The sequence below is a fragment of the Rosa chinensis genome, chromosome 7 (assembly GCF_002994745.2).
Source record: "Rosa chinensis cultivar Old Blush chromosome 7, RchiOBHm-V2, whole genome shotgun sequence".
In the NCBI taxonomy this organism is placed as follows: domain Eukaryota; kingdom Viridiplantae; phylum Streptophyta; class Magnoliopsida; order Rosales; family Rosaceae; genus Rosa; species Rosa chinensis.
Genome location: NC_037094.1, coordinates 9,285,826 through 9,412,181, shown reverse-complemented (window position 1 = coordinate 9,412,181; position 126,356 = coordinate 9,285,826). Strand labels below are relative to the sequence as shown.

Genomic DNA, 126,356 nt, shown 5'->3' with positions numbered 1-126,356 from the left:
GCTTGTTTTAGGTTTCGTTGTGTTAACTTTCTCTTCTATGCTTGATTTATGCTTTGCATGATTTATATTTGTTTATACATTGAGGACAATGCATGAATTAAGTATGGGGGAAGGATTATTGCTTTATTGTGTTTTTAGTAGTTAGTATATAAAAAAAAAAAAAAAAATAGTTGATGTTGGATTGTGTTTTTATTGTGTTTTTAATTGATGTTGTGATACACTAAGGTATATTGGATTAAACATAGTCTTGAAAAAGGGTAGCTGTTTCAGTCCCATTGCACATCGAGACTCCCTGTTCCTGTACCTAAGTGTTGAAATTAAATTAAATTGTAAAAAAAAAAAAAAAAATTGTTGGTTTTAGAGTGTTTTTGTGTGTTTGAGTCTTAGGATGCTCCTAACGTCTAGGATGAACATGTCTCCGAATTCATGGCTGAAGGTTTTCACAATCAAAATAGAACTTAATTGAATTATGTGGTTAATCAACATTGTGATGCTTGTATGAAGATTTGAGATAGGATTGTAACTTGGTTCATTAAGCATGCTAGGATTAAGTCTGATTCATTTGACCCTAAGTGAGCTGTTGAGCTAAAATACTTTCTTTTCGAGTGCTTACTGATAAATTCAGAATTTCATGGCTATATTTGCAAAACCTCATCATTCTTTTGAAAATCCAATGATCATGTGCCATAGATTTTAATGGACTAGAGAGTACTAGAACTCGGCTGTTGTGACTGTCAAAACTTGTATGCCATAATATGCACTGATCCTGGATAGGATAGAAGGCATTAGGGTAACCACCATAGCCAAACAAGCATGTGTCCCCAATTGTGCCCGTCGTGGGACTCCTTAGAATGAACCCCTTTGAGCCTACTTTGAAAACCTTTGTTTCATCACCCTCACTACCCTACCATGAGCTTAGTACATGATATCTCTACCCTTGTCTTAAGGACTTAGTAGAGCATGACATAGTATGTAGGGGTGACGATGAAAGACAAGTGTGGGGTGGGGAAAATCCAAGAAGAAAAAAAAAAGAAAAAAAAAATTTTGCCTTGAAAAAGAAAAAAAGAAAGAAAGAAAGAAAGAAAAGCGACAAAAGAGAAGAAAAAATTGAAAAGAAAACTCTTGGGAAATTATTGAAGTGTGGTTTTGGACTTTCAAATTTGTAGAAGGCTCAAAATTGAAAATTATGCCTTTGTCCATTCCCATGTTGGTTAGAGTGAAGGTTTGGCCCAAAACAATGATATTTGGTCTACAAAAATGATGACATAAGGTGATCCTTATATGCTCTGCTAGGTCCTTAGGATTTTTTTTGTATCCTTAATCTTCATTTCGAAAACCCTAGCTTAGCCCCATTACAACCTGTTTTAAGTGCTAACTTGATCCTTGAGATGGGCAGTCTTTGGTTAGTGGAGTCAGTCACGCAGTCGAGCTTATGGTTTAGGTCCATTTGTGCACTTAGTCATTTCATGAGGTCTTTAAAAATTCTTCACAAAATGCTTTTATTGATGAAATATGCAAGCTGTTTGTTGCCTTACAATTTGTTCTCTTGCATATACTTGAGTGTGAAGCTTTTAAGCATAGCCATTTCTGAGAGAAAAATCGAGAGTATGCCCTGTGAGTTTGGATTGGACTTGTTCGAAACATGCTATCATTCACTGTATAACTTAAGTTCTCCATATCTTACTTAGTCATATGAGTGTCACACGTTTAATAACTTTGGAATTATCTATGTGATTTTGATTAAGTGTTTAACGTGAAAGCCATGAGTTTAGAGTCTCTGAGACAACAGTTAGGGGCAGTAGAGTCATTTACTTACTTTTTGTTGAGTCTTTATTGTGTTTTGTGTTTTGATTTTGCTAAGGGACTAGCAAAAGCTAAGTGTGGGGGAATTTGATAGGAGCATTTTAATGTGGTATTTTAATAGTTAATTCCTCACATTTTGCTTAGTTAATTCCTTAACGAATCGATTTTTAACTGAATTTCTATTTTCTTAGGTACATTGGAGTAAATGATGGTGAAATGAGCATTATGTCCACACTTACCTACAAATGGTGGAGATAAAATTGAAGTAAATGAGTAGGAAATCCATCATCATCATCACCCAAAAATATTCCATCTTTTAGGGTGTAATCATCATGTTTTCTCCATCATTTCTCACACTAATCCACCATCATCATCACCCAAAAACATTCCATGTTTTAGGGTGTAATCATCATGTTTTCTCCATCATTTCTCACACTAATCCACCATCATCATCACCCAAAAACATTCCATGTTTTAGGGTGTAATCATCATGTTTTCTCCATCATTACTCACACTAACATACTCCACTTTCATTATTTTTCTTCCACTCATCATTTCACTCTTCTTTTTCTTCCCTATATAAACACCTTCTCCTCTCATTCCAAAACACATTCCTTCATCCATTTCATCTCCTTGTCTCACCATTTCCTTTCCATTTTCCCAAACATTCCTTCATCCATTCCATCTTCTTGTCTCACCATTTCCTTTCCATTTTCATTTTCCATTCTCTAGTTTTAAGTTTCTGCATTTTTAAGCAAAGAGAAGAAGAGAAGAAGAAGCCATAAAGCCTCCTAGCCGTCATCATCCACCTTGTGCCGTGATAGTGAAGTCTTGCTTTAAAGATTCAAGATCAATGTCTCAAGCTCTTCATCATCCACTCCCTTCATGGTGTAATTCTATCTTTTTCCTTGTAATTTCTTTTGGTTTTCTTTGTTTAGATTTGTAGAACTATGAATTCTAGTTAACAAATAATGTTAAGGGCAAAGTTTAAAGCCCGTTTATATGTTTTGAGATAAAGTTGTGATTTCTATATGTCGATTTTTATGTTGCTTATGTGGGTTTGTTTAATTAAATTTGCATGATAGAAAACTTTTGTATTTTAATCTTATGTGGTTGCAAACACTTAGGGTTTTGATATGAATGGTGCTAGGTTTAAGAACATGAAATCGACTTTTCGTTTTGTGTAAACTTGAATCAAAGTAGTAAAGGTTTTGTGCAAAGACCGAATTTAATTAAAGAGAATTGCAATTAGGTGGACTTTTCCATACTAAGTTGTACACTTGAGTTGATAGCCTTTCACTATGTGTAATGCGTTGAACATGTCATGATTGACTAGCTTTCTAGGGCTTGATTGCATGTTTGATAGGATTAATCTAGGTGCTTTCGCTTAGGTTAATTAGCATTGAAAAGTAAAATATGGGAATTCATTTGCTTTCGAATGTTTCACATGATCAACTCCTCTCTCATGACATTTAAAATCAACTATATGAATTGTAATTGGATTTCTTGCATATGGATGTGGTTTTGATCCACCCTTGTATATATGTTTTTACATTTTCTTTATTTTATTTATCTTAATTTTCAATTCTATAAATCTTAAACCCCCCCTTTATTTGTGTTTACTTGTATATATTTATTCTTTATTTTATTTTTGTAAATAATACTTTATTATTTTAATTCTTTATTTGTTTATACAATTGTATATATTTATATTCTTTATTTTATTTTTGTAAATAATACTTTATTATTTTAATTCTTTATTTGTTTATACAATTGTATATATTTATATTCTTTATTTTATTTTTGTAAATAATACTTTTCTTTATTTGTTTCACAATTACAAGTGTACCCTCAATCCCCGGAATAGAACGATCCCTACTTACTTATATTACTAACGACATTTCAGAGTTAAATTGCGCGCTTGCTTTGAGCGCATCAGAGACATCATTGGAGGACGCTCCAATAACAGAACCAATTCCAGAGAATAGAGAGATCTCCATGAATTACACTAGTATACATGGGGTGATGGATAGAAATTCTATGACTATTGATGATGCTTTTGCATATCATATTGCAAAAGGGATTATAGAATACGATGATATCGAACCTCGCTCCGTTGAAGAATGTCAACGAAGAGCAGATTGGTCTAAATGGAAAGATGCGATCCAGACTGAATTGGATTCACTAACAAAGAGACAGGTATTTGGGTCTATAACGCTGACACCACCAAATATAAAACCTGTTGGCCATAAATGGGTCTTTGTTAGAAAGCGTAATGAGAAAAATGAGGTTGTTAGATACAAAGCCCGCCTTGTGGCACAAGGTTTCTCACAACGCCCTGGAATCGACTACGAGGAGACATATTCTCCCGTAATGGACGTTATAACGTTCCGCTACCTTGTCAGTTTGGTAGTTTCCGAAAAACTTGACATGCAGCTTATGGATGTGGTTACAGCATATCTCTATGGGGATCTAGATTCAGAGATATATATGAAGGTTCCAGATGGACTTCAATTACCCAAATCAAATGGCTCTAAACCACGGAGCGCGTTTTCAATAAGATTGAGACGCTCACTATATGGATTGAAACAATCCGGACGGATGTGGTATAACCGTCTAAGTGACTACTTGATTAGGAAGGGATATATTAACAATGAAATATGCCCATGCGTGTTCATTAAAAGAACAAGTTCCGGATTTGCAATTATAGCAGTATATGTCGATGACATGAATCTAATTGGAACTCTAAATGAGTTAAAAGAAACTGCTAAATATTTGAAATCCGAGTTTGAGATGAAAGATCTTGGGAAAACACGGTTTTGTCTCGGAATAGAACTCGAGCACCGTAGTGATGGGATTATGATCCATCAGTCAGCATATACTCAAAAATTACTAAGGCGCTTTAATGAAGATAAAGCAAAGCCTGTGAGTACTCCCATGATCAGCCGTAGTCTTGAGCCCAGAAAAGATCCATTTCGTCCAAAGGATGAGGACGAAGGCTTATTAGAGGCTGAAGTGCCATATCTAAGTGCAATAGGTGCATTATTGTACTTAGCTCAATGCACAAGACCGGATATCTCATTCGCAGTGAACTTGTTGGCTCGACATAGTTCCTCGCCAACACGCCGCCATTGGATTGGTATAAAGACAATCTTTCGATACTTAAAAGGTACGATTGATATGGGCTTGTTTTATCCCTACAGGGAGAAAAGAAAGGACGGAAGTATGGGATTAGATCCCACATGGCAAAAAGCCACCTTCCGCAATATGAACGCCGGCGACACCTTCCATGGTGGCCGACGTTCTCCTACTCCCCTCCATCAAAATGATAAAGATGTTTTGATGGGTTTTGCTGATGCAGGGTATCTCTCTGACCCTCACAAAGGTCGCTCCCAAACAGGTTATGTCTTTACCATGGGAAGCACCGCGATATCTTGGAGATCCACAAAACAGACCCTTGTTGCTACTTCCTCGAATCATGCAGAGATTATTGCTCTACATGAAGCTGTGCGTGAATGCATATGGCTAAGGTCTGTAAATAGACACATTCGAGGAACCTGTGGTTTGAAGTCTACCACAGAAGAACCTACATGCATTTACGAAGATAATGCAGCTTGTATTGAGCAAATGAAATTAGGTTTCATCAAGGGGGACAATACCAAGCATATATCGCCAAAATTCTTCTACAATCAACAACAACAAACACTTCTAAAAATTGAAGTAAATCAAATCCGATCAGAGGAAAATGTAGCGGACTTATTTACTAAGTCGTTACCAAAATCCCCTTTCGAGAAACATGTGAAGAGTATCGGATTGAGAAGGTTATCCGAACTCCCACGATCTCCAGGGGGAGTCTAAATCAGGGGGAGTATCCAGATACATACTCCACACTCAACGCGCATTGTGCTCTTTTTCTCCTTCGACCAAGGTTGTTTTTTCCCACAGGGTTTTATTACTTGGCAAGGTTTTTAACGAGGCAATTTCGAAGCGCACGACCTAGACAATACTATTTGACATGAAATATCCAAGGGGGAGTGTTGTAGTATATATGATTCACATGTATAAACATGAGTCATAGTATAAATGTCTATATCATGTATACAAATAGGTACTTGAGTGTATAATATAGGTATTGTGACTTGTGTGACAAGCTTTATGCCAAAGGGCAACAAGCATGGCAATTTATCATCATCACAGCCACCATGTGGAGCTGCAGCTGTAAATGTAGAGGTTATCAAGTTGAGTTACTCTTTGAGCATTCACACTTGTAAAATACTCCTATAAATACCTCTTTGTGTGAGATGAATAAACACACTTGAATCTCTATTCTCACAGAAACATTACTCTCTCTCTCTGTTTATCATTTCATACTTGTCCTCAAACAGTTTTAACATAGGTGTTAATCATAAATCCAAATAACATGGCTGTTTTTGTACAAATTAAGACGAGCACAGCAAAGAAATATTATTCTTTTCTTCTTGTGTTTCTGGTCTGACAGCAAAGAAATATAAAGAAAATAGAATAGTTTACTTGCGTGGCAATCAGATTTCCATAAAGCACATCTCTCATTGTCGTAAATCTACTGTCTACAACTTGGTTGCTTCAATAAATAATCGCCAATTTATTCTCTAGAACACATACAATGTTCAATAAATCATGTAGCTAAGGTGGTTGGTTCACAACCATCATGAACACAGGCCAAGACATCCTTGTAGTCCCTTGAGATGGTGAATGAATCATAGACCTTTCCATCGCTGCTCTTCAAGTACTCAAATAGGAGCGATGAGTGGTTATATGCTGTGAGTTTCGTATAACCATAATCTCGATCTCGGTAAATGCTCCAAACTGTGTGCAGCGAGCTAAAATCTGATAAGTGGCTGCCTCCTCCACCAACAACAACATGGATTGTTCCGTTGACAGTTCCTGAATAGTTAGATATTTCCGAAGTTACACACTGGTTCTGATAGATGGGGCATATTCTTTCGTAGTTATGGACATGGCCGTAAAATGCAATGTCCACCTTGTATCTTTGCCAAAGCTTTTGCATGTCATCCCTTCCCGTCGGCTCGTCAAATGAACCCTCTTGTCCATACCAAGAATTAGAGGAATAACCGAGAACACGATGAGCAGCGAATATCAGCCAAGGCTGCTTGTGCCTGTTGGCAGATGCAAGGCATTTCTCAATAAATTTGTACTGCTCAGAACCTTCTCTCCAGTCATGCTCGGTGTCAGCTATACAGAAGTGAAACATACCATAATCTGTTGCATACCTGAACAGAAATTACAGGATTAAAACATTATGCCAAACTAACCAAAAATGTGATTATATAGTATATACTTATACATAACAGCATCTGTACTTCTCTAAGATTAAGATCTGTCTTCTTAACCAGTCACTATAAGTGTAATATAAAAGTATTGTTGGTATTACCAGAATTTAGCTCTGTTCTCAGCAGGAACATAATACATGGTCTCAGCTGGCACACCACATTCACCACCTGCATCGTTAGTGTCGTAGAAGGATCCGGTCCCTGTTGTATCTCGTTCATGGTTGCCACTGTCGTAAACTTGATGTAAGTTTCAGAGAATTTGTGTACTTATAAAGTAAACGTACAGTAGTAAGTGTGCCCACAGTCGGCAGTAACTAGGATCAAAGTAACAAGAACACACACCTGGCAACCATATATGGTACAACTGATGAAATCGGCTCCACCTGTGATGTGAACTGATCCCACTGTGAGATGTATCCATTGGCATAAGGCATATCTCCTATATGAAAAACTATGTCAATGTTGTCCAAATCCTTGATTAGCTGATCTGTGGTATTGAGTGAGCCGGGCTGATAATCAGCATATTCATTTGAACCATCACGCTCAGCCTGAAATTTGTGGGAGGAAAAGTAAAGGATAAACATCTAGGCAGCTAAGTTCGCAGAAATTCAAGGTAAAATAATGCTGTCTGACAAGCTAGCGTTCGTGGCATAATCAAGTAGTTTTCATTTTCTTGATCTTACTTTTCCCATGTCACCAAATATAATAACACGCTGCAATGACTCCTGCCCAGGATATGGTGATGACTTGAAAGAGTAAGCCTTGCTCCAGATATAGGAACCATTAGATAACCTATGACCAAGCTTGTAAGAGTACCTGCATAGAAAACCAGCACAACAGTCTTAATAACAGAACAGCTATGGATGTTATAGATGAATCTAATATTCTAGATGCATACACTGAATTTGGCCACAAATCTTTTAGAAAACTTGTATGGATGAAACCAGGATCACGCCAACCAACTGTTCGTGCAGGTGCAGCTGGAAAAAATTACAAGAACTCGTTACTATAAGTTTTCTCATTCGATCATTTATGTAGGTGAACTAGATTGATCATATGATTCATACCACACATGTCCCGTCTACTGAAAGTCAATGTTCCTGCTGGAGATCGAGTTTGAGGTTCTCCCTTTAAACCCCACTCAACTACAGGTACAGCTTCATCGATGTTATATCCACTTGTCCAAGTCACTGTCATCTGCATAACAAAATATCATACATAACATGAGTATGAGAAGATTGTACAAATAGGAGTCTACATTCTGATTGCCTGAATGAAAATAAAAGTACTGAATCCTAATAACATAAACTTACTTCATCCCAGAGCTTCCCTAGAGCAAGACGAGGGTAAAGGGGAGCCTTCAGATACGCAAAGGTTACATTATTAGAAACTGCCACCAATTTCGGCTGCATTACAACGAATACACACTTTAGCCAACAATTGAAATGCCATCGGGTTAGAGGCATTAATATCAAGTTATCAACAAATGAAACTTTGGAACAATGATACAAAATGTGTGTGCAGCAACCAATTAGCTGAAAGAGGAGAGAGAGAGAGAGAGGAGACATGAACACACGTTTGACAACCCGCCCGAGAACAATGCAAACGAAAAATCTGCCCGTTGATTGATCAATCGGAACTTCAAAGTTGTATTGCCTGTGTTTGCATAATCAGCCCTGGAATAATTGGCAAACTTGTACTGAAATCAAAACAACAAGAGTTCAGTGGGACATTACGTGGATCACATAGAGTGGAATAAACTCCAACAAGCAAATAACAAATACCTTTATAGGAGATGTGCATATATAAGGCTCATAGTAGTCTTCATTGTATGGACAGGTCGATGCACTGCTATAATAGATTGAAAATGTTAGTGTACAAGCTCAAAAATACATAGCAGCTAAAACCAGGAATATGCAAGGTTCACATTACTTGAAATCTGCTGGAGAAAAAACTGCCAGCTGTTTAAGTATAATGTATTTGAGAGAGATTGATGAGAGAGATGTATATTTATTATTGAGAATAGGAGCCCTATATATAGGGATTACAAAGTGCTAGTTCTAATGTTACAAGGAATACCAATCCGTGTAGGATTGGGAAATCTAGAATCTTCTCTCCTATTCCTATTCCTAGTTTGATAAGGCACACTAAACTTGATTTTCCTTCAACACTCCCCCTTGTGCCGCTCAAACTTGGTGGTAACGCTTCATCCGTTGCCTCGTTAAAAACCTTGCCAGGTAACAAAAACCCTGTGGGACAAAAATAATCCTGGTCGAAGGACAAAAAGAGCACAACACGTCCTTCACTCTTCGAGATCGAACATGTAGACATCATAACTTCCCCTGATGTCGATATCTCCCCCTGATTGCTACAATCGTGGGAGTTCGGATAACTTTCTCAATCCGATGCTCTTCACATGTTTCTCGAAGGTGGATTTAGGTAACGACTTAGTGAATAAGTCCGCTACATTATCCTCTGATCGGATTTGGTTCACTTCAATCTTTAGAAGTGATTGTTGTTGCTGATTATAAAAGAACTTGGGCGATATATGCTTGGTGTTGTCGCCCTTGATGAAACCTAACTTCATTTGTTCAATACAAGCTGCATTATCCTCATAAATGCATGTAGGTTCATCTGTGGTAGACTTCAAACCACAACTTCCTTGAATGTGTCGAATTACAGACCTTAGCCATATGCATTCACGCACGGCTTCATGTAGAGCAATAATCTCTGCATGATTTGAGGAAGTAGCAACAAGGGTCTGTTTCGTAGACCTCCAAGATATCGCAGTGCTTCCCATGGTAAAGACATAACCCGTTTGGGAGCGACCTTTGTGAGGGTCAGAGAGGTACCCTGCATCAGCAAAACCCATCAAGACATCATTGTCGTTTTGATGAAGGGGGATAGGGTGAGGCCGGCCACCCCTTGTGGTGGACGGTGGCTCCATGCCTAATGGGGTCCGATCCCATTCTTCCGTCATTCCTTTTCTCTCTGTAGGGATAAAATAGGCCCACATCAATCGTACCTCTTAGGTATCGAAAGATTGTCTTTACACCAATCCAATGGCGACGTGTAGGCGCAGAGCTATGTCTAGCTAACAAGTTCACTGCGAATGAGATGTCTGGTCTTGTGCATTGAGCTAAGTACAATAATGCGCCTATTGCACTTAAATAGGGCACTTCGGCCTCTAGGTGTTCTTCGTCCTCATCCCTTGGACGAAACGGATCTTTTCCGGGCTCAAGACTACGGCCGATCATGGGAGTACTCGCAGGCTTTGCTTTATCTTCATTAAAGCGCCTTAAGATTTTCTGAGTATATGCAGACTGATGGATCAAAATGCCATCACTACGGTGCTCGAGTTCTAAACCGAGACAAAACCGTGTCTTCCCAAAATCTTTCATCTCAAATTCGGATTTCAAGTATTTAGCAGTTTCCTTCAACTCATCTAGAGTTCCAATTAGGTTCATGTCATCGACATAAACTGCTACGATTGCAAATCCGGAACTTGTTCTTTTAATGAACACGCATGGGCATATTTCGTTGTTAATATATCCCTTCCCAATCAAGTAGTCACTTAGACGGTTATACCACATCCGTCCGGATTGTTTTAATCCATATAGTGAGCGTTTTAATCTTATTGAAAACGCGCTCCGTGGTTTAGAGCCACTTGATTTGGGTAATTGAAGTCCATCTGGAACCTTCATATATATCTCTGAATCTAGATCCCCATAGAGATATGCTGTAACCACATCCATAAGCTGCATGTCAAGTTTTTCGGAAACTACCAAATTGACAAGGTAGCGGAACGTTATAACGTCCATTACGGGAGAATATGTCTCCTCGTAGTCGATTCCAGGGCGTTGTGAGAAACCTTGCGCCACAAGGCGAGCTTTATATCTTACCACCTCATTTTTCTCATTACGCTTTCTAACAAAGACCCATTTATGGCCAACAGGCTTTACACTTGGGGGTGTCTGCGTTACAGGCCCAAATACCTGTCTCTTTGTTAGTGAATCCAATTCAACCTGGATCGCATCTTTCCATTTAGGCCAATCTGCTCTTCGTTGACATTCTTCAACAGAGCGAGGTTCGATATCATCATATTCTATAATCCCTTTCGCAATATGATATGCAAATGCATCATCAATCGCCATAGAATTTCTATCCATCATCTCATGTACACTAGTGTAATTCATGGAGATCTCTCTATTCTCTGGAGTTGGTTCTGACATTGGAGCGTCCCCCAATGATGTCTCTTGGACATAACCATAATCCGGAATATTCTCATGAGATGGATTATTTATATCGATGATTAATGGATTATTCTGTGCCAAACTCGCTTTCTTTCTTGGGCGAGAATCCATCGAACCTATCGGCCTCCCGCGCTTCCTGGCAGGAGCCGTGGGCCTAGCCATAACGTCACCATCATTGAGAGATGGGACGTTGGCGCCATGCTCATGCACTCTTGAGTTGGCGTCATGTCCTCTACTTTTAGGGACATCAATCCTTGCAGGCGCATTTGCAGCAGGTATGTGTGATCTCGTCACTTTAGCGATATCAGAAAACGCATCAGGCATCGATTCTGCTACGTTCTGAAGATCGAGAATTCTCCGCACTTCAATTTCGGACTGTGCGGTTCGGGGATCAAAATGAGACAGAGTGGGGACAGACCACGACAATTCCTGTCGTTCCTGTTGAACATTTATGTTCTTATCTCCCCCTAACGACGGGAAGACTGTCTCATCGAAGTGACAATCCGCAAATCTTGCGGTAAAGAGATCGCCTGTCAAGGGTTCTAAATAGCGGACAATGGTTGGAGAATCATATCCAACATAAATGCCTAATCGTCGTTGAGGACCCATTTTGGTGCGCTGTGGCGGCGCAATAGGCACATATATTGCACACCCAAATATGCGTAAGTGTGAGACATTGGGCTCATATCCAGTCACCATCTGGGACGCAGAAAAGGGTTGAGTGGCAGTGGGCCTCAGACGAATAAGCACAGCTGCATGCAAAATTGCATAGCCCCAAGCAGAAATAGGGAGATTGGTGCGCATTACCAATGCCCTAGCGACCATTTGTAGTCGTTTAATGGCGGCTTCTGTGAGACCATTTTGGGTGTGAACATGAGGAACTGGATGTTCAACCTCAATCCCAATGGACATGCAATAATCATCAAAAGTTTTTGATGTAAACTCTCCAGCATTGTCTAATCTTATAGACTTAATAGGATGATCAGGGTGGTGAGCCCTCAACTTAATAATCTGTGCTAGGAGTTTAGCAAATGCAGCGTTCCTAGTGGACAATAGCATGACATGTGACCAGCGTGTCGATGCATCAACCAACACCATAAAATATCTAAATGGTCCGCATGGTGGTTGAATAGGTCCACAAATATCACCTTGTATTCTTTGCAAGAATGGTATATTTTCTTTAGTGTCCTTTGCATAGGATGGTCTCTATCCTAATTTTGCTAAAGAGCAGGCTTTGCAGAACGAATAATGGGCTTTAGAAACAACCATTGAGGATTTTGGTTGAGCCACGAAGTCACAATGGACTTGAGAAGTAGAAATTGGATTCAGGGGAGCAGAGGTGGCGTCAAAGCCACCCTTGGGCCGCAGGGGGATGGCGGCGTCGGCTTGTGATGGCCGAACTTGAAAGGGAAAGGCACCGTGAGACGCAGGTGCTCCTCCTTGATCCAAATTTCGAATTTCACTTCTTTTCGTTCTAAAAAAATGGATGTCCGTGTGAAGTCTTTAATATACGGATCATCATATCACGACCTGGATGTCCCAAACGGTCGTGCCAAAGCCTATATGTGTCAGAATCCCATAAATCATCTCTCATAACATGATTGGATTCAATTATGCGTATAGTGGTTGCATACAACCCACTAGATCGACACATAAGTTTCTCTAAGACTCTTTTATTTCCGTAGTCATTAGAGGTGATGCAAAGGAACTCATGTCCATTCTCACAATGCGTTTCCGCATGAAAACCATTGGCTCTTGTATCTTTTAAGTAATCGATACTTTATTAATAATAGCCAATGATTACATCAAAGTTTCGTGATCATAATCTAATCCAAAGTAAAATCAAACATTAGACAAATTGTAGTCACTCAATTCGTTCGGTAATTCCAATTAAATATGACCAGGGAAGTAGAGAGAGATGTCGGTGGAGCGAAGCTCTCTTAAGTACCACTAATCTCAATTACTTTCCTAGACATCATACTTAATTGAGTACGCCTAGAGGAAAAGAGATAATCCAATAAGTCATTTTATTGATTAAGGCATAATTGCCATTACATAATTCTTGGAAATTAAAAGACTATTCTAAATAAAAATCTGCGGCATTCTATTTTCATCGCCAGATTGAAAGTCTTTTATAGCTCGATATCTTGATTACCATTGATCAGGTACTCCATAAAATACCATGAAGAGGATGCTCTCTTGATTGAGATGTATTGACACAATACATATGGTCCCTAGGACCAATGGTGTTGGAATAGTGCAACCATGGCCAAAAGTGGCGCTATGGTGTCCAACCCTATACCCTCAACGTCATGACTCCTATGGTCACGTTAGGGTCTTCTCAATCAATTTGTTCTTTTGTGTTTTTCACAATCATGCATCAATAATATGATGTAGAGAGCCTCCGAACAATATTTCATAACTCTTTCAAAGTTTAGAGAAGCGGATATTATTCCATTATGCTTCTAAGTCCGGAAAATTGTGAATGTTACTAAAACGTTCACGAGGCGCAACCCAAAGATTGTTAGTGTTATCCTCATTCATGTACTCAAACTGGAGGGCCATCTTCATGTGGCGCTTCATCAGGGTAAATGCCCTGGAATTATCTATCTCAGTTTGAGGGCCTTGAGTGGTTCTTTTAGAACAAGACTCCTGGATTGTAGGCAATAAATCAAGGGCAATTAGGTGAAGCTCAACATTTTGAGTCCACATGAAAATTCCGTGCCCGTAGAATCCAATGGGGTAAAATCGAGCTCGTTCAAGTCTTACATCCTAAAAAGGAAAGCAAGAACGTATTAGTTTCGGAGTCAATGCTTCCACGAAAACTAATAAGAGATTTCTGAGCAGTAATGCTACCAAGAAATCGATTTCCAAGAAATTTGGATTAGACCGAAACAATGATGTTTGTATGGTCAAAATAGATGCTCACGAACGCTCTTAGTCCGTAGCATACGAACGCTCTTAGTTCGTTAAATCGATGCTTACGGACGCTCTTAGTCCGAAGTCTTACGAACGCTCTTAGTCCGTTAATTGCGTGAATCCCCACGATTCCGCTTTTCAAGATCGAACCCACGTTATCAGAAAGGTGGGATGTAGAAGAAGGGAGGTTTTCAAGTCCCCGAGAAAAGAAGAAGAAATATAAATTCTGAATTTATAGGAACTTCAAAACTTACTCTTTTGAATACTTACTTGGTGAAAATTCGGAGCAGATTCTGTTCTGAACAGCTTGTACCTCGATTGGTGTACAGATCTCAATATGACTCCGATAAGGCTGAAATTTGGAGGTTAGATGGAAGAGACAGAGACGAACAACTTTGATGAAGAAAGTTTTTCGATCTGAGCTTCCGAACTAGACGTTTCGAGGCTTGCAAGAAGACGGATGTGCACAGGAACGGGAAAAAGATGCAGTGGGTGTGCGTTGGCTTGTTTGCGCAGCAGGGATGCTTCGGTGGCAGCAGGGTGGAACGCAGGGCTGCAGGAAGGGGGCAGCAGGGGCTGCTGTGCAAGGTTGCAAACACACGGGCGCTCGGGCTGCAGCGAAGGCTCGGCTAGCTCGGGCTAGGGGCTGCTTTGTGAATGAGTTTTGGTTTTCTGTTTTGTGGTTAGAGTCGTGCTGATAACGTGTTTAAGTATAATGTATTTGAGAGAGATTGATGAGAGAGATGTATATTTATTATTGAGAATAGGAGCCCTATATATAGGGATTACAAAGTGCTAGTTCTAATGTTACAAGGAATACCAATCCGTGTAGGATTGGGAAATCTAGAATCTTCTCTCCTATTCCTATTCCTAGTTTGATAAGGCACACTAAACTTGATTTTCCTTCAACACCAGCCAATCATCTTGTGCAGGACTAGGACTAGAAACTGTCACAGTTACCCACCCAAAATCTTCCCCCTGCACATAAAATAAAAACAGATGTTAGTAAATGAGGCCGCCACATTATTTGGTACAAAAACAAATTCTGTGAGTTTAGCAGTTTTGTTTAGGCACTAGCCCGATTCTTCACTTTAGAGTCGACTAAAAAAATGCCCAAAACTCTCGTGTCTTTCTTGATTAAACCAACCCAACATGTAAATTTCCGACTTAGTCTTTTCAAATAAAGTCGCCAGTCGCCACACATATATTATTCAAAAATTGCAAAAAATAGATACTCCCAAACTAAAATCTAGTTGAACGAACTATCTACGTACTTTTGTGCCAAGAAGGACAGGGTACGCAGAGACGGAAGCATTTTCGTGAAGCTGAGAAACAGCTTTGAGGATTTGAATCTTCGACAGTGGCTGTACACCATCACCAGCTGCAGCATCATCTCCATGCTTATTTTTGTGTCCATGACTATGATCTAGTGTAAAATGCACCAACAAAACCACTATCATCAAAGCACTTTTCTGGGATAAGAAGCTGAAGAGGCCCATAGTGTCCAAATGCTTAAACATATGACGACCAGCTTTGATGTCTCCGCAAGATGTATAGCAGACAACCAAGTATCTCTCTGCTTTTGCAGCTTTTATTTTACACCTGTGTTGAGTGTATTCTTCAGTTGGAAGTATTAAAGATGCTTTTATAGAAGTTGTATTGTGAGATAAGAAAAGAAGAAAGTAGCCCTAAAAGACATCCAAATGATTCCATTTTTAGTCTTTGCCCTTTCTTTTTAAACTGGCAAAAATGGCATTTCTTAATGATATTTTAATACTTTGTAAGGTTTTTGTTATAAAAGTGCCACTTGTTATAATTAAAAATGAAAAGGATTTGTGTGTTATTTTCAAGAAAGTCAGTCATCATGATAATTATGTGCTTCACTTACCCAGAGGATGTGGAAAGTGTAAGACATAGTTCACCATGGTGATAATGTGTTTCACTTACCATCCCCAAAAGGACTACTCTAACTTTGGTCTGAAAAACGTGGTCGGGGCCTAGATTTTTCTGATTCTTCATCATAAATCCGAATAACCTGCCTAAGTTTGTGTACAAATTAAGACGAGCGCAAAAAAATATTCTTTTCTTCTTGTTTTTCTGGTCTGAAAAGCAAAGAAAAATAAAGAACATAGAATAGTTTACTTGCGTGGCAGTCATAAAGCACATCTCCCATTGTCGTAAATCTACTGTCTACAACCTAGTTGCTTCAATAAATAATCGCCAATTTATTCACTAGAACACATACAATGTTCAATAAATCATGTAGCTAAGGTGGTTGGTTCACAACCATCATGAACACAGGCCAAGACATCCCTGTAGTCCCTTGAGATGGTGAATGAATCATAGACCTTTCCATCGCTGCTCTTCATGTACTCCAAGAGAAGCGATGAGTGGTTATATGCTGTGAGTTTCGTATAACCATAATCTCGATCTTGGTAAATGCTCCAAACTGTGTGCAGCGAACTAAAATCTGATAAGTGGCTGCCTCCTCCACCAACAACAACATGGATTGTTCCGTTGACAGTTCCGGAATAGTTAGAGATTTCCGCAGTTACACACTGGTTCTGATAGATGGGGCATATTCTTTCGTAGTTATGGACATGGCCGTAAAATGCAATGTCCACCTTGTATCTTTGCCAAAGCTTTTGCATGTCATCCCTTCCCATGGGCTCATCAAATGAACCCTCTTGTCCATACCAAGAGTTAGAGGAATAACCGAGAACACGATGAGCAGCGAATATCAGCCAAGGCTGCTTGTGCCTGTTGGCAGATGCAAGGCATTTCTCAATAAATTTATACTGCTCAGAACCTTCTCTCCAGTCATGCTCAGTGTCAGCTATACAGAAGTGGAACATGCCATAATCTGTTGCATACCTGTAAACAGAAATTACAGGATTAAAACATCATGCCAAACTAACCAAAAACGAGATTATATACTCATAAAAGTTTGACTAGACATAAATGTGTATATAAGATCATAACAGCATCTGTACTGCTCTAAGATCGAGATCTGTCTTCTCAACCAGTCACTATAAGCGTAATATAAAAGTATTGTTGTTATTACCAGAATTTAGCTCTGTTCTCAGCAGGAACATAATACATGGTCTCAGCTGGCACACCACATTCGCCACCTGCATCATTAGTGTTGTAGAAGGATCCGGTCCCTGTTGTATCTCGTTCATGGTTGCCACTGTCGTAAAAAAACTTGATGTAAGTTTCAGAGGACATGTGTACCTATACAATAAACAGTAGTACATGTGCCCACAGTCGGCAGTAATTAGGATCAAAGTAGCAAGATTACAAACCTCGCAATCATATATGGTACAACTGATGAAATCGGCTCCACCTGTGATGTGAACTGATCCCACTGTGAGATGTATCCATTGGCATAAGCCATATCTCCTATGTGAAAAACTATGTCAATGTTGTCCAAGTCCTTGATTAGCTGATCTGTGGTGTTGAGTGAGCCGGGCTGATAATCAGCATATTCATTTGAACCATCACGCTCAGCCTGAAATTTGCAGGAGGAAAAGTAAAGGATAAACATCTAGGCAGCTATGTTTGCAGAAATTCACGGTAACATAATGCTGTGTGACGTGTTTAGTGGCATAACCAAGTAGTTTCCAATTTCCTGATATTACCTTTCCCATGTCACCAAATATAATAACACGCTGCAATGACTCCTGCCCAGGATATGGTGATGACTTGAAAGAGTAAGCCTTGCTCCAGATATAGGAACCATTAGATAACCTATGGCCAAGCTTGTAAGAGTACCTGCATAGAAAACCAGCACAACAGTCTTAATAACAGGATGTTATAGCCAAGATGGATCTAATATTCTAGATGCATACACTGAATTTGGCCACAAATCTTTTAGAAAACTTGTATGGATGAAACCAGGATCACGCCAACCAACTGTTCGTGCGGGTGCGGCTGGATAAAAATGACAAGAAATGCATTACTCTAAGTTTTCTCATTCGATCATTAATGTAGGTGAACTAGATTGATCATGTGATTCATACCACACATGTCCCGTCGACTGAAAGTCAATGTTCCTGCTGGAGATCGAGTTTGAGGCTCTCCCTCTAAACCCCACTCAACTAAAGGTACAGCTTCATCGATGTTATAGCCACTTGTCCAAGTCACTGTCATCTGCATAACAAAAATATCATACATAACATGAGTACGAGAAGATCATACAACTAGTAGTCCACATTCTGATTGACTGGCTGAAAATAAAAGTAATGAATCATAATAACATAAACCTACTTCATCCCAGAGCTTCCCTAGAGCAAGGCGAGGATAAAGGGGAGCCTTCGGATACGCAAAGGTTACATTGTTAGAAACTGCCACCAATTTCGGCTGCATTACAACAAATACACACTTTAGCCAAGAATTGAAGTGCCATCGGGTTAGAGGCATTAATATCAAGTTATCAACACATGAAACTTCAGAACAATGATACAAAATGTGTGTGCGGGCGTGCAGCAACCAATTAGCTGAAAGGAGAGAGAGAGAGAGAGAGAGAGAGAGAGAGAGAGTGTGTGCGGGCGTGCAGCAACCAATTAGCTGAAAGGAGAGAGAGAGAGAGAGAGAGAGAGAGAGAGAGAGAGAGAGTCATGAACACACGTTTGACAGCCCGCCGGAGAACAATGCAAACGAAAAATCTGCCCGTTGATTGATCAACTGGAACTTCAAAGTTGAATTGCCAGTGGCTGCGTAATCAGCACTGGAATAATTGGCAAACTTGTACTGAAATCAAAACAACAAGTTTTCAGTGGGACATTACGTCGAACACATGGAGTGCAATAAATTCGAACAAGCACATACCTTTATAGGAGATGTGCATATGTACGGCTCATAGTAATCTTCATTGTATGGACAGGTCGATGCACTGCCATAACAGATTGAAAATTTTAGTCTACAAGCTTAAAAATACACAGCAGCTAAAACCAGGAATGTGCAAGGTTGACATTACTTGAAAACTGCAGGAGAAAAAACTGCCACCCAATCATCTGGTGCAGGAGTAGGACTAGAAATTGTTACAGTTACCCACCCAAGATCTTCCCCCTGCACATAAAGTAAAAACAAATGTCAGTAAATGAGGCCGCCACATAAATGGGTATCGGTGAATTGTTTAGGCAATAGCCCGTGTCTTTAACTTTACTCAAGAAATGCCCAAAAGCGTCGTGTCGTATCTTTCTTGATTGGAATTACCCATCATGTAAATTTCCGACTAGTCTTTTCGAATAAAGTAACTTCCAGTTTTGACGCGAGACAAATAAATACTCTCCCAATTACTAATAGCTAGTTTAACGAAGTATATATCGGCGTACTTTTGTGCCAAGAAGGACAGGGTACGCAGAGACGGAGGCATTTTCGTGAAGCTGAGAAACAGCTCTGAGGATTTGAATCTTGGACAGCGGCTGCACTCCATCACCAGCATCTGCATACAGCTTCGGCTTGATATTATGAGCTACTGTGAACTGATCTAAGAAAACCAGTAGCACTGCAACTTTGAGGAGGAAGAAGAAGGCCATGGTAGGTTTACCAATTATTAAAACTCAGATGTGTTTATCAGCACTGAAGTCTCAGCCGCCTTTATAGTAGGCCTCGCCCATTAAATTTGTCCCTATCACTCCTTTTGAAGCTTTTGGCTAGAATTGGATATTTTTTTTCTTAATGATGTGACATGCATGCATGCATGCATCTCTCGATTTTGTTTACTTCTGGAAACCACCAGTTTTTACTTTTTAATTCTGAATTATTGATGCCTCGCTAAACCTTTTAGGATTAAAAACCTTGGTTTGTTCAAGTAAATGTAGAATATGTGTCTGGCTCAAATTCTAGGTTGCTTGATCTAGTTGTAATAGAGTTTTAATTAGAGATAATCTCCGAGAATTTTAGAGATACCCCTATTATCAATGAAAGTACACAACAATCAGCACGAAGCACTAACCATGAAACCCTAAATTCAAAACCTTCAAACCCTAGCAACCACCGCCGCATATATTGAAGCCTAGAACCGCCGGCGGCGTCACCGAAACCAGTAAGAAGGAAAGAGAGAGACAGGCCCAGAAAGATGAAAAAAGAAAGAAAAATAAAGAAAGGAAGAAGGCGGCCTGGAAGAAGAGAAAGAAAAAGAAAAAGAAAAAAGCTTGTGTCCCACTGCCGGAGAAGACGAAAAGAGAGAAAAAAAAAAGGGAGGCCCACATTCAGTCAAAGTCAAAGAAAAAAAAAGGTATTTTTCTTTAGGGCCGTGATCACTTACCTAATTTTAGCCTAAAAATTGTCCACTTACTCCACTAAGAGGTTTTTTTAACTCCATTTACCCAATCTAACAGTGTTTGACAGTATTGCCCACATTTTAATTTAAATATTACACTCATATATATATATATATATATATATATATATATCTCTCTCTCTCTCTCTCTCTCTCTCTCTCTCTCTCTCATCCCTCCGATCTGCACGGCCCCCTCTCTCTCTCTGCCATGGCAGGTCTGACGCCCCACCACAGGCTTCAGGCCAACACATCCATCAAGTCTCCACCGGCATCAGAGACGATCTCAACCGTCATGGTTCCCACCCCAAGCCAGCCCCAAGATCAGAGCACTGCATCAGGATCAGAATTGAACCTCCGAGCGCCGCCGTCATCCAAACCACTTATCCAACACCCATTGCCACAACTCAGCCCAACGGGGATCCGATTCTGATCCCAGCCCGATTCTACTCCGCTCCCATTACACAACCACGCCCCGACCACTCCTTCCAACCGAGAAAGACGAACACGACCCGACTCCAGTCTCCCGGCCTGAGATAAGCCAATCACCGGCTAGTTCTCCAACCCAACCCGGTCGCATCTTCCGCCTCCCAATCCAGTCACGACCTCCAAACAACTACCGGGGAAGCACCTGCAAAAAAACTAGCTGGCCTCACACTCCGATGGGTGCCCAGAGCACTTTTTTTTTTTTTTGGGACCAACACATCCATCAAGTCTCCGATAGGGCAATACTGTAGTGTATTCAGTTTGGTTTTGGGAGTTTATGCAATTCACTTTAGGGCATTAATATGATTATTAGAGGGCAATAATAAGATTACTGAGGGGCAATAATAAGATTATTTATTTAGATAAACCTCCGAAAGCTTTCAAAATTCAAAACATATTCATTTTTCACTAATTATTGATCCCCAATAACAAGTTTACTGGGGAGCAATAATATGTTTATTGGGGGGCAATAATATGATTACTGGGTATTATTGGGGGATAATAAAATCAGACGCCAGAATCCGGTCACCGGTCACCGATCTCGTAGCCGGATTCTGGATTCCGGTGACCGATCGCCGGAGTCCGCGGCAGGCCACTGGTCACTGGAGTCCGGCAAGGTCTCCGATCCTTCTCTCTCTAAGTGACAAAGAAGGAGAGGGAAAAATTCTCTCAAAAATAAATATAAAAAAAATATAAAAAAAATACTTAATTGGGTATTAGGGAAATAATCTCTTAGAGTGTTTAGGTAAGTGGGCAATCTCTTACAGTGTTTGGGTAAGTGGGCAATTTTTAAGCTAAAATTGGGTAAATAATCATTTCCAATTCCTTTTGTTTTTGTAATTTCAATTTCTTTTCTTTTTCTTCGGGGATTTGCAAACTCCCTTCTTCTACCCCCCTTTCTTCATCATAGAGGAGACCTAATTAAGCAGAATTGTGGGGGTTCATCCTCACTCCAAGCTTGCAGCTTGTAGAGTTCTCCAAACTTAGAGTTTGTTGAGAAGAAACGATTGACCACAAATATCATTGTTTCGATCTAATCCAACCCCTCTTGGAATAGAATTTCTTGGAAGCGACTATGCTCGGAAATTCCTAATTTCTTATAAGCGACTACGCTCAGAAATTTTTATTATTTTCGTGGTAGCCTTTTCGCTCCGAAACTAACCCTAATCTTTTGTTGTTTTTAAGGATGAGTAACCTGAACAAGTTGAGCTTCGCTCCACTAGAGACAATAGTCGCAGGATACCACAAGTGGGTTCGTGGTGTACGCCAGCATCTTAAGGCTGATGAGATCCTAGATACGATCCAAGAGCCAAGTCAGAACGTGCTTACTCCTCAACAAGCTGCCGCTTTTGAAGCCAATAGAGCTACGAGATAGGCCAATGAAGCTAAAGCTATAATTCTTATGACAAGGCACATGAATGACGTGCTCCAGAATGATTACCTCAATGAGGAAGACCCAAGAAAACTATAGGTAGAACTCGAGCAGCGTTTTGGCAACATTCGTGACTCCCTGCTTCCTGATTTAGAAGTGAGATGGCATAGCCTCCGCTTCTGTGATTTCAAGTCTGTACTTGACTACAATTTGGTAGCACTTCGTATAAAGTCTTTGATGAAATTATGTGGACAGAAAATCACTGATACTATGTTGATCGAGAAGGCTCTCTCTCTACATTCCCCTTCTCTGCATTGATGATAGTCAAGAATTATCAGATTGATGTCAATGCCGGACGCATCACAAGATTTCATGAGCTTATTGGAGCCATGAACGTAGCTGAAAAGCATGACAACATACTTGTGAAGAACTATAACTCTAGATCCGTGTGAGCAAAGCCAATTCCGGAGTCTAATTATAGTCGCGCCCCTAAGGGAGGGTGCCAAGAGCGAAACCCTAAGGAAAGGGATAATTCTAGACGTTCTGGTCCATATTCTCGCCCCAAAAATGAAGGAAACCACCAAGATAGGCGTGCACAGAACCGTAGAGGTCAACGTGTGAAGAGAGAGAGGTAGAGCCTTCGGCTATGGTGGTGGCGCCATCAAGGATCATAGCCATCCCCAACGCGTTCTAGGTGTACCTCGATCAAGAGAGCCTGATCATGATGATGCTTGTCTTCGGTGTGGAGCGTCCAAACATTGGGCCAAAGCATGTAATGCACCCCAGAATGTTGTTAACGCGTACAAGACGTAAAGGGAAGCAAATTACATGGAGCAAGAAGATCAAGATGACGATCTCACTCTAAGGGTTGAAAACTTGAAAGGCCAAGATCTAGAGAGTGGCAATTTTGATTAAGTCTTTTTAGTTTCCAAGAGATGTAATAGGCAATTGCCATATATTTTTGTAATAGATGCCAATGGTTTAGTCTTTCTTCAAAATAGGCTCACCCAAAGTAAGTGTGATGTCTAGGAAGGTTTTGAGATTAGTGGTACTTAAGCGAGCCTTGCTTCACCGACATCTCTCTACTCACCTGGTCATATTTATTTTAGAATTACCGAAAGAAGTTAGACGACTACCATTGTTTTGCATTAGCTAGCATTTTGGATTAGATTTTCTTTGGTCAAAGAGACAATGATGTAACTCAGTTGGTTTATGAATAAAATTTCGAGTTCTTTTCATTATGACTCCATTTTGATTATGAGCATATGACTTTGTGACAACGATGGCCCAGGTATTAATTCAAGGACATGGAATAGCCCAAGTTTCCCTTGCCAAATGGCATCTTGATTACTGTCACAGAAACTCTCTACGCTCTAAGGGCAAATCGCACCTATGAATAGCCAACGAATTCCATGTGAAAACACATGTAGAGAACGAAAATGAGTTCTTTTGCAATACCTCTAACGATTGTGAACAAAGGCGCATCTTAGAGAAATTTATGTGTCTCTCTAGTGGACTCTATGTTACTATTCGAGCTATTAAATCCAATAAAGTTATGAGAAAAGATCTCTTGGATTTAGACACATATTGGCTTTGTCACGACAAGATAGGTCATCCTAGTCATGACATGATGATCCGTCTACTAAAGACTTCACATGGACATCCTTTCTCTCGAGCGAAACGAAGCATGAATCAAAAGTTGACTAAGTGTGACCGTCATCGCTGCCTCCTAAGCCGCCGCCGTCCACCACCAGTCCCTATCCATAACGCCATGGATGGCTTCCATCATGGTGACGCTGCAATCACCAACTTTACTTCAAATAGCGTTTCAGACACTCAGGCCAAACCAAAATCCTCATTGGTTACTTCTAAAGCCTCTCGCTCGTTTTACAAAACTCGTTCCTTAGGGAAATTAGGACTGAGACCGTCCTATGCAAAAGATATGAAAATACTCATTCTGTTCTTACATAGAATCCATGGGGATTCTATGGATTGATTCAACCAACTTGCAGACGCTTAAATATTTCATGATGTTGGTTAACATGCAAAAACAATGGTCACGTGTTGTGCCATTGTCCACCTGTAAACACTGCTTATACTACACTCCTAGCAAATATCATATGACAACAGGCTCACTCTACGGATCATCATATTCAGTCAATTGGATTTGACATTGCTAGAGAGTATACATCGAAGACTTTCAATGGTTATTGCATATCACTAGGACTAATGTTTTATATCATATTCACATGAACACACCCAAATAGTCTTGCGGAAACGACTACGATGGTAGCCTGAAATTTGGTAATGCGCTCCAATATCCTTATATCCGCTTGGGGTGATGCAATATCGCATGTAGCTATTCTAATTTGTCTACAACCCACCGCTACTCAATCTACCTATGCGTTACAGCTAGTGACTGGGTACAAGTATCGTACTTACACATCTTTGAGTGTGTCATTTATGTGCCAATTATGCCGCCACATCGTATTATGATGGGTCTTTACAGACGAATGGGCAACTACGTTGGATTTGAGATTCCAACAATCGTCCGCCATTCAATGCCTTTGCTAGGTGATCTCTTTATAGCATGTCTTGCGGATTGTCACTTTGATGAGACAGTCTTCCTGTCATTACAAGAATGTTCAGCAGGAACGACAGGAATTGTCTTGGCCTGTCCTTACTATGTCTCATCTCGATCCCCACTAAAGTGACGAGATCACACATATTTGCTGCAAATATGCCTGCAAGGAAGGACGTCCCTACGAAAGGACGTAGCGCCACCCTACACGAAGGTAGGCATGGCGCCAACGTCATCGATAGTGGCACTCTAGTGTTACAGGCCATGGCCCCAGCTAGGATGCATGAGAGGCTCGTGGGTTGGAAGGATACTTTGGCACAACCAATCCTTTGATCATCGACACTCAAAATCCGTCTCATGATAATCTTCTGGATTAAGGTTATCGTTGGGGGACGCCTCAACGTCGGAAACCTATTTATGAGAATATAGAGCTCTATGAAAATTACACTACATGAGACGTGGGATAGAAACTCCATCATAATTGATGATGTAATCGCGTATTTCATTGCGCATGAGTTTGTTGAGTCTGATGATATCGAACCACGCTCCGTTGATGAATGAATGCCAACGTAGAGAAATTTGGCCTAAATGGAAATATGTTATCCAGGTTATGTTGAATTCTCTAACGAAGAGGAAGGTTTTCGAGCCAATGATGCCAACACCTCCTAACATAAAACCTATTGACTAATGGTTCTTCGTTAGAAAGTGTGGTGAGAAAAAGAGAAGGTAATCTCGCCTTATGGCTCAAGGCATCTCACAAAACGCCCTGGAATCGACTACGATGAGTGACTTGATACACATTTATGCAAGTGTACGTATCATTGTCAAGATAGGAAAATATTATGCCCAAAGTTATTGTACCACTGAGATTAGTGGCAAACCCACAATCCTTGGGTAGTCGGAATTAGAGTCATTAAGCAAATAAAAGAAAAAGAAAAGAAAAATAAATAAAAATGCTACTCTAAGGCACCAAGCCTTAGCAATGCTCGGCTTTGGTTCTCACCAAGGCCTAATCAAAGCTACGAGCTTAGTGATGGCTATTTACAATGAAGTAGAAATTATCATTCGAAATTGTAATTGTAATTTTCTAATAATTAAATTGCAAGAATTTAAATGAAAGCTTTAGCTAACAACTAAAATAAATAAAGAAAAGAAAAGTAAGAAATGAAAATTAGGTCACTAGGGTATCGGGTATCCTTCTAGCCAAATTCAATGCACAAATATATTCCGACAATGGACATTCAATTCATGATAGCATCAAGAAGAACCGTACCCAAGACTTTTCAAGGCTCATGAGTCAATAGATTCCTTAAAAGGTATTCCTACTCCGGATCAAGGGTCGTAGAAACTAAATTGAGACAATCTAGAGCCTTGTTAGGGACTCTAGTTGCACCAAAAGGTGAAGAGTCCTAAAATCAAGGTTCTCAAGCTAGCCAATATGGCAATCGAAATTGGTATTGTAACTAACCATGTTCTAGACAAGTGTCCTACCCATAAACTAGAGAAGTGATTAGGTCTTCTAATTTGTTCTAGACATGCTCATCTACACATTCAAGAGTTAATCAAGCTCCTAAGCATGCATCTAAGCCAAATATCATAGAATAAAACATATGCCAAACACGAAATTGAAAACTATGAAGTCAAAACATATTTATTACATTAAATCCATGCTAGGGTTCAATTATCCCTAGTTTCCCAAAGAAACTATTCACTACCCATATACTTCAATTATCCCTAGTTTCCCAAAGAAACTATTATCCCTAGTTCAATTTTTTAATCAAGATGGTCCATGTACTTCCAATTTCCATCAACCTAGTCCAAAATTTGACTTTGACTCTAATTGTGATGTCATACGCTGAGTTGGCACCAACAAGCATGACCCACGGTTCAGTTTTTAACTCTCAATTTGGACGAAATGTCCCAACTACCCCTTAATACTCTTTTCCTCATCTCTCTTCCTGAAACTCGATAGCTCCTCTCTCTCTTTCCTTTCTCTCTCTCCCTTTCCCTCCCTCCTCCACCATGTCTCAACCCATGTCCTCTTCAGCCTCAGATCACGACACAATAACTCCAACCCACCTCTATAACCCGTAGCAGGATCTCCAAGATATATCTAATTCGAAAACTTTACCAGCTTCCCACCTCGCCAGAATTCCTCTTTATCGAGGAGGCTCGCTCAGTACACAGTCCCAATGGCCACTCTAGTATCTCAACCACCCCACCTCCACCTTCCGCAGTCCAAGACCCGAACTCTCACAATAAGCCCAGTAAGAGCGACTCAGCGGCTTTCAAGGAGAAGAAGCACATCTCCGTCGACTACAATAGTGGCACTCACTACCTCTCCACTCATATCGGCGACTTCAGGAAACGAGACATCCCCAAACACCACCGCTTATGAGTAGAAACGAAGCGTTTCCAGAAAGACTAGGCCATCTCCAACATCGTCAATCGGATCTATCAGCTCCGTCGCGGTGACGACATTGACGGCGTGCTCAATCGATGGGTCGAACGCTTCGCCAGGAAGAACTTCCCCATCCTAATTAGAGTAAGCTTCATTCTTGATGAGAATTGTTAGTATGTGTTTGCGATTGGGTTTGTGAAATAGGAAATTGTTTTGGCTTCAAATTTGCAGGAAATGACGGCGAGAGGGTTGGTGTAGCACTGTATGCAAGTGTTCCGGTGATCCCACAAAGCCAGAGCTCAGTCGCTCTCCTCTACTGCTGATCTAATCTTCAAGTTCCGCAACCTCCGCCTCTTCGAGACCCACACTGGTGGTTGATCGCGCGATCACTTGACGACATTGTTTTGCATGTCGGGTTTGAGGTCAACGATAAGACCATAAGCGTGCTGGAGTCGTGGGAGGGCTTCCGGGCTTGGGTGATGCCCGAGAGGCAGCGAATCGAGTTTTGGGTCTGGTTATGATGGGTTTGCCGCTTGCTGATTGAATTTGTGTGAAGGGGTTTCAAATTTTTCCATGGATTGATTCAGTGAAGGCGAGAGTGAGATGGAAAAGAGAGATTTGATCCTCGTCCATCCAATCGAGGCCAAAACTAGATTGTGGAGATGACTATTTGACATTGCACTTCTTCAATTTCGTTTGGCTCGTCTTCTAACTCTTGTTGTGGTTATGATGGATTTGCTTCTTGCTCCGTCAAAGAAGTTGAATTTGGTGGAGGAAGAAAGGGAAGAAGACGAAAGGGAATAGAATCGGGGAGAGGAAGAAAGAAAAAGAAAAAGAAACTGAAGAAGTAGGGTAGTTTGGACATTTCGTTCAAACTGAGAGTCAAAAACTGAACCGTGGGCCATGCTTGTCGGTGCCAACTCAGCATATAACGTCACAATTAGACTCGAAGTCAAATTTTGGACTAGGTTGATGGAAATTGGAAGTGCAGGAACCATCTTGATTATAAAAAAAAGTCAGGGACCAAAGTGATTTTAGGCCTAAAGTTCGAGGGACTAAATTGAATTTAGTCCTATAGAAAAATATGAAAGACATAATACGGAAGAGAGGAGAGAGTTGACTTGGTCACTCCTAGCTATATGCTAGTATGAATCAAGCAATTTCTTCACTCAATTACCCAAAATGGAGATGTGATGCTCTTGATGATGTCTCCTTGAAGCTTGAGTGAGTCCTTCTTTAAATTCATAAAATAAAACTAAAGAAAATGTAGAAAATAGAGAGGAGGAAATGGGATGAGAGCAGCCCAAAAGCTGCCCTCCTTTGGTGTGCTGCGCTGTTAATTGAGAGAGGCAGGAAAAGGAATATATATATATATATATATATATATATATAGCCTAGGGCGGCTGTTAGTGTGAGAGGAGGAAAAAGATTAGACTGACACGTGGCAGCATTTAAATCGCTGAAGCAATTAAGTTTAATTGCTGCACACGCACGTGAAGGAAGGGTGATGGGCTGATTGGATTGGTCAATTAAGCATTGCATAATTTCTGCCACATGTCAAGAGGATAATTAAGCAAGGGGTGATTAGCCCATCTTTCCTTGCATGTTGCATGTGCTACTACAGCTTAATTAACGAATTAAGCTTAATTGCATATGTAATCAATTAAACTTAATTGCTAAATTAAAATTTCTGTAATTTCGTTATTTTGATAAAAATTTCAAATTGCTCTATTTTCGCGTCATTTTTCTTTGATTTATGCAATTCCACTTATTTCCTACACAATAAATAAAATTGGATTAATTACATTATATTTGGCTCAAGTATTAGCTTATTTCTAGTGTTTTAGATACAATTACATACATATAAATGCATGTAATCAATGAGATATATTCTCTCGTAATAGATGTCATTGCACTCCACTACCCTGTCAGTTTGGTAGTTTCCGAATAACTGAACATGCAGCTTACAAATGTGGTCACTACGTATCTATATGGGATCTAGATATGGAATATACATGAAGGTTCATGGTGAACTTCATTTACCCAAGTCAAGTGGCTCTAGACCACTAAGCGCGTTTACAATAAAGTTGAAACGCTCACTAAAGTGACTACTTGATTGGGAACGGATATGCCCGCGTGTTTCCATAACAAGTTTTGGATTCTATCGCGGTTCAGTTGGACATGATCTTCATTGGAAGTCCTTAAAGAGTTAAGGAAAACCGCTGAACACTTGAAATCCGAGTTTGAGATGAGGGGTTTTGGGAGAACACGATTATGTCTCAATTTGGAACTTGAGCATCATGTTGATAGATGCTTAGGCATTTTGACAATGTCAAGCCTTCAAGCACTCCCATGATCGTCTGTAGTCTTGATCCTAAAAATGATCATCTTCGTCCAAAGGATGATGACGAAGATGTGCTAGAGGCAGAAGTGTCTTACTTAAGTACAATAGGCGCATTATTGTACTCAGCTCAATGCACAAGACCGGAAATCTCATTTGTAGTGAACTTGTTAGCTATATACAGCTTTGCGCCAACGCGATGTCATTAGATTGGTGTAAAAGATATCTTTCGGTACTTGATATGTACGATTGATATGGGTTTGTTCTATTCCTACAGAGAGACGATGGATACGGACCCATCACACATCAAGAACGCCGCCAACACTGTCCTGCATCCTCAATCCCCGTCCCAAAACAACATGTGTTTTGGAAGGTTTTGCTGATGTTTGGTATCTCTCTAATCCGCACAAAAGTCTTCCCAAACTGGTTAAGTGTTCACCATGGGTAAAGATTGCGATATCATGGAGGTATACAGAACAGACCCTAGTCGCTATATCTTCAGACAATGCAGAGATTATTGCTCTTCACAAAGTGGTTCGTGAATGTATATGGATTGGATCCATAATTACGCATGTTCGAACAATTGTGGTTTGAAGTCTACCACAGATGAGCCTAGATAATGCTACTTGTGTTGAACAAATGAAGAAATGCTACATCAAAAGCGACAACACCAAGCATAATCAGCAAGAACAAACTCTCCTAAAGATCAAAGTGAACTAGATTTAATCTGAGGACAGTGTGGTAGAGTTGCACACTAAGTCATTGCCTAAATTTCACTTTCAAGAAACGTGTTGGTAGCATCATTTACAGAAATTATCTGAACTCCCATGACTGTAGTCATCAGGGGGAGATGCAGACATTAGGGGGACATGTCTATACGTATGGTCTCGAAACATGAAATGTGTGTTGTGCTCTTTTTCCCCTTCGACCGAGGTTATTTTTGTCCCACTGGGTTTTTGTTACTCGGCAAAGTTTTTAATGAGGTAACGAGAGGAGCACCACATTCGGAAGACACAAGGGGGAGTGTTCAAGTAAATCCAAAATATGTGTCTGGCCCAAACTCTAGGTTACTTGACCTAGTGGTAATAGGATTTTAATTAGAGATAATCTCCGAGAATCTTAGAGATATCCATTCAATGTATGATTACCTTTCCTTGTACAATTCAGATTTTATGCATTGTAATCCTCTATATAAAAAGGCCCCTATTATCAATGAAAGTACACAACAATTCTCTCCCAATTTCGTTTTCTTTAAACATGGTTTTATTTATTAAAAAAAGAAGAAGAAGTGGTTTTACTATGGTAATTAAGATGCAATATCTTTTCTCTTTGTAAAATTGGAAATTCTTTAATCTTTATACGTTTACCGACAACAATGGTTACTTCTAAGGCTCTAACTAAATATAGGTGTTATTGTTACGTTTACTTCGAGTTGGTTTATTTATGGTTTTGGGGAAGTTTCATTATAAGAAATTTAGAATCATTAATTTTCTATATCAAAGTTCAAAATCACTTGAGCAAGGTCTGCACTGTGTTAGAGTCATTTCTTATGTTATTTCCTTTGTTTGGAGAATTTTGTTAGTAGCTTTATTTATTTTCAATAATTCTCTATGTTGTAGCCTTTTAGGGAGCTCTGCACATTTTATGTGCTTTTAGCGAATCTTCTGGAGTACTACCGAATGAAAATATCAGCTTTTCGATGTATTTGATGTCTAATGAGTGGATATAGTTCTATGTACCGCTATGGGTACTAACACAACCTTTTGTCTGTCTATAGATGACAGCAGAAGGGTATGTAATGACAGTTCTGACTTGAGATAAATGATGTTGTCGCCCTTTTGGGTTAGGTTTGATTCAAAAAAATAAAAAAATTACTTATGATATACATTAATTTAATTAACGATCTTTTTGTATTTGATAAATAAACGGTTAAACATGACGATATTATTTGTTAGTAAAACTTTTTTTTTCTCAAGATCACACGGTTTCTCAAAGGCTTCCTAAACCTAGAGATTAATCCATACTAGAGCATCATGTCAGAACACTTCCTCCCCCTTGGCCACCAAGAATAGATTGGGATTTAACTTCAATCAACGTCGTTGGGATTTGAACCCGAGTATGGGGGTTCCACATCTGAAGGCTCTTACCAACTCAACCACTTGTGGCGGTTAGCTGTCTGTTATTTGATATAGTTGAATGACGAATTTTTATTTATTATTTTTTAATTAATTATCTTAGAATATTTAAAAAATATATATGCAATTTCAATTTTAAAAGTATGAAATGAACACTTGTTAATCACACCTGAAATTATCAATGAAAATCACCTTAAATGAATCTAAAATAGGGGAGCTGCTCTCAAATTAATGGTTGGATAAGTGGTCTCAATTTTATGGGTAAAAGTTATAAATAGTCATTGTGGTTTAAAGTGATGCTCAAATTTAACCTTGTGGATTAAAAATATTTAATTTTACACATGTGGTTTGCGAAACTAATTAATATTGGTCCGAATGCTATTTTTGACAAAAATCCCTCATGTACAAAGATAAATTAGTCATTTCAATTTAAAATAGTAAAAGAAATTAAATTAAATAGCATTTGAAAAATGAAACTAAAAAAATAGGAGGTTGTGAAGTTCTGATTTTTATTTATTTTTAATTTCATTTCCTATACAATTTTTAATTTATTTTGTTTTTCATTTTATTTATTTATTGAGATGACAAACTTATCCTTACACATGACTTGCACATGGGAAAGTTTTTGTCAAAATTAGCTTTTGGACTAACTTTGATCAATTTCGTAAGTCATAAGGGTAAAATTAAACATTTTGAAACCACAAGGTTAATATTGAGTATCACCTCAAATCACAAGAACTATTTCTAACTTTTACCCTTAAAATATTAATTCTACAACACATATGTCATCAAACCGTTAATTTTAAAGTCATCATTAGAGACTCACTCTCTAAAATAATTCACCCTATAAGGCTATAACCATGACCCACATGAGAATCGAGGCCGAATTTTGCCATGATATTATACCAATATTTGTTATCTTCTAAAATTGCATATCCTGAATTTCTTAGCCAAAATCTAGCCGAAAGGACATCATATTTGCCTGCATGTTGAAACGGTACTCATTAAATTATATAAAAGTCCACTTTTCAGAAAAAACGCGGTAGATTTTCTGTTTTTGTTCTTTTTTTTTTTTTGGTCAAATGTTTTTGTTCTTCATTACCTACTAATCTATTAGCATTATGTGTTTATTTGATAAAATAAAACAAAAACAGAAAATCTTATTTGATAAAATATTAATTAGCATTATGTGTTTATTTGATATCTTCAATGATCTGGCACATTAGCTAATTGAATGGTCTACGTCTAATTTGATAAAATAAGCTAATTTAATATTTTTTTTGAAGAGATAAGCTAATTTAATATGATTAATTACAATTATATAGGGTATGGCCTCTGAAAAGACATATAATTTAAGCACATTGTTGGATCCAAGCATATTCTGCACGATATGTTGTTACCTGAAGAAAATGGAGCGAGGGAATTAAGCAATAATAGAGTCAAGAAGATAAAATTAAAGATAGGATAAGCAAGAACTTTATAACCATGTCAATTATTAATATAGCAGCAAAGACACTTCAAGGAAGTACTTCCATTCCGATATTTGATGATATGAGAACAAATATCCTCTCCATATTTATGATTGAAAAGGAGAAGATGAGAAATCAAACACTTGAGTGGTGATGATGGTGTTAAGTGATGCCGTAACCCGGTAAATGGAAGAGACAAAACATACCTACCAAAATGTATAATTAAGCAATGATTTCAAACTCCAAGGTAGAGTAAACTACCGAACAAGGTGACTCGGTTTTTTCAGATTTTTGGGTGATGCAAAGAAGTTAACCAACAAATAAGGAGCTTCAGTCACCAAAATTTTTATAGTGTTTTAGAGTAATGAAGTACTCAAAAGAATGAAGTCGTTAGATTAGTCATTATTTACTGTATAGGTGTTCCACACAATGAACTCTATCAATAATTTCCACCTCCATAATTTCAAAATATTAGAGCGCTATTAAAGATCTCGCCTAGTTACCGCCTAGTTACTATCATATTAAACAATGACAACAAACAATTTTATTAGATAAGAAAAAAGAAAGTTGAGGTTACTAAAGATTAAAAATTAATTATTATGGTACACGTATTATTGGTCTTCTTGGGATTGAAAGTGGGAGAGTAAAAGATTCATAACCGATTGCAATCCTGCTTGGCCAAATTCTTGTTTGATCAGAAAAGAGTGTAAGATCGATGGTAGATACTTGATCATGTAGCTAGAGTAGTTGGTTCACAACCATCATGTACACAAGCCAAGACATCACTGATCCCTGTAGTCCCTTGAGATAGTGAAGGAATCATAGACCTTCCCGTCACTGCTTTTCTTGTACTCCAAGAGAAGCGATGAGTGGTTAAATCACTTAAATGCAGTGAGCTTCGTGAAGCCGAAATCGGAATCTTTGAAAAGGCTCCGAGTGGTCTGCATGTTAGAATCAACATGGACTTATTACACATTAACATATAGTAAATTGATAATTAGCTTAATGTCAAAACTAGTTCAACATGGACACAAACTGTAAATCAATACTATTAACTTAATGAAGCAGTGTATCAATTCATTAAGGATAGTAATCCATTGCTTAGTCTACAAGAAAGGCTACAAGATTGTGATACATTAAGAATCTAACTAGGAAACCTCATCCGATAAGGAATGCTTTAATGGGAAGCTTCTTGAGGGTTAAGTCACCTATATAAATAGGGTTTTTGTCCATTTACCCCATTTCTAGGGATTTTTTTCCCACTAACCCCATTGAGTTTTTTTAATTCCCTCTTACCCAATACACTCTAAGGGAGTCTTCCCTAATACCCCATTAAGATTTTTTTTTTGTTTTTAATTTTTTTTTAATACCATTTTACCCCTCACCCCTTCTTTACTTAGAGAGAGAGAGAGAAAATAGAAGAGAGAGAAACCATAGGAGACTTTGCCGGAGCCCGTCACCGGTCTCCGGAATCCGGTCACCGGTCGCCGGATTCCGGTCACCGGCCGCCGGATTCCGGCCAACTTTCGCCGGATTCCGGTCACCGGAATTTGTTGAAAATCTCACCGGAAAGGTTTTTTGGCCCCCAATAGACATCTATTACCCCCCAATAGACCTCTATTGCCTCCTATTGCCCCCCAATAGACGTCTATTGCCCCGATAGTCTATTGCCCCTAATAGACGTCTATTGCCCCCCAATAGACGACTATCAGCCATGTATTGCCCCCCAATAGACGTCTATTGCCCTCCAATAGAACTTTCGGTAGCCGAAATAGGAACTAATCTTCCTAAAATTTGACAGATAAAACTTTGATTAAAGAAAAAAACGAAGAAATTATATCAATTTTAAAACGTCTATTGCCTCCCAATAGACGTCTATTGCCCCCCAATAGACGTTTCGATTACCGAAATGAGAACTAATTTTTCTAAAATTACACAAATATAACTTTAATTAAAGAAAAAAAGAGGAGATTACATTAATTTAAAATATCTATTGCCCTGCAATAGACGTCTATTGCCCCCCAATAGACGTCTATTGTCCCTCAATAAAACTTGTTTTTTCCTTTTTTTTTTTCTTTCCTTTTCGACCTTCTGCCCCCTATTTTACCAAAAAAGTAAAAAAATAAAAAAAGCAAGAGGGTTGCAGCTCAATCATAAAAAAACAAGTCAAGGTATGGACTATATGCAGGATGAGTAGGCTCCAATCTTCAAAGATTCTCTAATACTAGTTGTTGCAAGTCCATACAATAGATAATTAAGGAAAAATAAAAAGAAAAGGAGAAAAAAAAGATGGCTGCTCAGAAATCAAAAGATTCAAAACACCTACTATTCCCCTCATCTCATCTACCTGCCTTTCTCAGCCCCTCACTCTCTCCACTCCTTATCTTCCTCCGTCGCTCCTCTTCTTCTCCTCCGTTGAGTACATCCAGTGCGACGTTTCCAACGCCGAGGACTCCAAGGCCAAGCTCTCGTCGTTGACCGACGTCACTCACTCACTCACCTCTTCTACGTCACCTGGACCAGCCGATCCACCGAGGTCAGTCACCGCTTTGGAGTGGGATGAGATCGAGTTTCCGGATGCTACTGGTGGACCTGTAGCTCGAGGTGTTCGACGAATCGCCACGGCAGAGGAGGACTTGGGAGTGGAACCGCCGTCGTCGTCGACGGAGAAATTGTCGACTTTGAATTCGGCGTTGTGGTCGTTACTATGATCGACGATGAAGTGGTGCTGGACTAGGACCAGCCAGTCGTCGAGGTCGACTCCAATCTGGACAGAGTCGTCGAGGTCGATTCCTCCGGTGACGAAGCCGTGGTGGGCGGCCCGAGTCTGGAGGAAAGGGAGACGGCCTGGGTCCAGTGCCGGAGGGGAGAGAGAGCCTGGGTCGTGCGCCGGAGCCGGAGGTCAGTAGGGAGAGAGGGAGGGGCATAGAGAGAGGAGAGAGAGATCGGGATGTGTGAGAGATTGGTGTTGAGTGGCAATGGTTGTAATTGTTTAATTGGGCTGAGGGCAAAATGGTCATTTTCTATTAAATTGTGTATGTGGGAATAAAAATCTGTTGCTGGGGTAAGTGGGATAACTTTGGCTCATTTTGGGGCTTTTGGTCAAGATCCCATATAAATAAGATGAATTGGTCCCTAATTACTACCACGTTTTTTGCATATTGTTCTGTCCATTGAGAAGCAAGTTGGTAAATAACAGAAGACCATATTCAGTGATCGTGTTTGCAGCTGCAGAGATGGAATCCATGCCTATGATTGCTGAAGGTAAGCCTTGATCCTTTTATGATTATTGTCGAGTTGATGTGCATATGTTGTGAGCATGTATATGGTTTTTACAATTGGTATCAGAGCATAGGCTCACAAATATCAAAATCGTTTTAGGGTTTTGCAAAACAAACACAAAAAAAAAGGAGGGTTTTTGCTTTACGGGTCAAGTAACTGATCAGGTAACTGACCAGACCAAGTAACTGTACCTGGTCAAGTAACTGGCCACATAACTGGTCAAGTAACTGAACCTCAAAATCTTCCAGTGGCTCAGCCTAGAAGATCACAGAGAGCAAGAAAACCAACTTATGGGGGGGAAGAGAGTGACTACATTGTTTATCTGCAAGAAGCAGAAATTGAAATGGACTGTGCAGAGGACAATGATCTAACTACATTTAATCAGGCCATTGAAAGTACTGAATCACATCAGTGGCAGCTAGCAATGGAAGTAGAAATTGATTCCATGAGCCAAAATGCAGTTTGGGAATTAGTTGAACCTGACCCCAACCAGAAGCCTATAGGTTGTAAATGGGTTTTCAAAACCAAAAGATATGCAAATGGCAATGTAGAGAGACATAAAGCAAGATTAGTTGCCAAGGGTTTTACACAAAAGGAGGGCATTGACTTTACTGAGACTTTTTCTCCAGTTTCTACAAAAGACTCGTTTAGGATAATCATGGCTTTAGTGGCTCATTTTGATATGGAGCTACACCAGATGGATGTTAAAACAGCTTTTTTGAATGGTGAACTAGATGAAGTGATTTATATGAGGCAACCAGAAGGTTTTGTGCAAGCTGGAAGTGAAAACTTAGTATGCGAGTTAAGAAAATCAATTTATGGCCTAAAACAAGCTTCTAGACAATGGTACAAGAAATTTGATTTTGTGATTTCTACTTTTGGATTTACAGAAAACCTTGTTGATGAGTGCGTTTATTTGAAGACAGTTGGGAACAATTTTATTTTCCTAGTCCTCTATGTGGATGATATACTCTTGGTTAGCAGTAATATAAAACTGCTCAAAGATACCAAGAGCTTTCTGTCAAAGAATTTTGACATGAAAGACTTAGGAGAAGCATCCTATGTACTAGGCATTGAGATTAAAAGAGATAGGGACAGAGACTACTTGGTTTGTCTCAACAGAATTATGTTACCAAAATTTAAAAGAGATTTGGTATGGAGAAGTGTGCAGATGGAGAAGTTCCCATGTCCAAAGGTGATAAGTTAACCAAGAAGCAAAGTCTCAATAGTGATGTTGAAAAGGAGAATATGGAGTCAAAGCCCTATGCTAGACTCGTAGGAAGTCTCATGTATGCCCAAGTCTGCACTAGGCCAGACTTGTCTTTTGCAGTAGGGATTTTATCAAGGTTTCAATCCAATCCAGGCCATGAGCATTGGGTAGCTGGGAAGAAAGTGTTGAGATACCTGCAGAGAACTAAAAGCCACATGCTAGTTTATAGGCAAGTGGAGGATCTGAAACTCATTGGATTCTCAGACTCGGATTTTGCAGGGAATTATCCAGACTCCAAGAAGTCGACTTGTGGATATGTGTTCATGCTTACAGGAGGTGCCATTGCTTGGAAAACCATGAAACAAACACTTGTTTCAACTTCTACTATGCAAGCTGAATTTATTGCAGTATATGAAACTGTGTGTGAAGGACTTTGGATTAGGAATTTTCTCATGCAGACCAAAGTCTTGAGTCACATTGTGGCAGACACACTTGTGATTTATTGTGACAATGAGGCTGCAGTTTTCTTTAACAAGAACAGTAAAAGGTCAAATAATTCCAAGCATATTGATCTAAAGTATTACAGTGTTAGAGAAAGAGTAAAGCATGGTGAAATAGTTGTTTTGAGTATTGACACAAATTCATAGCTAGCAGATCCTTTCACCAAGGCCTTGTCAGTAGCAGCATTCCAGAAGCATACAACAAGCATTGGAGTTTTAGCTAATCTAGACGCTTAGGTTCAGTAGAGAGTTAGTCCAGTTGGAGCAATTTAAAATTTTAAGGTTCCTGAGTTCTTGTATTTTCGGTTGTGATATTTTTTACTTTTGTTTATCACAACTTATTTGTAATGGCAGTTTATTATTATCAATAAAATTTCGAAGTGCAGCTTTATTGTTTTATTTTGGAAATTATCATCTTGTTTTGAATGTCATACTTGCTATCAGATGGCTTAAATCATGTATAGTATGATGTTAAGGTTCAAGCAATAATTTTAAGCCATCAGTGTTTAGTAAATTTGCTTGAGTTTCTGGTTTTAGAAACATAAAGTAGGACCTAATATATGTTTACTTGTTGATACACATTAACATATATTGTATCACTTCTGGTTTGACATATGTGGATTGCAGGAGCTTGTGTTTGTGGTTTTGAAACTCTGCATTTTTGTTAAAATGTATACTGTTTCTTGCTTTGCATAAGTAACTGTGATCTGACCATGTTGGAATGGATTTTCGATTTGAGTTTGTTGTCTGGCGCGAACTACAGTAAGTTGAGTAGTATCTAACATTTTCTGGTGCAAATTATCAAGCTTAATATGTGTCAGTCCAAGGGGGAGATTGTTAGAATCAACATGGACTTGTCACACATTAACATATAGTAAATTGATAATTAGCTTAGTGTCAAAACTAGTTCAATATGGACACAAACTGTAAATCAATACTAGTAACTTAATGAAGCAGTGTATCAATTCATTAAGGATAGTAATCCATTTCTTAGTCTACAAGAAAGGCTACAAGATTGTGATACATTAAGAATCTAACTAGGAAACCTAATCCGATAAGGAATGCTTTAATGGGAAACTTCTTGAGGGTTAAGTCACCTATATAAATAAGATGAATTGGTCCCTGATTACTACCACGTTTTTTGCAAATTGTTCTGTCCATTGAGAAGCAAGTTGGTAAGTAACAGAAGACCATATTCAGTGATAGTGTTTGCAGCTGCAGAGATGGAATCCATGCCTATGATTGCTAAAGGTAAGCCTTGATCCTTTTATGATTATTGTCGAGTTGATGTGCATATGTTGTGAGCATGTATATGGTTTTTACACTGCACTGGTCCGAAACCTGATAAGTGGCTCCCTAGCTCCTCCACCAACAACTGCATGGATTGTTCCATTCACAGTTCCGGAATAATGAGATGTTTCCGAGTTCACACACTGGTTCTGATAAATTGGGCATGTTCTTTCATAGTTGTGGATATGGCCGAAAAATGCAATGTCCACCTTGCACTTCTGCCAAAGCTTTTGTAAGTTTTCCCTTGCCATTGGTTCTCCAAAAGAACCATCATTCCAATAAGCCGAGGAATAACCAAGAACGCGATGAGCAGCGAAAATCAGCCAAGGCTGTTTCTGCCTGTCAGCCGATGCAAGGCATTTCTCAATGAATTTGTACAGCTCTGAACCTTCTCTCCAATCATGCTCACTGTCTGCTATGCAGAAGTGGAACTTTCCATAATCTGTTGAGTACCTGTGTTTAACAATTCCGATATGGTTTTCATTAGGAGCTTCAATATATCAGATCTTGCTTGTCAAACAAGTCTTATATAGGAGAATTTAAGTAGTATACCAGAACTTAGCTCTGTTCTCAGCAGGCACATAGAACATAGTCTCGGCTACCACACCACATTCACCACCCTAATCATTACCGTCGGAGAAGGATCCTGTCCCTGGTACATCTCTTTCATGATTGCCACTGTTGGAACAGTTGCTGTAAGCTACAGAGGAAAATAAATGTAACATACAGTTTTATATCTCAAAATGATGTTTCCAAACCTTGCAACCATATATGGTACAGTTGATGCAATCGGCTTCACCTGCGATGTGAACTGATCCCACTGTGAGATGTATCCATTGGAATAGGCCATATCTCCTATGTGAAAAACTATGTCAACTCCATCCAACTCCTTGACCAGTTGATCCCTGGTAATGAGAGATCCGGGCTGATAATCAGCATATTCGTTAGAGCCGTCACGCTCGGCCTGAAATTTGTGGGAGGAAAGGAAAGCACGCAATTTATTCTCATTTGCATGAACAAAGATAAACATCTAGGCATCTATAGTCCTCCGATATATTTTCTTGAGGTTACCTTTCCCATGTCACCAAACATAACAACATGCTGCAATGAGTCCTGCCCAGGATAAGGTGATGACTTGAAAGAGTAGGACTTGCTCCAGATATAAGAACTATTAGATAAACTATGGCCAAGCTTGTAAGTGTACCTGCAGGCATAGACAATCAGCATATAACATCCTTCAGAACAGAACTGCCATCTCAAATGATATTCTTATAGTTTCATGTAAAAGAAATGAATCTAGTATTCAAGCTGCATACAAAGAATTTGGCCACAAATCTTTCAGAAAACCTGTGTGGATGAAACCAGGATCGCGCCAGCCAACTGTTCGGGCTGGTGGACCTGCAAAATGTGGCATTCAGTTGGTTCTTCTGTTCAAAAACTTCAAATCAAACTGATCATATGATCCATACCGCACATGGTCTCTCGAGTAAAAGTTAATGTTCCTGCTGGAGAGCTAGTTTGAGACTCTCCCTTGATACCCCAATATTCAACAAGAGGTACAGCTTCATCAATATTATAGCCGCTTGTCCAGGTCACTGTCATCTGCATTAAGAGCAAACAAAATTTTCATAACTTGTTGCACATCTATATAACCAAAGAATAAGTACTAAATCCTAATGACATAAACTTACTTCATCCCAGTGCTGCCCTAGAGCAAGACGGGGGTAAAGGGGTGCCTTTGGATTTGCAAAAGTTATAACATTAGAAACAGCTACCAGTTTTGGCTGCATTACAAAATATGAACTTGAGTCAATATATAATATGGACTACTAAAATTTTGATACTGAATCTGTGATGTGAAATATTGTAGGAAGCAAGCGATTAGCTGAAAGAGAGGTAACACAAACGCACATTTGACAGCCCACCGGAGAATAATGCAAATGAAAAATCTTCCCTTTGATTGATCAATTGAAATTTTAAAGATGTTTTTCCTGTCTTTGAATAATCAGAATTGGAATCATTGGCAAACCTGTACTGAAACGAGAACAAGAAGATCTCAGTACTAATAGAACATACAAAGTGCTATAATATCTAACTGATAAAGAAATATGTTGCAACAAGCCAAGAATATGTACCTTTATAGGAGCTGTGCCTATACATGGAGCATATAGGTCATCATTAAGTGTACAAGTCGATGAACTGCCATAATAGACTAACTTCTTTAATCTACAAGCTTTCAATATAAAGGTAGAGGAAACTAAAGGACAGTGCAGAAAACATCATATGAACGATTTATGAGGGCTTGTAGCTCCAGTGGTTTAGAGCATTATATTTTATACGTATATCCAAGAGGTCGAGATCAAATTCCCCCTTCAATACCAGTAGTTATCAAAAAAGGAAAAAGGTTACACTCTCTAGTGTACTATGTTAGACACTCTCTAGTAGCTATTACGGAATAACCAGCGATTCATATCAGACTAAGGTTTTGTTAAGTACAAGTATAATATATATAGAATTTTAGTCATCAGAGGAGTAATTTAGATGGACATACTTGAAATTTGCAGGAGAAAAGACTGCCAACCAATCAACTTCAGAAGGCTTGGGAGTGCCAACTTCCACCGTTACCCATTGAGAATCTTCCCCCTGCAGCACTTGTTCTTCATGACAAAAAGAACGTGGCTAATAGTAAAAATAAGTAGCTAGTTGATATACTACATTACCTTGGTGCCAAGAAGGACTGGGTTTGCCGTGACAGAAGCATTTTCATGAAGCTTATAAACATCTCTCTGGATTTGAATCTTGGACAGTGGCTGTACCCCATCACCTCCATGCTTATTGTGACTATGAACTGCTGTTAAATTCAATAAGAAAACCGATAACAGGGCAAGTTTAAGGGACAAGAAGAAGCTGAAGCTCTCCAGGCCATAATGTGTGTGAGTGATGTGATCCAAAATGATCAAACATTTTATAGAGCAGTCGCCAACCAAATGTGTCTTTAGTCTCTAACACTCATTGTCATCTTTTGAGTGTAGACATGTATGTTATATTAATGCACTTATTTCTTCTTGCCTTTTCTAATTGATAATGTTCGTATTTGACATTTTGACTAGTCATTTTGTTGCTAATTTGTAAAAATACTTTCTTCAACTCAGACAAAAGGAAAAGATGAATAAAGGATGGATTAAGATGCTGGCGTTCTGATGACTGCTTGTTAAGCCTGTATCACGTGAGATTAAATAATATCTCAAATAGTACTCAAAGTTCTCTTTCTGATTATCTTCCAAGAAAAGCCATTCAACTGAAAAATCATATAAATAACTTTTCTGCAGAAAATAGGGTCTTCTTTCTCAGAATTCTTACCTGAGTGATTATAAAATTATATATGGTTAATTAAAAACCCTAATGACCTGACAAATGGTGTTTTTATATATCCAAATCAGTAGCATAAGCAAATTAATGTGAACACATCCCAAATACAGGAGGTCTTTAAGCATAATTTAGCATAGTCCATGCATCAAACACAGGGTCAAGATAGACTGTTATTTGAATATATGCTTAAACCAATCTGTATCAAAAGAGGGGAGGGGAGGGGAGAATGACATATAGGTTGACCAAATAATATTCTGTAAGACTGTAACAAATGAACTGTGGATTTCATTTGATACCAATTCTGATACCCTAAAATCAGTTGTATAAACAACTTATTTTCTCAGTGGTAAGTTTCTTGTCAAGTGTACATCCACAGTTTGATCATCGAAAGTGTAAGATGATCTACTTCATCATTTAGCTAAGGTAGTTGGCTCACAACCGTCATGCACGCATGCCAAGACGTCCCTGTAGTCCCTTGAGATAGTAAAGGAATCATAGACATTACCGTCACTGCTCTTCTTGTACTCCATGAGAAGTGATGAGTGGTTAAATGCTGTGAGTTTTACAAAGCCAAAGTCTTGATCTTTGTGAAGGCTCCAAGTGGTCTGCACTGGGCTAAATTCTGATAAGTGACTGCCTCCTCCTCCAACAACAATGTGGATTGTTCCATTCACAGTCCCAGAATAATGGGATTTTTCTGTGTTTACACATTGATTCTGCAGCACAAAATTTGAATATTCATGCATGAGGCAAATAAAACGTGTGTGGAAAATCCGAAAGTGTTGCAGTTTCACAGTAAATGCCATTGTGTTTTGCATACCTGGTAAATGGGGCATATTCTTTCATAGTTATGGACATGGCCATAGAAAGCAATATCCACCTTGTACTTTTGCCATAGCTTTTGCATGCTTTCCCTACCCATTGGCTCTTCAAATGAACCATCCAACACATAATATAAGTTGGAGGAATAACCAAGAACACGATGAGCAGTGAATATCAGCCAAGGCTGTTTCTGCCTGTCAACTGATGCAAGGCATTTCTCAATAAATTTGTACTGCTCAGTTCCTTCCCTCCAGTCATGTTCAGTGTCAGCTACACAGAAGTGGAACATGCCATAATCTGTTGAGTACCTGTAAACAACAATTACAGTTGATTTCTTTAAGGGGATTAAGATACATAGTTGAAGACTTAGCCTACAAGAACCCACTATGATATATTTTGAAACTAGCCCGCTGAATGACTGGTGGTACAGTTTTTCTGTTTTCCTTAAAAATAACATAAAACATAAACTCATATAAAGTCTCTAATGTAATCAGCCATAGTAAGTAGTACAAGTTATTTACCAGAACTTAGCTCGGTTCTCGGCAGGAACATAAAACATAGTCTCAGCTAGCACACCACATTCACCACCTGCATCATTACCGTTATAGAAGGATCCGGTCCCTGGTGTATCTCGTTCATGATTACCACTGTTGGAGCATTTTATGAAGTTTCAGAGGACAATGTGAACTTATATATATCAAACAGATGTGTTCATTCACAGGAATAAGGATAAAACAAGTTTACATACCTTGCAATCATATATGGTACAGTCGATGCAATAGGCTCAACCTGTGATGTGAACTGGTCCCACTGTGAGATGTATCCATTGGCATAGGAGATGTCTCCTATGTGGAAAACTATGTCAATGTTATCTAAGTCCTTGATCAGTTGATCAGTAGTATTGAGTGAACCCGGCTGATAATTACTGTATTCATTTGAACCATCGCGCTCAGCCTGAAATTCGTGGGAGGAAAGCAAACTCAATCTTGTATGAACATAGGTAACCATGGAGAGAGCTAGTTATAGAAAATAAATGCTACATATGTCTGACAAGTGTTCATGTAGTGGCCAACATTTTCCACCAAGGTTGATACCTTTCCCATGTCTCCAAATATAACTACACGCTGCAATGAGTCCTGACCGGGATATGGTGATGACTTGAAAGAGTAAGACTTGCTCCAAATATAGGAACCATTAGATGACCTATGACCGAGCTTGTAATTGTACCTGCATATACACATAACAGCCTTAGGTACAGAACAGATATCTCTTTACAGTTCATTTTAAGAAATCAAATTAATATTGAAGCTGCATACAATGAATTTGGCCAAAGGTCCTTTAAGAAACTAGTGTGGATGAAACCAGGATCGCGCCAACCAACTGTTCGAGCTGGTGGACCTGCATTACAAGAAGAACTCTTAGATTAAGGTCTATTATGTGGCATTTACGTGGGTAAATTAGATTGATCATATGATCCATACCACACATGCTCTCTCGTGTAAAAGTCAATGTTCCTGCTGGAGATCGGGTTTGAGCCTCTCCCTTTAGACCCCACTCAACAAAAGGTACAGCTTCATCAATGTTATAGCCACTTGTCCAGGTTACTGTCATCTGCATAAGAGAACAAGAACATATTTAGAAACTTGGTTGCATATATATTCTTACCCACTATCATCCATTACATTTTTGCTTACTTGAGTTCTTAGCCTCAACAATAATGGGTTCAATCTGGAGCCAGTGGAGACTCCATGAATTTATGAAAATACTGAGTCATGTATGTATGAACTTACTTCATCCCATTGCTTTCCTTGAGCAAGACGAGGGTAAAGGGGTGCTTTCGGATTCAAGAAACTTATAGCACTAGAAACTGCCACCAATTTTGGCTGCATTTGATGAATATATACTTAGAAAACAAATGCCTTTATTGAAACCACACACACAGGGTTAAACTGTTAAGTAGACATTAGTATTTCAAATAGCAACCACTGAGCTGGAAGAGAGGATAAATAAGCATACGTTTGATAGCCCGCCTGAGAACAATGCAAATGAAAAATCTTCCCTTTGATTGATCAACTGAAGTTTGAAAGTTCCTTTGCCAGTCTTTGTATAATCAGCACTGGAATCATTCGCAAACATGTACTGAAATGAAAGCAACAAAATTCAGTACGACAGTTCTTATAGCATATTAAAAGCCCTATAATTTCCTCAAATTCGAAGATATATAGATGATACAGCAATAACACACACCTTGATCGGAGCTGAGCATATGTATGGAGCCTGTTGTCTGGAGTCGGTAGATGGACAAGTCGATGAGCTGCCATAATATATAGATTCATTTTTATGACACTGAATTGTATTTATCCAAGCAATGCACTTGATAAAAAGGTTAGAACATTACTCGAAATTTGCAGGAGAAAAAACTGCCAACCAATCATCTCCAGAAGGATTAGGACTATCAACTTTCACAGTTACCCACTCAGAATCTTCTCCCTGAACATAAAGTGACCCAAACTCATTTTAAAAAAAAAAAAGATATCTGGCAATTAACAGTGAAAAGATCAAGTAGTTGAAGTGCAACACGTACCTTCATACCAAGAAGTGCAGGGTATGCTTTGAGCGAAGCATTTTCATGAAGCTCATAAACAGCTCTGTGGATTTGAACCTTGGAAAGCGGCTGAACCCCGTCGCCTGCATGCTTATTGTGGCTATGAGCTGCTGTGTAATGCAACAAGAGAACCAGTATCAGAGCAACTTTCAGGGACAAGAAGCTTGAGCCCTCCATTTGTGCTTGGGGAAGGCTAGTTCCCAATGAGTTTGACGAACCTGTCCGAAAAATGAACAAACCCCAATGAAAACTACAGCATTGATGTCTCAGCCAAATTTGTAACAGGCCAACAAATCACTCTCCATTTAAAACATTTGTTTCCATACTTGGGTAAATATAATATCTTTCCTTTTAAAACTAAAGAGGAATATTCCTTCTTTCCATTTGGATGTAGAAGTTTTCGTATTTGCTTCTTCATCTTGATGCTTCTGTTCAAGTTTCTTTCATTAAAAGAGAGAGAGAAAAAATGGATGGCCCTACGATGGTGTCATGTTGACCTTCTTGTTGAGCCTGTTCCAAGTAAGATACTCAAACACACTAGTGCTAATATCCCCAATATTGTAATCTTCCAAGAAGCTGCATCCAACGGTTTTTTCTTCTTCTTTTTTTTTTTTCTTTTTGTTCGATTCAAAGGTTTCTGTAGCCAAAACCCACTATAATTATATAAACAAAAAACATAATTCCACACTCCCACGCCTTTTGTTACGTAATGATTTTTTGGAATTCTCAGTTAGTCTTATTATACAACCTTGCAGTATAAGGTAGCAATGAGCTGCCAAATGGTGTTTTTGTGTAACCAAATTAGTAGGATAAGAGAACTTCATGTGAACACGGTACCAAATTGAGAGAGCCGTCCCTAAGAATACTTGGGGCATTTGCTTTAGTCCAAACATGTGAATCTGAATTCTGAAAATATCTATATTAAATCAATCATACTCTGCATCAAACTTTTAAGGGACCATGTTCTACACAATATAGTCTATGAAATGGGACCAACTCCAGCCCTACCTACTTTGTTTCACGTTCGCATCTGTCGTGGCCCCTCAGGTGTCTCATAGTCAACTAGGAGGGTTAAAATGGCTTCAGAGCCTTCAATCAAAGAAACTATAGACAGAGTTGATCAAGGTCAACAAGAGAATTTAACCCAGCTCGTTCAAAGCTTGCTTTACATATGGAAAAATGTGGTTTTTCTTTCATTAGTTAAAGCCCTTACTAGACTACAGAAAAAAAAAAATTAAAAATTAAATTATTAAAAAAAAAAGTGCAGGGGCAGGGCACAGATGCTAGTCTGGTGCTTCAGAATTCTTTCACTTGTTTCCATCTCCACGCTTTAAGAACGTAGGGGCAAGCAGCTTCTCAAGCTCCACTAAGCTGAAACCACCGAAACAGGGTCAGTAACTGAACAGAAACATAAGGTCTGGTTCATGAAATGAAGCGCACAAAATCTATCGTCCACTTACATCTGAAATTTCTCAAGTGCTTCCTTTCGTTTCATCATAAATAGATCACTATCTTGAGGTACATTGATTAAATTAGTGCCTACAGAAGGTTGAAACAATAAAACTGAGTCAGAAAGACAAGAATAAGTGAGCAAAAAGCAACATGCATGCGGCACAGCATTTGAGTTAGTCCAGAAGCATCTTATAGCGTCTAAATGGAGTTTCCATTGTTGCTTCCAACAGCATTCAATCTTAAGACTTCCTGGACTTTCCATTTGCTGTCTATTTAAGGTCAGGCTCCATTCTTTATAGTGCAGCCAACTAAAGAATGGTGTTGTGCCTTCATCCCACAAAGGAATGAAGCTATTCCATTTGCAGTAGGCATTAAAATATCCCCTAAAATGTGTAGAATAACACTATAAATATAAGCGGTCCTTACAGGCTAGTGGAGCTTCTCTTTTCATCTCCACATCTTTGTGAACCTTCAGAGACGCTGGTGTGTCAGACTGCTGGACACCCTGTTCAACAATAGCAAGAGTAACTTATTATATTGTAGCAATTTCATAAATTCAACATTCAAGTGAAACTTATAATTAGATCATTATCATCTAGTGAATGCATCCGTTAATTTGAAATTTAAAAAAGAAAAAAAGAAAAAAACACTTTTCAAGTTAAACAATGATAATTATTGTTTGAGGCCACAACTACAACCGAAAACTAGCCTCTGAGATTAAAAAATCTTACTGGTAGATGTGAAGCATCTACATCTTCAGAGAGACACTTGAAAAATTCTAGGCTATTGGGCTAACACAAGAAGTATTTGATACCTTCTTCCTTTCCCGCCTCTTCAGAATCTTCATATGGCATTTCTTGATGTAGTGCATCAAATGATACCGAGAATGCCTAGAGCACAAGTACTCTTGGATTTTCGGGTTCGAAGTTAGCCACTCACTTATATCTCTGGATTTCACAACGTCGTCTCTATTCAAAGATTCTAACCAAATATAAACCGGTCTCCACTGATCAGTGCGTTGAAATCGAGCATGTGGAATATCACCTTGATCTTCTTCTTTCTCCTAATTTGTCAATAATATTATAGAAATAACATCAAAACTTATCCATTAGACAACAAAATGCTCACTTAACTCCCATTTCGACGTTTGTAACGGTTTTTCTCCCCATAAATTTACATCATCTTAAATTCTAACCCTATCTAGAACACCACAAACCTCAATTTCCTTGTTAATTTTTGCACTTGGTTCACTTCCCTTACTTCACAGTTCACACTAATAATTCTGAAGTCAAGCCTCCCAAGTCTCAAAGTAACCGATCCCAATTAGCTTAATTACATGAAAATTAAACTGAAACCTAACGATTAGCAAAAATGAAACGCAAATCATAAGAATTAGGACCTGATTGGCGGACCTCATGCAGTTCTGGATAGCGATGAGGCGGTGACAGACGTCAAGGCGAGGCATGGATTTGATGCCTTCAGGTATGAAATCGAAGTTGGAGTCGATCCAGGCCTCGACCTCGTCCATGGACACAGCTTTGGCCTCGGGGAAAGACGAGAGCCAAGCTCGAGCCATGGTCTCCCATTCTTGCGATTGCTCGCTGTTGTCGGTGTCGGAGACCTTCTGCTCTGCTTCTTCTTCTTCTTCTTCTTCAGATGCTGCTGCTGGTTCTGCTAGGGTTTCCTCTGCAGGAGGGCTCGACATTTTTGCGTCCCGCGAAGAAGAAGAAGAAGAATTGTTTTGATTTTCTTTTGGTGCTAAAATTGGGTTTTTAAAGTTGCAAGCTTGAGGATATCAGCAAAACGACGTCGTAGGGGAGTTGTTATTTTCATTTCCTTTTTTGCAAAACAAAATTTTTATTTGCTGAGAAAACCCCTATATGCAGTAAACTCTCTATCAAGTTTTTGAATTAACTAATTTGGTTTGAGGGGCTGGCTATTGATTAGTCCCCTCAAATTCGACTCATAATCAAGACTAGAGAAACGTTTTCAAATGGGAAAGGAAACAAATCCACCAAATATCAAAATTTTAAAGTGGTTATTGATCTAATTATATAGCCGTCACATCTCATATTTTAACAAAATGGTACCGGTAAATAGGCAAAATTTCAAAATTTTAACTATGTAAATGTTGTACTGTGCCTAACCATGTCAGCTATCTAGTCTTGTGGGCTTTGGCTATCTTTTTCTTTCTCTTCTTATCAGCCTTCGGCACTTTAGTTTTCCGAGCTTCCCTCTTCTCTTCTTTCACTTTCTTCTTGTTCTCTTTTCTAGCAGCTTTCTTATCAAGAGGATCCTGTGCCTTGGATTTTGATGGGGAATTCCCTTCTGAGTCACTTGAGCTTTCTTCATCTGTACCAGAGTCAGACTCGGTCTCATGAGCTTCAGGACCACCAACCGGATCGACCAAGGACTCTTCCAGGGCATTACCATCATGTTCCTGATCTTTCTCAGGTGGAGCTGGTTGGCCTTTCGGAAGAGCCTCCTTTAATCCTGTAATAGTTTTATAGTACATGTCTCCAGTGTCCTCACCACTGGTTAATCGTATTACGTCCGCCTCCGCATTCTTCACGTTATCTAGCGTCTTTGGAATGTATGACTGGAAATAAGAGGAAAAGGAAAGAACAAGTGAATATCCTAAACTTTTGGGTACCCACAATTAGACCAAAATGCAATCTTGTTTAAAGATACAAGGAACTGGTTCAATAACGCAGTTGCAGTCTCATCACCTGCACAAATACAGCATCTGCAATTTCCTCCTCTGCTGTCATATCTCCTCTTGCCATGATTTTTTGTTGTACCTGAAGCCAAACACGTATTTATGATATACTAACTAATAGGAGCCCAAGAATTCATAATAGAGAGCAAAAGGAACCGAACCTTCTCCAGATAACTGTCTATATCATCATCAGCAATACATGGATCCACTATAAAGTCAAAGAGCTCTCGAATTGCCATGACAGCTACACCATGTTTTTTGAAGAAATCCTGTGTACCACCAAATGCTTGATAAGCTCATAGATCTGAATACATAATGTGCTACTTCCCAAGACAATGATAAACTACAGCCAGCGAATTTGGTGAGACGAACTTACGGATACATGGACACAATCTTCACGTAGGAAATCAAGAGCATGAGGGTGGTCGAGATCAACTGATTGAGAGACATCGATGATATACAAGTGGCCCTGCGATCAAGGGAAGATATAAATAAAATTTATATATGAGTTTGATCTTTAGGGTGGTTGATTGCAATACTCACCTCAAAATAAAGTATGTTGTATTCACTGAGATCTCCATGCACCAGTTTGCACTTCTGATATAATGTTCGCATAGCAATAACCATCTGGAATATAAAAAAATCACTGACTTTATTCCAGAAACAAGAAGAAATATCAATTGTAAAACCTAATAGAAAAACACATTGTTATCAAAGGTTGCCCAATGATAATGTATAGAGTAGTGGGCCGCAAGTATGAGAGTTTTCAGGGCATGTGTACAAAGATATGAGCACACCTCCATATAACCTTCTCGTAGCTTGTCAAGTGATAATGCAGCATCCTTTAGGCGTGGCGCTGCCCAACCATCCTTACCTGTAATAGAATACAACAGTCAAGAGTACTGTAACCAGAAAATGTTAAAAGTATCGGTTCCGAAGCCTAGACTCAAGATTGACAACCACTTGGACTTGCCAATATACATAAAACGGGTTAACATTCAAAGTAGGCACCACAGAATACCTATGAATTCCATCACCAGAACATGAAGTCTTAGAGGACCTACTTCTGGGCACCTAATTCCTTCAGCCTTTAGCCTGCATTTTAACAAACCATCACAAATCAACTGGCTTGGAAAAACCAGCTTAAAAATAAAATCATAGACTCAGAGGGGCTGGAAGACGAATTTTATAAGTTCAGGCTAAAAGCAATGTGCATATGTTTTAGAGAGAGGTGCAGACTCGTGAATGTTAAATTAGCGATGCCTGTCAGCAAAAGAACTAAATGTACCCATATAAAAGTATTGTTAGTCTAACCTGATCAAATTCCTTTTTTCTTTCTCGGCCCATGTCTTCACCATTTTCCTAGGATTGTGCTTGCAGTATCCATGTCTGAACCTGTAGTCCCCTTGTACATATCTATCCCTATCCCTGAAGTTGTTCAGACAGCAAAACGAGTAAGACAAAGTGAAAGATACTAATAAACACATACAAACAAAACCCAGCACACTAACTGAATCTCAAAAACTGTAAAATCTTATCTTCCCTGTACTATACTCTATGGTTGCTTGGTCAAATTCTCCATCAAACTTACTACCAAAAAGGAATAATTTGAGAAAAGTACACAATGAACCTCAATACAAAAAGTAGATGATGAAACAGTGTTTCACAATTTTTTTCAACAGAAACCTACATGGTGAATGCATCTGGTACATTGCTAAAATTTTGTTTAGTCATTGGAATAAGATAACAGTTTAAGTGAACTTACTTAAAAACAAGAATAGAGGTTTTGAAGACTTTGATTGCCAGTTCCCCGCCATCAGCTTTTGTTGCATGATAAACATTTGCCTGTTCAAGAAGAAAGAATAGTTTGTCAATAAGAACAAATGGAGAAAAACACGAAAATGATGAATCAGAAGTTCCAAGAAAAATTAGTAGTCATCAACCAATCATCACTAAAGAAATATTAACACGGTGTCAACCAATTAGATTCCGGAATAACAAAAATAAGCATACTTCTTTCCCAGTAGAAATGCAGCCATTGATATCCTTAAACACTCCGCGATTCAGCATTTTGAATAACACCATCCGAGTTCTAGGATCAATAGCCTGGTAAAATTATGCCAACCACCAAAACCAATAAACAAAACTGCATTGTTCGAAATTCACAATGATTAAAGAAAAACCAACATGGATAAAATGTGGTGTTCTCATTCACCTGCTCAACAGTGGCACGATCCGCCTTCTCAGTAGTCTTTGTTCTTCCAGTGGCCATGTCCCGAACACTTTCCCTAATCGCAGTCGTCACAGAGTTGGACATCCCAACATGCCTCCCTTCCCACTCCTAAACCCAACCAAATGTAAATTTTGCAACCAAATTACCTCCTAAACTCACCAACTTGGTAATAAAATTAACTTTTACACACACCAATGACGCAATCAATCGACGAATTCTACTTTTCGGTTTTGCAATTTTACCTCTAACGGCGAAGCTCGGATGTGAGTGGAGAACCTCTGGTTGCGATTAGAGAGAGGCTGAAGAGTAGAGGAGTTAGGGCGAGAGTGAAGGCCCCCATGGGCATTTGGGCGCCGCGAATTGATAGTGAAGGCGCCTTCAACTGCGTCGTCGTCCTTGGAATCCAAATAGTCCAATGCATCTCCGATGTCCGAGTCCGATGACCAGTCCTCTTCCTCATCCTCTTCTACTACTACTTCTTCTTCTTCTTCGGCTTCAGGAGCAATCGCTTCAGTCTCTTTCACTGATTTTGTTTCTTCAACGGCAGCCATTTCTGGTTTGTTCTTTCTGATTATTGGGAAAGGGAAAATCAGTGAAGACGAGGCTTTGTGAGGGGAAGGAGACGAGTCGAAATGAGTGGAGCGGCTAGTGTGGGTTTTCAAGTTTGATTCTTTTTTTGAATTAGGGTTTTCGGGGTCGTTTAGTTAGTTTGGCTTCTGAGTTCTGAAGCGGTCCGGGTCGGTTGCAGTTCGCAAAGTACGGTTCGTTGGCGCGCGCCACGTTGGACGAAGCAAATTCATTTTTCCATTTTCTTTTTTTAAAAGGGAGATTTTTTTTTTTTTGGTAAACAAGAAATGTGAGAAATTTAACCCCAAGAAATGACATTTATCTGGGTTGTCTATAGGGTTATAGAATAATGAAATTTCGGAGTCTGAAACTGTTAAATTAGTTCATCAAATGTTTACAATATAGTAATTCCTAGTTCCAGAGTCCCATAAAATTTTCACCTTCTCACGGACATTTTACCATAGTGACACACAGGTCTCCGTTTAGTAAGCGAATGGTCTTGGTGACACATTGAAAGAATTGAACTATAAGTTGAGGGCCGTTAGGCCATTAGCCGTGTGATTACAGTGAACCACACGAGGGGTTAAGAGCAGATAAAAGGAAGTTTAGAACTTTCGACTGCAAGTCTCTTTAAGTTGTATAAATTTGAAAATCACAAATTAGATCCCAGATAATGTAACAGTCAGAAAACAGCCTTTTGGAACTATGGAAATTAGGCATTATCTACCTCATTTGCACCCTCTTCAGGGTGTGACTACAAACAATGAATGCTACAATTCAACTTGTATTGCTAAAGCAATAGGTTACATCAACAAAAATAACATCTATTATGTATTTAAGAATTTAGGGCCTCAAGTTGTTTCCGAAGCTCTTCTAGGTCATCAACAGTAGTATCTGTGGCTTCAGCAGGTGGTTTTTGGAAGTCATCCGCACTGGGAAGCTCCCGAACAAGACCTTCTGGAAGAGTATCTGAAGACAATAGACAAAATTAAAGAAGAAGAGAAGCGAGGCAAACAAACACAACCAGGGGAAGATTTGGCTCCCCAAAGAGCAGATCAAACATAGTTATATACTTTCTTTTCCAAGAAGCATTCACTTTCTGAAGGAAAACTTCCTTCCTAAGCAGTCATGACTCCTACTAATGAATTATTTGCTCCAGGAGAAATATTGAACATTCAGTGAAATCTTTCTGATTGTAAGAAGTTGAAAAGTGAAGGATGAATTACCTGAACGTTTGGCCTCTATCCTATCTGGCTCAGTATCATCAACAACGCTGAAAAAACAACAACAGATGCACTTAGTTCAATTTTAAACTGTTAGTTTATGACACAGCGTGATATCCATGGATTGCTTCCATTTCCATAAAGCTCTTCCTCTAAAATGCATGCAAATCTGTTGTCTTTAGTGTAAGAAAATATCCCCAGCCATCTTTATTTTTAACAAGGCCTAGGCATTAGTGAGTTTGTAATGTGACGAATTCCATTATTAGTCAAAGCACCTTATTTCCCATTCATTATCAAGATGGAGTGGAGCTTCTATTACAGATGATGATGCGTCAGATTCCATCTTTGCTTTACTAGCAGCATCCCTAGCCGGCTTTGCAAGCAAGTATTCTTTCTGCACAGTTAATATTATATCTAGCATCAGTAATGAAATTACATAATGTAACGTCTAATCACCAATTCCACCATTGGGTGCACTAACGCTGGATCTGACTTTCTTACCTGACGTTCCAGACAAGCAAAATTTGAACACTGAGGATTTGGCCTCATTTCCATGGTGGGGAAGAAGTCTTTAAGAGAATTATATCCCTGCATCAAACATGGAAGATGAATCCCAGCTGATGCTGCTTTCCTATTACAGAATAGATATCTCACGCGCACGCGCACGCACAACACACACACACACAGAACTTAACATACGACTTACCAAGTATGGGGAGACATTTCCAAAGTTCAGCAAGTATTTGAGTGTATTCTGAACTAGCAGCCCAGCAACAACTCCCTATAAAATCAAATGAAATCAGTTGCTACAAGAATAACAGCGTAGTATTGCACATCCTGCATCCAACATTGACATATCCCTGAGACCGATTCTAGATTGTCCGAAATGTCTATAAACTAGAGAATAACTAAGCCAGGCTCCATCCTCCGCCAAAATTAAAATCAGTGTCAAGATTTTCATTTTTCCTTTTCATTCATGGGTTTAGCAAGTTCGAATAATAAAAGATCCAAATATAAAGCCACCAAGAGATGGACGAGAAATTTATTTACCATAGTAGTAGGTAAAGATGCAGCACAAACCCCTTCTCGCTTAAGTGTGCGTTCATCTATTCCAGATGCTACAACCTGAGAAAGAGATATATAAGGAACAAATAATAGGCTGATCTTCAATTCTTCATCTTTCTTATTCCTATATTCAGAACCCTCCTACATCATCAAAATTCATATAAACCCACAACAACAAAAAACAAAACAGAACAACATACCAAAGGTGGGGCACATGCAAAACAGGCAGTTTCACCAGGTATAAGCAACTGAATATGACCTGAAACAGCATCCTCAGAAACACCTGCCATTTATGTTCTTCATGTGAATTTTCATTGTAAAGTATAGATAGATCTATAAATGATATGCACCAGGCCATAAATGGAATACAACCAAAATGATTTTCAAAATATAGCCTGTATGACTATAATTAAGAAAAATTATGCAAAATCATGTTTGTATTTCATCATAGGTGAGAGAATGTTAGACCATACATACGTCATATACAAACATAATCATATATGTACGACTAATATGCAGCTCACAGTTCTCACCCACTCCATTTCAGCCATTTATATCTGATCTAAGAGCTGAGAAGTGAATCCGGATCAGGTCCTTTACTCTTTATTAGATCTGACCCACTATGCATCATAATGAATTTGACCTACTATGGGTACTACAATATTACATTCATGGTAATCCAAAATTTCAAATACAGGAACCAGTTTGCTTACCAGACTCCATCCATGTCTGATTCAGTTCATTGCAAGCCTGATTAACAGCCATTCGAGCTTCGTAATTATCAACACAGCTTAACACAAGGTCTACTCCACTGCCTTCCTTATCTGGGCAAAATGATTTATTTTTCAAACTGGACGTAAAGGTTTCAAAACCTTGCACTGTTGTGATGTTCAGTGTATAGCTCTACACACAAAGTGAACTGATAAGCATGGGAAAGAAAATAAAAATTATGGGTAGTATGATTGAAGCATCAAAGATTCAGGGATCCATAACTAGTAGCATCTAAATAAATTACTTATTAATGCCTAGTAGACGGAAAATAGAATGCAATTCCACAGTTGTGAACTTCCGATTAGATAGGAGAAAGATCTTGAGAAATACTAACCTCAAGCACAACATCAGGATTTATGTCTGAAAGGGTCTGTACAGCAGCATCTGTTTTTGTCATACCACTCTGAAAAGGGAAAACATATCTCTATAAAATAAAAATTTACAACCCTGAAATTCTTAGAAAATACAACTATGCTCAGCATACAGAACAAAATTGGCAACACAAAGGCAGCAAGAAGAAAAGGAATTTTTATATAATCTAGACGCAGCAGCACCTAACCTATGAAGCATATAAGATGTTGACTATACGAGTAAAGAGAAAAAATCTGGTTGAGAAGTAAAGAGAAACTTCCAAAAAGAAAGAAAGACAAATGAGCAAATAAGAATGAATACCTGCTCTGGACGAAAGAATAACCTATTCATGTTAGCTAGCTCTACTTTATCATAATCGTACAATAGAAGGCGACCAATACCACATCTTGTTAGCATCTCAGCTGCTACACTTCCTACGCCACCTACTCCCTGCAAAATTTCACGAGGAAGACAGGTCACCAATCAAATAACCAAAGAGTGAGTTAAACATACTAAATTGAGAAATTACATATATTATGTGGTAAAATCAAATATTGTTCTAAATTGACAAAAAGGAACATTGACAGAGATAAATACATACAACTATGGCTACGGAGAACTCCCTTATTCTTTCATAGTTTTTCACAATGCCCATCCTCTGAAGTGCCATAAGCCTACTGTAAGGATTGCTATCTACCACCTCAGCGCTCATATCCTGCCACCATAACATGTAACACATGAATGAAAAACACAAGCATCACATGAATGATATTCGAAGACTACACGAAATAATTACCTGAACTTTGGATCGCCGAACAGGTCCAGTTTTTGCAAGACTGGTAAGGCGTTCAACACGCAGTTGTAGCTACAAATTAAATTTGTCATTGAGAGAAAAAAAAAAAAAATTGTCAGTCCTACAATAGAAACTTTAGTAAACTTATCAGTTTCGAATATTCAGAACTTGTTACTAGTAATTAGCAACCATTTACTTAACTTTATCATAAAGAGAGCATCAGAACAAACACATATTTGATCATCTAGTGCCATTCCCTAAATTTTCACAAGCATCAAACACATGCACAAAAGAACAATCAAATCCTAACAAGTAAACTAAAATCAAGTCTACATTGATAATTTGACAGATTGGGCGAATATTCTCCCCAGCACAATAGAATCTGCAGAATTTTAAAATGCGAATTCATGAACCGAGAAAAGATTACAGATATATTACTGAAACATATGGAATCTATCGATGAGCAATCTGGAAGATGACTAATCAAACAGTCAGATCAAAGCAAACAAAAGGTCCAAAAATAAAGCTCAATTTCGCTATTAGATCCGAATTGATACATACTTTATCGATTGGAGCCCTCTGCGAAGGATCGGTGAGCGATCTCTTCAGCGAATCGAGGTCGTTAAGCATCTCCTTCAATTCCACCTCCATTTCTTCTTCTTCTTCTCTCTGTTTCTCTCCGAAGCTGAAATTGATTTCCGAGTAGAGATTGTGATTTTGACTATGAAATTGTATCGAAAACCGCTCTTAAATTCGTTGCCTTGTTTGGAAGCGTTTACATGCACAAACGCTTTTAGGAAAGCAAAGGAAAAATGCTCACTGTTGCCAGAGCTGAGGGGAGTGACAGAGTAGACCAACCTGAAACCCACTTTCTGGTTTGTTGGGCTGAGTCAGGCTCAACTAGAAATTCTGGTGCTTGTATTTCCTATTGGGCTTCGTTTAATAACAGTAAAGGCCCGATTATTATTGGGTTCGGTGGGTCGGGTTTGTAATTACTGACGGAAAATGGATTCTTCAAATGTCATCCTGAAGTTGTTGACTTGACCAGTGAGTTGAAACTCAAACCAATCAACTCACCCAACGTCCGACCTTACGGTAATCGTTGGATGAAAAGGCGCTAATAAAGCGTGGTTTTCACAATCCAAACATCGTTGTATCGTTTCTTAGTTGATGAGTTTGCGTGTAATTTGATCTGTTCTAATATATAATGAGGACTGTTAAAATGAAAATAAGAGCTCCGTAATATTTTGATTCTCATAATTTTTTTTCTTGTTTTGAATATTTCGGACATATGGAGCTTCAAAAATTCAGTAACTATGATTTTCATCAAAATTTGGTATAGTTTTGTTTCTAAAAATAATTAAGTATGTGTTTGTCAATTGTGGTTTCACTCGATAGTATTCTATTATGTTATAATATGTAATTACAAGCGATGAATGATTAGATTTTTTTTTTTTTTTAAAACAACGACTAGATTGGACTTCTTTCTAGTATTTATTAAAACTAAATAGTTACTTTCAGTGTTTTTTTTATATTTTTCATTTGTTCATTTTCCAACTGAAAAATCAATTAGTAGAAAAACTAGAGTTAGAAGGGTCGATCGATAATCATCGGTCCATATCAATGAGTTGGATACAAAGAAACAACCCTACTCAATCTTATTCCATCGTCTACATCACCATGCCAATGTTTGACAAATGAAACATGATTAATGAAGAAAAGTGGATCTTACTCTTAAAGAAAGAATTGCGACTTCCATGATTGTCGTTAGTGTGTATGTGTATGCATCCCAAACTTTGGTCCCCTGCTAGCGAAATTTCATAGCAGAAAATTGAGAGAGTTTGATACGCCACCCAACAGCCACCTCCCCCATTTTTGTCAACCATGTGTTTTCATGTTGATGGTTCTAATGTCTCGTACACTTTCACACACCTTTCAGTTTTCTCTAATGTTATTTGTTTTCAAGCATAGACGTATGTTACAAGCCGATGATGGACGATGATTCGTCAAATTGTTGAATAGAATATGTGATTAAATTGTCAATTTATATTTAGATCGTAATTATGCACCATGCATACTATAATAAATGATTTTTCTGTAGAATATATAGCAATCAGCGACACGAAAACCACTTAATTAACTGGTAACAGTAGCTTGATTATTTTCTGTGGGCTGAGTCATTTGGCTGTACAAGGAATCAATGCAAGTACGTAGCATATTGCTTTTGGGGCTAGAACTCAATCTGGAAGGAGTTCTCAGAATTTCAATATAGATAGTGCTGTCCCATCATGCATGTTGTACAAAGCACTAGTATAATTTCTATGCATACTCTAGTTAGAATGGACTATCAACCAAATGCGAATAAGAGGAATGTGATTCCAAACCCAAAATAAATTATTGTGAAGTAGCATATATATTATATAATACATGGAGATCAAAATCAAATTTGTGACTTTTTTATGAGGATTTTTGTATTTTTCTCTGGAGTTAATTTAGGCATAATGTATGTCTCCATTTCTGTCTGTTACTAACTATCATGTGTGTGCACGTAATTCTACTCGTGTCCAGCTCCTCTAAAGTTAGGAGCCGTGAAGTTACATGAAGTTAGTAAAATCCAAGCCATTTAAATTTATCTAACGGTTCAAGATAAAACATGTCATGAAGAGTTTTTTTTTTTTTTTTGACACAACCAACAATGCATAACTGATGGTGGCATTTGCCGTTCAATCCTCAAGTTACTTTCTCAACATAGATTCCAGGTCCTATTATTGAATGATTTTCCCATTCGTTTTCCAGAAAGAAGTAAAAGGAAGAGCAGTTCAATCTCCATTAGAATTAAGATACCAAACCTTAACAATTAAAATAAGAAATTAAAAGTTTTGGTAAGTTGGCTTCCTGTGTCATTAAAACAGAATAGCTCGTGAGTAATTTATATATAGTGATTTATCAAAGCTGATGACTCCTTTCCTATTGAATCGATTGATCATATTGAGTTTCTGTGGTTACCATCCAAATCATTCAAATTATAGCTCTCTGTATCTGGTCTTTGTATCCTGATATTCAAATTGACTACGTGAGAATTAAGAAGAGGAAGCAATTCATTTGATAGCAGGAGATATATCCTGACAGAGAATGTTGAACAACGATGAGAGATAGAGGAGATCGATCATGAAACAAGGAGATTGACGGCAATTTTTTTTTTTTTGGAAGGAGGTTTGACGGCAGTTACAAAAATAAAGGTACCTAGGTTAATTTGGCTGACATGGACAATTTCGGTTCATTTGATTAGTTAAATGGCTTAGATTTTACTAACTTCATGTAACTTCACGGCCTCTAAATTTAGAGGAGCCGGATCCATTCTACTCAATTATCACATGGTAATACTTGGGACAATGCATGAGGACTCAAAACTTCAGGTTTTCAAGTTCCCATATATTTCATTATTTAGAAAATATATTTTGTAAATAATTAGAGGCATTGGACATTTGATATAATTATAAAGTGTCATATTTAAGTGCAATAAACGCATTATTGTATTTAGCTCAATGCACAAAATCATACATCTCATTTGCAGTGAACTTGTTAGCTAGACATAACTCTGCGCCAACACGCCACCATTAGAATGGTGTAAAGACAATCTTTCGATACTTAAAATGTACAATTGATATTTGCTTATTTTATCCCTACAAAGAGAAAAAGAATTACAGAAGAATGAGATCGAACCCCATTAGGCATTGCGCCACCGTCAATACCGCCGTGGCCAACAACATTGTCGCCACTAAGGGTGGCTGGCCTCACCCACCTCTCTTACATCAAAACGATGGTGATGTTTTGATGAGTTTTGCTGATGCAAAATATCTCTCTAACTGTCACAAATGTCGCTCCCAAGCAGGTTATGTTTTTACCATGGGAAACACAACGATATCTTGAAGGTCTACAAAACAGACCGTTGTTGTAACTTCCTTGACTTATGCAGAGATTATTGTCCAGTGAACCTAAAAATTATCCAATGATAAATCATGTAACTGAAATATGCATCAAAACATTTGATGGAATGATATATCACATAACTGAAAAGCCTATATGTTAAATGAATTATTGTAATCAATAGATTCATATGATCCGATCAGTACGTTTTTGTCAATGTATTCAATTCATTGTATCACAACTCAGATAATTTCAAAGTCAGAAATAAAAATATATTTTCAACTGTTATGCAACATAGCAAAGTAATCCAATGTAGGCATGATTCTCATTTCCTCACACAAGCCCCACCAAACTTGTAGATTCAATCTCAAATCCATGATGCCTATACATTTTAGGGTTTTCATTGTGTTCCTTTTGGCTTTGACCGAAAAATAGACAGGCAAACCCTTATCACTTCTCAGGTATGCAACCTCTACAGCTGCAATTGACACAGTATAAAGCTCATTATAAACCTGATAGCGTAGCACCCATAAATATTAAAATATGAGACCATTGTACTATTGGTATCTAGTTTGTGAACTTTAGCGTGCAAAAAAAGAAATCTCTTCTTGCCAAATCGGCAAAATCCCAATCGATTCGAGCTACCCATTTCTCTGATGGCCCTAAAAACCCTGGGCAGCACTATAAATCGAATCATCAATAATCAATATTCCCATACACATGAACTTTGTCCGGTTATTTTGTAGCAGCTAGCTAAGCCTTTAGCTCGCATGCCTCAGCTAGTGAAGCAAAGCACACACCATGCAAAGAATCATAATGATGCCAATCAAGTAATGAAAGCCTTAATACCTCTTGCTGGGGGTCTATCATAATATTATACATAATGAGGAAGAGACAAAAAATAATTAAAGAGAGAAACCCTAAAGCAATTAGAGCTGAAGTTCTCAAAATTATAGGTATTGATCGAGAGCCTTGAGATCAATTGTGCAGCTTGTGTCAAGAGAATGACATATCTTAGCTAAATCGTCGACAATGAAATTTGTTTCTCTGAGAATGTAAAAAAAAAAGAAATTAAACCTCTTCAAAATAAAAAGAGAGATATTTGAAATCTTAAAATATCTTCATGATCTTGTAAAGAGTTGAGAATGTTCTATCAAACAATTAATTAGGATTTCAGAATCACATTTCACTGCAAGTTTAATCAACGCATTTTCATGAGCTTCTTCAATGCCTTTATGAGTTTATGTAAATGCTAAACCATTTGTCAAATATATGCATACTATATACTTGTTTAAAATGGGCAATCTTGTTACATAAAAAGAGACCCGAAATGAGTTTCCAAAACAATGCACACATGAACAGACTTCGAATGTGCGATGTACCAAACCCTAAAAGTTGTTTGGACGGATATGGGAATCCTTCAAAAATGAGCATAGTTTTCAAATAATTGGTCTTAAAAAGAAATATCATCACACGGGTCTCTTGTCCCCTTGCTTCTTTTCAAGTTTTCTGATTCAAGCATGCATGTGTGAGCACTTGGGTGCTGTGATTATGCCTCTCAATAAGTCATACGCATATAGTGCAGAGAAGTGATAGATATGCAGAGGCACTCTGTATAGATATATCATCAGTCATTTTCATACTATATATCCCAAGTTTGCTGGGTCAACAAGCGAAAACTAATCTGATTAAGAAAATTAACGGTCATGGGAATATAAAACTAGGGCAAGTAACCGACCCATGCCGGAGCTTAACTAGAAGTTAATCTCTGAAAATAACTATTCGGTGATGTAGCTTTGCTTGTGATTATGGCTTATTAACCTCTCGTAATTAAAATAATTAGAGAAAAATAAAGAAACTATGTCTGTCTCTTTCGGAACGTGGATTGTCATTATGTGGTTCGGGGGCTTCAGAGGTTGAGTAAGATATAAACCCTGGCTATTATATTTGAACGTAGTGTGTTTTGTTTTCGTGTGAATAGATTTAGCAGCAGCAGTGTGATTAGAGACCAAGTGAGGCAGGTCTTGATTAAGTAATTAACTAATCGAAATGGGATTACTTGTTGCAGAAGATGAAAAATAATTATGCAAGAAGTTTATGCAGCACGCAACGCAACCCACGTATAATTGCATAGCATGGATATAGAACAAGAATTGTTGTCGCTTGCCATTTTCTGGTTAATTTATGACGTACGATATGACACCCCAAATATTGAACAAAGCTAATTAAAATTGCGATTAATTCATAAAGCTATTTGTTGTGTCATAGGTTTATCCATATTGCTGATTAACCTAACACCCACAAGTGATCTCAAAATTTAAATACAAAAGAGCATTTAAAGATAGGATCATTTTTAGGTTCACTCTTAGGGTGAACTAGCATATTTACCTCAATTGTCGATTATTTTACTTAATAAATTTATAATTCAACGGTCCATATATTAAATTAGCTTTTAAATATCATCTTTGTAAAAAATCAATCAAATCAGAAATCATTTAATTATCTAATTGAATCAAACAAATGGTTGGTTCTAACAACACGTACTTACTACTATTATTATGAACCGTCCATGTATTTCATATAAATGAATAGCTAAAAGGTCCTCAATTTAATTTATTTTTTATAGAGTTAATCTTTGTATTAACTTATACAACATAAATTATTGGATTAGAAAATTATAAAGTTATTATGCGTTAATCGCAAAAGAGTGAGTTTCACCCAAGGGGTAAATCTAAGAATTGTCTGATATTTAAATATGTGACTCAAACTCTAAAAAACCTTATCATTAACTGCTACATGACACCTTCCTTTGGTGGAACTACGTACATATAGGTTTAAGTATGTGATTGAGAAATTAACGGGACAATTTATTGGAGAATCATTCAACAATTTTTAGGAGACTAATATATAACCCGAAAACTTTACCTCCAAGCAATTGAATCTTATATCAAATTTAGTCCATTAGTTTTTAGTTATCTCCAAATATGAAAGACCAAGACCATTCAAAATATATCCAGTGGATGATCGAGATCCTAGTTTGAATCTCTTCCAAAAATATCCACAAAAAAATAAAAATAAAAAGATAGGAGGATCCAATCATGTTGGACTGAGCTTTGACTTTATCTATTTTATCCAGATAAGCTACCTAGCTTTCAACAAATAGATGAAGCTTAGCCTAACAAAACAGGTAGCCGAACTTGACATAGTACTCGAGGATTTGAGTAGCGATGATGCATAGACTACTCATTACTTACTTGTGCTAATAATCATTATTCTCGAGTATTTAGCTAGCATTGCCAATAATTCGCCATACTTAATATTCAAACATATAAAGGCATAGTCATCGCCAAACCTTAAAAGTTTGAATTGATAGCTAGAGACATAAAATAGGCAAGGATTAAATCAGTGCTGACTAAGCCAAGTGTGTGAACAACATTTTGCCCGCCTTTTCCAAATTGGCCGTGCATGTTCTTGGTCTTAATCCCACCACACTGCCAATGCTTTACATCAGATATTAATATATCTTGAGCTTGATTTTGATGTTTTAACTTCTTGGGTTTGGTTTATGATTGAGATTAAGATCCAAGATTACTTTAAGTTTTTGTAATGCCAAAAGAAGAAAGTGAAAAGGGTTTTGTTTTAGTTTGAAAGGTGCATGCTTCTTGCAATATGGCAGCAAATTAAGCAATGCATTCTATCGCAATGCAGCACTCATTTTCTACCAAACTATTTGTGGCAATGGACAAAGAACAGGATATTTGTGTTCCACCAACTCCTCCACATCTTCAAAGCCTTATCCAAATCCGCATTCCCATCTCCAAATTTATAATAGAAGTGGGGATCCAAGTTCATTATATATTACGCTTATTATATTTCAGAATGTATTCTTTATTGTTCACATACGTAAATATCTAGCATAACTTGGTTTGCAAAACTCGATCCATCTCTTTCTTTCAAGTTGGATCTCGATCAACTTGGAGTACTATTCCATGCGCAAGGGTTTGTAATGAGAATTGAAGGTGATGGGGGAGAGAGATAGGATAAGGGTAACGAGTCTTTGACGTGCATATATCACAATCACCAACCCTGTTGAAACCACAAGCCAATGAACCATTTACCGTTGGAGCACGTAGTGTTCTTATCGGGAATTAATTAATTACTAGCATGCTTAAAAACTAGGAAATGTCATCTAAATGTTCATTTAATTGTTGGCAAGGAAGGATTCGAAGCCCCCTTCTCGTCCCTAACACTGTGATGTGTGCCACACGCGTTTCTATTCCGCCGAGTTACATATTTCCTACCCACCCTTGTATAATTTTTTAGAGAAATTAAGATAAAATTTTACGAATAATAATAACATTATGAAATCTATCATGTAACTATTTAGACCAAAGAATTCGTTAATGCATTCTAAAAAGATATATCGATATACTTTATGAAGGCCTGCTCACTTAAGGGACAAATTTAAATGAACTGTGAGGAACAAGTGAATCTGATGGTTGAAAATAAATGCATAATTTTAAGTTGTTATAATTTTTGCTTTTATATTTAACACATGTGGTTGAGATGTATTTGTCTCTCACAGTCCCTTAAAACTGTCTCTTAGGTGAGCAAATCTGATACTTTATGTATGTGCGAATATATTTTATAAAATTATTACACCGTTTAAATAGTAATGGTTGAAGTCTAAAAGTTTATTATATTATTATAAAGAAAAAGTTTATTTACAGCTATATTTACATTTATATTATAAAAAAAAAACATGATGATAACTAATCATCAAATGTGTATTAGAACTTATACATAAAAAAAAAAACAATTAAAAAAAACAAAACAAAAAACCAAAAGGCACACATGCATGAAGGAGGCACCAAACAATGTGTATACTCACACAAAATTATATTTGCATGAAACTTACACGATAGTTTACGTATGTACCAACTTCCACGTTTCTACAACTCTACAACCAAACAGATAGACATGTAAAACAATTTTCATTTTTGATGATGACAGTGTTTAGATTGATCAAAGATAATGTCTCATCCAATTTTATGATTTAGGGGACTAAATCCTGTAACATGTGAAAATTAATCATGCCTCCACGAGAGTGACGAGACTATAAATGTTTGGATTTTCCGCCACTCATGAATACAGCCAAACGATTAATTAGACTAGTCAATTACCATGTTTTTCATGCTTCCTGGGGGCTTTGCCGACTTAATCTTGCTTGATCTTTAATCTACCTTAATTTCTTCTTTATCCAAATACACATAAAATTACCCAAACCAAGGGAGATAAGGGCATCTCCAACAGAGTAGCTAAACTCAATTTTTAGCTATATATAACTATTTCTAATGCAAAATCCAGCTCCAACAGACTAGCTATAGGTAAGTTAAATTTAACTATAGCTAAAATGGTTAGCTATATTTAGCTAGAGTATCTTACATAGCTAAAGCAAAAGTTATATTTCTCTCTCTTTTTTTGTCCACATGTCAGTTTATGATTTGATAAAATATAGTTATTATTTACAAATAGCTACCATTGCTGGAGCAACATTGCTAAATCAATAGCTATATTTCACAACTTTAGCTAAATTTAACTAAAAAACAATTTATACTGTTGAAGATGCTCTAAGCTTTGCATTTATCCTTGTATTTTTTACAACGTTTGCAATTTAGATCATTTTCCTTGTATTTATTTTTTTATTCTTTTTCTTTTTAGGGAAATGAGATAGATAGAAGAGGAGGATCCTCTCCATCACTCCTTGTATTGATGTTATAAACAATGTCTTTGTCGCAAACAAGGTCAGTATATATAAACCTTAAAGTTCAAGACATGATAGATATATTGTATGTAAAATGACTAAATGACGTAATTGCAAACAGTGACGTAGCTAAAAACTTTAGAAATGGGTCAGCCTTCAATAACAAATGGTTTAAGCTCATCTAATGATCAACATGGAAAATGTTATTCATAAATAATTTTAACATGTTTATAATTCTCTTTATTAAGATTTTTCTCAAGGTACTTTGCTAAAATATATTGAGACAAGGGAACTCTAGTAAAAAAGTAAAGAAGAAACAATAGAAAATCTAAAGTAGAGGAGGCTCAAGTGAATAAGTTACAAGAATTAGTTATGGGAATAGAACTAAAACCTCATAATTGATATAGGCAAGTGCTGAGACAAGAGGGTCAGTTGATCTCTAGTTATTAGCTAGCTACGCCCATGATTGCAAACATAGTGAAAGAACCGACATTAAATTTGTTGATGTGATTTTAAGTTCGTAATATAGTGATAGAACTCATATTTTACCTGTCCATTTTCTCTATACCATGCATGCCCTACTTTTCTTATCATTATCGTACCGTAGGAACTTCTACATATGCATGTGTACATACATCGCATATGGATCATAAAATGTATTTTACCAGTGATATTCTAGCTATTCATAAAATGTACGTAAATGTTAGAACTTATGGATATACAAGGAAACTTAATTACAACTCACCCGCATAATGGATTCCCATGTTTTATAGTTTGGCTTTCTTTTAAATAAATGAATCATTCATTCTCAAAAAAAAAAAAACTCACCCGTGAACCAAAGGGTGACACAGTTTGAATTGTTTCATTCTATTTATTTCTATGGAATGCATACAAGCCACTTGAAAAATTGACCTCATACCGAGTATAAAATTTCAAAATTTATGAATCATCAATAAGAAGTTGCATTTGTAGGTGATATTGTGACGAAGGAAAAATGAGATACATAATTCACAATTACACATAAAAAGGTCTATTCTTTCAAATTTGTTGCTTCAGTTAAAACCATACTAAATTTAGGGTTATTTTGTCAACGATAACTTAGCTACGAGAATGTTATTCTTTATTGATAAGAATTTCCATATTATTATTTTTGAATGACAGTATTTCCATATTATAGGATAAATGTCTAAAATTTTATAGATCATAGGGCCCGCACCAAAATATAAAATATTCCACCCAAATAACGCTCATCTCAACTATAAAACAAATAGAAATGACGCATAGTAAAACTTCATGTATGCATAACTAAAATCTTTTCTATACACTTCACTAAAAAAAATTTGTACGCCTAATAAACCTTGAAATAGGTCCAAAAAAAAAAAATTTAGTTCAAGGCCCATATTTTTCAATCAAATCACAACACATTTCCATGAAAAGAAAATTAGTTTTTTTTTAAAGGAAAAAGCAAAATTATTTAAATGCAGAGAAATTTGACATCTCATCAAACGCTATAGAAATTACTAAACCCAAACCCTACTGGCTTTTTACCCTTTATCGCCGTAACCCTACTGGCAGATAAAATCTTGACTTTACCTTCTTGGATCCTCTTCGTACGAGTCTGAGCTTCCACTTAAATAGCGGTCCACGGCCAGTGTCTGACCTCTAAAGCCATTCGCAATGAATACAGAGAGCGTCCCCAATTTAATTCCCACCAAAAAATATTAAAAAAAAGTAATTAAAAAAAACCTCCCCTTTTATTCAGATTCATTTCCTTTATTAAATTTCATTTTTCTCATTTTGTGGGGTCCACGCATTGGTCTCCTCTCCTGACCTCCTCACTGCTCCTTGTATATAAGCCCCTCCCAACTCCTCTCCTCTCGTCTTTTACCCACTCTCTCTCTCGCTCTCTCTCTCTCTCTGCACACAAAAACGTGAAATAGAGCCAAAGCAACTACTCTCTCTGCAAAAACGAAACGCTCAACCCGACTACCCGACCCGAGAAAAAACAAGCCTGAACCCGCACTGACAGCTCGGAAAGCACGTCAAGCATGTGAGGTAAAGCATGACGAACAGGAAAAGGCTCAGAACCTCTAGAAGAACCACCGCCGCCGCTGCACAATCGGATTTCTTCGACGACTTGCCTGACGATCTCGTCGTCTTCATCCTCTGCAAGCTCAGCTCCTCCGCTTCCTCTCCCTCCGATCTCATCAACGTCCTCATCACGTAAGCACCGCTTCTTCGAATTCTGTGATATCTCAGTGAACAGTTTTTTATTTCCTCGATTTTTTTTTTTTAATATTAGATGCAAGAGATTAAACCGGTTCGGGCTTCACTCTCTGGTACTATCGAAAGCCGGTCCAGGAGCTTTTGCTATCAAGGCCAAGAACTGGTCCGACTCGGCTCACCGCTTTCTCAAGCTCTGCGTTAGCGCCGGTAACATCGAAGCTTGCTACACTCTCGGAATGGTCAGTCAATTTTTCCAGTCATTAGTTAGCGGATTAATTGAAAAAAAAAAAAAAAAAATTTCCTCTCGGAAAATGATTCGGTTTTACGTCTTTGCCGTTACAGATCCGATTTTATTGCTTACAAAACCGAGGCAGTGGCGCTTCGCTAATGGCCAAGGCCGCCATGCGGTGCCACACGCGTGCGCTCTACTCCCTCGCCGTGATTCAGTTCAACGGCAGCGGCGGCTCCAAGAAAGAGAAGGACCTACGCGCCGGCGTGGCTCTCTGCGCACGCGCCGCCGGGCTCGGCCACATCGACGCGCTCCGCGAGCTCGGGCATTGCCTCCAGGACGGTTACGGTGTCCGCCAGAACGTCTCGGAGGGACGACGCCTCATAGTCCAGGCCAACGCGCAGGAGCTCGCGACGGTTATAACCTCCGCCACGTGGCGGTCCCACCAGTACCAGCACTTCTACGCGTGCCTGACGGGGTTGGTTAGTTGCCCGCTGCTGAGCGACTTTGGGTGCAACGTTCCCGGGCCGGAGGTCCACCCGGCGAACCGGTTCATGAAGGAGTGGTTCGGGTCGGGTCGGTGGTTGGAGGGCGTTGGGCTGAGGATGTGCTCGCACGTGGGGTGCGGGAGGCCCGAGACGAGGCCGCACGAGTTTCGGAGGTGCTCGGTTTGTGGTACGGTCAATTACTGCTCGCGTGGGTGTCAAGCGCTGGATTGGAAGCTGAGGCACAAGGTTCAGTGTAAGCCGATCGAACGGTGGCTAGGGGTTGATGGCGGTGGCGGTGGCGGTGGTGATGGAGTTGAAGGCGGAGAGGGTGAGAATGTGGTGGTGGAATAATATGGGGATATTAAAAAGAAAAGAAATTTATTTTATTAATTTGGGTGAAATTATTATCATTTATTAGTTTTTTTTTTTTCCTGGAATACTTTTTAGTTCATGACCACAGTACAGATGGGGATTTTGGCTATTTAAGATATGAGTGAATATTTAATATTGGACTTTATATTATGTCAAGTTGTTAGGGTAGCGCAATATTCGGATTGATATTCGGATTGAGATATTAGACAAATGAGTTCAAATCAATGTTAAACACGCTTAAAACACATCTTACCGGCAAAGATTTGTTTGTCGAATTTGTTTTTTTCTATAGGATGATGGACTGGAAAAAGAAATTAAAAAATTAGTAGAAAAAAAGATGATGGGAAACCATAATGAGACGCTTTTTACGCATCTTGTAAATAAGATCCCACTAATGAAGTTCACTTGAAGAGGTGAGATGTAAAAGAAGGAAGGCAATCTTAATTTTTTTTGGTTTCCAAAATCTAGTTGTAAATTGATGGGGTGATGGATCGTGGAAGCAAAATGAGAATAGATGATTAGAAATGGAACCGTATGATGTTCTTGTGGCCGAATCAATTGCTTACTAGTGGAAAATATTTTTACTATTGTCGGAAGTGTTAAATTAGTCAATGGTGTTGACGATCTTTACCAATTTACTATATCAAATAATATAGGAGGTCGTTGAAGTGCTACTTTACGAGGTCTTTGAAGTGCTACTTTACAGTGAAAACGATATTGGGGACAAGTATTAAGACTCGTAGCCATTCTTGTGTGCACGGCGGATCCATAGTGGTTGGTTTGGTCAAATATATGAATGTGATTTAGTCGCATTGACACGGGATTTAAGTCATGCACGGTGCATTTTATTCTACCCATTTACTTGTTTTGTACGGCACAAAGCGAGGCCATGGGCCACCTCCAACCTTGTCCTTATTTTAATGAGGGTCGATCTGTTTCTGCTATGTGTTTAGCGTTTAGTTTCACTCAGTAGTCAGTAGAGCTTAACAAATTTTGAAATACAATGTTTTAATCCACAACGGGGATGTAGCTCAGATGGTAGAGCGCTCGCTTAGCATGCGAGAGGTACGGGGATCGATACCCCGCATCTCCATTTTTTTTTCCCGCTCCCTTCCTTGATTAGGAAAGTTTTAATCAATTCATCTTATCGACTCTGCGACGATGGAAAGCGGCGTCGTTCCGCTGAACATTGACAAGTCCGTCCCCTTATTCTTCGAACGAGACTTCTTTCTCGGCCTTCTTCCATGAAAAAAAAACAAGGTGCCAAACGAGTTCAGCTCTTATTATATAGAATATATGGAACCATTAAATGGAATTGTGATGCTGCACCTTTTAGTTATAGCATTGTACTTTTGTGAAAGGCTCAGAGCTCTTGTTTGATATTATGAAGGTTTAGAGTTCATTAGGTGTTGTTAGAGAAGCAGGAATTGATCAATCTTATTAGAATAGTGATACGAAAGCCGCTTTCAGCCTTTGCCCTTTATAATCTCTACACTGTGTGCAAGATCAATTTGATAAACAACGGGAACGTGCGTGTCTTGCCCTGCTTGCTAGAGTTGCATACATGTTTTACTGGTGTTCCCACTCAAAAAGACATAGAACAAAAAGGAAAAATGATCTCTTTGCTGAGTTTGCTCTACATTCTGATTAGTCTGTTCAAACTTCAAAGGAAAAATAATCTCTTTGCTTTACATTCTGATAAGTCTCTTCGATCACTTCACAATATCATTTGCAGGCACTTGCAGCATGAGTACGTCTTCTAATCTTTTCCTTAACCTAGGTAATTACTCGTCCTTGTGACTTAAGTGAGAACTATGAATTGTCATGGAATCACGAAAACATGTCCTGCAACAGAAATCAGAATCTCTAGAAAGCTTCGCATCTTTCATGGTTGCCATTGCTAGATAGGAGCGTGCTAATAACTGTGAGGGCCGGGATATACAGGATTCGTTTTCACCTCTTTGCAAGGTGGTATCTGTTCTTGTAGAGACTATTGGGGAGCCAATAGCTTTCAATCTTTGATATATATCTCCTATCTCTGATTTTGTTTCTCATTCATTGTTAATTGGAGTGGAATTTGGAGGCATTATTACTCTTTTATTCTGCCAGTAATATTAGACAAGCCTCATGTTATATAAGTCTTGACTAATAAAACCCAATTTTTTTGCGAGCAACGCTTTAACCATCAAAAGAGAATAAATTACTGTTATATTTTGCCTTTGCTTACGAAAAGAATCTGACTTTGATAGTTTTTTTTTTTTGTTGAAAAAATTGTCAACTCATTTCATTTATCAGCGAAATTACACATAATGACACATCCCTGTGGGACTGTCAAAAGAGTCACTACCTAAGTAATTCAACATTTTTAAAGACCATGAAGCTCAGCCAAAATCTACCCTAAAATGTCCTAGAAAATCAAAAGGCCAAGACATTCCGAGTATTTTTGGCGACAAATCTCATAGAGAACCTACGAATTCATTCCCCATAGGGGAATAAATTCTTACATAAAAATAATTAAAAGTAAACAAATTCAGCCAAGCAGTCCAACTGTCCCATATACCAATCAGAAGCCCAAAAGAATGGGAAACCCTAGCACTAGGCCCAGAAGGGTTCCAAGCCCAACTGGACCTGCTATGGCCACCCAAACTCATGGGCACCCAAATCAAGTATGGCAGCACACCAGATCGCCTCCAGTTGACAACGCCGGACTGGGAGGTCATCCACCTCTGGTCGTCGCCTCTCCCACCAGCAACCAACCTCGCTCCAGCACGGATCAGCGCTGCATCTGTTAGCCCAACCATGCAAGCCTCCTTGTACGGCGACCAGTCATCAGCCACCATCCCCACCCAGCCGCCTGGCACAAAACGAAATCCCGAGGAGGCAGACCTCCCCCCGGTGCTCCACTCCGCGACCCGACCAACCAAACCTTCCAAAACATCCCGGGTCAAGAAAGACCCGAAACCATTGCCGCTGCCGTGAAAAACCACCCGAGACAGAAGCTCTTCATTGCCCCAAATTTTGAGAATCCGACGACGGGGAACCCTGCCATCCTCAATCTCCTAGCGACTAGATGAGAAGGAAACCCCATCTCCTCTAACCCAATTAGCAGAACCGCCGCCAGGAGTCCACGGCCTCCACCTACCTCTCATAGAGAGTAACCTAAATCTTGGGTATCAAAAAAATAATAATCTAAAGAGTGATTTTAGATTATTATTATTTTTTGTCTTTACGAGACAATCGAATCTGACTTTGATAGTTGAATAGCTTAAGTCTGCAAAGGAAAAATTATTTCGAGAGGCCATCTTTTAACAAAATGGATTAGAGCATCTTTTGCAACACTAGTCGTTTTTGAGTTAAATTTTAACAAAAATAGTTAAAAAGTCAATTTAGCTAGTCACTTTAAAAATACGTCTGTATCAGTGCTCTCTGATTTAGCTAATGTGAATTTATATTATTTTTTAAATGAAGATTAAGTAGTCTAATGTATTTTTAAATTATATAAAATAACTCAAAATAAATGTTTTAAATTATAGAGAGCCTCATTTTGCTCTCTATATTTATGAGCGAGATAACTAAAATGGTTAATTACAGTTTACCCCCCTGAGGTTTGGGGGTGTCATCAATTCACCCCCTCTACTTTTAATTTTGACTTTTTACCCCCTAAACTTTCAAATTTCAATCAGCCGTACCCAATTTCTTCTATTCCGTCCAAATTGAACGTTAACTCTGACATTTGAGGGCTAAAATGGTCATTTCAACATAAAAAAATAAATTTTTTTCTTTTCTGTTTTTTTTTTTTCTATTTCTTCGTTTTTTTTTTTGTCTTCAACCTATACACCACAAGTTATAATAGGTTCATAAAAACAAAAAAAAACTCTAGGTGGTTGAAAACCGCTCACTGGTCTACGATATTTGTAATATATCTACGATAAAGTGAAGAATATAGGATATATCCCTAATAAAGTGAAGAAATATCTGTAAAAAATAATTTTACACTTTATCTGTAAAAAATGATTTTACACAGATATTTCTTCACTTTATTGGGGTGAACATATATTTCTTCACTTTATTAGGGATATATCCTAAAATTCTTCAATTTATTGGAGATATATCACAAATATGTAGACCAAAAATGATTTTACACAGATATTTCTTTATTTTATTGAGGATATACAGATATTTATTTACAGATAAAGTGTAAAATTATTTTTTACAAATATTTCTTCACTTTATTGGAGATATATCATAAAATTCTTCACTTTATCGGAGATATATCACAAATATCGTAGACCAGCAAGCGGCTTTCAACCACCTAGAGTATTTTTTTTTTTTTTTAATAAACCTATTATAATTTGTGGTGTATAGTTTGAAGAAAAAAAAAAACTCTTAAAAAAAAAAACGAAAGATGACCATCGCTCAATAGACAAAAACAGGTATCACTCAATAGGCAAAAGCCGCAAAACAATTTACTGCGACCAAATTCTTCAAAAAAAAAAAAAGACTGCGACCAACGTCGAAGAGCCAAAACGATGTCGTTCGGCAGAAGGTGCTCTCCTCTTACTCCTCTAGAAAACTTGAATGCAACAAGAGCGGCTCTAGGTGGCAGAGCATGAAATGAAATGGCGGTATAACTTTTTCAATTTTTCTGAGAGAGTGAGAGAGAGAGAGAGAGAGACAACTATTCTATATAGTTAAGGATTTGAGAGAAACTAGTTACCGTTCTGTTATGAGATTAGGTGTCCTCGGGATTTTTCTGATATATTATTCTCTTCAGGGTTTGAGCGTTTGAATTTCGAAATCAACAATCGCGACGATGGTGCAGCAGAAAGTTGATTCCATGGAGATCGACCCTTCTACGAAGGAACGAAACCACTTTCTCTGCCTCCTTCCATGAAAAATACGGTACCTACTTTGCTAAACCTTCGCTCTTTCTTTGTTTTGTTTTTTATATTTTTTTTATCCAAGGTTAGATCTGGCCATCCCCGGCTGTTTCACTACTCATCGGTTTTACGCTTGTAACAATAAATTGACCATGTTTATATCCACAATTACACCTCTAATTCGTTGTTGCTTTATACTGTAGCAATGTTGCTTAATTTTCCATGATGACTTGCTCCATTACTTTTTTGATCCTCTGCATTGTTTTGTACAGAAAACAAGTTGCAGGACATATGGCCGGTGGTCGAATCGTCTTTAGAAGACTATGGCATTGCATGCGCTTTGAATCTGGTATGCCAATATATATTTATATCGCTTACAACCACTCGCTGTAATGTAGATACGAATTGTTGATCTTTGTGAAATTTAAGCTAGATTGATCAGCAGTTTATTCCAAATTATGTTAGATGTGATGGACAAATGTAATGTTATATCTCAAATTGTGGTCAGGCCGAGCGTTCTTTGACAACCTCAACAACCAGAAGGACTAAGGGCCGAAATTATTTTATCAAGGCTAGGCGTCTCGCTGAACTTTTGACAGCAACTCATGTTCCACCACATATGGTACACACAACAGATCCTCTCTTTTTTCTAATAACTAAGGAGCTATTCTTTTCGTCCACATGATTTTGCTCTACTTACCAAACTTGTATCAAGCCATTTTTGTCCCTTCTGTCAATGTCATTCTTTCTCTTCTTAGGCAACATCTTGTAAAATATTTTTGTTTCATGTTAATAGTAATCACATACAAGTAATGTTTTATTGCAGAATATATACATGTTACTGCATGGTCAGTGACACTTTATCCTTGTATATCTGAGATATGAGATACGATACCTATGCTGCTCAAGTACTTTTCAGTGAAGCTGATGTTATATTAATTTCTGATTTGAGTGCACAACATTTTGATTTCAGGCAATAGAAACACTAAATGGTGATCGGAGACATATCCTCATCAAGATTGGGAACAAGAGGGCGGACTTTGCTCAAAATTTGGGATAAAAAAGGTTCGTATGGCATAAGTTTCCTTCTCACGTTGTATTCTTAAAAAAAAAAAAAATGTGCGCTTATTATTTAGGTTTTTGGAAGCATGCAATGTAATTGTGATGCTACACAATATGTTGTTGAAAGGTTTAGAGATTTTGTTTGATAAAGGTTTAGAGTTCTTCTACGTGTTAGTGAAAATGAATTAAGTAATGTGAGGATAATCATATGAGTGGTATGAGCCTGAATTTGACTTCTTCCCTAGCTATTCCATAAGTCAATAATGTGAGGATAATCATATGAATGGTACGAGCCTGAATTTGGCTTCTTCCCCAGCTATTCCATAAGTCAGACCGAACACCTCTTCATTTGTAATGCTGGAGATCACTTTTCAGTCTAGCCTTTTGTAATCTCTAGTTCTCTACTATTGCGTGCAGGAGAAATTTATCAAACAATGGGAATGTCTTGCCTGCTCCCTACAGGTACACAAATGTGTTTCTCATGTTTCTACATTATAAATCTAGCTTTACGTTCTGATATGTAGCTACTTTAATACTTAACTCTTCTTTCTTTTCTTTTTTTCATCATAATATTTGTATGCAGGCACTTGCAGCACTGACGGGTTGCAAGCTTTTTCTTAATGTAAGTAACTCCTGGTGATTTTTTATGCTTATTATAACACGGGTATTCTCATCTTAGGGGTGAAGGTTAAGAGAGATCATCAATTTACTGACCTTTAATTTGCTTCATTAATGAACAGGAAAACAATCTTGCTGCAGTGGGTCCAGCTCCATCATTCTTGACGGTCAGGAAGGTTGTCATTGACTGCATTGTTAATGACATGAATCCAGAAACTTGTATGAGGGAGTTGACAACAGAATCCTTACAGATGCGTGCAAAGAAATATGGGGCGATTGAACTTCAACAACCAAATGTCGATGACATTGGAATGGAGAAGTGTGGCCCTTTTTTGTATTTATATGGCATGCTTGAAGTAACCTCTTATTCTTCATGCGTCGTAATAGGCCGAGTTACCTTATTTACTTGTTAGGCAATTTAGTGATTTAGGGAAATTGAAGATTTTATAGTATCATTTGGTGTCTGAAGCTTTTAGTTTTGAGCTGAAGGCAAATCGCTTGTATGAATGCTTGCCATAACAATCCATCAAGTTTTTGATCCATTTCAACCACTTATGATGAAAAAGGTTGAAGACTACTTAATGGTGAATATTCAAGTGTTACATAGTATACATGTATTTTGGCATTAACCTTGAGTCATTTAACGCATATGCATTATAAGGGAAGTTTGCATCTCCACTGGCTGTATAAAAATCAATATAATTTTCCACGTGAACCTACTCTTCTGTGACTTCATTTTTCTATTAATAAGTGACACTCTCACCATTATCCTTTTGCATTGTTTTGTGCAGAAAATGAGGTGCAAGAAGCTTGGCCTTTTGTGCACCGGTTTTTAAAAGGGTATGGCATTTCTTGCACTCTGAATACAGTATGTCACAAAAAAACTTTTAATGGAAATGTTTGAATTATTGATACGTTGTTTATTTCAAATAATTTGTAATTTAATTCACAAATGAAATTCTTGTATTCTAAATTTTGTCAGGCTGAGCGTAGCTTGACAATATCAACTACCAGAAGGACTATGCATCCAGATATTGTGGACCAGGCTGGGGCTTTTCTTGAACTTTTGTCTACAACTAGTATTCAGATCCTTTGTTATTGTTTGCCCAGAAGTTACAAATGGTACTTGTGGTTTGGCCGTTTGGGGTTTAATAATAGCACTCATGTGGTTCACAAAATAGTGATACTTCGTAAACCACAATTTCTTTGTAAACCAGATGAGCTAGTCTCATGAATTGATGTAGTTTCTAAGCTATAGGAAAGGTATTCATTTTTCATTTCAACGTAATTCATTCATTCTTTCAGATCTGAGGTTCAATTTTTTTTACCACTAATGATATTTCATATTGCTTTATTTGTTACTTGGAAATTATGTGCTCTTTTGTACCAATTTGTTTTATTTTATTTGAGGACATAACATTTTGGTTCAGGCAGCAGAAATACTGAATGGCCACCTGCAATATGAAGTCATCAAGACTGCGTTTCAGGATGGTGGACTTTGCGCAAAATATGAGATTGAGAAGGTGGGTAGTGTTGCTTAGCTTTCTTAAACAAATCTTGTTAAAATCTCTTGTGTTTGGAAGCACTCCGTGTAGTCGTGGTACAGAACACTTAGTTTAGTGCTGTAATGAATGTAGTGATTAAAGTTTTTTGTTAAAGGGGTTCAGAGGGTGTTTAGTTTTATTGTATTAGTTAGTGTGAGGATAATATGTGCAATATTTGATTTCTAGGTAGCTGGTCCATGATTAGTTAGACCAAATATATTACTGCTGGAGATGAGGGGTAAAGCTGACTTCTTTCCTGAATTCTTCTTTTGTATGCAGGACTGTGCTAAAAACAGGGAACGGTTGAATCACAACTCATAGGTGCAGAAATTATCTAATTATGCTCTACTGATTATCCCTTTCAAAAGAAATAAATGTATTTAAGGCAAATCATCTATAGCTTTACATTGTATCTGATAGTTAAAATCTTCTAACAATATGATTTGGATGCAGGCAGTTGCACGTCTTTTGAAGTGTGATATTTACATAAATGTAAGGATACTGTTCCTTCGTGATTCTTATGAGCTAAAGCTATATAGCAAATGTTCTTTTTCTTGACCTCAGTACATCCAAATGTGAGAATTATGAATTTGATGATTTTACTTGCCTGAAATGAATAGGAATGCAGGGTGGTTGCAGTAGGGAATTCAGCTTCAGGATTGAGGCCGTTCAGGTCAGTTGTGGAATGCTGTTTTATGAAAAACGAAGATCCTGTAGCTGTTGCCAGGAGGTTAAAGCTGGATCGTAAAGTGTCCCGATTGATGAAGAAAATTCAAGCTTTGTGCTTGTGAATGTAATGGGCTGGTCTTGTACCAAATATTACCCCAATGACTTGAAAGGAAGCATTAACATATTTATTGGACGTTATGTAATTTTAGCTCTTTCCAAAATAAAATTTACAGGCCACATTTGAACATTTCTAACTTGTTTTTCTGCTGATTTTCCATGGGAGCCGAGAAGGCTTTTAAAACCCATTTTGTCTATGTTTTTTTGAGACTTGGTACGAATTCATTTTGTATCCTTGGTATTACACAAAAGTAAAAGATTGGATCAAATGATAAAAGGAAATTACACAAAGGAATATAAACTGATGATTCATTCCTTGATGCCAACTGCCAACACAACCATTTTCAAAAGTTCATGAAATTAAAACTAAAAATTAAAAAAGCCACATTGGAAAATTTCCAACTTGTTTTTCTATTGATTTCCATGAGAGCTAGACCAGTAAATGGATTGGATTTTGATCCGGACCCGCTCCAGATCCGTGGTTATTGGACGGGTTTGGATAAAAAATTTTGATCCGTTGATCCGTAACATCCGTTAATGATCCGAATCCGTTAACCAATTTATTTAACGGATCAAATACGGATTTAGGTCGATCCGATCCGATCCGTTAATGATTCATTTTTGTAATAATAAAATATTATTTTTATTAACATATTATTATTTTTATAAAATATAAAATATTAAGAATTTTTAAAACAATTTTTTTGCAGAAATCTAAGGACAGTCCATCACCCAAGATTTCAAGAAGCATTAAGAATTTTGATAATGTAACCCTACTTTTGGTGATACTGTTCATGTTGTTTTAATATTTTATTAATATCTTATGAGGTATCGTGATATAAATTTAATATTACTATTTAAAACTTTAAAAGATTTGAAATTATAAACGGGTCAGATTTGCGGATCGGGCATCCGTTAATCCAGCGGATGCGGATTTTGATCGAACCATCAATGATCCGCCAGGTTAATGGAGCGGGATTGGATCAATTTTTTTTTTCTTCAAGTAAACGGATTTGGATTTAAATCGATCTGATCCAAATCCAGTTATTTACAGGTCTAATGGGAGCCAAGAAGGCTTTCTGAAAATATTTGGATGAAACGTTTTTCTGGAAAACGGAGATTGATAGACACGTTTCAATCCTTACTGGGCTGAAACCAAAAATTCAAACAGAACACAGGATTTTTGGTTACGTAGTGAAAACCTCAAATATGAGATTAAAAACACTGCGGGGCTCTTACTCTTGAGAACCCAAAATAAAGACAATTTATTTATGATGCCTTATGTTATTTACAAACTCAAGTAGCACTAGCTTGGCTACAATCACTAGAAATTACTAAAGAGAAGTTTGTCTTCAATCTTGAACGCCTTCTTCACTTGAACGATCTCCAACTATTGCTCTTCTTACTTCACAGACTCTCTATTGATCTCAAAAGAATCAATGCACATGAGCAAATGAACAAGAACACTTAAACATGGAACAAGTGTCTTGGAGTTCTATGAAACTCGATCTTAAGCAAGCAAGACTCTCCAATAATTCTTGTGTCTCTCTCCCCTCCAAAAGAACGCACACTTTCATAATACATTAAGGAGATGACAGATCCTCAATCATGACTCAACCCTAATACAACTCCTAATAGGAAAGAACTTTCAATAAGAGATATCCAATAAATCCTAAAACGATCAGGACTTTAATACAACGATTTTAACAATTGGAAATATCTTTGAAACGCAATAACTTAAAGCCCAAAAAATACTTCCCCAAAATCGACCTTCCTAAATCATAGGACTAACTCGAACAGACTGGAACTGACTCAGATGACTTCTTTAGAGCATTGTATAGGGATGCCAACACGCACACAAGAAACTTGTACCTACACTTTCAAAACCCATTTTGTCTATGTTTTTTTTAGACTTTGGTGTGAATTCATTTTGTATGCTTGGTATTACACAAAGTAAAAGATTGGATAAAAAGATTATAGGAAATTACACAAAGGAATATAAACTGATGATTCATTCCTTAATGCCAACACAACCATTTTAAAAATGTTCAAGAAATTAAAACAAGCAAAAATTAAACCAAGAGCAGCCTATCATGAAACAAGCAAAAATTAAACCAAAACAGCCTAACATGAAACAAGCAAAAATTAAACCAAAACAGCCTAACATGAAACAAGCAACCCACAAAGACGGACAACTGAATCACAGAGTGATATCTAGATGGGAGGACGAGTCATCACCCTTAGAAATCTAGATGTAGGCCCAGGTATGCAGCCATTCGAAGTACTCCCGCTACATAGAACCGTCACGCGGATACAGATGATCCTCCTTTGTCTCTGTATCATTAGACTCTAGAAACTTGGAAAAAAAAAACTGTAAATGCCGGCTGACTAAAATTATTTTAACGCTTGACACTCCCTAATTAACTTACCAGGTTGGGTCTTTATTTTCGAAATCTGACAGGCCGAGCATCTCTGGTTCGGGAGAAGGTGACCGGCAGAGGGGAGGCTCCGAGCCGTAACTAACTCTGCGGCCGTCATAACGCTTCTTTGCAGGTAGCCGTTGGACGTTTGCATCCCCTGCTTCCTAAATGTCTTGCAACACTGCCTGGTCGTCCGGATGAACCAGATCTGTCATGGCCGACGGCGATGGGTTCTCCCGGAGTCTCCTGGGTGAGAGAGAGCCAACTCGGTTACCATGCACAGCCTCCGGTAGGGTGGGTCTTGGGCTGGGTTCTGGTTTTCAGGGTATGGGTTAGGCAGCGATAGTTGAGGGTTCTAGTTTTCAAGCTCATGGTGTGGGTTTGGGTCTGGCGGTGCTACCTCGACACGAGGTGTTCATCCCCTTCTTGGGGGATTGAAGGGATTGAACGCCATGACAAAGAGAAATGGCTGCTTTTTACCCCAGAGAAAGAAATGAGGACGACCACCTGCAACTTTGAGAGGGAGGAGGAGCTTTAAGGAGTTGTTGCAGAAGAGAGAGAGAGAGAGAGAGAGAGAGTGATGACGACAGTGGCAAAATGGATAATATTCCACTTTCTTTGGGCCAATAGTGTGGCGTGTAAGAGCAGAAAAAGAAATGAAAACAGTTGAGAAGGACTAAAATATCGAATATTGAGGAAATATCGATAGTCCAAAAAATGAAAATTTCTATGGAAATATCGAGGAAATTTTGACCTAAGTAAATTTTCAAAAAAAATTATGGAAATTTAGAGAGTAACATGGAAATCATTAATGAATTTTCATGAAATGTTTACATGATCAGTTACCTATAATATTTCAAAAAAAGTGTTTGATGAACTTAATTGTCTAATGTTTGTAGTAATTTGGAGTATAATAAGATATACTAACAAGACAAAGATATGAAATTCTACATGAGAATTTTCAAAAATGATTTAAATAGGAGATTAGGAGATTTAATTATTAATTATAATAATATTTTACAATTAAATACATATGTTAGAAAAAAAAAATCAGTCTTCAAATAAACAAAAAAAAAAGTAGAAAATGGTCCATTGAAATACATTGAAAAGTTTTTTTTTTTTAATAGAGCCAAATGTTTACTAGTTAGCAAATTAGATAATTAGAAGATTTATAAGCATAGAGGGAACAGACACAAAGAGCAATACATGACCTTATAAATTTTTTAAGTTTTCCTCTTTGGATGTTATCAGTTTAGTCGGATTGGATAAGGATAAGGGCTCGTTTTCACGAGCCATATATCACGAGAGGTGGAAATAATCTCAGAATTTCGCGAAAATTTTGAATATTTCCGGAAATATCGCAAATTTTTTGAATATTTCCGGAAACATCAAGAAATTTTGAAAATTTATTTCGATATTCTTTTAGTAAGTCAAAGATATATCGATGCCATAAAAAATTAGAAATATCGTGGAAATGTCGAGGATATTATCGATTTTTCAATCCTTGGTTGCTTGAGACTTTATTTGAAACTTGTGTAAAAAGTTTCTCTCAATTATAAATTATCCAGGTGACAGTATATGCATTTGGAGGCAAAACCCAAATATTTGACTTGCCATTTGGAAGTCATTAGTTAGAGCAAGTTCACCCGTAGTCAAGAAATGTCAATGTCAAAAGGTTAAGGCGTCGACCAGTCAAGTAACTGTTCACTGCCACTGGACATGGCCGGGTTTCCACCAGTTTTTTTTTTAACCTGTCAAGACTGTTCATTTTTCACTGTTCATCATTTTTACCGTTTCATTTACATTGTTCATTAAGTGTTTTAGCGATCTTGACAAATGTCAAAGTGCTCGAGATATTTTCAGAAATTTTCACAAGGTGAGATCCTCAATGTAAGAGTTGGATAATACACGTCACGACGAGTTCGTGAAAATTTTCGGAGAATTATTCGGATCATAGGGCTATTTTTCGTGGTTGTCTGAACTTTTGAGATTTTGGGAAATTAATTTAAGAAAGAGAAACAGGTGGCGCGATTCTAGCCATCCACCTTTTCCCACTTATTGATCCTAGCCGTCATTCATTAATGGGACACATTTAAATAGGAGTTGTGGGAAGAGACAGGAAAATTCGAGAGAGAGAGCTCGGTGCTCTCTGACCCAAGACGCAGCGCGACCCAGCAGGGAACCCGACCGGAAATCGCTCCTCCGGCCACTCCATGGGGGCGAGCGGACACCATGGTCTTCGTCTCGCCGTCGCCAGCAACCCCTTGCCCTTGGATCATCCATGCACTGAACGGAAACGGAGAATCGACGGCGAGAAGCAACAAATGCTCCGGCGGTTCTGTGGTGTTTTCCGGCTACTCCGGAGACCGATTTGCTTGCATGTGGTAAGGAAATTCATCCTCGTCATGCTCTACGTACACGTCTGTATAATTAGTTTTTCAATTCGATCGAGTTTTGACGAATGTGTTTCTGGGTTCTTTCTGTCTCCGTTACGGTTCCTTGCCGCCGTCGACTTCTCTGGCTTTCTGGGCTTCGCTTCTTACTCGATTGCAGCTCTAGACGAGAAATTGTGAAGTTTTCTGGTGCTGATGTCACCCACATTCAAGGCTGGGCCGAGCTGGCAGATGGGTTGGCTGGGCAAGAAAAATGTCAAGCCCTTGGCTTTTTTCTTGGCTTTGGTCAAGAAAGTCAGGATTTTGTCCAGTCAAGAAGCTACCGGTGGAGCTGAATTTTTCTCCTCCATGGTCACCACCTTAGCTTTTCCTAGCTGGTGACCGGTCAAGAAGCAACCGGTGGACTTGCTCTTAGATTAGTAAACTGTAGTAAATGGACAAAACCCTATATTTAAACCCTTCTCCTCTCCTCATGCAGCAAGGCAAGGTGAAGAGTGGAGTGAGGACTAAAAAAGACAAGTAGACAACCCTTTAAATAAAAGAAAAAAAATTGGAAAAAAGCACACTGTACAGACAAGCGTTTTCTTATCAATTTAGATTATATTAAATACACTCTTAAGTTATTAATAAAAAATATTGATTATAAATATCAAAAATTGAGATCATCTTATAAGTGTTAATCATTTGCACTGTCGATACATATAATAATTTCTATTTTAAGACGGAATAAAACATAAGATCCCCTGCAGATGGGGACCACGGAGACAGCCAAGATGGATCGTCGTTGGGAAGGCACAAGACCACAGAGTCAGGTACGTAGCCACAGACTGAAGACCGAAAGCTGTTGCCCTAGAGGCCTAGACTAGAGGTAAGACCTCGATGTAGGGTCATGACCTGAACATGTGACAAGGTCCCAATCTGTAGTGGCCTCTAATGCATGACCGTTATTATTTACCTTCATTGAATCCTACCTTGAAAAACAAATTAAATTTTATGAGACCAGCATCTAAATTGAGATAATCATCAAGTTTAATATATATATATATATATATTAATCGAGACCTTTGAATTGTTTTGTTCAGACAATTAACAAGTGCAAGAACCTTGCCCGGCCCCGTCTGTGAAGTCGTTCATAGAAGAGTATGCCATTGATTTCATGTACACTGAGAATATATGGTATGACATTTTCACACTGCCTTGTATAATGATATTATAAGTTGTTTAATTATTACAAATTATATGTATGATCTGATCGATGCACACACGAAATTGATGTATTTGAAATTAGCTAGGTCCTTGAGAATTTCAACTACCAGAAGGACCAAGGATCCAGATATTATGGACATCTATCTATAGCAGGGAATTTTCTTGAAATGTTGGCATGCAAGAACTAGTGTTCCGGCATCTAAGGTACGAATGGATCGTAAAAAAACTTACCGGTTGATGAATCTAGCTTGAGGCTTTGTGTTTGTGAATGTATAGACTTCGTGCAATATCCTTAACATCTGAAAAGTCATATACACAATCTTCCCTGCCTCTCTACCGTCTCGTTATGTTGACTTTGATGGGGATCGAGCTATGAAGGGATTCAAAAACCCATTTTGATTTCTCTTTTGTGATGTAATTCAGAGAATTGATGTTCTTATAAAAGTAGCTGTCGCATATTTAGGTTACTAGCTTCTTCTTCATTTCCTTTTTTGGGTACAAATTTGTGTAGTGGATTTTTCTTTACACGAGAAAGCTGAAATCTTTGGATCACACCGGCCACTAATCCACAACTGTGATTGTAATATACTGACTTTGTCAAGAGGAACCCAAAGGCTTTCTAGACCCAAAATAAGGCCCGGCGCATGGGAAATGCTCTAATGGTGCATTGCAGCACCGTGCTTGTAATGTACTGATGAACATATATAGGGAGCAAAGGTTCAGGGTTTAGGATATGTAGCCCAATTTTTCACCCCACGAATTGAAAAATATAGAAAAGTCATTTTCAATACTATCTATAAGACAAGCATGTTGTAATAAAATAAAAAGTTTTTCATACTCCAAAATGAAAATACATAGAGGATCTGAGGATCACAACATCACCCTTATATTAAACCTTCGAGACTTATACATAAATGGATAAGATTAGATTTAATTTGAATAGTTGGAATGAGTTTATTTGCATAATACTCTCCACTATTAGATTAAGAATCAAATGCGACTAAAAATGATTGAATAATAAAATTATTTGAGTAGATAAACAAAAGTGAATAATCCCTGACTTTCATGTTTGGATATGTAATAGTCCTGCGTGGCTTAATGTTAATTCTATTCTCCCAAGTAATATATTATTCTCAGTTTCAACCGGAAAAAAAAAATGATTAGAAGAAGCATCATTAACTCATTTTCCTAATTAAAAACGGACTAGGAATTAAAAGAGCCCAAACGATGGCCGCCTCCTCCTTATTGATCATCTTCCCGATTTCATAATAATCAACAGTACGTTCCGAGTCTGCGACGACGGAGAAGAGAGAAAACGGAGTCGTTGAGCACATGCAGATCGACCAGTCGGCCCCTTCCTGCAACGAGACCTCTTTCTCTGCCCTATTCCATGAAAAACGAGGTACCTTACTTCCTCTATTGCTCTTATTCTCTTTGCTATTCGCTACTTTAGAATTACAATGCATTTCAGAATTGCTCCATTATAAGAAATTCAGTGATTCTAAAATTGTTACTGGTATTAATTAAGAGAGTAATACTCCAATATATGAGCCTTTGCGTTGTTTTGTGTAGAAAAGAAGTTGCAAGATGCTTGGCCGATGCTGGAATCGTCTTTCGAAGAGTTTGGCGTTTCATGTGCACTGAATCTGGTATGGCATTATAAATGTTGCTTATGACAACTCTTTATGTCGAGTTTGTAAAGATAGGAATTATTGATCTTTGTAAACACTCTATTCTGTATGAGTTGATGATCATATGTAATTGTTATATGTCAAATTGTGGTCACTGGTCAGGCTGAGCGTTCCGTGATAGTCTCAACAACCGGAAGGACTAAGGGCCGGAATTCTTTTGATAAGGCTACACGCATCGTTGAACTTTTGGCAACAACTCATGTTCCACCATATCTGGTACAAACGGAGATCCCTTTTGTTGTCATCTTTTTCTAATGACTAATGACTAATGAGCTATTCTTTTAAATCCAAATGATTCGTTGTAATTGCCAAGGCATATGTATTATAAGGCATTTATGTCCTTTCTTTCAATGTAATTCTTTAGCTTAAGGCAACAACATGTGGAAAATATATGCTTCATATTAATAGTAATCGCATATTCATTTAGGTTTATTACTGAAGAATATTCACATCTTCATTAAGTGCTCAGTTACTGTGTATCTACCTATATATAGTTGAGATAATGATATTATGATATGCTGCTTTCTTTTTACTAAAGAGCTTCTAGTACTTCTTTTCAATGAAACTGACTTTGTCTTTGAGCTGTTTTGTATTCGTTTTCTGATTTGATTGCACAACATGTTGATTTCAGGCAATAGAAATACTAAATGGTGATCGGAAACATATCCTCATCAAAACTGGGAATCAACAAGGTGGGCTTTGCTCCATATATGGGATCAAGAAGGTCGGTACTACATAAACTTCCACCCATTTGCTTTTAGGAGCAGGTGTCTCTCAGTGTTTTCTTTCAACAACAAAAATCTCAAACACGTTTAGTTCTTATCATTTAGGCTTATTCTATGTAATTGTGATACTGCACCTTTTTATTATTGCATTGTAATTCTGTGGCGTGTTGCTGAAAGGCTTAGAGCTTTTTTTGATATTATAAAGGTCTAGAGTTCATTAGGGTTTAGTGAAACAGGATTTAATATTTGTGAGGAGAGTGGCGTGATTACTAGTAGCCTTAATCAGGCCTCTGCCTAGCTATTCCATGAGGTAGTCAGACCCAAAGCCTCATACTGCTGCAGATACGCAAAAGCCACTTTTCCGCCTTGCCTTTTCTGATCTACTTATTGTTTGCAGGATCAATTTGTTAAACAACGGGAATGTCTTGCCTGCTCCCTAGAGGTACATTAATGTTTTGCTGATGTTCCTACTCAAGGAATAAAGAAAAAGAAAAGAGAAATAGTATGTATAGCATTTGATTGGTACTTTGATGTTTAGTGTTTAATTTTTTTTTTTTTCAATGCAGGCACTTGGAGCACTGACATTTTGTTATCTTTTTCTTAATGTAAGTGTTATTGTTCCTTGTGATTCTTATGCATATGTTGCACAGTTTTTTTTCTTGTCTTCAGTCTAATTATGAATTTTTATAATTTGCTCTGTAAAATGAGTAGGAAGACACTGTTGCTGCAGTGGGAGACCCTCTAGCTTTAATGGCAATCAGGAAGCTTGTCGTAGGCTGCATTGTTAACAATGCGGATCCTGCAACAACTATCAGTGAGGTTAAAACTGTCTTGAGGAGGAGACAAGGAGTGGAAAATCTTCAACACCCAAATGTCGATTACTTGAGAATGGAGAACTCTGGCCCTTCCTTGGATCTGTATGGCATGCTTGAAGTAACCTCTTTCTCTATGACCTGCTATATAGGCCGAGGTACATTTTTCTCGTAGTTTAAGGAAATTGAAGACTTCCTTTAGTTCTCTGAAGTTTTAGTTATCATGCGGAAGGCAAAACACTCTTATTAATGGCTTATGATTATGGTCATAACTATCCATCCAGTATTTGGTTCATGTCAACCAATTAAGTAGTATTACATTCTGATCAGTTATCATAGATATCACATGAGAAAGAAGAGGGTAACGGTAATGGTAATGGTGACTATTCATGTTCACATCGGTGCTACATGTTAATATTTTGTATATGTGTGCTTGACATTAATCTTGAATCATTTATACATATGCATTGTAGTGAAGGGAATATTTCCGATCTGTCTCACTGTTTTTATAAAAACAAGCATTCACACCGAATATTTGCTTTATTTTGTGCAGAAAAAGTGGTGCAAGAAGCTTTGCCATTTTTGCAATCATTTTTAGAAGAGTATGGCATTTCATGCACTCTGAATATGGTATGCCATTAACCCATGATGCCCATTTTTTTTGCGGAAACTCTTGAGTGTGTTTGTAAAAATAAAATATTGATCTGTTAATGATTTCAAATATGTCTGATTTGATGCACACATGAAGTTCTTGTTTTTCAAATTATGGTCAGGCTGAGCGTTCCATGACACTTTCAACTACCAGAAGAACCAAGGATCCTGATGTTATGGACAAGGCTGTCATTCTTGTTGAGCTTCTGGCAAGAACTAGTATTCCGGCATCTAAGGTATAAATGACAAACCTCTGTATTAATTTGGCTAAAAATTAGAATTGGTCCCTGTGGCTTGGGGTCTAGACATGTCTGAAAATAGCACCCTGTTGGCATGTAATTTAGTCACTATTTGTCCATAGAACAATGTCGTCAAAAAAAGAAAACAAAAGAAAATTAGCTATCCTCTGTAACTCTGTAAGTTTAGATGAATTGAAGTACGTTCTAAGCTGTAGGTAAGGTACCTATTTTTCATTGCAATGTGATTTTTATACTTATATCGCAACATGTAAGTAACATTGAGCATGGCTGATCAATAGCAATCACATATGTATGTTATGTCAGAAATATTTACATCTACATAAAATTCAGTTCGTTTACCTATAGTCAAACTTTACTTGGAAACTATGAGCTCCTTTGTATCAATTTTATCATTTGAGGACAAAATATGTTCATATCAGGCAATAGAAATCCTGCACAGCCGCCTGCAACATGAAGTCATCAAGACTGGGTTTCAAGAAGGTGGACTTTGCTCTAAATATGGAATCAAGAAGGTGGGGCATTTTCTTTTTTAAGTTTTCTCTAAACAAAGTTGAAATCTTACTATTTTGGAAGCACTTGTTTGTAATTAAGGTGCAGGATATTTGAGTATAGTATTTTGTTTAATCTGGTGGTTAAAGCTTTTGTTTGACATTTGAAAGGTTTAGAGTTATTAATATTGGGATGATTAGTGGAATATGTGAGTTAATTTAGTTTTTTTACTACATAGCTACTCCATTAAGAGTCAGACTCTTGATAGTTTTGTAAATCTGCAGGAGTTGGGGAAAAGCTCACTTTTTCTAAACTATATATTCTACTTTGTGCAGGAGCGATTTGTTAAAAACAAGGACCGATTCAAGTGCTACTTGCAGGTGCACAAAGTTATCTAAATTATGCTTTACTGATCGTCCCTTTCAAAAGAAAGTAAAATACTTGGGCACATTTATATAGCTACACATTCTATTGAATACTTGTGTGTGTAATTCCTTTTCTGCTAACAATATTAACTGGATGCAGACACTGGCACGCCTGTCAAAGTGTGAGATTTACATTAATGTAAGGATTACTGTTCCTTTTTTAATATTCTTATTGGTTAATGGTTTGGCAAATGAGAGATTTAAGAATGTAATGACTTTCATTTGTTTGAACATGACTAGGAATCCAGTGTTGTTGCAGTGGGAACTTCAGGTGCAGGATTAAGGCAGTTCAGGTCAATTGTCGAGTGCTGCTTCATTAAAGATGAAGATCCCGCTTGCATTGTTAGGAGGTTGAAATTGAATGGGGAAACCTACCGATTAATGAAGAAGCTTGAGGCTTTGTGTCTGTGATAACTAAGCTGAGCGCAACAAGGCGGAACATATATTTGACAACCCCTGTTCAAATATTGTACGTGTATAATTCAAAATCTGAAAATGTTCACGATCTCCCTCTCTCAGTCATCTTTATCTTCTCTTTGTTGACTTTAATAGCCAATTTCTACATACATTTTCCAAGATTCAGAGAATTGATTTTCTTCTAAAAACGGTACTTCTCTCTTGAATTTTTTACTGGCTTGAAGACAGTAGAAAAGGAAAGAGGAGATCAAGTAACTAATTAAAGTAAAATGGAGAAGGAGATCATCTCAGATATGAGGGGTTGTTTCTTAATTGCTAGTGGTTTCCATGGGTTGGGTACTTGGGTTTTAAAAGGTATAAGCTAATAGGAGCCCATAGATTAAACTGCATGCAAGAAAAATAATAATAATAATCGTAGTGCAGTCGATCTCTCTCAGCAAAAACAATTTATAAGTTGTAAATTCTTTCCTCAACTGAAGAAAAAAAATTAGAAAAATTCCAAGGAAGAAAACCAAAACCAAATTCAAGTTCAAGATGAGTCGGCCTTCCTTCCAAGCAACTGGGATCAGCCAACCTCAACAGGGCAAGCAAATTCGATCATAACCCAAAGCTGTGCAATTACGTATTAAGAAGATTATGAAAGCCTTCAGCCTTGTTCTCCAAGATTCTGAGTTATTACAAAATAGACCAAGAATGTATATTATGCTAATTTTCTTAACAAAAGTTTAAGCTATTAGAAAATTAAGGTACAAAAAAATGTCTTACACATACCATATTGAACATTCATTCTTAAACCAAAGTAATTTCTGAAAAGAATTAGACACTTTATCCATGAAAGAGTACTAGCAAGTGCTCAAGGAGTAACAATCACACTTGTTATCTTTGGATTTATGATATCTATCTTGAGTCATCCTTTGTTTGCAGCAAAGCTCAGTGAAAGTGGACAGCCTTGACGCATTGCTTTTCTGTCACAATTACATAAGAAAAAAAAAATCAATTCAATGAGGAATCACAAACAGCAGCATACAAATTCTGGGACATTGACAAGAAGCTAGCAGTGTACTTATTCAAGAGAGAATTCAGGGAATGACGTACGTACCATATACGTTCATGGGTGGTAATCTGGATCCTGCGAGTAAGTAAACTCTTCCTCGTCAGTTTCCATCTCATCATCATCAACCATTTTCATCTTCATAAGGCTCCTCGACCACATCAGCTGGATCCATTATATGGTCTTCCTTCTTCTCTTCATCACCGTCCCCTAGGTTAGCCACCCTGAAAGAAGCAGAATCATCAAAAACAATTCTCATTTCCGATCGATTCCAATTCAATCTCTATATGAGACTATCTATCCACATACTCATCAATCATCATAGAAATAGTAGCATCACACGTCAAATATGAAATAGCCTATACATTCAATTAATGCATAATTTGCTAAAAACCAATGAATACAAATAATACTATATAGGTTATTCAAACAAGCCCATGAACAGAAAAATGCATGCTCGATCAATTGCTCGTTATTTCCATATATATATATATATATATATATATATGGGTTTCGATCTGTAAAAACTACGTCTTATAATTAAGTCTGGTTTTCTAACTGAAGTTTCAGGCTCTAATGCATTAATTCTTAGAAACGTACTAAAGATTAATTATAGGTTCTTTCTTTTGGATCGATCAAGATTCACATAATTCAAAATGCTAGTGTTTGGAACTAATGATTAATCTATAACATGTTACATGTTGCTTCTATTCTTTTCAACGTTTTAACCAGATAATCACAAACCGAGATCAAAAATAGAAGATCTTCGCCTAGTATCAAATCGATGATCCCACATTCCCACAAGAAAGGACAGGACAGGTTTTGGCATACGGATCTAATAGTACTGTATACTAATGCCACGCGCGTACCTAACTTGTACTAGCTAAAAGAACTGGATTAATTAGTACGGTGGCCGGCGGGGCGGGTCGGGTTTAGGGTTTGTTACCAGTCAATGTCGCGCGGGTCATCGCCAGTGGCGGATCTACATACTGACTTGGGCGAGCTCCAGCCCGTCCGAAAATTTTGGGCCTAAAAAAAAAATTAGATGTATACTTGGTTTTTTTTTTTTTTTAATTAGGTATGGTCCAGCTCAAGCCCGTTCCGTCCTAAACCCACTCCCAACTCCAGTCGTCCAGTTCAGTCGACCTCTCCAGTTCATATTCGATTCCTTCTCCAGTTCGTCACCTCCTCCAGTCCTCCTCCTCTAAACTCTGGCAGAGCTCGGCTTCTCCACTTCAAGTCTCAGAGATCAAGACATCAATTTCGTTTAATTGAATGTAAGATTTTGTTTAATTGAATCAATCCAATTTGGGGCAATTTCTAGGGTTAAGGATTGATGTGAAATTCAATTTCGTAGGTTGTATTGGATTGATGATTTCATGGATTGAAGAATGAAGGTTGTCTCTTGGTCTGGAAATCTAGTATGCAGCTGTAATTTCTCTCCGTCTTCTTGGTTATGAAATTTCTGGGTTCTGCACTTCTGCAGTTCACTCGACTTAAATGTGATGTGGGTTTAATTGTTTAAATGCAAATATGAGTTTCTGCTGTGCAAATGGGCAATTGTTGTGGGTTTAACGGATTATTTGATTTCAATACTTAAACAGGTCAGTGCCTCAGTGGGTTTACTTAAAATTGTGCAATTGAGTTTCTGCAGCAAATATGGCATTTTGCTGTGCAAATGTGCAATTGAGTCAGAATTTTTCCCTATGCTTTATAGATTGATTTGTCTAGTTTTGACTATTCCTGTTTCTACGGCGACCACTAAAATGGCATTTTCAGCTATGAACATCATTAAGAATAAACTTATAAACAAGATGGAGGATGAGTTTCTTGGTGATTGTATGGTCCTTCACATTGAGAAGGAATATGCTGAATCTATTGACAATGAATCGGTGATCAAAGAGTTTGAAGCTTGTGAAACTCGTAGAGTTAGATTTAGTTAGTTTAGGTTCTTGTATTGCATTGCACGTTTATTTTGTTGTTGATTTTGTTTTTTATTTTTGTATAGATATGCATTTGAGGGGTAAGTGACTAGATGTACAATTTTTTTAAATTTATAAAATTTTCTCGCACCGTCGAGATTCTCCATAATATATATATATATTTTTTTTTTGTTTAAGAAATCTAGCCCGTCCAAGGTTCTAATCCTGGATCCGCCATTGGTCATCGCCGTAGTCTTCCTCGTCCATTCCGTCGTCGCCAAGATCCTCTTCGTCCACCACGACGTCGTCTTCAAATTGCGCCTCGTCACCGTCATATTGATCGTCGTCAGCGTACTGGTCGTCGTTGTGGGGAATGTGGTCCTCCGGAACCAGTGGGTCCGGCGTCGGATGACGTGGTACCAGAGGTGGAAGATGTTCAGACGAGTCGGAGCGGTATCCTGGAATCATGTCGCGGTCGTCCGGGTCATTGCGTTCAATTCCGGCAACCGGCGCGGGTTGGTTCACTTGGTCGTCGTGGAGGTTCAATTGGTTGTTCTGAGCTTGGATCAGAAGTTCAAGCATTTCCACGGTGAGAGCCGGAGGATCGTGCCTCTGCCTGAGAGGGAGACCGCCGGAGGGTGACGCCGACCGGTAACGTGCCATCCCGCCGTCACACGAGTAGCGCCTTGCGTTTCTTGGAGGGGAGTAGAAGCGAAGTCTTGTTGGCAGGATTCTTCTTCCGGCCGCAGCACGGGGTTTCGTCGGAAACACAGGAATGAACGGGAACTGAGGTGCGCCGTCGTCGGCCATGGCTCTTGCTTTCTTGAGAGTAAGGCAAAGAGAGAGTGGAAGAAGAAAAGAGTCAAAAGACTACTGCGTGACTGAGGGAGAGAGAGAGAGAGAGAGAGAGTGTGACTGGAGCGGTGGTTAGTTATATCTTTGTGGGCCCGAGCTCAATAGCTCCCTAACAGACTGTGGTTAACAAATTATATACTGTGCCTAAATTAAAAAAAAATTAAAAATTAATATATAAAAAAAGATAATCGGCGTAATACGTAATTTAGTACTATCTGCATACTTATATTCATTTGAATTGATCGTTGATATGAGTTGGCTGTAATTAACTGAATTACTTGGTGAATAAATATCAAAAACAAAACTGTTTAAATGATTAATCATGAATTTTTTTTTTTTTAATCTAGACCCCAATTATAGTATTAATCATAAGCAAAGCAAAGATTTTCTTACCTAATCATGAGCTTACTTGAAACGATCTGTGCTTAAACTAATAGCTGCCATTTGACAAGTGTAAGATTAGTTATTAAAGAGATCTCTTGTAAGAGTTCGAGAAAAAGTCTATACAAGGGAATGAGGGATGAAACAAAAAGAACCTGAAACCCGTGACCTCTCTCATAACGATAAATTTTGCCGATTAAAACGGTCAGCGCATAAATTTACAATTTTACCCCCCCGGCCATCAAAATAACTAGTTTTTGACTATAGAAAATCATTTTACGCTCTGAGATTGAGTACCTTCAGACCCACAGAGAAAGGCTAATTCAAGACAACTTGCTATTAACACTCTTTGGAAAATCTTGTGGCCTTTACAGATCGAATGAAATATTGGTAACTAAATAGTGATTTTAATATTTTCACATTGCATATTCTAGCATGTTTTCTGAATATATATATATATAGTTAAGAATTTGTACCGATAAATTTCAACTCTTACACTTCATGATGTGTCAATGTCCTGAGTATGGTAGTGAAATTAAACACAAAAAGAATTAAATTCGAAGTTGTCACTAAAGTGCGCTTTTGTTTGCTAGTAGCTAGTTATAAGATCGAGTTGGGGAATAAATTTGAGAAAAACGATTTGATTGTTTCAATTGAAACGTCATTTACAATTAATAGGGCGTTGTCGATCAGTAGCTCAAAATAGATCAAGTTTTCCTCTTATTATTGTGACTGGTATGCAAGTCCATCGATCGTTTTGGATTTTTTTTCTTGTTGGACAAGCATCGTTTTGGATTCTAGAATGTTCCATATGAGGAGGTTTGCAAGTAAGGCTAGTTTAGTCATTATGATAGTAGTGAGAGAAAAGAAATTAAAGAAAGTCTTCCAAGAATATTGAAATTTCTCTGAGACAGAAAGATGAATTTTATTGTTCTTTCTCTCACGTTTATCGAGAGTCTTTCTAAATGTAACCAGCAAATATCTATGTACACCTAGCAAATTTATAAAATCTTTAACTACACCCAACAAATTTTCCTATAATACCCTTTTTTTAATTAAACCCATAAACCCAGATGAAGAATACTACTCCCTTGTTCTTCTGAGATGAAGACAAGGAGTTCTAGGTCTTTGGTCCTAAACAAACGGTACAAGCCATAAAACCAGTATATGATTACTCGGTTAGTGATACTGAGTAGTTGCTCCATTGATTTCCTAGCCCAACAAGAAAATACTGCAGTCGTGGTTATCATTACCTAGCTAATGAGATCAACAGGCTACATCTTCCCCAAACTTGCAAATTCCAGAAGCCCAAACATTTATGCATGCACATGTTTGTGTCCATGTGTGTGCATGGGTTTGATAAATAGAAAGAACAAACCAAAGTTGAAAGGGAATTGAAGAAGATATAGACAATTGGGGTACGACCTCCATCAACTGGATCCCTCTCTAGTGCAATTAAATCAGAATCTGATCCACATCATTTGTCTCTGATCTACCATTTTGGGGTGCATATGTCATGTTTTCATCATTTATCTCAAGAAGACTTAGAAAGTCTTGATAGCTCTCATCTGTTTGAATAGATTTAGTCTCATCATCACCATTGCGGTCATACATGGTAAAACCATTGCACCCACAATTCGCAAAATGAAGAACCTCTAAGCCAGGTCTTTTGTTAGGATGTTCATTTGTCCTATCAAAAGAAGGATATTCAATTTCCCCTTCACATTCTTATTCACCAGAGAACTCCTTTTCTTTTTCTTCATCTTAGAAGAATGAGGGAGTCTGCTAGGTATTTGATAAACGAAAAGGGTATGGGCATATGAGTTTTGTTGGGTTTAATTATAGAAAAGGGTATTTTAGGAAATTTTCTGGATGTAATTTGTTATTTTAAAAATTTGCTGGGTGTAAAAAATTTATTGGGTGTACTTAGATATTTATTGGATACATTTAGAAAAACTCTTTATCAATCACAAAGTCTATTTTGCCACGTACTGGAAAAGGTATGCGTGCATGCATGCATGAGGGGCTGGGGTTTTATTGACCCTGTATTATTTGATTTGCCACTTGGCAGTCACTAGTTAGATTTATATCATTTCAATTAATGGTCATATATTTCAACCCTAATCACTCATAATGTTGCACAAAATCTCTATTTATTAAATAATTATTAGAGATTAATTAGCTTTGCTACTTAATTAATGGATTGAGAGAATGTATACTAGTTTAATTAATTATTAAAACTTGGTAAGTGTTAATGTCTGAAAGTCTAGCGGTGGCCAAACCTTAGTTAACGCTGATCCGATGGGCGGATCGATACTTGTACTTATGTTGTGATTCCCGTTACCTGTCAAGTAAAATACAATGGGCGTCAGAGGGAGACCGCGCTGGGCGGTCTTCAACTCTCCGATGCCTAAGTTAGTCAATGTATTTATGTTGACAAAGTAACAGTAGGTAAGTATTGAATGCGTGATTAATGAGGAGAGAGGAGAGAACCTTTTATAGGTGAGGAAGAGACTGATCTTGTCTTTGTTTTCGATGTGGGACTGATATGCTTCAGTTCTTAGTTTCAGAAGCTTCTGATGCTTAACTTGGCGCGGCGCGTGGCGGCGCGTGGGTGGCGATCTGGAGGCGGTCCGACGCCGAGGCTGTAGCCCGCCTTGCAGTGTGTTCGTATGTCATTCCTTTGGTTGGAATTAGTACCTTTGGCGGTACAATGAGCATGGCCCATTCTAGCTAATTATGTTTGCAAATGTACACGTATGTACAAGTCCCCCAAGTCCCCAGTCAAGGAGGGCAATCTTGGTTGGGGAGTTGTTCGGCGGTTTGAAGCGTTGTCCTCCGCTAGACTTGCAAGAGCATAATTAGCGTCAGTGCGTTGTCAACCGTTGGTTTTACTGAGCAAACGCTTTATACCCTTTCGGGTGGGCCCCTGCTGGGCCCCCCAGGGAGTCCCCCACTCCCCGGCGAAGATAGACCTCCGGATGGTCGTTGAACTGTTTGATGAGGGGGGGCTGCACGGAGCAGAGGGTGTTGGGTAGCGAGCCCAATGTTTTAGCACCCAAATGACGGGGGTCAACTTGCCTGATCAGGGCAGTCGTAGACTGTGACTAGTCCCCGTGTCCCGTAGGGACGGTCTGACGGTAACGCCGCGTAGCGGTCGTTGTCAGTGAGGCGTAGCCTCGGGATTTTCCGTTTGACGGACATCCCCCCGCTGGATGCAGCAGGAAGCAGCGTCTGATAGATGTGCCTGGCGGTTGTTTTTGCAAGATGAAAAAAGGGATTCCGCCAGAGGTGTGTAGCGACAGACATCGCGCTTGCAGGATGGCAAGGGAGGAGTTCCGCTGGCGGGGTTTCGCTCAGCGGGGACTTCGTCGCTTGGAGGATGACAAGGGAGAAGTTCCGCTGGCGGATTTTCTCAGCGGAGACTTCACTCCTTGGAAGGTGACAAGGGAGACGTTCCGCTGGCGGATTTGCTCAGCGGAGACTTCACTCCTTGGAAGGTGACAAGGGAGACGTTCCGCTGGCGGATTTGCTCAGCGGAGACTTCACTCCTTGGAAGGTGACAAGGGAGACGTTCCGCTGGCGGATTTGCTCAGCGGAGACTTCACTCCTTGGAAGGTGACAAGGGAGACGTTCCGCTGGCGGATTTGCTCAGCGGAGACTTCACTCCTTGGAAGGTGACAAGGGAGACGTTCCGCTGGCGGATTTGCTCAGCGGAGACTTCACTCCTTGGAAGGTGACAAGGGAGACGTTCCGCTGGCGGATTTGCTCAGCGGAGACTTCACTCCTTGGAAGGTGACAAGGGAGACGTTCCGCTGGCGGATTTGCTCAGCGGAGACTTCACTCCTTGGAAGGTGACAAGGGAGACGTTCCGCTGGCGGATTTGCTCAGCGGAGACTTCACTCCTTGGAAGGTGACAAGGGAGACGTTCCGCTGGCGGATTTGCTCAGCGGAGACTTCACTCCTTGGAAGGTGACAAGGGAGACGTTCCGCTGGCGGATTTGCTCAGCGGAGACTTCACTCCTTGGAAGGTGACAAGGGAGAAGTTCCGCTGGCGGATTTCTCGAAGTTGCCCCTTCGGTGGTTAATACGTGTCGTGCCCACAGCGGGTTAGCGTGCGTAGGCTTGTCTGCTAAGCCTGTCCGTCTTCTAGCCTTTAATGATGGTAACTGTGGGTTTTGTAACCGAGATGACGCTTCGGGCAATCCGGAGAGTGAGTGGAGATGTACGACACGTGTACGGCTAACAAGGGATGTTGGTATGGGGCGGACGGTCGAGGACGCGTTGGGGCCTATATAAAAAGGGGGGAAATTCTGGGGGACTCCACACTTTGTGAAAATTTTGAAAGCTTAGCCACCGTTTGTTCGAAACCGGAGAAGGAGCCTACCGAAGTTTGGATACACTACTCCCAGAGACGTTGGTCGTACCTGTGCACCACCGTGCCGGAGATTGCATCACTGAGGTTGGTATTCGGATCTCTGTCTTCTGCTATTTGTTTCTGCTAGTTTCTGGGTTTTGTAGTGTTTGCTTTTCTGGGTGTGCTCTGAGGTGTGAGATGGGGGTTTTTTGTGGGGGATTGAATGATGGCTGGCCAATGCGTTCATTGGTTTTAGGATTTGGATAGTCGAGTCTGGGTTGAGTGTGTTTGTTTACACTTTGGGGTTTTCTGGGTTTTGTTCTTGATTATTTTGGCTATAACTGATGCGAGAATAGGCTAGATCTATGTTTGTGCTAACTGATGTGGGTTTTAGGGTTTTGGGATGTCTAGCGTTATAGAGATTTCGAGCAGTGAGGATTCCGGGTCTGACGTGTCGCTCAGCGCGACGGATGGGGTTTTTATTGTTTCGTTGCGTCCGTCTGCCCATGCAGGATCCTCACTGCCAGAACCGCTAGAAGTTGAGCCGTTACAGACTATCCCCTGGGAAGCAACTATGGCCCGTGGTTCGCGTTCAGAGAGCTCTAGGGCGGGTGAGGCCGCTGCCGCCAAGGTTAGGCGCGACGAACGCTTGGCAAGCAATAGTGCTGCTAGCGGCTCCGCCGGGGAGGAAGAGGCAGCGGAGCAAAATGTTGAGTCGGCGTGGTTCCTCCCGGATGGGACAGCCGTTGACGAGGCGGGAGGGGGGATGAGCGGTGCTGCTGTCGCTCGACTGAAGCAGGCGTTCCACCTGCCGGGGTCGGTGAAGCTGCGACCACCGACGGCTGATGAGAAGGCGTCGATTCTCCCGACGGGGTGTGCGGCCGTGCACGAGGCCATATTCCGCCAAGGGGTGACACTTCCGCTGGTGCCCAATCTTCAAATCCTTGTTTGCGAGTTTGGCCTTGCCTTCGGTCAGATCTGTCCAAACATGTGGCGGTTGATGTTGGCGATGAACTCCTTGTGGCGCTTGTCGGGGTGCGAGGGGCCTACCGTGGCGGAAGTGCTCCATTTCTACGAGTTAGTATATGTGAAGCGCCAAGGTTGCCACGGGCAAGTAAATTTGAGTCGCCGGCAGGGAGCGCCCAAGCTGATCGAGAATCTGAGGGACTCCATGTCCTATTGGCGGGGGACCTTTTGCGTTGCTACCGACGGTTGGGAGTACCACGCTAGGTCTAACGAGGAAGGGCCGTCATTTAGGATTAAGTCCGAGTTCCAACCTATTCGAGGTTGGTGGCCTGTGTCCGCTGAAAATGTTTGGCGTGCCGACATGCTTGAACTTGTATTCTTACGACGTGTTTGTCTTGTGCAGCGGGACTCCGGTATACGCTGACGCGTGCAGAAGAGTGCCGGGTGGCGAGGATCAGAGGTTGCTGGCGGAACCGGAACCTGCTTGACTTCCGCTTGCTAACTGGTTGGGAGTTATTAGTCGACCTGCGACTAACACGCTCTATTGGTGAGGATCCTACCCTGTCGTTTCGTTTTATAATTGAATTGTGTCTGACTGGTGGCTGGCTTTCCCTTCTCTCTTTTTTTTATAGAAACTCCGCCGGGCAACAAATCAAGTCGCGACGCGTTCGAGAAGGCGATGGATCGGGCGGAGATAGAAAACTTTTTGGAGGCCATGTATGCTGAGGGACTGGCGGCCCAGCAGACCGTGGTGAACCCGGAGACGTTGGCGTTGAGTCACTCCGAGGTTCCGGTGGAGATGGCAATGCCACACCAGTCTCACCTTGGCGAAGATGGTCTGCCTACGGTGCAGGCGGGGACTCAGGCGGATGGCGGGGAGAGGGGAACCGTTGCTACCGGGCAGCGGGAACGGATGCCTGCCACCAGGCGCGGTCCTCAAAAGAAGGCGGTACCTTCAACCGAGACTGCTACCGAGGCCAGGGGTGAGCCGCCAGTGCGGGTGACGAGGACCGCTGCTGGCACACAAAGGGCGCTGGAGAAGAGGCGCCGGCAGCCTGACTCCCCCGCCGAGGAAGAGGAAGAAGAGGTGGTTATCGGGGTCCGCCAACAAAAGAAGGCCCGACAAACCGCATCGAAGGTTGCAGTGGCGGAGGGAGAGGCGCCCCCCGTCAGTGATCTGGACTCCTTTGCCGAGTACGCGCCGTTCATGACAGAAGGGGAGCGAGAGTTCCTCTTCCATCTGTGTGAGCGGCTGGGGTTCGGGGGTCTGGCGGGCATATCGCGCCCGACGGCAATTGACCAATCGCCCTTCAGCTCTGCGTTTGGTCAAGTATCGGCGGGGTTACACGATATGTTCGTGGCGGCGTCAAAGCAGCCCCGGATTGAGGCGGAGCTCAGGGGAGAAATCGAAGGTCTCCAGAGGGAGTTGGCGGAGGCCAAGGAGAGAGTGGCGGAGATCGAGCGGGGATTGGTTAAGGCGGAGTGCGATTATGCGGACGCCCGTGGCAAACTGAATGCAGCTATCCGGCGGGATCTGGAGAGGAATGAATATGTCTCCAAGTTGGAGCAGGAGATTGGGCTGCTGAAGGAGAAGATAGCCGCCAAGGATAAGAAGCTTATTGTAGTGCAGCGGGAGTCTGCCGCCAGACTGGATGAGATGAAGCGGCTGGATGGTGAGGTTGGTCGCCTGACAGCTGAACAGAGTGCCTCTGCAGCCGCCGCCGTTGAAGCGTACAAGCTGTCGGCGGAGTATAAAAAGGCGATGACTGAGGCGGCGAAAGCTGGTGCCCGAGCAAACGTAGACATGTTGAAGCGGAAGGGTGCCATTGATTTTATAAAGGCCTCACAGCCTGACGTGCCGCTGGTCCAGAGTGCCTCGGCGGAGCCAGAAGTCGTGCCTGCCCAAGCTGCAGGTACTCATTCAGGCAGCGGGGAAAGTGGCCCGCATCCGACGGAAGGGTCCCAGCAAACCCCCCAGCAGACCCCGTCGGAGGTGTCACGTGCCGGGTTTCTGGAGGCACACACCCGAGCCGACGGCACCCTAGAGACTCCCAGTCCGACAGCCCGAGGGTCCGATCAAGCGAGCCGATCGGTCGCGCCGCCAGCCGTCGAAGCAGCAGAGGCCGAAGCCAATCGCTGAACCTGTCTGAAATCTCCGAAGTTATTATATTTTTTTTTTGTGTAGCCGCTGAGGCATACTAGCTTGTACCGAATTTTGTGAAATGAAGTACATTTCTGACTTGGTTTGCCATGATGTGTGTGTAGTACTATTGAGTTATATTTTCTTTTGTCGATCAATGGAACATTAAAGGAATTAAGATTGGTCCAAGTGCACCGCGTGGCGGACGGAGTTCGCCGACGATTGCTGGCGTTGCCAGTTGCCCTCGGTGCTGGACTTGGTAACAATGGTCTGAATAATTCCTCGTTTCATTGATGGCTGACCGATCAGCGTACAAAAGTGGGGTAGTACCCGTTGGGTAGCTTCCCTTAGCTAAACATTCGAACAAAAAATTTAGCTAAGTCAAGATGCGCATGGGTAGCGGTTTGACTATTTGTAATAATACCGAAGGTGTTCAGTATTCCAAGGGCGGGGCGTTGTGACGCCGTCCTTGTCCATTAAGTAGAAGGTGCCTGGGCTAACGACTTCCACAATTTTGTATGGGCCTTCCCATGTTGGGCGGAGTTTTGTCGGTGGCGGAATGACTTCTTTCATGACCAAGTCCCCCAGTTGGAGGTTCCGGGCCCTGACTCTGGCGTTGTAAAAACGTGATACCCGTTGCTTGTTTTGCAGATTGTGTAAGTGGGCCTCGAGTCTTCTCTCTTCTAGGAGGTCCCTGTCCAAATTGACGCCGGCGTTGTTGGTCTCTGGGCAGTAGCCTTCGACCTTAGCGGTAGGTTGGGTAACTTCAATGGGTAAGACAGCCTCTGTGCCGAACATCATACAAAAAGGAGTTTCTCCGGTGGCGGAGGTTGGAGTTGTTCGGATGGCCCACAGGACTTCTGGGAGTTTCTCCGCCCATAAACCCTTGGCGTCGTCGAGCTTCTTTTTCAACAATTTTTTGATTATCTTGTTTGCCGCTTCGACCTGGCCGTTGGTCTGGGGGTGGGCGACAGATGCAAACCTCAGCTTGGTGCCCAAGTTGATGGTGAAGGAGATGAGCTCGTCATTGTTGAACTGTGTGCCGTTATCTGTGATGATTGTGTGCGGGACACCGTAGCGGCAATAGATATTCTTCCAAAGGAAGTGAATTACCTTGGCGGTAGTTATTGCCGTCAGTGGCTCTGCCTCTATCCACTTGGTGTTGTAATCGATGGCAACAATGATGTATTTGAACTGGCCCTTGGCAGTTTGGAATTTGCCCATCAGATCAAGGCCCCACGTAGAATGAATCCATGGGCCCACGATGATTGACAGTGGCTCTGCTGGTGCGTGTGGGAGATCTGCGAATTGCTGGCATTTGTGGCAAGACCTCGAAATCCGCCGGGCGTCATCGCCAAGTGTGGGCCAGAAGTACCCTTGTCGCATTGTGCGGTTGGCCAGGGATCTGGCGCCCGAGTGGTTTCCGCATTCTCCGCTATGGATTTCAGTTAGGACAACCCTTCCCTCCTCTGGGGTTAGACAGCGGAGGTTTGGATGGGTGAATCCCTGGCGGTAGAGTTTGCCGTGCTGGATGTTGTAGCGGGTTGCTCTTCGTTGGAGCTGCCTTGCCTGGACCTTATCTTCTGGCAATGTTCCGCTGCGCTTGTATGCGATGATTTCGTCCATCCAGCTGGGGTCGACCTGAATGTTGAAGATTTCCGCCAGAGTCTTTGTGATGCTTGGTTTGTTAAGATACTCCACCCTTGTGTCCGCCGGACTCTGATGTGGTTGGGCGGTTGCCAGTCTCGCCAGGGAATCAGCCTTAGCGTTCTTTTCCCTGGGGATTTGTGTGATTGTGTGAAACTTGAACTTTTTTAGCAACGTTTTGACGTACCCCAGATATGCCGCTAGCTGCTGGTCCTTGGCTTGGAAGCTGTCGTTGACCTGGTTGACGACTAGTTGGGAGTCGCTGAATATGTTGACGCTGTCAGCTCCTGAGTCAATGGCGAGGAGTAGGCCGGCGATGAGCGCCTCGTACTCCGCCATATTGTTTGAAGCTTTGAAGTTGAATTTCAACGCATATTCTGCCTTCAGTCCCCCGGGTCCGGTTAGGATGACCCCGGCGCCGCTGGCCTTGGCGCAGGCGGAGCCGTCCACATGTAGGTCCCATCCTGACTGTGGGGTAAGTACCCCTGTACCGGTTACCATTTCTGTTCCGGGCTGTGCTTGAGTACCGGGTTCTGGCTGACGCTCAGTAAGTTCAGCGATGAAGTCTGCTACTGCCTGGCCCTTCATGGCGGTTTTTGGCTTGTACTCGATGTCAAATTCGCTGAGCTCAATCGCCCACTTGCTGAGTCGCCCTGAGTGTTCAGGGTTTTGCATCACCTGTCTCAGCGGTTGATTGGTCAACACATGGATCGTGTGGGCCTGGAAATACTGCCGAAGGCGTCTGGCGGCAACGATAAGTGCAAGCGCCAGCCTTTCCAACGGTGGATACCTTGTTTCTGCTCCGTTCATACCTCTGCCGGCGTAGAATACTGGGAGTTCATCCTGACCCTCCCGCCGAACAATGGCGCAACTTATTGCCGTTGCCGAGACCGCCAGATATATGAATAGTGTCTCTCCTTGGACGGGGACAGAAAGGAGAGGGACTGCCGCCAAGTACTCCTTTAGACCTTGGAACGCCGCCTGACACTCTGGGTTCCAGTCAATGACCTTCTTGTGAGTTGTTTTGAGGAGTTTGAAGAATGGGGCGCACTTGTCAGTAAGTCGAGAGATGAATCGAGAAAGGGCGGTTAACTTGCCCTGGAGACACTGGACGTCTACTTTATACTTCGGGTCCGACAGGTCAAGGATGGCCTGTACCTTGTCTGGGTTAGCCTCGATACCTCGCTCGCTGACGATGTAACCCAGAAATTTGCTGGCGGTGACTGCAAAGAAACATTTTTCTGGGTTGAGGCGCATACCATAGGCCAGGAGGATGGTTACTATGATCCTGAGGTTTGCCACATGTCCGCTGGCCTTTATGCTCTTGACTAGCATGTCGTCCACATAGACCTCGATGATTTTTCCCAGATGCTCAGCGAACATTGCGTTCATCAACCGCTGATAAGTTGCACCGGCGTTCTTCAGACCAAAAGGCATGACATTGTAGCAGTAAAGGCCTTTGTCGGTGGTGAAGGTGGTGCATTCTTGGTCGCTGGGGTGCATTTTGATCTGATTGTATCCAGAGAAAGCATCCATCATGCTGAGGAGTTCGTGTCCGGCGGTTGCATCGACCAGCTGATCGATACGAGGTAGCGGGAAACTATCTTTTGGGCATGCCTTGTTTAGGTTTTTGAAGTCGACGCACATCCGCCACTTGCCGCTGGGCTTCTTCACCATTACCAGATTTGAGATCCACTGGGGGTAGATGACCTGGCGGATGAATCCAATGTCCCGTAGTTTGGCGACCTCCTTTCCGATTGCCCGGTATTTTTCCTCATCAAAGGCCCTCCGCTTCTGCTTGATAGGATAGAAAGAGGGTTTGATGGTCAGTTTATGGGTGATTATTTCAGTGGAGATGCCAGGCATGTCTGCATAGGACCATGCAAAGACGGTGGCGTTGTCACGTAAGAACTGAGTGAGTTCTGCCTCCACTTCTGGATCTAGCTGGGAGCCTATGCGGACTGTCCTCTCAGGATGCTCGTCTGAGATGCAGACGGCCTTCAGTGACGTGTCCGGGTTGACCGGCTCCTTCATTACATATTTCTTCTCCTCATCTCTAGGATCCTCAAAGATATTCGGTGGTGGTGGGTCATTACCCACTGCCAGGATTTCATGGCGGCGCGTTGACCGCGCTACAGATGTTGAATAGCATTCTCGTGCCAGCTGTTGGCTTCCCCTCACACAGCCTGTGCCATTGGGCGTGGGGAACTTCATGAGAAGCATGTATCCGGCAATGATGCACTTGAGCTTATTAAGCGCTGGTCGACCAATGATGGCGTTGTACGAGCTGGGACAGTCGACGATAATGAATTCCGTGTGCACCTCCGCCATACAGGGACTGGTGCCAATAACTAGTCGCATGTAATCCGACCCTAGTGGTTGTGTGATGTCTCCGGAGAAGCTGAGCAGTGGCTCATGATCCTGGAGTAGTTTCTTGTTCCGCTTGAGGTGGTCGTAGCAGCCACTGAAGATGACGTTGACAGCGGATCCGCTATCTACCAAGATTCTCCCCACCGAGAATTTGCCAAGAATGGCATCGACTAAGAACGGGTCGTCATGGGGTAAATGTACTCCGCGCTCCTCCTCCTCTGAAAAGGTGATAGGTTCCCATCCTGACTTCGGGAGTTTAGCGGATCTTTCATAGCGGATGTTGCAAACCTCCTTTGGGTGGTTAGCGCGTGCATAGCGCTTTCTTGCCCTGTGAGACATGCTGGTGATTGGAGCACCGCCATCGATGGTGTTGATGCGGCCCAAGGTTTCTACGTTGGCAATTACTGGCGGTGGTTGGCGTACCTTGAACTGCTCCAACTTGCCGTCACGGTATAAAGTCTCAATGGCTGTTTTGAGGGCGTTACAGCTGTTTGTATTGTGGCCGCTGTCCGCGTGGTATTTGCACCACTTGCCGGTGTTCCTGGGTTTGCCCGTTTTTGGGTACTTTGGAGGGGGTGGCGGTGGGATCTGATCCTTGCACTGATTATAGATATCTTCATATGAGGCCGTTAGGACCGTGAAAACTGCATACCGCTGTGAGGACTCCGTCTGCTTGTTGTTGTTGTCATGAGTTGGGCGGTTTCCCTTATAAAAATGCTGTCCCTTCTGCCGCTTGGTTTGGTGGCCGCCCTGCTGCCACTCTCTTTTCTTGTCAACTGGCGGAGCTGAGGGGGGTTTATCAGCGGCTTCCTGGTGATTGGAAGATGGTTGTGCTGATTTTGCTGGCGTTGCTGGTGGTGGTGTTTCTCCATATGTGATGAATTCCGCCTGGGCGTGAATGACCGCCTCACTCATGACGTGGTCGTACGTTGCATTGGGATGGTTGTAATTGAGGTGATAGAGGAACGGTCCCCTGAGGAGTCCCTTCCTGAAGGCTGCCGACGCCATAGTTTTGTCCAGGTCGCGGCACTGAGATGCTGCCGCTCTCCATCTTGTGACAAAGGCCTTCAGTGACTCGTCCTCCCCCTGTTTGACGCTGAACAGCTGACTTGTGTTGTGATGTCCGGCAGACAATAGGATGAAGCGGGAGAGGAAAGCATGCGACAGTGCATGGAATGAGCCGACCGATCCTGGCGGACATTCAAAAAACCAGTTCATTGCTTCGCCGTCCAATGTTTCGCTGAACAGATGGCACAGGGTAGCGTCGTCGAATCCCTTGTTGTTGGTGACCTTCTTGAAGGTGTCCATGTGGACAAAGGGATCGGTCATTCCGCCATATGGCGACATTTTTGGGGTCTTTGCATATGTTGGCCTGACGGCCTGTAGGATCGCGGCGGAAAAGGGGCCGGGTCTGGAAGTGAACAGCGGGTTCCGAGTTGATGTCGGGACGCCCGTCTCCGCCCGGATTAACCTCTGCTCCAATTGGTGCATCCTTTCCAATAACTGGGCGGTTGCATCGCCGGCGGAATCGGCCTGACTCCCCCGCCGAGTTGGTTTGCGCCTAGGTATGGGCGGATCATCCTCAGTCCTTGCCCTGACATTCAAGCTGTTGGCGTGTGGAAGGGATTCCGCCGTATGTTCTAACATCAGTTGGGGTATGGGCGGTGGTCCCATTCCTGACAACCCTGGTGGGTTCAGCGGTACGTGCGTTTGTATGACTGGCCCTGGCGCTGCCGTGCCGGCGCTGGGTCGACTACGCCTGGTACTGCGTGACTGTTCGCTCTGTGCCGGGCGGTCGGTGGCCGCCAAAGTGTTTTTTAGTTCCTCAAAACGTGTCATGAGCGCAGCCACCTGTCTTTGGGCTTCGGCCTTCTCTCTACGCTCCTCCTCACGCTCCCTGTTTGCCTTATGAAGATCCGCCAGTGCCATCTCGTACATGGTGACGAGATCCTGGCCTGACGGGCGGCTGCTGCCCGGGTTTGCCTCACCACCGGGATTGGCCGGGGTTGTGAATAGTGCGCGGTTAACGCCGATCGCGGGGTCGGAGGGCTGGGGAATGGCGGGGAGCTCCGCCTGCTCTTCAGCGTTTCCCCCGCTGTCGTTAGTCATGATGATTGTAGCGGGATGACCTTTAGTTCAAGGGTTCCCACAGACGGCGCCAATGTTAATGTCTGAAAGTCTAGCGGTGGCCAAACCTTAGTTAACGCTGATCCGATGGGCGGATCGATACTTGTACTTATGTTGTGATTCCCGTTACCTGTCAAGTAAAATACAATGGGCGTCAGAGGGAGACCGCGCTGGGCGGTCTTCAACTCTCCGATGCCTAAGTTAGTCAATGTATTTATGTTGACAAAGTAACAGTAGGTAAGTATTGAATGCGTGATTAATGAGGAGAGAGGAGAGAACCTTTTATAGGTGAGGAAGAGACTGATCTTGTCTTTGTTTTCGATGTGGGACTGATATGCTTCAGTTCTTAGTTTCAGAAGCTTCTGATGCTTAACTTGGCGCGGCGCGTGGCGGCGCGTGGGTGGCGATCTGGAGGCGGTCCGACGCCGAGGCTGTAGCCCGCCTTGCAGTGTGTTCGTATGTCATTCCTTTGGTTGGAATTAGTACCTTTGGCGGTACAATGAGCATGGCCCATTCTAGCTAATTATGTTTGCAAATGTACACGTATGTACAGTAAGGCATCAAATCTGATAGGGTACCAGTACCACTGCTCAAGTAGTGAAAGATGAAAGAATGATGGCCGAGTGCGATTTTGTTTCTTTATAATGATGGCCTGATGGCAACAAATTTGTGAAAATTCAAGTCCTTAATTGCACTGCCAACTGCGACCGTTTCTGATTCCCAGGCAGCAAGCAGGAAGCTGGGGTTTAGAACAACTCGGTCACCACTTCGATTGATCCTCAAGGCAAATAGGCAAGGCCACAAAGCTATAACGCCCTAGAAAAACAACCACTCTATCTAGGTCTCGGGACTTGGGTGCTGCTCAGGAGCAACTCTAGGGTTTTGATACTTTTAGAGGCGAGTTAGTAGTACTAGGGCTGCCACTTGGTTTGGTAATTACCAAACCGATCGAATACCAACCGATACTTTAGGTTTGGTAAACCGACTTTTTGGTAACCGAAACCAATAAAACCGAAATCGAAAATTACCGAAAAAGTTGCTTTAGTTTTGGTAAATACCGAATTTACCGATTATCTAAATATTAGCTTTATATACTATGATTTTCAATACACATACATGTATATTAAGAAATAAACATAAAAGTTTTCATAATAGTATGAACATTACTCAATATACTACATAATTAATAGTACATGTATTTTGAGTAACCTAGTCCAAAATGGTTAAATAACCTAGTTTTATTGAAAATAGATAAAATTTGATGTCATATATACAAAAGAAATCTATGATTAGTAGATAAATACGAAGTTTACGGTTATAAAATTGAAAAACCTAATTTTGTTCATTCTAATTTATATTACAAAGAATTAGTTTTTCTAAAGTTGGTAATACCGAAAATCGAAATACCGAATTTGGTAGATATGATTAAAAACCGAAAATTTTGGTTGGTAATTGGTAGCTCAATTTTAAAACCGAAAGCTTTGGTTTTGAAGTTGGTAATACCTATAACCGATCCGAACCGACCGAGTGACAGCCCTAAGTAGTACTGATCCTGATCCACCGATTAACGTTGGGGTTTGGCTGATCGGTCACCGATCATCAGTCGCTTTTATAATAATGGGTTTTAGCCGAAAGGGAGCGAACTAGGGGTTGGGCCTATGGGCTTATTGTATGCATACAATGTACAAGCAAAGTTGGGATTCTTCGCAGTGATCCTATTGAGCCCACGATCTCATGAGGGGTTTACTGAACTCTTTCCTGCACAAGAAGCATGTTAAATTATTCTAAAAAAAAAAAAAACTTGTTGAAAACATGGTACACTTCAAGCGCAACTCACAGAAAAATACAGGCGCAGAAATTATGTGATTATGCTTGACTCCATAATCACTCTATAAAGATTGATGAAGAAGTTTGAGGATTTGTGTTTGTGTCTGGTCTCGTACAGAATATATGAAAAAAAGAAATTTTTTTTAAGGTTTTGCAAATATAATTGAAAAAACAATGACCAAAAATGGCAGAGGGGATGTAGCTCAGATGGTAGAGCGCTCGCTTAGCATGCGAGAGGTACGGGGATCGATACCCCGCATCTCCAATTAACAATCAATATATTTGTCTTCCTTTTTCTAATTTTTCTTTTTATTGGTATATGTCGTATTGTCGTTTGCATTGATAGGCAACAGTAATACAAATCAGATGTTGAAAATCCGGTTCCTCCAATGGGAAGATGGGCAGCAGTAATACAAATCAGAGGTTCCTTAGAAGATCACAATAGGGTTTCTGAGTGTCTTATGACTGCACCGTAATACAGAGCTTTAACTTACAACGATCCGACCAGAGGACAGTGAGTCCTAGGAGGAGTCGGCCTAATACTAGATACCTAGAGAAAGCATTACAACCGTTACAGTGAGCTACAAGTTGTCTTTACTGTTCTGTGGTTATGAAAGATACTACTGATGATCAAGCTTCATCTAAGATGATAACAATCAAACTCTTAGGGCTCCTCAAAGTTGATTAGAATTTGGTTCATTTGTGGTTGATGTTTCCTGACCTGCAATTAAGAAGGAAAATGCAAATATACTTGTTAAGGTATTTGCTCTTGAACAATGCCGTTCAATTACGTAGAAGGAAAGCTTAAGTAACTAGGTTCACTCAAATGGATATAAACAATTTTACACACTGATGCACGTCTGTCCGACATATATCTAATTCATAGTTCAACTTGAACCAGTAGAAAAGCCCAAAGTTAGCGAGTCTCTTATGGGACTGCTTATCAAAATGGACAAATGTGAAGCTGAATAAGACCCTGATGCTATGTATTTTTCTTCAAGACAGATTAAGCAAAATCAAATGGATAGTCAGGTCAAGAAATAAAAGGGGTCATACTTTAACACCAGCCATTGAGAGTAGTTTGTGAGAAGCAATGTACGTGATATCTGGATTGTTTAACCTCTTTTCCACAAAATATACAACTTCAGCAACTCCTGACTGCAAGAAATATATTGACCATAAGAAAAGAAAAGAAGACCAGGTTAAAATATGGCAAAGTATCACTCTAGGAAGAAAAGAAAAGAAAAATATGATGTGGCTACTTTCCATGTTCCCTGTTCTTTTCAGAACAAGGAAAATATATTAGAAGTTTTTGTCTAGCATTTGAAATTCCAAAGCAATATATATATATATAGATCACAATCTCTCTGCATCCACAGTTCTAGATACTTCTATTACTGAGTTTTAGTCGATTGTGGGTTGTAGCAGAGAATGACACGACCAAGGGCATCAATGTTGCATGTACCATAAACGATAACAAAAGAGAACAGAGTGACGAACCTGAATGATTATCTTGGCACACTCATTGCAAGGGAACATGGTCACATAAAGCCTCTGCAGAACAAAGATAGTATCAAGCGCTCCATCAGTACTTTCAGTTACAGAGAGAGAACATGTAAAAGAAGGGAACATTTTCAACAATCATTCAAGAGGCTTCCATAATTTCAATTAGAGTTTATGTAGTTCAAAATGTCAATAGGCCAAGTTCTGCAGTAGCCGTTTTACTGAAACAGATATCCCTAACAGATGAAGAATCTGTATTTTAAATGGGGCAGGGAAATGTAGCTAGAACTAACCTGTCCAGCAGCAGAAGCATGATTGGTGTTTAGGATTGCATTGACTTCAGCATGACAAACATAACTGCCAAAAGACGATTAGAGAAAATATGAGCAACAACAAAAGTTTCCACTTTCCACTGGGATAAAGGATAGACGGTATAAAAAGAAGCACAAGATCTGGAGATTATTTCAACATTATACATCATATGATGTGATGGTAGTGAAAACTGAAAAGAAGACAGACAGTAGATGTTAACTTCAAAATGATTTCAGACACTAATCTTTACTGAAGCAGCAGATCAAAAGTTCAAAACGCTATGAATGGAGTTCAAGAAAGCATACACTTACGGATATTTTGTCTCCAAAGGATCCCCAGTTCTGGATATCTGAAAAGAAAGGGCAGCTTTACTAAATACTAATGACTATAGCTTCATCAATCAGTTTCTTTCGTTCTAAAGTTTGAAAGAATATACAAACCTTTGCCCAAGGGAGCTTGTCGTCCGAACAACCTCTTGGGAAACCATTATACCCAATTCCTGAGGACAGACAGATTAGATGGAAGTCAAGAAAAAAATAAATGATCACATTGACAATGGAAAACCATAGACTAAGAACAAAATGACAGAAAAAGTACAACATAATTCCTGCTAAACAATCTCATTCTCACCTAGAATTATACCACTTTGACTCACCAAGCATGCTCCAACCTACACACCACCAATTAATGTCATTTCTAAATTCTAATTTGTTAAATTGAAGCAATTATATTGTCTCATAATTAAAGAAAGAGCAAAGAATATACGACCTGCCTGTTAGGGTCTTTGGATCTTTCAGCTGATAAAAACGCAATTGCCATAAAGTAATCATCCCATGTCAAATACCTTCAACAACAACAACCAAACCATACAAAACCAACCATGAGAGAATTGCACAATTCATTGAAAAAAGTAAGCACTTTCAATTTCGGACCCAAATTGAGTAGTACCAAAATCAAACAACTTCATGAATTAATTATTGAAATTTTTGGCACTAACCCTTTGCGTTTTGAGGGGTCGAAAGGGCTCTGAGAACAGCACTTCCTGGAAACGACGCCGTTTTGGGAGGAATTGAGTTTTGGGGACTGCTTCTTAGGTTTTGTGAAGAAGACGCGGATGGCTAGCGCAGAGGCTAGGGCACCGATGACGGTGGCGGTGGAGACCAGAGTGAGCTCGAGGGAGTTCATTTTAGCTCCAGAAGGAGAACAATTTTTCCCGCGAAAATTTCCAGTTCCCGAGCTGAGACGATAGAAGTAGTAGCGGGAAAATTGCACTGAGGATCCGTGAGCGTAGAAAACTCGCGGGCAAAATAGGCCACGTGGGAGTTTGCTGTTCGTTCGGACTTTGTAGGTCCAATGGTGCTTTGGCCCATTCGGTACGCCCATACCATAACTTCATAAACAAGGTTTGGTCCCCATACCATAACTTCATAAACAAGGTTTGGTCTTAGACCAAAGAATAATTTGCAACCATCCTATTGGTTTGTTCGATCATCCTCGGACGAAAATGTGTTTATGTCTCTAATTTGTGCGAAAATTAATGGTTGGCGTGTTTGAAGTGATGATCGTGAATGACAAAGAATCAGATCTTGAGAGAGTTTAGTGAGATAATGACTCATAACTTTTAAATGATTTTGATTTCTAAACTGCTCTAAATAAGTATTTTGAAGGCGAGCCATAAACATGATTATTGTTTGGTTGAATGTTTTAGAAAAGTATTTTCTTAAAAGGTACTCGTATACTTGGCTACGAGTCTCAACTCTACTTTTATTGTTCCTTTATTTTTTTTTCTTCTGTTTTTTTTTTTGCATTGTGATTCAATGACGTTTTGTATTTTAAGATTGCATGTGGTTGACGGAGATTTTTATATCTCAATTTCAAGTCGTTTTAAGTACTTGATCACATTAAGTAGGGCCCAAAATAGAAAGAAAAAAAATGATGACGGTCTTAGTTGGAGGGCATGATAAATAGATCATTGTCCAAAGTGGCCTCCATCACTACCTTGGATGGGGGGTTATATGGACAGGGTTCCAAAAAGCCAATAGATTAGAAAGGGGCACAGAGTCTAAAGCCTCCTCCCCAATTCACTTTCACTGTGTTTCACATGCCCTTTGGCCCTTGCTTACTCCAAAACCTGCAACTTTTCTGTTTGAAGTACCCTTTCCACGATTTTTATGGCAGCATCTTAGGGACAAATGGATACCAACAACCTAGTTTTTGGGTCCCTACTTTGATGGGACTGTAATGTCGATGTGTGTTGAAATTACTACAGCACTGCTATATATTACAACTTTTTGCACCTAACATTATTGAAGTTGATATGGCCGAGTTGGTCTAAGGCGCCAGATTAAGGTTCTGGTCCGAAAGGGCGTGGGTTCAAATCCCACTGTCAACAAAATGCTTTTTTTTCAATCGATATATATATTGCTTTTTTTTTTCTTTTCAATTTCTTACACACACACACATATTGCTATTAAACCAATGGTTTTTATTACACACTAGAAGAAAATAGTTGAGCAAAGACAATATTTGAATTTGTTGGTGGGTACTTTATGATTTAAAGGCGTGACTCACATTTTTCAGAAAAACAAACAAAATCGATTAAATAATGGAGCGAGGCTAAAGTGGGCCTGATTTACATATTACATAAGTTTCTTATAATTTAAGTTAATAGATTCAATACAATTATTGACTAGAAGAACTATTTTGTTTGCTTGAGACTTTACAACACGAGTCTTATGGGGAATAAGAAACCCTAGGGTTTAGCAGAGGGCGGCGGCATACATTTTCCGGTTGCTGTCGGATCAAGCAACAGTGAGGATTCTCGTCTTGGGTCGTGGCAACACAAGTGATCGGTGAGTCTGGAGAGAGAACGAGTTCCGATTGAAAGCGGAAGTTGATTTCATCGGTGCTATTTTCGAACTCTGCTTGGATCTGGCTTGTTTGGAGCAGTTCTAAGCAGGATTGGGGGTGTTGGATTGATGGCGATCTAGGGAGGCTGACTTGGTGAATCCGAGTCAGATTACCGGGTCGTCGTTTTGCACCGGCTTGGTATTCCGGCCTTGATCGAGCGGCATTGCAGGGGCTATGTTCTCCGAGTTGAGGCTTTGATCTGCAGGTGGGTTTTGGCCAGTGCAGTGTTCGGCTGCAGTGAGGCTTTGGTGACCTGATGGCCGGTTGGAAGGGTCGCCCGCCGAAAAGTTGGCTTGTGGCTGTGAGGGCATGGCATAGGGCGCTTAGGGCTTCTGCTGACTTTGTTTGGGTTTGGGCTTGGGCCGTTGGGCCTGGGCTCCAACTTCAACTGCTGGGCTCTATTTTGTGGGCCTTGAAGGAGGGTGCCTTGCCACCCTCATTTATCACTTAAGGGTGAGGGTGGGCCTGGCCCCAAAGGTGGACTCTCTTGGGCAGTTGGGCTGATATATGGTCCATGACCAATCATTCGCGGATCATGACTTCATTGGGAGTTGGTAATTATCTGGAATAAGATTTTCATTTTTTCAAGCGGCTTATGGATAAGGAATTGCGCCTATTTGTTTGCTAGGAAGTGGCTCTCTGTTGGTACAGCAATTGGGCGCCTGGCTAATGGAGAGACCAATCAATGATTTTGCCCTAAAAGACATGGAGTTGTTCTTAGTTCATAGGGCTCAAATTGACTTGTAATGAGTTTACATTACTTAAATAGGAGCGTGGTTTTTTCCCCACCATTTTTCTGTTTTAAGTGTATGTTAGACTCTGGCTTATTGGCTGGTCATCTAATGCAATGAACCTTTATTTAAAAAAAAAAAACACAAGTCTTATGGAAATGATTTTAACAGTTCACCTTTCAAACATTTTTTTAATATGGCAATGACATCCAAAGTTAACTTTTTAACAGTAAATGACTTTGATCTTTGAGTAAATCGATATATAACCTATCCAATAGACACTTGAGTACTTATGTTGAATACTTACTAATTGATTTTCACATGTTTTTTAAGTTTTAACCTTTAAATGTCAAATCCTATATTTCTTATGTTGAAGATATTTTCAAGTAGTTGTTTGACATTAAGGGAAGGAGAGGGAAGCCACAAACAATGCATTTTATGTAAATTTGTATAGTTACAAGCCTTGTGCTCAAAATGCCTATAAAACGTGAACCGAGCAATAAACATGTTCATAAGGCTTTCAGATAAGGCTTTGGGGGCAATGACCTATCCTTAACATTCTTAGGCCCAAAGTAATATTAATTTATTGCAGAAATATTGTTCAACCAGGAAAAACAGAAGAAAATGAAAGAGTTACTGAAAAGGTTTTCACCAGACTGGTAAAAGTAAAACGAGCCAGCAACTACTGCTCAAAACACTACCTAATGACGAAGTCATGGGTTCCATCACCATGGAGATATGAGTGAAATCTTTTGATCCTCTTTAAGACAAAAGAAGAAGAAGAAGAAGAAAAAAAAAAACTCACTCCTGTTGTGAACCTCACGGTCCGCACGATGTTAGATGAAGAAAGGTAGTTTTGGGTGGGACCCAGCCGATCAACGGTCCAAGTGGGAGAGTCAGTGAGCCAAAATCATGGTCAGCGTCACTTTGTGTTACCCCCCTCCCACGTGCCGATATGATATGCGCGAGCGTGCCAGCTGAGATAAAAAGCGGGTCGCTTTTTGTAACAAGAGGGCCGACAACCTAGGCCTACCACAAAGCTAAGATCCATGTCCAAAATAGAATTACAAAGCTAAGAAAAAGCCCATATACAAAGTCACCCCCTTATTGCACGTGCGACTTAATTATTACTACACCACCGTCCTCTAAACCCTTTTCACCCTCATCCCCAAAAAAAGAAAAAGTCAAATAATCATGCTAGCATGGAACAAGATCATCAGATTTATATGTTCACCAAAAAGACAATGATGATCACATTTATATACTAAATTTGTTAAGAAATTTTCATGAATTTTTACTCATATGATAATTAGGTGGGTAGAAAAGTTGCAAGTCATTTTTAATGTTAATACATTCATCTAATAGATGAAGAGATCCCATCGATATCTGATAAATTTTATTTAATATTTTTAACATCATTACTTATGCATGTGAGAAATGAACATTTTTGAATTTGACATGTGAGTATTTCATTCTACCATTTTCGTTTCTTATAAATAGTAGAGCAATGAAATGATTATAAATAGTAGAGCAAGGGAATGAGTTTCAATTATTAGCTTAAAGGATGAGAATCTTGAAAGTGTTACGAGAGATCATAAGTTTGAAACTGAGAATTATTTTCAACATATTTTCAGTACTTGACGATGTTTTGTTTGAATCTAAATTCATTGAATTCTAGTTTCGTGTAATACAAAAAAAGTAACAAAGTGTACTAATCAACAATCAATAAATTTGACAAAACTCTATGATTAATATTATTATTGAATGACAACACGAAGAAAAAGAACTCATTCCATTAGTCCAAGAGAACACAAAAGAGGTACTCATAAAAAATAAAAATAAAAGTAATAAGGTATACTAATCAACAATCAATAAATTTGACCAACTCTATGATTAATATTCTTATTGAATGACAACGAAGAAAAAGATCTCATTCCATCAGTCCATGAGAACACAAAAGAGGTACTCATAGCCCAATAACGTGATCCGTTATTTCCCCCTTACTTTTGGCTCTTCTGAAACGGACATTGAAATTCCCACTGTTCAAATCTCCCAATATATTTTTACCAAAATGCCCTCCTCTCTATGGGGCAAGATCAAGGCTAGACATGGATGGTAGCGGTAATTAAACACGGTTGAATTGTCTATATATAGGTGCAAAGTTCCACCAATTACATCATTTCCTCTGCACACTTTATTTTGTTTCTTTTCCTCCAATGGAACACGATGATCAAAAGGAGTTGCAGCTTCTTCCTGGTCCTCCCCCCTTACAGAGGGCAGCCCCTCGACCGTCAGATCCTTCTTCACTACGATACCGATCAAAGGCAGCAGTTGAAGCCCTGGAAGCGCCCAACTCTCTCGACCTCCAACTGTCCATAAGTGTGAGACCACTGATGGGAGCAACCAACAATGTTTGCGAGTACGACCAAACGACGACGGGGTTGAAGCCGAAGGCGAGTTGCGTGGAGGCGCTGAAGTGGCAGGCGGCGGAGCAAATCCGAATGGCGGCAATGGAGAAGGCGTACGCGGAGAGAGTGAGGGAGCTGACGAGGAGGGAGATGGAGCTGGCTCAGTCGGAGTTCACACGTGCGAGGCACATGTGGGAGAGGGCGAGGGAGGAAGTGGAGAAGGCGGAGAGGATGAAGGAGAAGGCAATGCGCCAGATGGACGCCACGTGCATGGAGATCACTTGCCAGTCTTGCAGGCAAAGGTTTAGGCCTTGACGCATAATAAATTAGGTTCTGAGTTGAGTTCTGGCCGGGATCGGAGTTGGTATTAATATTATGATTGTTAACATATACCAGTAAGATTTTGAAAACTTATTGGATTGGTTTGCAATTTCTTTTTTAACAATGGAGGAGAAAGGAAATAGTAACAGTACTGATCGAAGGATATGATAAGAGAGTGGCATGGGATGGTTGGTTTTCGTCTTTTCGATCTGTGTTTTTCTTCCTTTCTTTCATGTTGTGATCTGTATGATGAATAATTGAGCTGCTTATTTATTGGTTTCATTTTTAGTCCAATCTTCCTATCGTACGTGTTAATTAAGATTATGAGCTTCTATGTTGTCAGGTTTAGAATTTCGCGAAGAAAGATAAGAATTTGCGATGTGAGATTCTATATTCATCATGATACTAGAATTTTCGATGCGAGATTGATTCTATTTATATTCACGATATTACTATTACACACCGTATCAGGAAATTTTGGGAACATTAACAAGTGTTGTTCAGAGAGATCAGCTTCTGATCCAGAAACCGGAAGAACTAATCGACCTCCAAAGAGTGCAATGTCATGTATCAATATAAACACAAAGTTGGAGCATGAAAGTCAGTAAACAGGACATTTGCATATACTTATATAAGTATGTCTCATGAATCTGAAGCCACATGCATGAATAAGAGGCAATGACCTTTTAGGCTTACATCTCTGGTTTCTATGTTGACTTGGCCGGTGTTCCAGACTGCAACTGAACTGACTCACTGGATAACAGATGTACATGCTAAAGAAACACAATCAACTTTAATACGAACAATAATTAACTAGCAAGAATTTAGAATCTGAATTTCTGAAGCAAATTACTTTCACCGAAAGAAATTTAGTATCACTCAAAAAAAAAAAAAAAATTCTCAGCAATAGTTTTCTGAGCATAAACAGTTTGTTCTTTTTGATTTCTTGTTCTTTTTTTTTATAATCTGAGCAATATATGGTTACATACAATAATTTAGAGTTTGGTATTGGATAGAATAGTAGTGTGAAAGATTGAGAGTACAATGACAAACCAATTATTAAATCTTGCAAGCAAAAAATCAAGTGCAAGATTATATCCAAGCTTTTTATTTTTTTGGTTACTAATAAGATTTAGCCAGTCTGCAAAGTTCATAATAATTTTCTCAACTGGAGGGAGAGCCAAGGAAAAGTCAAATATGTGACGTAAATAGAGAGTCAAATGTGCGCAGAACCTTGATGCTGATATAGAAAGGCAAATGAATCAGAACAAAAAGGTAAGTAAAATTCAGTAGCAACAAGACACTAGTATCTACTCAGCTAGGCTGTATACACTTGGATTCAACTTGTTGAACTTTTGCTCATGAACCGAACACCCACTACCCATGTCTCCAATCCAACCCAAAAGAAACATTTTTGGATAGGATCGGATCACTTCGATCGCGACTCTACTAGCCGAGCTTAAAGCTTAACAATCAATCACAGCAATGAACAGTCACCAGCTCTATGATAGTTTAGCTTCATTTGTCAGCAACCCCTATAACACTACTACTTATATTTCTCGATTCAGTTAATCATCCGAGGGTGGCTCCCTTCAATAATACAATGGCTTGATTCATTGATGGGGTAAGACAGAAAGAAGCTAGACACATTCTAGTGGATGCAAATTAGAACCACAAAGTCTCTAAATTAGGTGCTTCTGAAAAGTGCTAGTGCAAATGGCCAAGAAGGCATGGGAAGGAAGTTTTTTTAAAAGGCAATCCTGAATTATTGCAAGCTTGATTCTTTGTTTGGTTGCCAGAATCTTCCTAAATGATGAACCTAATTGTAGATATGTACCGAATAGTATTAGACAATCATGAATTTCAAAAATTTAAGCTGTCATTGTATGAGCCAACAAAATATATATCAAACTCTCACCACTTACAAAACCCTAGCTCCTCTCGTGGAGTTAGATCGAGATGGGCAAACATAAAAGGGTAGACAAATTCGGACCAAATGGGGGTTTGAGGATTCGAACCCAAAACGTTTGAGGATTCTAACCCAAAACTTTTGTGAATGAACTTCGGACTTTCCATTAAACAAAGTACGTACAAGAGCTAAAAGCTTAAGCAATCAAAAGATGAGTAGCAAATTGCATGCATAACAAATAAAACTTCTTTTCTTTTCATCAAACCACTTGGGTAATTACCTAACTCACAAACTTATCCTAAAGACAAGTATCTACCCTCTGGCCACTACTTCCCTTTGTTCACTGTCTGTCCTTACAAAATAATGATTCCATGGGATAACTGTTTGCACTTGAGAATCCCAAAACAGTCTTTTCCTGTGTAAGCATAATGAGCATGCACTGGAAAGATGCATGTCATGATCTAGTGGTTTCATTATCATCCTTTTATGAAGATTGGTTTTGGTGCTACACAGAGAGCACAAGCTATTACACACAACCAAGTTAGCTGGTCATCATTTCCTCCCTACTTTCTATATTTACTAATCTCTGTACTATATCTTGTAAAGAACCAGAATATCTTTACCAGGATGCAAAAGAAAGATTTTTATCAAGAACTTGAATGTACTTGTCCCATAGGAAAGAACCCAACAGTTGTTTTCATAAGATGCTTCACAGAAAAAGTTCATGGCTCTGAATTCATGGAGCCTATATTGATTTAAAACATGTAATTAATGGTTATTTTTTATGATGATGATGATGATAACCAGTACTGTCCTCTGACATATGACCACCCACATTATGAAGAGGCCTTTGTCTTGAATATCATCAGGGAAATACCAAATTTCAGGGCCATAATCAAGTCCTTGGGAAAGTTGAAAGAGCAGGATAAAAGAAGTAGGGCAGGCTATGCCTATCAAACTGCTCATAATTTTGACATAACCTTAACATTTGTCCTTTCATATTGTCCACATATGATCACAAAATGATGCTTCCTCATTTGTCTTCCTTCTTGTTTAGTGTCACTAAAACTTACAATTAATGGTCTCTAAAATCACAAGGTATTCAAAGATTTACTGACCGTGTTGATTAAATGGACATTAGTGTGCATCTCACACCCATTTGCGCGCGTTGACGACTGATGCTAGTACTCGATCAATCACCTCGAGTCAGATGTTGTTGTTAATTGGGACAGAGAAATCTTGTGCTGATCTCCCCACGGATGAGCAAAAGAACACCACACAATGCATACTTATCAAAACAAAAAGGACATACACCAGAATTTGTACATCTGATAATTTCAATCTGTACTGAGTTTACATACATCATGCAGTTTATGATCTGGTGCATAGAATTTGCTTTTATAGTGTTGTGTACAAATTAACTATTTCAAATTCAGAACCAAACCATGAATTTCATAGCATAGAACCATGAAATTGCCAATCCGGATGGTCATGCATCCCGACTAATATAGAGTTTTTTTTTTTTGGTTAAAAAAGGTTTAGGTGAAAGCTTGGTTATGCTATACCACCATTACCAGAGCAAGCCTACAACCTCAACCCTAAAGGACTTACGTGTGACACGTACCTGTCTCATAACCCACATGTATGGATTTTCGTATGAGACTTATAGATCGTGAACCAAGGAGGCCTGTTGGGAGCGGGGATCAAACTCGGGTGGGGTTCCAGCACTAGTCCACCCTTACCAACAAAGCCAAACCTCGTTGGCGACTAATATAGAGTTTGCAACAGGTTCCATATATAACTAGTAGATGAAATCAAATAAAATATTCATGAGTACAAAATAGTACATCAGTTCCCTCTAGGAAGTTAGGGTTGTTTCAGCACTGTAAACTAATGCAAACAACATCATGTACTTTCCATGATTTAATTAGAAGTAGAGGTATATATATATAGTTCATATGGATACTTCTCACTTCCATTATGCTACTAAATTTAGATATAGAAACTTTTTTTTTTTTTTTTGAAAACGGGCATGGGTCTCCCGTTAGGTTGGAGTAGTGGTCCTCCTCCCTATATTATTATTAATAAGAATTTGAGAGTACAACGAGGGGGACATAGAGCCTATACCATCCTCAATAAGCACATCCTGAATAATATCAAGTCAGAGTGTCCTCAACCCAAAAATCATCCATCTCGGATATACTAGCAAGGTGTGCAAGTTTATTTGCAACACCATTTGCTTCACGAAAATTTAAAAATCATGTCTAAGGGAAATAAAGTTAAAACTTTGGAAGTAGGACTTACAATCATTCAATATAGCACCTACCTCAGACAAGTCTTCCCCTTCTTTTGCCAGGACAGTCATCACTATAGCACTGTCACTCTCTAGTTCCACTTCACTCTATTGTTTGATGTATGGCTCTAAGAAGACCAGCACGCAATGCTTCAACCTCCATATATGCAAAGCATGCCAAGGCATGCATATAGAAACTTTTAACATGTATAGTTTTTCACTTGACAAAAAAACATGTATAGTTTTGTTTTTTTTTTTTTTTTTATCAAGGTACAGTGAACATGAGAGATAGTGAAGGGAACTTAACTGAAAAGTTAGTGAAGGGAACTTAACTGAAAAGTTACTAATCTTAATTGGTTCAAAACTTCAAATATTAATTCGAAAGACATCTTTTTCACAAATACTCCATTTTTAAAGATTTTCATTTAATCGTGCAATTAATTTAGGCATGAAAAGAGGCTCTTAACATGGATTAATTGTAATATCAGGTATTACTTTCTTCAAAGGTTAATCTAAGTTGGTAAACGTGAAGCAAGCAGAAAAGTCAAATTCTTTGAAGCCAAATTGTTTCTTGCCACGACGTTCTTTTATAAGTAGATTTTTTATTTAATTTTTTTTTTATGCATTTTATGTCCTATATGGCTAAATGGATTTGGTTTAAACTCCCTAGTTGGTAGTTTGATTCATCTTTCTCAAGAATGATCGGTTTCCTATAACCAATAGGATTATATAATCTTTTTTTTTTTTTGAATCAAACCCAAACCCAAAGGGCGGGTGACAATATATTCATCTAAAGCCAGAATAGGCTGTTACATACTCTTCCGCTGCCATCTACAGACAGACAAGAAGGTAGTGGTAGTACCCACCGTGGTACATAGAAATAGACATGCCCATTAGACATTCATGAACGTAAATATAGCGGATATCCTCCTTTGATACTACTCCAGAGGCTCTAGACAAACATAGAGTGCGCACAAACGCTTAGCTTCCTAAACAAGGAATTATTATAATTAGACTAACTAAAAACATAAAGATGGGCCTAGGGAAAAAACCCTAGCCCAAAATACTGCGGTCCAAGTAGCCCAAGAAGAAGGCCCACCCAAGGCCCAGCAGGCTTGGCTTGGCGCGGCTCCAGCCATCACCTCCAGACCACCAAACTTGCAGCGCAGCTCCTCCCCGGTGCTTGCTCCATCATGTCCCTGCCGCCCCGAGTTTGCCACAGTCTGCCACGACCAAAACCCGAAGAACCCCGCTGCAACACGAAAACACGATGAGACCGGGCCGCTACAAGCTGCATCCCCACGAACTAGTCTCGATGTCACCGTCCCTGATTGACGCCGCCACCGAATTCAAATCGCGCCATCAATCCAAGCCTCTACTGACACAAGATCTGCCACCTCCCATAGATTACCTGTCGGAAACACAAAAACCAAAACTGCACCTGCCAAAACTTGAGCAACCCAATCCAAGGACTTCATGAACAACCAATTCATTCCTCATTCGGCAGCAAAACCACATGACATCGCCGAGGCCAAGGCCAGTCGAGCTGTCAGGGCTGCCACCGGACGAGAGGTTAGCACTGGGGTGCCACCGAGTTAGGGTTTTCTCTCAAAGGGAGAGAGAAGGCAAGTTGGAATCCTAGTCGCTATATAAATGGGAAATGGGAGAAAATCAATCTAGGCGTTGGTAATTTACTTTCTCTCGCGTGAAGCATCGGTTTCCTATAACTAATATGATTATATAATCCTAGTCCCTATATAAATGGAGAAATGGAAGAAAATCAATCTAGGCATTGGAAATTTATTGAGTGAGTGTACAAAGTTGTTTGTGTACGTGTATAAGAACTGTTAGGGTTTGATTGCGTGGTAATTTACCTCAATTTTATTTTGTACCATCTACAAAAGCATAACAAATTTATCTCTCCACAATACTTATTATTTTTTAAGTGAGAATGCAGATTTGTCCGTGAGTTAACAAATAAATTTTTCTGACAAAGAAAACGAAGAATTTTACGTGAACAATGTTTTTTTTACTATGTATGTAAGTTTTATCAAATTACTTTATCATTTATATATCTCCAAATCATCAATACCGACTATCAATGGTATCCAAATTCTTAAGGATTAAGTTATTAAAGTATTATATAATACTTAGATGATCAATATAATACTTTAACAACTTAATCCCTAAGAATTTGGATACCAAACTATCAACATAACCATCAATACCGACTATCAACGTAAACAGTATGTGGCTCGCTGCTGATACTCTGGACTTCGGTTTATTGAGATATATGAGCTACTTGTTGTTGTTTTTTTTTTCTTAAGAAGAAATGTAAAAACTAAAAAAATAGGTGAAGGAACTAACCCAAGAGCTAAACATAGGAATTACATAATAGTAACCACACTATATATTCAATCTAGACTAGATTGACTATTGTAAAATAGTGACTGAAAATATTAATTAATTAAGGAGGTAGTCTAATAATGTCAAAACATGCTAAATCTTGTTAACACAAATTTTTCTCAAAATTTTTCTGTACCATAAGCTTGGCATTCGTAGAGCATGATTTTTAGAACGTATTCTAATTGACAGAACAAAGAAATTACCTAGAACAAATTTTTTTTTAATTTGTGAGTTTTGTTGTTTTCTACTTTTAAAAATCATAAAAATAATTTTTAGGTAAAAATTATGGTGTTAGAAAAAAGTTTATAATTTTTTTTTTTAAATAATTATGAAGTCCAGCTTCTACAAAATTTGAAGTGAACTGCATTTAATTAATAAATTATAAATTTTTATTTTACGTCGTAGAATTTTGAATTTTCAGACTAAAGGTTCAATAGTTGCTCTTTTGTTTCCTTTTGTTATATTCATCTGAAAAATATTTAACCTCTCAAAAAAAAAAAAAAAAAAAAAGCGCATAAAAGCAACATCACCCTCCAAAATCGAGAAGAAGTAGAGTCCCTACGGTAATGGAGGAGAAGGAGAAACGATCAAAGGCTCATTCGTGGAATCCTAACCCTAACCCTAAATCCAACGCCACAACAATGAAGAAGAAGCACGACTTCGAGTATTGCACGGTTTGCAAGCTGAATCACGACCAAGGTCCGAGCCACAAGTACATCCCCAGCCACACCAAGTCCCTCTCTACTTTCCTCTCTCGCTTCCAGGCCAAGCTCTCCGACGTCGTTTTCTTCCTCAAAAACCCTACCTTCCTCCGCCTCGAACACGCCGCTCGCAACCGCCTCTGGTGCGTCTTCTGCGATTTCGACATTGACGAGCGGGATAGCTCCTTCGCTTGGTGAGATTCTCGATC

At 39.5% G+C, this 126,356-nt stretch overlaps 13 protein-coding genes, 2 long non-coding RNA genes, 3 other non-coding genes and 1 pseudogene across 27 annotated transcripts in view; 10 read left to right on the top strand and 9 right to left on the bottom strand.

The window, feature by feature from the left end:
- Window positions 1-6,337: 6,337 nt before the first annotated feature.
- Window positions 6,338-13,700, bottom strand: LOC112177353 (probable inactive purple acid phosphatase 27). The gene is made up of 11 exons (XM_040511315.1): window positions 13,689-13,700; window positions 9,066-9,094; window positions 8,918-8,981; window positions 8,710-8,832; window positions 8,447-8,539; window positions 8,201-8,330; window positions 8,032-8,113; window positions 7,817-7,949; window positions 7,476-7,681; window positions 7,235-7,360; window positions 6,338-7,073 (listed from the first exon to the last, which is right to left on the bottom strand). Exons 1-11 carry the CDS (start codon window positions 13,698-13,700, stop codon window positions 6,458-6,460), a joined length of 1,614 nt encoding a protein of 537 aa, XP_040367249.1. The 3' UTR covers window positions 6,338-6,457.
- Window positions 13,701-15,137: 1,437 nt separating this feature from the next.
- Window positions 15,138-15,931, bottom strand: LOC112179553 (probable inactive purple acid phosphatase 27). Its single transcript, XM_024318012.2, has 2 exons — window positions 15,580-15,931; window positions 15,138-15,283 (listed from the first exon to the last, which is right to left on the bottom strand). Exons 1-2 carry the CDS (start codon window positions 15,823-15,825, stop codon window positions 15,194-15,196), a joined length of 336 nt encoding a protein of 111 aa, XP_024173780.1. The 5' UTR covers window positions 15,826-15,931; the 3' UTR covers window positions 15,138-15,193.
- Window positions 15,932-16,369: 438 nt separating this feature from the next.
- Window positions 16,370-19,903, bottom strand: LOC112179552 (nucleotide pyrophosphatase/phosphodiesterase). Its single transcript, XM_024318011.2, has 11 exons — window positions 19,642-19,903; window positions 19,284-19,375; window positions 19,136-19,199; window positions 18,935-19,057; window positions 18,575-18,667; window positions 18,328-18,457; window positions 18,157-18,238; window positions 17,947-18,079; window positions 17,611-17,816; window positions 17,370-17,495; window positions 16,370-17,179 (listed from the first exon to the last, which is right to left on the bottom strand). The coding sequence occupies exons 1-11, from the start codon at window positions 19,843-19,845 to the stop codon at window positions 16,564-16,566; spliced, it is 1,869 nt and encodes a 622-aa protein (XP_024173779.1). The 5' UTR covers window positions 19,846-19,903; the 3' UTR covers window positions 16,370-16,563.
- Window positions 19,904-39,488: 19,585 nt separating this feature from the next.
- LOC112177352 lies at window positions 39,489-42,769 on the bottom strand (annotated as a pseudogene).
- A 301-nt stretch (window positions 42,770-43,070) lies between these two features.
- On the bottom strand, window positions 43,071-46,786 carry LOC112180286 (probable inactive purple acid phosphatase 27). The gene is made up of 12 exons (XM_024318812.2): window positions 46,431-46,786; window positions 46,245-46,336; window positions 46,094-46,160; window positions 45,863-45,985; window positions 45,637-45,729; window positions 45,328-45,457; window positions 45,163-45,244; window positions 44,941-45,073; window positions 44,595-44,800; window positions 44,368-44,493; window positions 43,845-44,154; window positions 43,071-43,740 (listed from the first exon to the last, which is right to left on the bottom strand). The coding sequence occupies exons 1-12, from the start codon at window positions 46,626-46,628 to the stop codon at window positions 43,435-43,437; spliced, it is 1,866 nt and encodes a 621-aa protein (XP_024174580.1). The 5' UTR covers window positions 46,629-46,786; the 3' UTR covers window positions 43,071-43,434.
- A 781-nt stretch (window positions 46,787-47,567) lies between these two features.
- On the bottom strand, window positions 47,568-49,655 carry LOC112180288. The gene is made up of 5 exons (XM_024318816.2): window positions 49,303-49,655; window positions 48,718-48,966; window positions 48,330-48,408; window positions 47,912-47,990; window positions 47,568-47,822 (listed from the first exon to the last, which is right to left on the bottom strand). Exons 1-5 carry the CDS (start codon window positions 49,606-49,608, stop codon window positions 47,759-47,761), a joined length of 777 nt encoding a protein of 258 aa, XP_024174584.1. The 5' UTR covers window positions 49,609-49,655; the 3' UTR covers window positions 47,568-47,758.
- A 267-nt stretch (window positions 49,656-49,922) lies between these two features.
- On the bottom strand, window positions 49,923-53,564 carry LOC112180287 (serine/threonine-protein kinase rio1). The gene is made up of 12 exons (XM_024318813.2): window positions 53,098-53,564; window positions 52,838-52,963; window positions 52,636-52,728; window positions 52,388-52,467; window positions 51,937-52,050; window positions 51,644-51,717; window positions 51,420-51,496; window positions 51,166-51,249; window positions 50,999-51,091; window positions 50,784-50,891; window positions 50,633-50,704; window positions 49,923-50,502 (listed from the first exon to the last, which is right to left on the bottom strand). The coding sequence occupies exons 1-12, from the start codon at window positions 53,404-53,406 to the stop codon at window positions 50,059-50,061; spliced, it is 1,674 nt and encodes a 557-aa protein (XP_024174581.1). The 5' UTR covers window positions 53,407-53,564; the 3' UTR covers window positions 49,923-50,058.
- A 470-nt stretch (window positions 53,565-54,034) lies between these two features.
- LOC112175123 (ubiquitin-like modifier-activating enzyme 5) lies at window positions 54,035-58,489 on the bottom strand. Its single transcript, XM_024312785.2, has 13 exons — window positions 58,187-58,489; window positions 57,629-57,697; window positions 57,434-57,547; window positions 57,154-57,282; window positions 56,816-56,884; window positions 56,424-56,613; window positions 55,911-55,993; window positions 55,696-55,770; window positions 55,352-55,426; window positions 55,147-55,233; window positions 54,921-55,039; window positions 54,649-54,695; window positions 54,035-54,391 (listed from the first exon to the last, which is right to left on the bottom strand). Exons 1-13 carry the CDS (start codon window positions 58,274-58,276, stop codon window positions 54,258-54,260), a joined length of 1,281 nt encoding a protein of 426 aa, XP_024168553.1. The 5' UTR covers window positions 58,277-58,489; the 3' UTR covers window positions 54,035-54,257.
- A 10,700-nt stretch (window positions 58,490-69,189) lies between these two features.
- Window positions 69,190-70,776, top strand: LOC112180147 (F-box protein At1g67340). The gene is made up of 3 exons (XM_024318650.2): window positions 69,190-69,539; window positions 69,619-69,781; window positions 69,885-70,776. The coding sequence occupies exons 1-3, from the start codon at window positions 69,379-69,381 to the stop codon at window positions 70,608-70,610; spliced, it is 1,050 nt and encodes a 349-aa protein (XP_024174418.1). The 5' UTR covers window positions 69,190-69,378; the 3' UTR covers window positions 70,611-70,776.
- An 875-nt stretch (window positions 70,777-71,651) lies between these two features.
- On the top strand, window positions 71,652-71,724 carry TRNAA-AGC. The gene has a single exon. It is a non-coding gene; the product is annotated as a tRNA-Ala (tRNA).
- A 3,403-nt stretch (window positions 71,725-75,127) lies between these two features.
- Window positions 75,128-78,311, top strand: LOC112179038. 7 transcript variants are annotated; one of them, XR_005802918.1, is made up of 9 exons: window positions 75,128-75,256; window positions 75,406-75,533; window positions 75,784-75,860; window positions 76,020-76,133; window positions 76,485-76,576; window positions 76,991-77,035; window positions 77,157-77,195; window positions 77,314-78,059; window positions 78,174-78,279. It is a non-coding gene; the product is annotated as an uncharacterized LOC112179038 (long non-coding RNA). The 7 variants fall into 7 exon arrangements; XR_002927620.2 differs by lacking the exon at window positions 75,128-75,256 and having other exon boundaries at window positions 75,263-75,533; window positions 77,314-77,510; window positions 77,983-78,031; window positions 78,174-78,311; XR_002927618.2 differs by lacking the exon at window positions 75,128-75,256 and having other exon boundaries at window positions 75,263-75,533; window positions 77,314-77,510; window positions 77,983-78,059.
- A 6-nt stretch (window positions 78,312-78,317) lies between these two features.
- Window positions 78,318-79,651, top strand: LOC121050421. 2 transcript variants are annotated; one of them, XR_005802923.1, is made up of 5 exons: window positions 78,318-78,454; window positions 78,622-78,714; window positions 79,015-79,056; window positions 79,189-79,227; window positions 79,356-79,651. It is a non-coding gene; the product is annotated as an uncharacterized LOC121050421 (long non-coding RNA). The 2 variants fall into 2 exon arrangements; XR_005802922.1 differs by lacking the exon at window positions 78,318-78,454 and having other exon boundaries at window positions 78,468-78,714.
- A 7,069-nt stretch (window positions 79,652-86,720) lies between these two features.
- LOC112180871 lies at window positions 86,721-91,172 on the top strand. 2 transcript variants are annotated; one of them, XM_024319441.2, is made up of 13 exons: window positions 86,721-86,942; window positions 87,113-87,189; window positions 87,334-87,447; window positions 87,863-87,955; window positions 88,354-88,398; window positions 88,523-88,561; window positions 88,668-88,926; window positions 89,322-89,398; window positions 89,542-89,655; window positions 90,099-90,191; window positions 90,504-90,548; window positions 90,694-90,732; window positions 90,842-91,172. In XM_024319441.2, the coding sequence occupies exons 1-13, from the start codon at window positions 86,873-86,875 to the stop codon at window positions 90,911-90,913; spliced, it is 1,137 nt and encodes a 378-aa protein (XP_024175209.1). In that variant the 5' UTR covers window positions 86,721-86,872; the 3' UTR covers window positions 90,914-91,172. The 2 variants fall into 2 exon arrangements, with proteins under 2 accessions (XP_024175209.1, XP_024175207.1); XM_024319439.2 differs by having other exon boundaries at window positions 90,834-91,098.
- Window positions 91,173-100,150: 8,978 nt separating this feature from the next.
- LOC112177351 lies at window positions 100,151-111,064 on the top strand. Its single transcript, XM_040511314.1, has 4 exons — window positions 100,151-100,862; window positions 100,946-101,089; window positions 101,175-101,525; window positions 111,000-111,064. The coding sequence occupies exons 1-4, from the start codon at window positions 100,151-100,153 to the stop codon at window positions 111,062-111,064; spliced, it is 1,272 nt and encodes a 423-aa protein (XP_040367248.1).
- Window positions 110,846-110,918, top strand: TRNAA-AGC. Its single transcript has one exon. It is a non-coding gene; the product is annotated as a tRNA-Ala (tRNA).
- Window positions 111,065-113,770, bottom strand: LOC112179906 (deoxycytidylate deaminase). Its single transcript, XM_024318396.2, has 9 exons — window positions 113,466-113,770; window positions 113,237-113,312; window positions 113,099-113,138; window positions 112,909-112,967; window positions 112,780-112,817; window positions 112,450-112,513; window positions 112,154-112,207; window positions 111,710-111,811; window positions 111,065-111,374 (listed from the first exon to the last, which is right to left on the bottom strand). Exons 1-9 carry the CDS (start codon window positions 113,651-113,653, stop codon window positions 111,318-111,320), a joined length of 678 nt encoding a protein of 225 aa, XP_024174164.1. The 5' UTR covers window positions 113,654-113,770; the 3' UTR covers window positions 111,065-111,317.
- Window positions 113,771-114,779: 1,009 nt separating this feature from the next.
- TRNAL-AAG lies at window positions 114,780-114,860 on the top strand. The gene has a single exon. It is a non-coding gene; the product is annotated as a tRNA-Leu (tRNA).
- A 3,432-nt stretch (window positions 114,861-118,292) lies between these two features.
- LOC112179394 (protein indeterminate-domain 16) lies at window positions 118,293-118,963 on the top strand. Its single transcript, XM_024317793.2, has one exon. It carries the CDS (start codon window positions 118,326-118,328, stop codon window positions 118,830-118,832), a length of 507 nt encoding a protein of 168 aa, XP_024173561.1. The 5' UTR covers window positions 118,293-118,325; the 3' UTR covers window positions 118,833-118,963.
- A 6,997-nt stretch (window positions 118,964-125,960) lies between these two features.
- The window catches only part of LOC112178969 (TITAN-like protein), a 3,632-nt gene continuing 3,236 nt past the window's right edge, over window positions 125,961-126,356 (top strand). For both annotated transcript variants that reach the window (XR_002927577.2, XM_024317253.2), the window contains exon 1: window positions 125,961-126,341. Coding sequence is in view for 1 of the 2 variants with exons in the window: in XM_024317253.2 (XP_024173021.1) it covers window positions 126,013-126,341 (329 nt within the window). In the remaining variant the exon portion in view is untranslated. The remainder of the gene's footprint in view (window positions 126,342-126,356) is intronic.

Coding starts and splice junctions, on each gene's coding strand:
- LOC112177353 (XM_040511315.1), bottom strand. Junction 7,682..7,816: donor TATTTGGTGACATGGGAAAA/GTAAGATCAAGA, acceptor CACAAATTTCAG/GCTGAGCGTGATGGTTCAAA. Junction 7,074..7,234: donor GAGAACAGAGCTAAATTCTG/GTAATACCAACA, acceptor ATTTCTGTTCAG/GTATGCAACAGATTATGGTA.
- LOC112179553 (XM_024318012.2), bottom strand. CDS start 15,825: ATGTTTAAGCATTTGGACACTATGGGCCTCTTCAGCTTCTTATCCCAG. Junction 15,284..15,579: donor CTGTCCTTCTTGGCACAAAA/GTACGTAGATAG, acceptor TTTTATGTGCAG/GGGGAAGATTTTGGGTGGGT.
- LOC112179552 (XM_024318011.2), bottom strand. CDS start 19,845: ATGGCCTTCTTCTTCCTCCTCAAAGTTGCAGTGCTACTGGTTTTCTTA. Junction 19,058..19,135: donor TATGCACATCTCCTATAAAG/GTATGTGCTTGT, acceptor TTTTGATTTCAG/TACAAGTTTGCCAATTATTC. Junction 18,080..18,156: donor GATTTGTGGCCAAATTCAGT/GTATGCATCTAG, acceptor TTTTCTATGCAG/GTACTCTTACAAGCTTGGCC.
- LOC112180286 (XM_024318812.2), bottom strand. CDS start 46,628: ATGGAGGGCTCAAGCTTCTTGTCCCTGAAAGTTGCTCTGATACTGGTT. Junction 45,245..45,327: donor TACACGAGAGAGCATGTGTG/GTATGGATCATA, acceptor CTTGTAATGCAG/GTCCACCAGCTCGAACAGTT. Junction 43,741..43,844: donor GAATATGCCCCATTTACCAG/GTATGCAAAACA, acceptor TTTGTGCTGCAG/AATCAATGTGTAAACACAGA.
- LOC112180288 (XM_024318816.2), bottom strand. CDS start 49,608: ATGTCGAGCCCTCCTGCAGAGGAAACCCTAGCAGAACCAGCAGCAGCA. Junction 48,409..48,717: donor AGAGGCGGGAAAGGAAGAAG/GTATCAAATACT, acceptor ATTGTTGAACAG/GGTGTCCAGCAGTCTGACAC. Junction 47,991..48,329: donor AAGAGAAGCTCCACTAGCCT/GTAAGGACCGCT, acceptor AACCTTCTGTAG/GCACTAATTTAATCAATGTA.
- LOC112180287 (XM_024318813.2), bottom strand. CDS start 53,406: ATGGCTGCCGTTGAAGAAACAAAATCAGTGAAAGAGACTGAAGCGATT. Junction 52,729..52,837: donor ATCGTGCCACTGTTGAGCAG/GTGAATGAGAAC, acceptor TAATTTTACCAG/GCTATTGATCCTAGAACTCG. Junction 51,718..51,936: donor GAAAAAAGGAATTTGATCAG/GTTAGACTAACA, acceptor GTTAAAATGCAG/GCTAAAGGCTGAAGGAATTA.
- LOC112175123 (XM_024312785.2), bottom strand. CDS start 58,276: ATGGAGGTGGAATTGAAGGAGATGCTTAACGACCTCGATTCGCTGAAG. Junction 57,283..57,433: donor AGTTCTCCGTAGCCATAGTT/GTATGTATTTAT, acceptor GAAATTTTGCAG/GGAGTAGGTGGCGTAGGAAG. Junction 56,614..56,815: donor ATCCTGATGTTGTGCTTGAG/GTTAGTATTTCT, acceptor CTTTGTGTGTAG/AGCTATACACTGAACATCAC.
- LOC112180147 (XM_024318650.2), top strand. CDS start 69,379: ATGACGAACAGGAAAAGGCTCAGAACCTCTAGAAGAACCACCGCCGCC. Junction 69,540..69,618: donor CTCATCAACGTCCTCATCAC/GTAAGCACCGCT, acceptor TTTTAATATTAG/ATGCAAGAGATTAAACCGGT. Junction 69,782..69,884: donor CTTGCTACACTCTCGGAATG/GTCAGTCAATTT, acceptor TTGCCGTTACAG/ATCCGATTTTATTGCTTACA.
- LOC112180871 (XM_024319439.2), top strand. CDS start 86,873: ATGCAGATCGACCAGTCGGCCCCTTCCTGCAACGAGACCTCTTTCTCT. Junction 88,927..89,321: donor GACCTGCTATATAGGCCGAG/GTACATTTTTCT, acceptor TATTTTGTGCAG/AAAAAGTGGTGCAAGAAGCT. Junction 90,192..90,503: donor CTAAATATGGAATCAAGAAG/GTGGGGCATTTT, acceptor TACTTTGTGCAG/GAGCGATTTGTTAAAAACAA.
- LOC112177351 (XM_040511314.1), top strand. CDS start 100,151: ATGGCCCGTGGTTCGCGTTCAGAGAGCTCTAGGGCGGGTGAGGCCGCT. Junction 100,863..100,945: donor CGAGTTCCAACCTATTCGAG/GTTGGTGGCCTG, acceptor TGTCTTGTGCAG/CGGGACTCCGGTATACGCTG. Junction 101,526..110,999: donor GACTGCTACCGAGGCCAGGG/GTGAGCCGCCAG, acceptor TTGCATTGATAG/GCAACAGTAATACAAATCAG.
- LOC112179906 (XM_024318396.2), bottom strand. CDS start 113,653: ATGAACTCCCTCGAGCTCACTCTGGTCTCCACCGCCACCGTCATCGGT. Junction 112,968..113,098: donor TCAAAGTGGTATAATTCTAG/GTGAGAATGAGA, acceptor GTCTGTCCTCAG/GAATTGGGTATAATGGTTTC. Junction 112,514..112,779: donor CCTTTGGAGACAAAATATCC/GTAAGTGTATGC, acceptor GTCTTTTGGCAG/TTATGTTTGTCATGCTGAAG.
- LOC112179394 (XM_024317793.2), top strand. CDS start 118,326: ATGGAACACGATGATCAAAAGGAGTTGCAGCTTCTTCCTGGTCCTCCC.